A 144,179-nucleotide genomic window follows, 5' to 3' on the forward strand; every position below is an offset into this window, starting at 1 on the left:
TGCCCCTGCAGCCTCTACACCCCCCTCTCCCCGCCGCCTGCCCTGCTCCCCCCGCTCACCCGGCAGAGGGAGAAATGCAGGCTCCACGTGGAATCAAACACAGCCATGCTGCTCTGTAGGGGAGGAGGGAGCGGGGGAGGGGGAGGGACTCTGGCTGCTAGAGGCCCTAGTGGCTGCGAGTGGCTTTCAATCAGGCCAGGCGTCCAATCAGCCGTGCCGCACTCCGCAGGAGGGGAAGGGGGAAATCCCGGACATTTCTACTTGATTAGAAATCCCCCCCAGACGGACATTTAACACTGAAAAAGCCGGACATGTCCGGGGAAACCCGGACGGATGGTAACCCTATCTTGAAGGTGCTGGGTTGATACTCTGGAGAGTGAAACCTCCCTGTAGAGGGCAAGTATAACCCAAGGAATGACAGTTTTCCCCCACTGCACCTCACCACTCCTCTTATTAGTACTGGTACAGAAGCACCAACATGCTCCATCTGAGATCAGGGCCCCACTGTAATAGGTGCGGTATATCTTGACAGATAGATATAGTTTCTGCCCTCAAAATGCTTACAGTCTACATAGAGAAGACAGAGAAATGGTGAGGAGAGGAAACAAGTGACTTTGCGCAGGGTGATACACAGGCTCAGCTGGGAACAGAAACTGAGGAACCCCAGCTCACATGCACATGTTAGTAATGTGAAAGGGCAGCCCTACCTTCCACGAGCAACGAATGCTGAGGTGAGCAGAGAGGAGAGCTGGCTTTTCACCCCCAGAGCCCTTGTTGGCTACAGGACTAAGCAGGAAATCCCTGCTACCAGCCCGCCTCTTGTTAGAGGAGTGGAATGCCCTGGCAGAGCAGGGTGTCAGCCCTGCCTAAGGATTGGTCAGGATTCCCCCAGAATTTTTTCCACATATTTAACAATTTTTTATGCACAACCTACCCCCACTTCATGTCATCTCCCCTCTCACACACACATGCCACCTCCCCTCTCCCTGTCTGCTCCCCTGTATGGGCACTCACTGCAGCTTTCATGCTTGTAGCAGGCCTTGAGGTTGTCGCAGAGCAAGCCCTGCAAGCAGAGCAGAGGGGACACAGGCTGCTGGAAGTGAGGAGGGGCCAGGCAGACCCCTGGGGGGAGTCCTGCTGCAGGAGTTGGCCCCAAGGCAAAGGCGTGGAGGAGCAGTGCCGCCTGCCCCACTGCCCACTCAGGTTTGCCCTGCAGCCCATTTCTCATGATGAGGGTGGGAGGGCGGCAGGGCCAAAAGTGAGTGAATGGCATTGTGCCCATCAGGTTTGGCACCACCCACTCTCGTCATGCCTCCCCCCTCAGTGATGGTGGAGGGGCCACGGGGCCATGGGGCCAGCTCCTGCACCAGGCTTCCCCCCCACCCGCCCCGGAGACCTGCTGGGCCTCACCCTGCTTCCAGCAGCCGGAGCCCTGGGTGCCTCTGCCAATAACATGCACTGTCAATAACGTGTGTATGGCTGTGGGCATCACCGATGTTGGTTGCAGGCTCCTTGGTTCGATCTGGGCCAATCAGCTGCTGCAGAGGCAATGCTGGGAAAAAGCCAAACAGTCGGGACGGAGCACACATCTAATTGCTGCAGATATGAATTCAGCTAGAACTTGGGGATAGAAAATAAGCCCACTGATAATTGCCTCATATTGCAGATGCCATGTCAGTGCTTGCTGAGTATGCTGGCACTTTAGTAATGCAAACCAGCATGATTGTTGACAACGTGTTGGTTAATTTTATTCAGAGCAAATGTAGTGGTACTGATGGTGTGAATGAAACCCATACCCACTCGGTGTGGTGCTCTGCCCTTCTAATGGTGGCTAGGCTTCATACAAAGGAAGGTTGAAGAACCTGCTGCAGGCTTGCCTAACATACAAGAAGTTTTTAGCTCGGGCAGTAGAGATTCATGCTTCAAGATTCAGAAGTCCCTGGTTTAACCCATTCAGAGACATGCATTACATGAACACTTGTGCAGTGTTGATAGTGGACATGTAGTGTGTTACAGGCATGCCAGGGAATTGCAACGATGGTTGCAAGGCCAACATTTTCTTGTGTAGACAAGACCTTAATTTAAATTACCCTGGCACTATTTAGTGATATGGACACTTGCCCTTTAGAAACTGGAAAGAAAGTGCCTTCTTATTTCACATAGGTCATCAAACAGCTGTCAGTTTCCAGGGCCAAATTTAAAGCAACGATCTAGGGGCAAAAAGGCCTTTTAGCTCATCATTTTATTTTTACACCTCAGCGCCTAACTGAATTAAAATAAGCCAATTTGGCAATTTTCTTACTTTTAATTATTACTATTCTTAAAGATAAGTTTGCTGACCAAGCAGGTTTAGCAAAGTTCTCTAGAATATAATCATCAAAGACTAACTGGCTGTTTTAAAAGTGAGAAGTTAGAAGTGAAAGGTAACATCCTGGTTTCAATGAAGACAGTGGCAAAACTCCCACTGGCCAGGATTCCACCCATGAAAAAGCAGAGGTGGAACGGATTCAGGTATCTTAGTTGTCACATGTATGAAAGACTCAGAAAAAAAATGCTGGCCCTGAAAGCATAGTCTTGATGATACTATAGTTTCTGAGCATAGGGACATTTCAGAGAATTTGTAATGGGATTAGAGAGCATTTCATTCCTGATTTGGGTCTAGTTTCTGGGTCAGGAGGAATCGATGGTAGAACTGGGCCCCATGTGCACAGAGGCAAAGGAACTGAATGCAAAAAAAGTGCAGAGACCTACAAACAATGTCAGAATTCCTGATTTTTCATGAGCCCATGAATTTCTCCTGGGATCATTAGACAGATAGATAAGATCATTGCAGGTTTGTGCTGGATGCACTAATTTTACCATTGTTGCTATTGTGCCAGTGTAACCCAACACACCTTCTGGGTGTGGTATTCTGTCCCATCTAGTGGCACCAAGACCACTTAAAGAGAGAGGTAAAATGAGTCTCCTCTACAGCCTTAGCTAAGAGCCAGTTGGCTTTTAGCTCATACGGTAGAGGCTCATGCACTAAGGTCCCGAGGTCTCCACTTCAATCCCCCCTGCTGACAACCAGGGTCTGTAGGCATTACACCAGCACTTGTGCTGCACTGATGCTGAGTGGCGTGGTGGTGGACAACAAGATGAACAACATGATGCTTTATGCATCATGAGTGCAATCCTTCATGGAAATAGTTCCTGAAAGAGTGTGAGAGCAGCAGCCCCTGAATCTATCAGGCTATGTGCAGAGAGTATGTTCAGTGATGTCACAAAATGAACACAACATTATGGAACACTGCAAAAACCTTCACATAATGCTTACTGAACATATTCAGAAATAGATTCTAACTTCATTTAAATATTAGCCCTATACACCAAGCAATGGCAGAAGTGCTCAAAGAAGAAGGAGCCCCTGCTGGGTTTCAAACATCAGATGATTTTTCTAAAGCCCTCTTTAAAATGTCTGGTTACATTTTTTAGAATTCTTTTTTCACAATGGGAAATTAACTTTTCTCCACTTTTCTATAACTCCATTACTGGAATGTCTTTGCTCACACTCCCTGGAAATCATCCTTAGCAAAGGTAAAGCAGAGGATGATTAAGTTCAAAAAATCCATATTTGATAATTTATGATCATTTGAAAAGGGGGCTCCTTTGTAAACTGTGTAGGGTATAAGTACCTCCCAAGGATTGCAATAGAACCTCTTTTGCAATCTTTAACTAAAGCAGGCACAATCAGTCCTTGCTGTGTGTGTGAAAGAGTTAGAGAATTCTCCTCCCACAATTGAACAGTTCTGACCTTTAAAAAGTACAGTGGTTGCTTTTGAAAAGGAACATTAATGGCTCATTGCTCATAACTGACAGAGGTTCACCTGACCTAAAATTAGGAGAGCTATAATCTTTGCTGAAATCTGTAAGGCATTGCTTTTTAACGTGTTCAAATATATTAATCAAAAATGACTTTATAGTATGAGTTTTCAGAATTATAAGCAATGAGATGCATGGCAGAAAAAAATTATATATATTTTGAACTTAAAATATATGCTAGTTTTTCTCTTCCAAACTTCTCCCCTTGTGGGATGCTAATCTGAAACAATTACTGTGCAAGTGCTTCCTCTAATATAGCTCAACCAGCATCACACTAGGGTTGCTGCTTTCTTAATAAAAACAGCATACAGCTATATTTTGCATACTTTATAGGAGTCTTTTCCTTACTGTTTTAGAAAGCAATTGTGGAATGTCTTGCAAAGCTTTGCTTACTCAAATTCTTCAGGTGACCTTGCTACTGCCTTTCAGAGAGGTACTCCTGAGGGAATTCTGCACCAAAAAATTAAAAATTATGAACACGCTATTTTAAAATGGTGCACATTTTATTTGTCAATAAATAAATCTATGTCCAGCAGGACAGTGGGGAGCACAGGCCACTGGCTGCACTGAGATGGAGATCACCCTGGTGCTGCCACCTCCCCCGGTTTAGGAACTCAGCAGTGAGGCAGCATCTGGCCCTGACACATTGCAAGGGCTGGGCCTGCCCCAGAAACACCAGGTGTGGGTGGGCAGGCTCAGTCCAGGTGGATTCAAGTGTGCAGGGACTTAATGTGTGTGGGGTGAGAGTTACTGTGCGGGGTCAATCTGGGTGCGGGCAGCTCAGTGGGAGATGCGTATGCACAGGTATTTGTTGGGGGGTTCTGACTGCAGGGGCAATGGAACTCTGCAGGGGACCACGTGAAGGTGGTTGGGTCTCAGCAGGGGGATCTGGGTATGGGGAAATGGGGCTTGGTGAGGTGGGGGTTTGGGTGCTGGGAGAGTGGGGCTTGATGGGGTAGGGGTCCAGATGCAGCTGGTTGAGGCTCAGTGGGGTGGGGGTCTGAGTGTGAGGGCTCATAGGAGGGGTCCTGGTGTAGTGGGGTAGGGCTTGTCAGGGTGAGGGTTCAATGGGCCTGCTTAATGGGGAAGCTCCAGCTGCAGCCAAGGGACTGCCGCATGCCAAGCTCCTGCTTCCTCCTGCGATTCCCCTACCCCCTTTTCTTCTCCATCCCCCACCCCTCACTCCTCTCCCCCTGCCCTATTCCACTCCCCTTCCTCCCCCCCACTACCTCTTCCCCCCACCCCTAACCCCCCCTTCCCTCATTTTACCCAGCCCCACCGTGAGCACTCACCGATGCACAGAAAACAGGAAGGCTCCCAGCATACAGAAGGGGTGAACAACTGACACTAGCCAGGAGGTGGCGTTCATCTGCAGAGTCAGCGGAACCAAGACACGGCCTCCTTCATCTGAGCAGTTCTGTGCTTGCAGAAATGAGGGGGGGCAGTGTCACTGCCACCTCATGCCTTGCCTCTGTGGGGGGGCAATCCTCCCCCAAAACTGCGCCCATGGTCCCCCCCCCCCCCCCCGCCACCGCTGTTTTTTGCAGGGGAGCTCAGGAATTCTACAGTCCCACAGAATCCCCCAGGAGTAGAGAGATGGGTTTGCTATAGCAACAGAAGACCCTCTTCTGCTTTTGTAATGAGTGTCTACACTGAAAGTGCTATAGTGATTATAGTGTAGATGTACCTTTAATATTACCTGCTATCAGGTCTAGTACAGATGCATGTAATCTTTTCATCTGAGATCAGCCACAGGTCACTCCAAGGTCATCTGAGCTAGCCAATTCTACTGATATTTAGCCAAGAAAATGTCCTTAAATATGGTTATGTGGAAGTCAACTAGAAGATTGTCCTTAATGCAAATGTTCATACTGACACTGAGGAGATACTGTTTTTGGTCAGGGGGTCATTGTAAATTGTACTACTAGGGCATGTTGAACTGTGGGCTCATATAGACGGTTACTGACAAAACAGCTCTATATGGAAAGTGACCTCATCCACACAGTCCCAGAAATCATATTAGTACTTCAACAGCCCTCTGACAGGGATGAGGGAGAGTGTGTGCTTATGATTATTAATATAATCTGTCTACCACTTTTACAGTGTCTTAAGGTTTGGTGAAATTACTTCACTCCATTACAGAGGCTGAACATCTACATAGTTATGAATAAAAGTGGTTAAGGTAAAAGCCTTCCCTGATCGATCACAGGCTCCTCACGTTGATTAAAACAATAAAACTCGAATGTTGCACCATGTAAAATGAACGGGAGGGTGTGCATCTCAGGCACCAATACTTAATATCTAAATCTGCTCAGAGGGTGAAAAACACACATACACACTTGCAGCATGTAGCCATCTTTATAGATCATTGTTTTCAACCATATTTATCTTATATGTTAGAGTATTTTGCTGTATTCTTGGCGATCTTTCATTTCAGTCATAGAAAATGTGAAGAGAAAGAGAAAATAAAACAGCTAAATTTATATTTTTTCCTGTTCTGTACAAGTAAATGGCAGTGATTTGTACTGTAGATCAGGACTTCTCAACCTTTTTCTTTCTGAGGCTTTCCCAACATGCTATAATAACTCCAAAGCCCACCTGTGTCACAACAACTGTTTTACTGCATGTAAAAGCCAGGGCTGGTAGCAAGCAGGGTAATTGCCTGGGGCCCTGCGAAGCTCAGTTGCTCAGGCTTTTGTACGCCGAAGAACAGTTGTTTTCTATGGCCTGTGTTCTTCAGCTTCAGCACCCCAGGCAGTGGGGCTCCAGAGCGGCGGGACTTCAGGTCCCCAAAGGGTGGCAGGGCTCTGGGGCTTCATCCCCTGTGGGGTTCCAGGGCAGAGGGGCTTTGGGCTTGTTGGACCCCCTAAAACCTGTTGGGGGCCTACAGATCTGTGGTTGAGAACCACTGCTGTAGATCACTGTGTTGTGAGAGCACATCAGAACAGCAAAACTATTTTTTTCATATTATAGATTACCCTATTTACATCTCTGTCTAATCTCATATTCTCCTTTAAATTATAAATTTCCCAAATGGCATGGTCTAAGCTAGGGGAACCATTGGAATGTATTTGAAGTGATTTTATTAGCTTTAGTGCAGATTGGAATACAATTTGGATGTGTTGGAGATGTATGTGTATTCAGTGATACCTCCCTCAGGATTTATCTGTTTTAATGAACAGTGAGAGAGAGAGAGGTAGTTTATGTGATGTAGATTTTAGTAGAGGCAGTGAGTTTCACAGTTAAAAGGTCTGAGTCATCATTATTTATTATTATTTGTATTGTGGTGGTGCCCAGTATCTCCACTGAACTAGATACTATACAAACAAAACAAAGAGATGATTCCTACCTTCATATTTTTTGTCTTGCTTTTCCATCACATAAGGGAATCAAAGACAAGGCTTGGACAGCATAGATCAGAGTCCATTCTTCTCTTCTTTGTTATGGCAGACATTCTGGGGCATGATAGAAGATAATGTTTCGATGTATGTACTTAACCATATCAACCCATGGATTTTTGACATGAAGAATTATGGGTTATTGGGCATGTAGCTTGTTTTGATTTTGGGGGGTAATTTTATTTTTGAGTGGGAAGAGCTATCACCCTAGTAAACGTCATGATCTTGGAGTAACAGGTATTGTAGCCACAAAATAACTTTTTCTTTGAGACTGAAAATGAAGTGTGCAAGTTAAGAGATGGTTTCTTGTGCTGACTGGAGTTGACCATGTTCAGGTCTATAATTGTGTAGTTCAAATTTGAGGATTTAATTTCATAATTTTGGGCCTGCCTAATAATAATAATAATGATGAAGATTTTTTCCTCATAAAAGAAATTATCAAGGAAGCTTTTCAGTAACAACAGTACTACTGATGCATTAGTTATTTCTTTTATAAGGGTCCAAATATGCAGTCAAATATTGTATAGAGGAGAAATGTTAATAGAAAAGGTATACTATAGTACCTTATCATTGCTTGGAATAACAAAATAAACCATCCTCTTTAAACAGGGCTGGATGTAATATAACAAGCGTACAAATATCTCTGTATAATATGAAGATTGAATTATTGTAGCAGTTAGGTGGGTTTGTTTGTTTTTAAAGTAAAATTGCCTCAGGGAGATGTCAGCTTTAAGATGTATTTCAGACCCAAGACTTCCTTAATCATGATTTACAAAAATTATATGTACAATTGAAGCCAAGGAGTCCAGATTACTTACATTATCACACACTATGTCAGTATCAATGTCTTTATAATATTTTCACTATTGGTTTGCTGAAGCAGCTGCAAAGCTGCAAATGTGTTTGTTTGTTTTTTTAATTGGCTTCTAGGTAGATAAAATGTGTTATACATCTAAAGCTGCTACTGATGTATAAATCATTAATTAAATTACAATTTAAGAGGAGATGCTTCCTAACTCTATGAGATACTGTACTGTTTTATACTTGAATACTTCAAATAAAACCTAAATAAGATTTGAACTGGACCAACGGAAATGATGAATTCTCTAAAGAGTTATTAGTTGGTATAGAGAATAATTTTGAAGTGCTTGGAGAGTATATTATCATCTCCAATAAATAATGCAAATCAAGCCAGCTATTTGAAAATTATATTCATAAAAGTGTAACCCTCTATTCTTAACAGATGAGCAGCATATTTTAAAGGTCCTTGTTAATACTAAAAGGAAATGGATTCTTTAAAAAAAATCCCTGTCCTTTTCCATAATTTTCAACCAGGGAAAAGTAAGTGGGATCTGTGAGGACTCAGATGAGGACCAATGAGGGTATATGGCAGTTATGACATCAGTTCAGGTCTAGCGATGCAGTACCAAGCTATAGATGTGATGGGGAAAGTTGGGGATTGGATTAGCAGCTCAGGAGGCAGCAGCAAATAGCTGGAGCGTAAGAGAGCCGATCTAATCTCACATTCAGGCACAACATCAGAATTCTGCATTTACACCAATGTAACAATCCATTTCCACTCAACTAAACAGAAAGTGCAACTGTGTCTGTTTTAGTAAACACATAGGCCTTGTCTGCTCCTGTAATTATTTTACCTGTTTTAAATAATGGTCTAAATGCCTCCAGCACTGTACACTCTAATGCAGACCAGCCTCAGACATCTTCAAATCATGCTGTAAATAAATAAATGCCATCTCAATATGCAGTAGGATTTTGCTGAGGCATTTGCAGCATTCCTGGCTCCACATTCCCCCCTTTCCATGGGATATACTTACTAGGTACAACTAACCCCAACATAAAGAAATGATAATTAATATTCAATGCAATACTTTAAATCAGAGCTAATATTTGAACAATAAATATGAGTAACAAATTCCTCGCTCCCTTACACCCTATGGAACCCACTGATGTTAGCAGAGTTGCACAGAGTTTGTGAAGAAGATTTTGGTTCATTGTTTGCTCTGAATTGTATTTAAAAAACCACAAGCCCTAATAACTGTTCTCTAATGCTTTCTCTCAAGTGGGTGAAATTTGATCTGCAACCATCTATACAAAATGGGAGTCTTTCTATAATGGCTTAGAAGCTAAACTTTCCAAAATTAGCAGCTGCAAAAGGTAAGAAGAAGTGAAGCCAACTGTATGTCTTCCCATCTCCAAGGAAGGTGTATTGTACCATATGGCTACAAAGGGAAAAGGAGGTGTTGCTGAAATTACTGTATTGCTTCCAAAACATTAAGCAATTTTAACAAGAATGCCTAACTGCTAATGAGACACACTAAAACTCCATCTTGGAACAAGCTTCTTTTATTTTTATGTCTTTTGCTTCAAATTTAAAGGCATGCTATCTGCTTAAGCGCCTTTGGTGAGGGATGTGGGCAAAAACTTTCTAAAAATCAAGTATACTATTTGCACTGGATCACCCTGATCCACATGTTTGTTGACATCCTTAAAGAATTCTAATAGATTGCTGAGGCATGATTTTCCTTTATAAAAGCCGTGTTGACTCTTCCCCAATATATCATATTTATTTATCTATCTGATAATTAGGGCTGTTGATTAATCAGTGAACTCATGCGATTAACTCCAATAAATTAATCATGATTTAAAAAATTAATTGTGATTAATCTCAATTTTAATCACACTGTTAAACAATGGAATACCAATTGAAATTTATTAAATATTTTGGATGTTTTTCTACATTTTCATATAGTATTTTGTGTTGTAATGGAAATCAAAGTGTATATTTTTTTTATTACAAATATTTGCAGTTAAAATGATAAAAAATGTATTTTTCAATTCACTTCATACAAGTACTGTAGTGCAATCTCTTTGTCGTGAAAGTGCAATTTACAAATATAGATTATTTTTGTTACATAACTGCACTCAAAAACAAAATAATGTAAAAATTCAGAGTTTACAAGTCCACTCAGTCCTACTTCTTGTTCAGCCAGTCGCTAAGACAAACAAGTTTATTTACATTTATGGGAGATAATGCTGCCCACTTCTCATTTATAATGTCACTAGAAAGTGACAACAGACATTTGCATGTCACTTTTCTAGCCGGCATTGCAAGGTATTTACATGCCAGATATGCCAAACATTTGTAGGCCCCTTCATGCTTCGGCCACCATTCCAAAGGACATGCTTCCATGCGGATGACGCACGTTAAAAAACCAATGTGTTAATTAAATTTGTGACTGAACTACTTGGAGGAGAATTGTATGTCCCCTGTTCTGTTTTACCCACATTCTGTCATATATTTCACGTTATAGCAGTCTTGGATGATGACCCAGCACATGTTCATTTTAAGAACACTTGCACTGCAGATTGGACAAAATACAAAGAAGGTTCCAATATCAGATTTTTAAAGATAGCTACAGCATTCGACCCAAGATTTAAGAATCTGAAGTGCCTACCAAAATCTGATCGGGACAGAGTGTGGAGCATGCTTTCAGAAGTCTTAAAAGAGAAACACACTGATGCAGAAACTATGGAACACAAACCACCAAAAAAGAAAATCAACCTTCTGCTGGTGGCATCTGACTCAGATAATGAAAATGAATATGCATTGGTCCACACTGCTTCAGACTGTTATTAAAAAGAACCCATCATCAGCATGGACGCATGTCCTCTGGAATGGTGGTTGAAGCATGAAGGGACATATGAATCTTTAGCGCATCTGGCATGTAAATATCTTGCAATGCTGGCTACAACTATGCTAAGAGAACGCCTTTTCTTACTTTCAGGTGACATTGTAAACAAGAAGTAGGCAGCATTATCTTCTGCAAATGTAAACAAACTTCTTCGGCTGAGCGATTGGCTGAAGAAGAAGTAGGACTGAGCAGACTTGTAGGCTCTAAAATTTTACATTGTTTTATTTTTGAATGCATGTTTTTTTGTACATAATACTACATTTGTAAGTTCAACTTTCATGATAAAGAATTGCACTACAATTAGGCAAATTGAAAAATACTATTTCTTTTGTTTTTATACAGTGCAGATACTTGTAATAAATATATATATATATATAAAGTGAGCACTATACACTTTGTATTCGCTGCTGTAATTGAAATCAATATCTTTGAAAATGTAGAAAACACCCAAAAATATTTAAGTAAACAGTATTCTATTATTGTTTCAGTGCTATTAAATGCAATTAATTGTTTTAATTGCTTGACAGCCCTACTGATAATTATATTCTTTACTGTAGTTACAACCAGTTTGCTTGGTACTGAATTTAGGCTTACCTGCCTGTAATTCCTAGGATCACCTCTGGAGCCTTTTTAAAAAATTGGTGTCACATTAGTTATCCTCCAGTCATTTGGTACAGAGTCTGATTTAAGCAATAGCTTACATACCAAAGTTTGTAGTTCTGCAATTTCATATTTGAGTTCCTTCTGAATTCTTGAGTGAATACCATCTGCTCCAGGTGACTTATTACTGTTTAATTTATTAATTTGTTCCAAAACATCCTCTATTGACATTTTAATCTGGGACAGTTGCTTAGATTTGTCATCTCAAAATAATGGGTCTGGTGTAAAACTCGCCCTCACATCTTACGCTGTGAAGACTAATGCAAAGAATTCATTTAGCTTCTCTGCAATGGCCTTGTCTTCCTTGAGTGTTCCGTTAGCACCTCAATCATCCAGTGGCCCCACCGAATGACTGGTAGGCTTCCTGCTTCTAAAGTACTTTTAAAAATTGATGTTAGTTTTGGTGCCTTTTGTTGGTTGCTGTTCAAATTATTTTTTTGGCCTGCCTAATTATACTTTTACACTTAACTTGTCAGAGTTTGTATTCATTTCAGTTTTCCTCAGTAGGATTTGACTTCCAATTTTGAAATGATGTCTTTTTGTCTCTAACTGCTTCTTTTACTCTGTTGTTTAGGCATAGTGACATTTTTTAGTCCTTTTTTTTATTTGGGGTATACATATAATTTGAGCCTTTGTTATTGTGTTTTTAAAAAGTTTCCATGCAGCTTGCAGGCATTTCACTCTTGTGACTGTAACTTTTAATTTCCATGTAATCATCTCCCTCATTTTTGTCTAGTTCTCCTTTTTCAAGTTAAATACAGTTGTGGTGGATTTCTTTAGTATTTTCCCTCATACAAAGACGTTAAATTTAATTACTGTATATATTTGATCATAAGCCGGTTCATTTATAAGCCAACCCCCCCCCAAGATGGATAAGTAAAAATGGAAAATTTTTATGACCCCTTCATAAACTGACCCTATAATTCAGAGGTCAGCAAACTTTGGCTCCCGGGCCATCAGGATAAGCCACTGGCGGGCTGAGATGGTTTGTTTACCTTGAGCATCTGTAAGCATGGAGGTAAACCTAAGTAAACAAAGTGTCCCGGCGCACCAGCTGCTTACCCTGACGGGCCGGGACAGCCACTGGTGGGGAAATTTTTGTGGGGGGAGAAGCTGGGGGTCAGGGAAATAACCCCTATGACCACCCCCCACATGACCCCAACCCTAGCCCGGGACCCCCACACTCTACCCATCCCATTCCTTCCCACCTTATCTGGGGAGGGCCAGGGGAGGATGTCTGTGGCCTGGCCGGGCGGCACAGCCTCAGCATGTTCCAGTGGGCTGGGCAGGACAGCATGGCCGCAGCGTGCTCCGGTGGGCCGGGCGATGCGGCCACAGCCTGTTCTGGGGAACGGGGCCGAGTAACACAGCTACAGTCTGCCAGCCCCAGAGCTGCAGCTGCTTCGGAGGCTGAGGGGAGAGCAGCGTGGCCAGAAGCGGAGAGACTCTGGCCCCGCCTCTTCCCTTCTGGCTCTGCTGGCTGTGCTGCCTCTCCTTGCTCCCTCTGTTGGGGGGAGGGGCTGTGCCCCACCTCTCCCTCGCTATACCCGTTAATAAGCTGACCCCCTTCTCTGGTGCTTTTTTTTTTACTAAAAAAAATCGGCTTATGAACGAGTATATACAATACATTATGGTCACTATTACTGAGCATTGAGCTATATTCACCTCTTGGACCAGAACTGGTGCGCTACTTAAGTCTAAATCAAGAATTGCCTCTCCCCTTGTGGGTTCCAAGACTAGCTTCTCCAGAAGCAATCCCTGATGATATCTAGAAAATTTATCTCTGCATCCCATCCTAAGGTGACGACATTCCCAGTCACTGTGGGGTTAGTTGGAATCCTGCATTATTATTGGGTTTTCTGTTTTTTTGTAGCTCCTCTAATCTCCCTGAGCATTTCCCCATCACCGAGCAGCCTTCTTTATTTAAAGGACACACTGTGTCTTTACAAAATATGGGCAGCAAAAAATAATTTGCTCTGTTATCATGCAGCTACAGTTCCAGGAAGCTGCACAACTACAGGTGAGGAAAGACTTAAAACGTCAGGTATTGGTTAGCACCTGTTGTCTCACATACCATTAGCAGTGTCTCAGTTCATAATTGTTGTAGCAGCTAGCTTTCCTCTCTTGTTTGCCCAAAGGCCTGTGTGCTACCACTTTTATAGTGAAGACCATATCTTTATCCTTTCCCTTGTGTGTAGGTGTCTGGATCTTTTTATTTCCAATATGCAACCACTGTGGAATGTCAAGACTTCCTTTTCTTTTCCCCTCAATGACACACTTTGATGGATGCCTTTTTCCTGCATGATGAAATAACATATTTCCTTGAGACACAATCTTTTCCCTGAGACGCAAGCTTATCAGCATATTTTAATACACTGAAGAATTAAATTCATTACCTGTATCTCTAAATCAATAGATACAGTTTATATTAGATGATTCAGGCTTTGATTGTCCCAAAAGCATGTTGATTGATCTGTAATATTTGCTTTTCTGCCAAAAAAAAAAATATAATGACAACAAAGAATAAGAAGATGTTCCCTATGTTTTTATTATAAGTAGGGCTGTCAAGCAATTAAAAAATTAATCGAGATTAATCGCATTATTAATTGCATTTTTAAACAATAATAGAATACTATTTATATAAATATTGTGAATGTTTTCCACATTTCCAAATATATTGATTTCAATTACAACAGAGAATACAAAGTGTACGGTGCTCACTTTATATTTATTTTTTATTATAAATATTTGCATTGTAAAAATAAGAGAAATAGTATACAAGTAAGTAATACAAGTACTGTTGTGCAATTTCTTTATCATGAAAGTTGAACTTACAAATGTAGAATTATTCACTGAAAATAACTGCATTCAAAAATAAAACAATGCAGAACTTCAGAGCCTATAAGTCCTTTCAGTCCCACTTCTTGTTCAGCCAATCGCTCAGACAAACAAGTTTGTTTACATTTGCAGAAGATAATGCGGCCCGCTTCTTGTTTACAGTGTCACCTGAAAGTGAGAACAGGTGTTCGCATGGCACTGTAATAGCCAGTGTTGCAAGATATTTATGTGCCAGATGCGCTAAAGATTCATATGCCCCTTCATGCTTCAACCACAATTCCAGAGGACATTAGACTTTGATGATGATGGGTTCTGATCGATAACGATCCAAAGCAGTGCATCCCAATGCATGTTCATTTTCATCATCTGACTCAGATCCCACCAGCAAAAGGTTGATTTTCTTTTTTGATGGTTCAGGTTCTGTAGTTTCTGCATCAGAGTGTTGCTCTTTTAAGACTTCTGAAAACATGCTCAACACTTTGTCTATTGAGGAAAGGAACAGATTAATTTGAAATTCAGCTTGGTCCAGAGATAAAGAGAAAGTTAATCTGCGTTCAATTCAAGAATCAATGCAGACCGGGCTAAATACAAAGAAAAACTGCTTTTGGCCCCAGCTGGCTGTGAAAAAAATAGAGACATAGTCAAACCAAAGGCAATACAAGTTACAGTGCTGAGATTACATATGCAAAGCTTAACTGTCCAGTGAGATCCAACAGTCTGCCTTTGCGACCCTGGAGCCAGCGTGGTTTGGGGACGCTGAAGAAGCCACAGGCAGCCGGCCTGGACTGGAATCACTGAAAAGACGCCCCAGGAGACCTTAGGGTGTAAAAGAGCTGCCCTCCCAAGAGAGGAAGCAAGTTGGAGATTGCACAGCACCTTCTCTGAACACAGACGCGGCCAGTCTGGACGTACATGTGTGAGTATGAAAGTGTGCCTACTCTCAGCCGCAGTAAGTCTGAGAACCGGAGAGGGATTTAGCATTCCTCTCTCCACCCCGGTTGACCGGGAAGGGTGTCAGGTGGGTCTACCCAAGTCGTAGCAGGACTGGGCAATAGAGAAGTTGGAGAAAAGCGAAGAGTTGTGTACTTGATAACTAGAATTGAGCAATTAAGAGCATAGATCATGAACCAGGCAGCAACTCAAACCTACGCCCAGGGCAAGTTGCAAGCCTTGAGACAGGACTTCCAGGCAGAAAAGGAAGCACTGGCTAAGCAAGTACTGGTCCTTCAGGGACTTGTCAGAATTTAACCATTTGTGTTTGCATATGCTGTAACAGCAGTGTGTTTGCCACAAGAGAAAATTGAATAGTTAAATGCCAATGGGCCATGTGTTTTGCCCAGGTGGCAAGCCTCATGAGGGAGGACTTGGGTAGCCTTGTGAGTAAGAATGTTTAAGAGAAGAGACCAGGAAGGGTGGGGGCTAGTTGAGAAGCCCACCCTCCTATCTAAATTGGTAGTCAAAAAGCCGGTGCCCATGGAAGGGATGGTTCAGCGAGAAAAGCAGGATCGGGCCCAAGCGGGCAGGCAATAGATAGAGAGATTGGAAAACAGGTTGGAAACTTTGAGGGCATAGTGGAAGGAAAGGAGTAAGTAATTATAAGCATGGGGATTTCAAATCCTCAGGATAATAATTGGAATGGTAAAATGTGTGTAAGACAGAGTCTTTGTACCAAGGTGCAAGGCTCTCCTTCCTTCTGCAGAATAAAGCATCTCTTCCTTATCCCTGTCTGGCTGTTATTGGCTCTCAGCTAGGTGGACCCGATATTTCGGTGACAGTTACTGGCGACTCCGGTTAATGAATTGCTGTCTTATACATTTGGGCGTTAGGTGTGTGGATGGAACTGAGCTTCTCATTCATAATTTCTCAGAGTGGAAGCCATTGCGTGCGATGAAGCTCTGAGGTCGAATTGGGATCCTTCTGTCCCGTCCCCTGTAGCAGTAAGTATTAGTAGAAATTCCTGTAATAGGATCCTATTAGGCCATAATTCCCTCTGTTCTCTGTGTAATTCTCTGTTAGAGTGTCAGCAGGCAGATGGGTGGGTCTCTGGTAAGACCCTCTAAGGATAGCCCTTTGAATTATATGTTAAGTAAATGGCCTTTACCTGGTGTTCAGAAAAGAACAGCTAGCACGCTCAGTCCAAAGATAAGACGTTGGCCCCATCCAAGGACACTGCCCACAGCTAACACTTGGCTGACAGCCAAGCAAAGGGGGGGCCTGAATGTGCCCAAGCAACTATGAGATCTGCAAAACACTGCCAGGCATTAATGAAATGTGTTAGGTTTCTTTTTTCACAGATAAAATAAGTGCTACCCAAAGACCCTAGCAGCCCTGCCATTCATTGAAACAAGGAGACTAAGTCTACATAAAGTCCATCAACGAAAGACTGCTTTGGCTCCACACTGGAAAGGTCCTTTCCAAGTCCTGTTAACCACCAACACCGCTGTGAAGTGCCAAGGACTACCTGCCTGGACCCATGCTTCTCACTGTAAAAAGACCCCTCCACCTCGGGAGGACTCTCCGACTGATGATAAGCCTATTTCTAGCTCTGCTGTGCCTTCTGGACAGCAGGAAAAAGAAAAAAAAGACAAGGTGAAGTGCTAGTAACCTCTCCCTTGTCCTATGACAGACCTACTGTGCCTTTGAATTTTTCTAGAAGAAGCAAAACCATTACAGGATGATGTGCTAGTAACCTCTCCCCTGTATGATGCTAAACCACACTGTTTCAGGAAAAGAGAAGAAGGAACACTTGCTTCATTGAAACCACAAAGTCCAGGGATTCCTGACTACAAGAGACATTAAGAACTGACCCTGGTGAAGAAACAAAGAATTATACACTGGCAGGAAGAAACTTGTGGGACCCATGCTTGGGAACGTGGTATTGATTGGATTTTGGGGTTTATTCTACAGGCTGCGCCCTGTGTTTTGGATAAGTCCTTCAGCATGTATTGCCCTCCCTAATTGGATTTTAAATGATAAGTACCAAAGGCACCTTGTTGCCATTGCCCCTGCCATCTCCTCCATTACACTATTACCCCTGTAGCACATCCAAATACAGACAATGCCATATATTTGATAAAACCAATGACTAAGGCCTTCACACTTTAGTGATTTATTTAAATATTGTTTAAAAAATATTTTTAAGGTTCAGGATATCCCATATAAGCGAACAATTGAATGGATCAGTGGAGATAATAGTATATGATATCACTACCAGTGAACTCCAAGAATCTGTAATTGCAATTGATGGATTCTATAGTGAATGTTCCTGGAATTTGCACTGTGTTAAATGAGAGAGGCCCTTATTGTTATTTGGTCACCAAATTAGTGAACAATTAAACGAATACCCAGAGTTTGTTTTGCCACTGGAAATTTTACCTGCATAGAAATTATTCCAGTGACTAATAATGTGACCTGTACCTTATTGCAATACACCCCTTCTTATGCCATTAATATCAATGCCTCCTGGAAGTACATAAAGGTCTTCAACCAACAGATGTGGTATAGTACTACACCAAAGAGAGATTTATTAGGATATCAATGGACTGTGATTAACACTACACTAGGGACTGTTAAATTTTCATTCCCCTTATCCAGTTTCCAGATTACCTCTACATACCCAAATTGCTCACAGGGGGCTGCCATTAGATTAGCACAACAGAGGGCTTGGGTTATTTCTTCTAGAAAGAAGAGAGACTTGACCGGATCCCTATGGGATGGGGCCAATAGTGCAGCAGCAGTTTGGAATATTTATAAGAACCAAGAACATGATGAGAAATTGGGGCAACTAGAGAAGGCCATTGGCCTTGTTTCTGGAGTACAACTAACCCAGATGCAGGCTGGAGTTGGTGAATTACATGTTATTTCCGCCCTTAGTTCTATGACCCAGAAGTTGCTGACAGAGATGGTATTGAATATCACTGAGGCTGGGAAGGCATTGCAGTGGGATCTAGCATGTTCAGAAATTCAGGATTTCCTGAATGACCAGCTAATGGCCATTCAGAATGATCTAGAGCATCAGGCTTGGCCCACTGCCCTTACAGACACATCAGGAGTACCATCTGATCTGTGGCCATGGAGACATACTTGGAGACTTTCTGGGGGAAAGTGCAGACATTCTCAGTGCTCCTTCCAAGCATATGGTCCGGTTGGGGGGGTGTGAGCTTCCACATACCGAATCCTGCTGGGTCCATGGGGAGGATGCATGTGGGATTGGGTAATTCACCGAGACATCTGGGAAATTAGACCTCCTGGTATGCACAATCAATTTTTAGTCAGTGCTCCTGGGATTACATCTGACATTTGGATGGGGTTAGGGAGTCAATGGACATTAGAACCCCCACAGCTTCAGTGTATCCGTAAACTGAAGCCAGGAGAAGTTGTTACTCTTCATGACTACGTTTGCTGGGAGGGTAGGGGACAAGAAACTACCCTAACAGGACAGGTTTCAGAGTAGCAGCCACGTTAGTCTGTATCCTAACAGGACACTTACTTTTTTCAAGCTAATGATAGCTGTGTATATGTTAAAGCCACCACATTGCAAAACATACATTTTAATCTCATTACTACTGCAGGCAATCATATTATTTACTGGTCTGCAAATAGAATTTTGCAAGTAGTCCTTAGGTTCCAGATACCCTTTAATTGGACTAGTTTAGTACCTGATCAATTTCAAAATTTGTTGTAAAGGTTCAGAAAATCTCTGAAGTACAAGGGCAAATTCACATGCTTCAAAATATATATCGAGTTGAAAAGTATGCCTTTCAGACAGCTTATAGAGTATCCACCTATGTACTAAGTATGATGTATTGTGTTATATGACTAAGATTGTACAATAACCCCATCATATTATCGCTATGGGAATGTTATTGCTTGTGTTGTTGTTAGCTAGTGTAGGAGTATGTTATTGTTGTTGTAAAGGACATAATAATAGTAATACCTTTCATGTCCATGCTCATCATGCATTGTCATTACATCCAATCAAAACCTCTAAGGTTGAAGCATCTGATGTAGAATCTGAATTCCGAGGTTTAATGCAAATAGAGATTTGAAAATGTTTATTGTACTAGTAGTACAAAAGGGGGGGTTGTGGAAGCAGAGAAAGAACTGACAGGAAGGGGATGCAATGCATGACAGTTCGTTAGCAAGAGTCAGGCTAATTGTAACCTTAATAACACGAGATTTGTAGAAGCGAGGATTGTGTGAGGCGAGTGGGAAAGAACTGTGTGAGAAGTTGTTGCGACCTTGTGTAGATAATGTGTAGATAATATGGAATGTAGACTAAGAGTCTACATTAGTGAGCAAAACAAGATATCAGAATGACCTATGTATAAACAAAATGTAGCTGTTGCTCATTATTGTCTGTAACAAAAGGTATAAATGCTTGCTGTAATTGTTTACCTGTTGAGAGACCTGTTTAGCTCTCTCCCTCTATGCAATTGATAGAGAGAATATAAAGTATCTGATTTGCTGTACCCAAACAAAAAGTGAGAACTCTGTTATTCTCCAACAGAACCTTCTTTGTGTTTCGTCCAATCTACAGTGAAAGTGTTCTTAAAATGAACAGCATGTGCTGGATCATCATCCGAGACTGCTATAACATGAAAAATATGGCAGAATGCGAGTAAAGCACAGAGCAGGAGACATACAATTCTCCCCCAAAAAGTTCAGTCACAAATTTAATTAACACCTTATTTTTTTAACAAGCATCCTCAGCATGGAAACATGTTCTCTGGAATGGTGGCCAAAGCAAGAAGGGGCATACAAATATTTAGCATTTCTGGCACTTAAATACCTTGCAATGCCAGCTACAAAAGTGCCATGCGAACATCTGTTCTCACTTTCTGGTGACATGGTAAATAAGAAGCTGGCAGTATTATCTCCCCTAAATGTAAACAAACTTGTTTCTTTTAGCGATTGGCTAAACAAGAACTAGGACTGAGTGAACTTGTAGGCTCTGAAGTTTTACTTTGTTTTGTTTTTGAGTGCAGTTATGTAATAAAAAAATCTATATTTGTAAGTTGTGATTTCATGATAAAAAGATTGTACTACGGTACTTGTATGAGGTGAACTGAAAAATGCTATTACTTTTGTTTATCATTTTTACAGTGCAAATATTTTTAATAAAAATTATATAGTGAGTACTGTACACTTTGTATTCTGTGTTGTAATTGAAATCAATATATTTTAAAATGTAGAAAAACATACAAAATATTTAATAAATTTCAATTGGTATTCTATTGTTTAATAGTGTGATTAAAACTGTGATTAATCATGATTAATTTTTTAATTGCGATTAATTTTTTTGAATTAACTGTGATTAATCAACAGTCCTAATTATAAATTTATAGATAAGCAGGACACATGTTGCAATTTGTTTGCTTGCTTGTGATATTAGGTATGACAAGGGCTAATCACACTAAAAGTCTTAACAGCATCTCAACGAAATTGAAAACTTTCAGTAACTTTGAAGAAAATCACCAGAGAGCAAGTTCCTGAGTTTTACAGCAAAAATATCTTTTCCCACCAAAATGATATTGTCCACTCAGAAAACCATGTCACAAGAATGGTGGGACAACTAACAAAATATGTTACTTCTATGTGAACCGCAGGGCATAAAAAATAAATGTTTTTCAGCCATGAAATTCATGTAGCTTTTATTGTAAGTATAGTCTTGTATAGTATTTAAACAGAGCTAAATTTTGCCCTTGGAAACATGTATAGAGTTCTCATTGACTGCAGTTAGATATTTCTTTTGCATTCTCTTGAATGGGATCTCAATTCTTTGAACTACAATATGGACAGAATGTATCTATAGCCTGTGCAATAATGACGGATTAATGCAGTCAGTCCTCTGATAATTTGCTTGTCACATTGAACGTTTTGAAAATGTCTCTTTCACTGTCAGGGATTGATTCTAGTAATCATAACCTACCGGCTGGCACGAAAAAGACACAATAATAACTGGCATTTATGTTATTACTCTACCAATACAACCCACTCATTGTTCTACAAAAGTTAAACCATAATTTGGATTATCAATACAGTTATTTTTGCTTTAGTTAAGAGATTGATTCCTTTGCAGAATGGAAAAACTAAATTTCTTGCAGATCAATATACAATAGTAGAGTATCTTCACTTGCTTCAGACTGTCCTGATGAATACAATTTTAAACTGCATATTTAACAAATCCTACAGATTAGATAGCGATGCAGTGGCACTACTATATGCTGAATATTACAATTTTCTTTTGGTATTTTCTGAGCTTTTCAGTATATCACAGCCACTATATTGCATTACAGTTGTTTAAAAGGTATCAATTAATTTGTTCACTAAAAGGAAGATGATAGCCCTATTGATGTAGTGATAACATGTTCCACTGAGGTTAATCCCAAGTAGTTTAAGAAGGATCCTCAAAACATCCCATGTTGGGAACCAGTCTAAATGAAAGAGGGATAAGCAATAGTAGCTGAATTCCAGCAATGAAGGCTTGATTCTGAGAAATCAGTGGGAATTTCAGCTGCTCATCACCTCTAAAGCTTAAATCTTGGAAGTGCATAATATGAATGCTATCTCAACCTAAGTCTGACTCAGTTCATGTCATTTTATCAGTGATTTTACCAAATGCACCAAGAAAAAACCTTTTGTTTTCCCTATTATGGACCAAATATTCAGAGGACTCAACTCAACCTTTTATTTTCTGTTTTCTATGCTGGCTTCCAAATGGTAAGATCATTTCAGCTTCTGCAAAGGGTTAATTCTGACTGGGAGCAACGTGAGTGAACACAGATTCAGAACAATCTTTCCTATTTTATTCCGTTTACAAAGGACTAAATCCTGAACACTTTACTCAGGAAAACTCCCCTTGAGTTCAGCATGACTTTACTAAATAAAGACTGTGTAAATACAGAGTAAGCAGCTAGCATATGGTCTGAATAGTAAATAGCTCCTATTCTCCTTTAAAACGTATGAAGGTGATGGTAGAGGCAGCTGCAAATTTTATGCAAGCTACCCCACCTTCAGAACTTGAACCCAGAGCTGTGCCATTGCTGGAGTTCTGAAGTCAAATTGCTTCTTTCTGTGATCCCATGACATCCTGACCTCATGTCTACTGTGTGTGACTCTGTGCATATCTTTCATGCATCCTAGACACATTCAAAAGTGCTTTTATGTTTGGTCTGTCACTCAGACGATATGTATCATTGAAAGCCATTACCTCAACAAGTGTTCAATCAGATGGATCTAACATCTAACTGGAGTTGCTTTGTCTGAGATTCTCTGGCTAACAAAAGGGGGGCCATTATTACTTACACGTGCACAGTAAGTAGGCCAACTTGTTTAAGAACTCCACCAATGTGCCTGAAGTGGATTTTTAGTACAACCCAGTAGACATTAGAAAGGTCCTCTGCTCTGTCCCTTTTGTTTAATCCTTTTGCAGTAAATCTCTTTTCAGATATCCATTTGGATTCGGTTATTAGTTTAATTTCTTTGCCCCCACTGTTACAATCCCTTCCTTTGGTTTACTGGAAAAGTGAGGCATTATTTTATTTTGCTTTTAATGTGTTGTGTTTTTTTGAAGAGTTCTTTATACTTGGGAATTGGAATTTATTGAGGCTGGCAAAAATGGCACCTCTAGCTATGAATAGCTCCCATGTGTACCAGTAATTTCCTGATGTAACTTGACATACAACAAGGTCTATTCCTTTACCTTTCAACTCTGTCTGATAAAATTCAAGGATGGATGATGGGAGCTGTTCACCAGAGATTCAAACTACACAGCCTCCCTACCTCTCTTTGCCTGTAAAGGCCATGACCAAATCCTTCCTCCTTTAAATCACAACTGCTACTGCTCCATTGCTGTATCTAGCCTCAACTCCCAGTTCAATGCTGCCTTAGAGGCTTCTGCAGTTCCAGAGACTGGAGAGGAACAGTCATAAAAAGATGTATTGGGAAAGGTCAGACTGTACATTTCTTGAGCATTATGTTCATTCTGAAGAATAATGGTTTCATTTAGATTACTGAGGTTCTTCAGTCTTATCACTTATTTTAAAATATGAATTTGACAGGGAACAGCCATATGTCAAAGTCAGTAAATATATTTATTTCCATTCTCCTAAGGGTTTGAGGAATTGAAAAACTATATTGCTTTTGCTGTGGCTTTTTTTATTGAATTTCAATTATAAAATTAAAACAAATACAAATTGATAATACATATCCCACAAAACAAACTCTCCACTCCAAATTAGGTTTTGGGTTCTTCTATATATCTTATAATCACAGCAAGCTAGGCAAAGACAGACAGAAATTTGAATGAAAAGTTTCATCTTGCATAACAATGCAAATTAGAGTCTAGTCAAATATAAATAATTCTAAGCAACTTTCTATAACTTGGTCTATTAATCAATATTGGGTTTGTATATTATAATCCATAAACTGCTTCCACATATCTAAATTCCCTTTCTTTCTAAAGGGATCCTTCTTATAGATTTGTTTTAGCCAAACTCTCACGGTTCTGAAAAAAACAAAGGCCAGCATTGCCTCTGATTTAATTCCATTGACTTTGGTGAAGTTTATGAGTTAAATCCTGCCCCCTCATTGAAGTCATTAGTAGTTTTGCCATTGACTTCAGTGGGGCCAGAATTTTATCCGATCTATTTCAGGGTTTTATATTTAGCCTACAAGTATCGTATGTAAGGTTCTGATTCAGTAAAGCACTTAAGCATGTGCTTAACGTTTAGCCTGTGCTTAAGTCCATCCCTATAAGAGCAGTGTGAATAACTGATTTTTCACTTCTCTAGCTGTATCAAAAAATCAAAAAGAAATACATTTTGAGTTGACCAAAACAAATTGCTTTTGAAATTTTTGGAGAACCAAACGTAGAAAATCCATTCTTTTCAGGGCAAACAAAAAGTTTTGTTTTGTTTAAGCTTTATTAAACATTTTCTAAAAATTAAATTTAATCAATTTTCAAAACAGTCATTTTCTAATTGAAAAACTGAAATATTCCAAAAATGTTGCAATGAAATATTTTTTTTTTCTTTTAGGATTTTTACTGAGGCTACGTCCTCACTATGGGGCGGGCGGGGGGGTCGATTTAAGATACTCAAATTCATGAATTCGACGTATCGGAGCCGATTTACCCCGCTGTGAGGATGGCGGCAAATGGACCTCCGCGGCTCCCCCATCGCCGGCGCTTACTCCTACCTCCGCTAGTGGAGTAGAAGCGTCAATTCGGGGATCGATTGTCGTGTCCCAACGAGACGCGATAATTCGATCCCCGAAAGATCGATTTCTACCTGCCGATTCAGGCAGGTAGTGTAGACCTGCCCTGAAACAGTTGTGGGTGGATTTGACACAAATTTGCAAAATGTTTTTGTCGGCCTAAATTGGCATTTTTCTGATGAAAAAATGTTGCCTCCCTCTAATCCCTATTCAGTGATGCATAAATCTCATTGATGTTCAGAATCTCAGTCATGTTGATTTTAAAATGCTTTGTGTGATATTTGACTTCTCTCCCTTTCAGCAAACACATCAAGGCAGTGAGCAAATCTTTTCATTGTTCCTCTATAACCTGTCTATATTCCAGCCTTCTCTTTGACAACACTGCTAAACTCTTGTCCAAGCTCTCACCATCTCCTATCTTGATTAAAAAGCAACAAAGAGTCCTGTGGCACCTTATAGACTAACAGATATATTGGAGCATAACATGCGTCTGACGAAGTGGGTATTCACCCAAGAAAGCTTATGCTCCAATACATCTGTTAATCTATAAGGTGCCACAGGACTCTGTTGCTTTTTACAGATCCAGACTAACACGGCTACCCCTCTGATATCTTGATTAGTGCAACTTGTACCACCCTAACATTTGCATTACCTCACTCCAGTCCACTCAAAGCACCACCCCTTATATTATCTTCCTTGCCTGTCATTCTGAGTGTCACCACATACCATCTTTAAATCCCTCTGCTGTTTCCCCTATTTTCAGCACATCAAATTCTAGCTTCTTATCCTCATCTTCAAAGCCCTTCAGTACCCTGCCCTGTCCTATTTACCCATGCTTCTATTATATTGATACCACTGCTCTTTCCATGCTGCCAGTTTGTACACTTCTGCAAACATCTTCACAGAATCATAGAGACCTCGATAGGTCATCTAGTCCAGTCCCCTGCACTGAGGCAAGACTATGTATTATCTAGACCATCTCTGACAGTTGTTTGTCTAACCTGCTCTTAAAAACCTGCAATGATGGAGATCCCACAACTTCCCTAGGTAATTTGTCCCAGTGCTTAACTATTCTTACAGTTAGGAAGTTTTTCCTAATGTCTAACTTAAATCTCCCTTGCTGCAATTTAAGCCCATTACTTCTTGTCCTGTCCTCAGGGGATAAGGAGAACAATTTATCACCCTCCTCTTCATATCAGCCTTTTATGTACTTGACAACTGTTATCATGTCCCCCGCTCAGCCTTGTAGTCTCCAGACTAAAGAAACCCAATGTTTCCAATCTTTTCTTATAGGTCATGTTTTCTAGACCTTTAATCATTTTTATTGCCCTCCTCTGGACTTTTTCCAGTTTGTCCACATCTTTCCTGAAGTGTGGTGCCCATAACTGGACACAATACTCCAGTTAAGGCTTATCAGTGCTGAGTAGAATGGAAGAATTACTTCTCGTGTCTTGTTTACAACACTCCTGTTAATACATCTGAGAATGATGTTCACTTTTTTTTGCAACAGTATTAAATCGACTCATATTTAGTTTGTGATCCATTATAACCCCCAAGCCCCTTCTACAGTACTCCTTCCTAAGCAGTCATTTCCCATTTTGTATTTGTGCAATTGACTATTCCTTCCTAAATGTAGTACTTTGCATTTGTCCTTATGGAATTTCATCCTATTTTTAGACCATTTCTCCAGTTTGTCAAGATAATTTTGAATTCTAATCCTATCCCCCAAAGCACTTGCAACCCCTCCTAGCTTGGTATCATCTGCAAACTTTATAATTGTAAAGTAAAATTCTCTATGCCATTATCCATGCCTTCTTTCATGTTGGCCATATGAATGGACTGTCCTCTCTGAACCAGTCTATAAACTTTCTTTCTTCTCAAGACCCACTATTACTGCACTGTCTACAAGAAACTACCAGATTTGCAGCCTGTGCTTACAGATAACTAAATAACTATGCAAGGTGAAAATAAATGGAGAATCAAGCCTAGAGACTCAGAAAATCAATGTCTCCTATCTTTTAGTGCCTGGCAGTATTTGGCATATGTTCAACCCTTGAAGGAGACTTTTAAATGAAAAATCATGGGTAGCCCTGAAAATCAGGGAGAGGTTGGAAGTATGAAAGAGGTCATTGAGATTTGCTTATTTCAAGACTGACACACTTGAAACCTCCATATTCAGATTGCTTGGCACTTTATTTTATTCTATTGTCTTCTAATCAGGGTTTTATACCCTGCCCATCACCGTAATATTTGGGCATTTATTTGAGACTTGCAAAACACTTCACAAAATTAAATGGGCTTTGTTACACCCAAATTCTGGATAGTATTCTACAGTTAGATCAACTGTGATACACAAAGTAACTTGCCTAAAGCAACACAGGGATCAATGACAGAGCTAGAAGTAAAATCCAGGAGTCCTGACTCCGAGCTCCTGCTCTAACCATTAGATGACATACTGTCCATAAATATTTGATTAAAAGATTGTTATAGAGCATGTCTCTACTGAAGAAAAAAGAAACCTCCTGGGAACCATTTAAGAACTCCATAATGACAGTTTTTTTTAATTACAAGTCAAGATGAATTACCTGAAATCTTTATCAGATCTGTTTTCATTCCTAAAACATGTCCTATCTGAAATAAAATATTTAGTGGTCTGAAAAATGACGCCACCTCTTGTATATGGGAAACCTACAAACTATGGTCAAGTAGGAAAACACAATCTGACATTAAACCCAGGGTGAAGCTCTAGAATGCTACCAGATGCCACTTAATCTACCACTCTAATTACAAAAAGGCTACAGTACTGTATGTATTTAGTGTCTTCTCTCTCTTTCTTCCCTCCTCCATCTTCAGCTTCTCACCATAACAAAGATGGGGCCAACCTAAGATCAAAGAATAAAAGGCACATGTGCTTATGACCAAAACAATTTTCTATCCGAAAATTCAATCAAGGGTCTTTTAATCAGGACATAAATCTTTCAGACACACACCACAAAACTTACAGCAAACCTGACTGCCGCTGCTTTTTTTTCTGGTCATTCTGCAATTATATCAGTGAGCGGTGACTGGGAAAGAGGCAGCAAAGAAGAGGATAGAGCTTGTAAAAGCAGTTTTAAACATGATGAGCTTGGTATTTTTTGTTTATCTCAGTCTGTGATTTCAATCCTTTAGGGGATGCAATGAAATGGAATTGGGCAATGCCAATCAATCAAGTTAAATTCACTTTTAAGGGGTATTCTATAAAGGCAACATTAAGAACTGAATCCTTTCTACTCAAAAAAAGGGGTCGGCAGTTTGCTTTTATTTAACGAAAGCAGAAAAACTGTAAAATGTCAGTCTTTAAAAAGAGTGTTATAAATTCCCTCTCATTTAGCTGAGCCAGAAAGAAAGTGTATTGGGGAGGCATTGATCTATTCTTGATCGATCTTTGCAATAAAGCCATGCATTTTTTCAAACTAGCATGTAGCTGGGTTTGTCTGTGAATGTGAGCATAAAATACCAGACTGCAATCTATATCTACATCTATTTAGGTCTAGAATTTTCCTTTAAGAACTGCCTATGATAACCACAATTTTTGACACCCCAGCAAAAGCTCCAGCTGTTCTAACCAGTACACTAGGACAGCTCCACCCATTCTCTTACCCCTCTCTATATGCTTTCCATTCATCTGATCCACATTGTGAGTAATGAATGGTTGTGACAGCATCTTCTTAGCCCAGCACACCCAGGACCAAGGTCTGGTAGGTCATGCAAGAGTGTAAGTGGAGGTTCATTAGTCCCCCTTTCTGGCCTGCATAAATGTACAGTCCAAGTCACAATCTAGCCCAGTTGCCAGTAGTATTTCCTTTCATTTATTCTAAAAGCACTTGTCAGTAATTTCGTGTTGTGATTCCCCTCATACTTAGCTTTCAATAGGAAGCTCTGATCAACTTTCACTATAGCTTTTATGATTTTAAATACTTCCATCAAGGTTCCTCCAACTCTTTTCTAAAAGAAGTCCTGTTGGTGTAATACAATGATTTCCTGTCTATAGGTATACACAGGTTTCATCTGCTGTGATGGTTCCCGCACATGGTGCTGATTAGATTTCTTGGCTTCTCTGTGGCCTAGTTTTCAGCAGCTGTTTTAAGTTTACCCGTCATTATGAACTCAAATAGGGTAAGAAGAAATGTCTAGGTTTGCAAAGCAGCATTATGAAATCAAATAGGCCAACAGCTGCAGGGCCGGCTCCAGGCACCAGTGAAGGAAGCAGGTGCCTGGGGCAGCCAATAGAAAGGGGCGACAGTCCGTCCGTTGTTGGGGTGGCACATCCGAGTCTTTGGCGGCAATTCGGCAGCGGGTCCTTCACTCCCTCTCGTCCTTTTCAGCGGCACTTTGGTGGCAGCTCAATCGTTTTTTGTTTTTTTTCCTTCACCGCTTGGGGCAGCAAAAAAGCTGGAGCCGGCCCTGAACAGCTGCCAGTTATACCTTGGAGATGCTCACATTAACTTTTGCTGTGCAGCTTGTGGCTGTTTTAAATATTTTACTTTTCACAGATCAATGGAATACTGTCCCCAATTTTAGTTGCAGCATCAAGCAGATAATTCATCTCCATCCATTAACAGCGTAGTGCACTGATGTCCTAAGACTTTAGAGAGTTTTATAGGAATAATATAGGTTCATCCTTTTCCCCCCTGCAAAGCAATAAACACTTTTGCACTGTAAAGTGTGATAATAGCCAAGAAACATAATGCCAAGGACACTAGAGCCAGAATCAATATCAATGCCATCTAAATGAATATCTCAGTTGTTAGTATGTGCCCAGTTTCATGCACTGTTTTGACTAGTTTCAGAGTAGCAGCCGTGTTAGTCTGTATCCGCAAAAAGAACAGGAGTACTTGTGGCACCTTAGAGACTAACTAATTTATTAGAGCATAAGCTTTCGTCGACTACAGCCCACTTCTTCGGATGCATATAGAATGGAACATATATTGAGGAGATATATATACACACATACAGAGAGAATAAACAAGTGGGAGTTGTCTTACCAACTCTGAGAGGCCAATTAAGTAAGAGAAAAAAAAACGTTTGAAGTGATAATCAAGATAGCCCAGTACAGACAGTTTGATAAGAAGTGTGAGAATACTTACAAGGGGAGATAGATTCAATGTTTGTAATGGCTCAGCCATTCCCAGTCCTTATTCAATCCTGAGTTGATTGTGTCTAGTTTGCATATCAATTCCAGCTCAGCAGCCTCTCTTTGGAGTCTGGTTTTGAAGTTTTTCTGTTGTAATATAGCCACCCACAGGTCTGTCACTGAATGACCAGACAGGTTAAAGTGGTCTCCCACTGGTTTTTGAGTATTATGATTCCTGATGTCAGATTTGTGTCTATTAATTCTTTTGCGTAGAGACTGTCCGGTTTGGCCAATGTACATGGCGGAGGGGCATTGCTGGCACATGATGGCATATATCACATTGGTAGATGTGCAGGTGAACGAGCCCCTGATGGTATGGCTGATGTGATTAGGTCCTATGATGATGTCACTTGAATAGATATGTGGACAGAGTTGGCATCGGGGTTTGTTACAAGGATAGGTTCCTGGGTTAGTGGTTTTGTTCAGTGATGTGTGGTTGCTGGTGAGTATTTGCTTTAGGTTGGGGGGTTGTCTGTAAGCGAGGACAGGTCTGTCTCCCAAGATCTGTGAGAGTAAAGGATCATCTTTCAGGATAGGTTGTAGATCTCTGATGATGCGCTGGAGAGGTTTTAGTTGGGGGCTGAAGGTGACAGATAGTGGTGTTCTGTTATTTTCTTTGTTGGGCCTGTCTTGTAGGAGGTGACTTCTGGGTACTCGTCTGGCTCTGTCAATCTGTTTTTTCACTTCAGCTGCCACAACCGGAAGAACTAGGTGTCAGCCTATTGCTGGCCACAATCAGTAACAGGAGTTTAGGAGGAATCCTGCTGATTTAATTTGGGAGAGAAAATTAAAGCCCCAGAAAGGTAAGAATCCATTTTATTTATAATTGGCCTTGAGTGTCAAGAAAGTTCTTTTCTTTGAATCTGTTGTATCCTGGAAAGGGTTTGAACTGTGTGACCTGGCTGGAGGGCTGAGCCACAGAAGACCCTCAGAGCTGGGATGACAGCCTGCAGGAGGTGCTGGGAAATGAAAAGAGAAGCAGCACCACACCTGGACTCTGGCGGATGCTCAAAGAGGTGAGTGCCACTCATCACAGGTAGAATGTGAGGCCTCTGCTGGAAGCGTATAACTTATTCAGAATCACAGTGAGACGTGTGTATGGATAATATTTATGCTGAAATATGATATTTATATAATATTAAATATGATAAATGATAATATGTTGATAACTTAGCCCTGATGGTCCTGGAGTGCAAGTTAATCACTAGGGAATCCTATGTCTCAGTGATGGCCCATTCAAGTGGAGGGAGTTGTTACCCTTCACTGGCTAGCTGGTTATGTAATGTATTGCACAATTGTCTACCTGTGTACCAACCCAGAAAAGTCAATGGAAAACCACCAAAGACAAACTATACACATCAAAATCACTTGGAAGTGAAAAAGAATGATATATCAATGAGGGGACCACCCTATTTGTGAATAAAGACAAAAGACTGATTCAGTATGTCACAAGGTGGAGAAACATACTCTGGATCTATTCACGAAGGAGATACTTTGATGTGTGGGGGTGCTTCATAAAAGTCTGGTCTTAGCTCCTCAGGGCTAGCAAGCTCTGCAAAAGACTGAACTCTGAAGAAGAATTTCCTTTACTACATAGGAAAGATAAATATTAAGAGTAGGTCCTAGTTTGAGTTTTATATATCACTATTTGGTTCCATCACACACTTGCTTCTATTTGAATCTCTATTCTTTCTTAAATAAATTTCCTTTTGTTTTGCTATAATCAAACCCAAGTATTGTGTGTGATACAGGAGCAGAAAGCTAAGGTAAAACTAGTAAAACAGGGTACCCTGTATCTTTGAGGATAAAGTATCTGGGATTTCTGTTGATATCCACTGACTTGAGAGCTGGAATACATCTATTGTCAACCTGCAAAGGCAGGACTGGCATAACCCAGAGAAGAGAATGCTTAAGTAGCTGACAGACTGGTTGTTTAGAGAACTAACACCATCTGGCACATGCAAGACCCCCCCTCATGCTGAAGGAAGTTGGCAACTAAATGATCCACAGCCCTGGGTGCTCTGAGAAGCATCACATATGCTTTATCATAGGTGGGCTTCCTTGGGAGGAAGAAGATGGGCCTGGATGTAGTGTTCAGTCCTAGAAAGAGATCCTCTTTATTTGGTGATGCAGTTCCAAGTGCCTCTGCATAATAAAACCTGGGCTTCTGCAGCACTCCTCCAGGACTCATGTCTGGGAAGCTAAATCACTAAAAGGTAAGTTCCCAATACCACATCTTCCTTTCCCAACAATGTTTATAGAATGCACAATTCCAAATACTAATAGCCAACCTACTGACTAAATTTGCCAACAATGTTAAATGAATCCTAGGTGCTTTGCACTTTGCTTGAACTTGCAGATTTCCCTTGAAATATTACTATTGTCGGATGGTTCTGAAAAATTGAAAAATAAAATGCTAAAAAGCTTCAGTGAATCAAAAATGTTGACAAAAGACATTTCAGGTTGAACAGGAGCAAATGAGGCTAGATTCACAAAATGCCTGGAAGAGGAGGATGAGATGGTGGTGGTACCAGTGTCGCCTCCCTTTTAACCTTTAGCCCAGTGGTTAGAGCACTCACCATAAATAACATGGCAAATAGTTGAAGACATAAATCTAACAAATATCTTGTGAATCAACCATTGACTGAAATAAATCTACATAAACTACAGATATTGGATATATTTGTAAAAATAAAAGATTGTATGGCATAATTCACAAACAGAAACATGGGTTACATTGACCATATAAATGGTTTGCTATTATTAGCTCACCCTGCTCTGGTTATATGAACCCAAGTTTTCCCATGTATTGTCCAACACCGAAGAAGAAAACATGGAGTGACAGCATAAAACAATTGTCTTCCTCCCAATGTGGGTTGGGGGCAGATTAATGGTCAGGGTTTCCCCTCAGCCTTAGGATTTCCACAGGATCTCCCAACCTAGATTCTAGTTACAGTAGATTGTTCTCCTAGCCCTTTCCTGGGCTCAAGCTTCTAAATGGAACTGAAGCCCTCATCTATATCCCCTACCTGGTAATTTTCAGACCCAGTCACCTGATGCTGCTTAGTTGGGTTTGATTATTCCCATCACCTGCTTTCTGTGATCCTTTCACCAGAACAGGGCTGGTTGTTCACTGCCCCCACACCACACCACGCCACCCAGCCCTTAAGGAACAAGCCACACTGTTGCAGAGGAGAAGACGGGGGAGAGAGGAGGTCGGGAGGGGTCCCAACAACTATACTTGGACCAGGTTAATGATGTAGAGGGCTGAGGACAGCCCTCCCTTAGGTGGTGTGGATAACAGAAGGATAATCTGCAGTGAATCATAGAATCATAGAATATCAGGGTTGGAAGGGGCCTCAAGAGGTCATCTAGTCCACCCCCTGCTCAAAGCAGGATCAATTCCCAACTAAATCATCCCAGCCAGGGCTTTGTCAAGCCGGGCCTTAAAAACCTCCAAGGAAGGAGACTCCACCGCCTCCCTAGGTAACGCATTCCAGTGCTTCACCACCCTCCTAGTGAAACAGTGTTTCCTAATATCCAACCTGGATCTCCCCCACTGCAACTTGAGACCATTGCTCCTTGTTCTGTCATCTGCCACCACTGAAAACAGCCGAGCTCCATCCTCTTTGGAACCCCCCTTCAGGTAGTTGAAGGCTGCTATCAAATCCCCCCTCATTCTTCTCTTCTGGAGATTAAACAATCCCAGTTCCCTCAGCCTCTCCTCATAAGTCATGTGCTCCAGACCCCTAGTCATTTTTGTTGGACTCTTTCCAATTTTTCCACATCCTTCTTGTAGTGTGGGGCCCAAAACTGGACACAGTATTCCAGATGAGGCCTCACCAATGTCGAATAAAGGGGAACGATCACGTTCCTCGATCTGCTGGCAATGCCCCTACTTAAACAGCCCAAAATGCTGTTAGCCTTCTTGGCAACAAGAGCACACTGTTGACTCATATCCAGCTTCTCGTCCACTGTGACCCCTAGGTCCTTTTCAGCAGAACTGCTACATAGCCATTCGGTCCCTAGTCTGTAGCAGTGCATGGGATTCTTCCGTCCTGAGTGCAGGACTCTGCACTTATCCTTGTTGAACCTCATCAGGTTTTTTTTGGCCCAATCCTCTAATTTGTCTAGGTCCCTCTGTATCTGATCCCTACCCTCTAGTGTATCTACCACTCCTCCTAGTTTAGTGTCATCTGCAAACTTGCTGAGAGTGCAGTCCACACCATCCTCTAGATCATTAATAAAGATATTAAACAAAACCGGCCCCAGGACCGACCGTTGGGGCACTCCGCTTGAAACCGGCTGACAACTAGACATGGAGCCATTGATCACTACCCGTTGAGCCCGACGATCTAGCCAGCTTTCTATCCACCTTACAGTCCATTCATCCAGCCCATACTTCTTTAACTTGGCAGCAAGAATACTGTGGGAGACTGTATCAAAAGCTTTGCTAAAGTCAAGGAATAACACATCCACTACTTTCCCCTCATCCACAGACCCAGTTATCTCATCATAGAAGGCAATTAGGTTAGTCAGGTACGACTTCTCCTTGGTGAATACATGCTGACTGTTCCTGATCACTTTCCTCTCCTCTAAGTGTTTCATAATTGATTCCTTGAGGACCTGCTCCATGATTTTTCCAGGGACTGAGGTGAGGCTGACTGGCCTGTAGTTCCCCGGATCCTCCTTCTTCTCTTTTTTAAAGATGGGCACTACATTAGCCTTTTTCAAGTCATCCGGGACCTCCCCCGATCGCCATGAGTTTTCAAAAATAATGGCTAATGGCTCTGCAATCTCATCCGCCAACTCCTTTAGCACCCTCGGATGCAGCGCATCCGGCCCCATGGACTTGTGCACGTCCAGTTTTTCTAAATAGTCCCGAACCACTTCTTTCTCCACATAGGGCTGGTCACCTTCTCCCCATATTGTGCTGCCCAGTGCACAGTCTGGAAGCTGACCTTGTTCGTGAAGACAGAGGCAAAAAAAGCATTGAGTACATTAGCTTTTTCCACATCCTCAGTCACTAGGTTGCCTCCCTTATTCAGTAAGGGGCCCACACTTTCTTTGACTTTCTTCTTGTTGCTAACATACCTGAAGAAACCCTTCTTGTTACTCTTAACATCTCTTGCTAGCTGCAACTCCAAGTGTGATTTGGCCTTCCCGATTTCATTCCTGCATGCCTGAGCAATAGTTTTAGACTCCTCCCTGGTCATTTGTCCAATCTTCCACTTCTTGTAAGCTTCTTTTTTGCGTTTAAGATCAGCAAGGATTTCACTGTTTAGCCAAGCTGGTTGCCTGCCATATTTACTATTCTTTCTACACATTGGGATGGTTTGTTCCTGCAACCGCAATAAGGATTCTTTAAAATACAGCCAGCTCTCCTGGACCCCTTTGCCCTTCATGTTATTCTCCCAGGGGATCCTGCCCATCTGTTCCCTGAGGGAGTCAAAGTCTGCTTTTCTGAAGTCCAGGGTCCGTATTATGCTGCTTTCCTTTCTTCCTTATGTCAGGATCCTGAACTCGACCATCTCATGGTCACTGCCTCCCAGGTTCCCATCCACTTTTGCTTCCCCTACCAATTCTTCCCTGTTTGTGAGCAGCAGGTCAAGAAAAGCTCTGCCCCTAGTTGGTTCCTCCAGCACTTGCACCAGGAAATTGTCCCCTACACTTTCCAAAAACTGCCTGGATTGTCTGTGCAACGCTGTATTGCTCTCCCAGCAGATATCAGGGTGATTAAAGTCTCCCATGAGAACCAGGGCCTGCGATCTAGCAACTTTTGCTAGTTGCCAGAAGAAAGCCTCATCCACCTCATCCCTCTGGTCTGGTGGTCTATAGCAGACTCCAACCACAACATCACCCTTGTTGCTCACACTTCTCAACTTTATCCAGAGACTCTCAGGTTTTTCTGCAGCTTCATACTGGAGCTCTGAGCAGTCATACTCCTCTCTTACATACAACGCAACTCCCCCACCTTTTCTGCCCTGCCTTTTCTTCCTGAACAGTTTATATCCATCCATGACAGTACTCCAGTCATGTGAGTTATCCCACCAAGTCTCTGTTATTCCAATCGCATCATAGTTCCCTGACTGTGCCAGAACTTCCAGTTCTCCCTGCTTGTTTCCCAGGCTTCTTGCATTTGTGTATAGGCACTTAAGATAACTCATCAATCGTCCCTCTTTCTCAGCATGAGACAGGAGTCCTCCCCACTTGCGCTCTCCTGCTTGTGCTTCCTCCCAGGATCCCATTTCCCCACTTACCTCAGGGCTTTGGGTTCCTTCCCCCGGTGAACCTAGTTTAAAGCCCTCCTCACTAGGTTAGCTCTTCCCTCTCTTCGTTAGGTGGAGCCTGTCTCTACCTAGCACTCCTCCTTCTTGGAACACCATCCCATGGTCGAAGAATCCAAAGCCTTCTCTCCGACACCACCTGCGTAGCCATTCGTTGACTTCCATGATTCGACGGTCTCTACTCAGGCCTTTTCCTTGCACAGGGAGGATGGACGAGAACACCACTTGCGCCTCAAACTCCTTTATCCTTCTTCCCAGAGCCACATAGTCTGCAGTGTTCCGCTCAAGGTCATTCTTGGCAGTATCATTGGTGCCCACGTGGAGAAGCAGGAAGGGGTAGCGATCCGAGGGTTTGATGAGTCTCGGCAGTCTCTCCGTCACATCGTGTATCCTAGCTCTTGGCAAACAGCAGACCTCTCGGTTTTCCCGGTCGGGGCGCCAGATAGATGACTCAGTCCCCCTGAGGAGGGAGTCCCCGACCACCACCACCCTCCTCCTCCTCTTGGGGAGGTCGTGGAACCCCCATCCCTAGGACAGTGCATCTTTTGCCTTCTAATCGGTGGAGTGTCCTTCTGCTCCCTTCCCTCAGATGGGTCATGCGTTACTGCTGGACAGTTCCTAGATGTTACTTAATAAATGTGTGGCCTAGTTAAACCATATTCCTAGTCTTCTGTCCTCCTCCCTGTGGTGTCGGGGACAAAATTCCAACTTCACCACCATTAGGGAATGTAATGTTCTTTTGAGCAACATATTAAGAACAGCTTTTATTGGTGTATATTGCTTGTATCTTCTTTTTTTTTTTGTGAGGAATGTGGTTGTGGAGAAAGGAAAGAGCAGGGGGCAGAGGCAGTCAAAAACTGTTATATTTGCACTTTCTGATGTCATATGATGCTGCTTATGGAGTTCTGCTGTTGCAAACATTTTCTTTTTCTTTTATTTCATGGTGATGAAAATGAAATATTATTTCACCTTGAAAGCTTTACTTCTGAAATGGGATTTCAACCAAAGTGCATTTGTCCAGAAACTACCAAACCTTGAGATGAATAAAAGGTTTGACAGCTGAAAGTTGATAAGCTCTGGAGTCGTATTTTCCTGCATTCCTCCCTACTGTCTTCTGCTGTATGAGCAGGTTACACAGGGAATGGTGATTATTATTATGCTGATAATGTGGTCCTCAGAGTCACAAATAATGGATTACAAGAAAAAAATATTGTTTGCAGGGGCTTAAAATATAGTTATAAAAAATGCACTACCTGTCGGCCTACAGGGCTACTTGGACCATTTCAAATTATCTCAAAAATATATTTTTAATGACTTTCTCTAGCTTGGAAGGAAAATAAATTGATAAAATGTCTCTTCCATCTGACAAGTTCTTATAGTAGCCCCTATAGCATAAAACAAAACTTTAAAGAAGTATACTTTGTTTTATAATTTATTAACTTAGGGTTTGCTTACAGTGTATACTAAATCTTTAGTGTAACCTATGCTTTAGTAATACCAACAGTTATGGAAAATTTATTTTTAATACTAGCATTTCTTCCAATCTATTCAACTGTAAGGAGTGAAAACTGGCCCAGACATATGGTCATTCCATTCAATGTTAATTATGTGTGTGTGTGTGTGTATTAATTACATAAACAAACAAACCCTGTGTTAAAAGAGCATTAAGGTTATAAAGTCAAGCAATAGTTAAGAAGTGCCAGAATTAAGGTTGCCCCATGAACCTCACTTCAGCCCCCTCCTGGATATAAATTATGATAGTCTTCAATTATATGATCACATACTATATTTTTTCCCACAGAAGCTAGAGCTTCTCAGAATAATAATTGTAAGAATTTTTTAACATGGTCAAACAATCTATTTTTTCTAGGGCTGTAGATTAATTGTAGTTAACTCATGTAATTACCAAAAAAAATTAATTGCTATTAAAAGAATTAATCATGCTCAATCGCAGTTTTAATCGTACTGTTAAACAATAGTATACCGACTGAAATATTAAATATTTTTGGATGTTTTTCTACATTTTCAGATATATAGATTTCAATTACAACACAGAATACAGAGGGTTCACTTTATATTACTTTTGATTACAAATATTTGCACTATAAAAATGACAAACAAAAGAAATAGTATTTTTCAATTCACCTTATACAAATATTGTAGTGCAATCTCTTTATCGTGAAAGTGTAACTGCACTCCATAACAAAACAATGTAAAACTTTATAGCCTACAAGTCCACTCAATCCTACTTCTTGTTCAGCCAATCGCTAAGAGAAACAAGTCTTTTTACATTTACAGGAGATAATGCTGCTCGCTTCTTATTTACAATGTCACCTGAAAGTGAGAACAGGCGTTTGCATAGGACTTTTGTAGCTGGCATTGCAAGATATTTACATGCCATATATGCTAAACATTTGTATGCCTCTTCATGCTTTGACTACTATTCTAGAGGACATGCTTCCATGCTGATGATGCTTGTTTAAAAAAATGTGTTAATTAAATTTGTGACTGAACTGTTTAGAGGAGAATTGTATATCTCCTGCTGCATGTTTTTACCCATGTTCTGCCATATATTTTGTGTTATGGTAGTATTGGAAATGGTATGGGCCAGTTCATCCCATTTACCACTTCCACATCCACAGGGGCACTAATGATACTGCCAGGTGTGACCCCGAGCAGATCAGCAGTCACTACAGGGCTCTAAGAGTGAAGGTGAAAAAGTCCAGGGAGCAGGTTTTGTTCTCATCCATCCTCCAGGTTGAGGGTACGGCCCAGGTAGGGACATGCTCTTCCCGGAAATGAATGCATGGCTGCACAGATGATGTTGACAGAAGGGCTTCAGCTTCCTCGACCTCAGGATGCTGTTCTGGGAAGGACTGCTGGGAAGAGATAGGGTCCACCTGACCAAGAAGGGGAAGAACATCTTCACATATTGATGCCCCAGTCTAGTGAGGAGGGCTTTAAACTAGATTCAAAGGGGACAGGTGACAGAAGCCTGCAGGTAAGCATACCTTAACAGAGGGACAGATTTTGGGGGATGGGTGAGGAGACATGGAAAATTACAGTAGGGTCATAGGAGCAACATGAAGGAAATTAGTATGGGAATCTGCTCAACATCTTAGATGTCTATACACAAATGCAAGGAGTATTTGGAATAAACTAGAAGAACTGGAAGTATTAGTGCATAAGATAAATTATGACTTAATTGGCATCAAAGAAACTTGGTGGGGTAATTCTCATAATTGGAATATTGCTACAGAGGGGTACATTTTGATCAGGCAGGGAAAAAACAAGTGGTGTAGCATTGTACATCATGAATATTTACACTTGGTCTGAGGTCCAGAAGGAGGTGAGAGGCAGACCATTTGGAAGTTTTTGGGTAAAGATAAAAAGGGTAAAAAAAACCAAGGGAACATGTCATGATAGAGGTCTACTTTAGACGACCAGATTAGAAAAAATACCAGAAATATGCAGGACATAAGATCTGGTAGTAATATGGGACTTTAAGTACTCGGACATCTCTTGGAAAAATAATATGGCAAATCACAAAATTTCCAATAAGTGATTGGAATGTGTTGAGGACAAATTTTTGTTTCAGAAAGTGGAGGAAGTAACCAGGGGAATAACCATTTTAGACTCGATTCTGACCAACAGGGTAGAATTGGTTGTGATATTGAAGGTGGAAAGCAATTTGGGTGAAAGTGATCATGAAATGATAGATTTAATGATTCTAAGGAAAGAAAGGAGTCAGCAGCAGAATAAAGACAATGGACTTCAAAAAAGCAGAGTTCAATAAACTCAGAACTGGTAAGTAAGATACCAGGGGAAAAAATCTAAGGGATAAAGTAGGTCAGGAGAGCTGGCAGTTTCTCAAGGAGGCAATATTAAAAACACAACTGAAAACTATCTTGAAGGGAAGAAAAGATAGGAAGAATAATAAGAGGCCAATGTGGCTGCATCTGGAGCTCTTTAATGACCTGAAAATCAAAAACGAATCCTACGAAAAGCAGAACCATGAAGTACAAGAGAATTGCAAAAACATGTAGGGACAAAATCAGAAAGGCTAAGGCACAAAATGAGTTCCACAAAGCAAGGGACATAAAAGGCAATAAGAAGAGGTTCTTTGCATTAGGAGAAAGATGAAGGAAAGTATAGGTCCTCTGCTTAATGGGGAAGGAGAGGTAACAACTGATGACATCAAAAAGGCAGAGGTATTTAATGCCTATTTTGCTTCAGTCTTCATAAAAAGGTTACTGGTATCCAGATACTCAACACAATTAATATTAAGAAGGGAGAAGGAACACAAGCCAAAATAGGGAAAGAATGGGTTAAAGAATATTTAGATAAGTTAGATTTATTCAAGTCCAAAGTTACTGGAACAAATTATTAAACAATCAATTTGTAAGTACCTAGAGGATAATGGGGTTATAAGGAATAGTCAGAATTAATTTGTTAAGAACAAATCATTCCAAACCAACCTAATTTCCTTATTTCAATGGGTTACTGCCCTGGTGAATAGGATGGAAGCAGTAGATGTGATATATCTTGATTTTAGTAAGGCTTTTGACACAGTCCCACATAATGTTCTAATAAGCAAACTAGGCAAATACATCTCAATGAATTTATTATAAGGTGGGTGCATAACTGGTTGAAAGACTGTACTCAGAGAGAAAATGGTTCACTGTCAAACAGAAACAGTGTATCTAGTGAGGCCTCACAGGGGTCAGTCCTGGGTCTGGTACTATTCAATATTTTCTGTAATGACTTGGATAATGGAGTGAAGAAGATGCTTTTAAAACTTGCAGATGACACCAAGATGGAGAGGGGTTGAAAGCACTTTGGAGGACAGGATTAGAATTCAAAAAGGATCTTGACAAATTGGTCTGAATTCAATAAGATGAAATTCAATAAAGACATGTGCAAAGTACTTCACTGAGGAAGTCAAAATCAAATGTACAGCTATGAAATGGGGAATAACTGGCTAGGTAGTAGTTGTGCTGTAAAGGATCTGGGAGTTTTAGTGGATCACAAATTGAATCTGAGTCAACAATGTGATGAAGCTGTGAAAAAGGTTAATGTCATTCCGGAGTGTATTAACAGTAGTGTTGTATGTAAGACATGGGCGGTAATTGTTCCTCTATACTCGGCATTGGTGAGGCCTCAGCTGTAGTAAAGCATCCAGTTCTGAGCATCATACTTCAGGAAAGATTTGGACAAATTGGAGAGACTCCAGAGGAAACAACAAAAATGATAAAAAGTTTAGAAAACCTGACCTATGAGGAAAGATCAAAGAAACAGGATATGTACGGTCTCCAGAAGAGAAGACTGATTGGGACCTGATAACAGTCTTCAAATTTGTTAAGGACTATTATAAAGGGTATGGTGATCAATTGTTCTCTATGTCTTATGAATGTAGGACAAGTACTGTGCTTAATGTGCAGCCATGGAGATTTAGGTTAGATATTAGGTAAAACTTTCTCACTGCAAGGATAGTTAAGCTCTGGAATACGCTTTCAAGGAAGGTTGTGGAATCCCTGTTGTTGGAGGTTTTTTAAGAACAAGTTGGACAAACACTTATCAGGGATGGTCTAAGTTTATCTGATCCTGCCTTAGTGCAGGGGCTGGACTTGATGACTTCAAGGTCCCTTCCAGACTTATGTTTCTGTGAAGAGCTATTGAAGAACTAAAGGATGTGAAAAACTTACCAGGAATAAGTCTCTGGGGAACAAGAATAATTCAAGCCCAGCAAATCATCAACATTGAGATAATAAAAAGGACCTAGAAGATGGGTAAGGCCACAGACTAAGGCCTCTGTTTTGCAAATACTTATATATGTGCTTAACTTCATGCACATGAGTATTCCATTTGACTTCAGGATTGAGTCCTATGAAATATTTCTTTGGATCCTGAGAGTTATTTCTAATGGACATAACAGATTGGTTAAGTACAAGTTCTTTTCAGATTTTTATTTATATCTTGCTTTAATTTCCTAAAGAGAACAATCTTTCTATGTCCTCTTCAAAATATATTTATTATGTGATCTAAAATTAGTGGCTGATGACCATTATGCTTAACACTTTAGAACCTCATTACATTCCCCTTTTCACTCCCCTCTACTTATTTTGGCTTGCACATTGATTTTAAATTCAATGTAAATCCCATTTAAAATGTTTTTGACATTTTTCCAGAAAGGAGAGCTAGTGAGAGTAATTTGGAGTCGGTCTGGACATCCTACAGAATAACACACAACAATTATAAAACAGCTATTCTACAATGTATCTACATCATTATTTCTATAATAGACATCTGCCTCCTTAAACTAGAAAGGAAATATATTGAGCTTCTGAAGGTCTATATGACTTTCTCCCTTTGGTATGGGTGATAAACTTCTCCAGGATTTACTGAGCTGGTTTGCCATTGCTAGTGATTCTCCTGGGGAAGAGAATTCCTTTCAGGGGAAATTTTGTCTCGTATGATAAAGTATCAACAATAGCATTCAATTTAAACAAGGTAACTGATTCAGCTGCATGCTAGTACCTGGTATCTATTCACACACAGTGAAATGATGAACAAACAATCTGAACTAACTGAAATCAAATTCAGTGAACAGCTTAATTTGTTCTTTTCAGTAGACTCCATACATTCACATAACAAAACCACAAAATTGAGGATTTCTCTCTCCTATGCTTGAGGATGAGACACCTTGCAATTTTGGGGAGGAATACTGAGAAAGTGAACATTTTGGGGTGGGAGACCCATTATGTTCAAGATGTCGTGGACCAAAACGTAGGGATTCAGGACTAGTGGTTGGAGCAGGAGTCGGACGCAAGGAACCAGAGCTGTGGGTCAGAGGCAGAGTCAGTGCCAGGGGTGGGTGTAGTAGCCAGGATCAGGAACAAGGCAAGAATTAGGAGTCAGGTGAGAAGGCAGGTTCTGATGTAGCAGCCAGCTAGGGATCCACCTAGCTGCTCAGACAACTTTCTGTGCCTTCTAGCTTAAATAGTGCATCTGAGCTAATCCGAGAGGCTGGATGTCTCCTCCAATTGCCTATGGTGAGCTGGGGTCCAGAAGCCATACTTCCCAGTGGCACCACTGAGCTTCTGCGTGGTGGCTGTGGTCTGAGGACTGCCTGGGGTCATGTGATCCCTCTCGCTAGAGAGGGACTGTGAATATTTTTAAACCCTATGCTTTTGGGGTGGGTTTCGGATTTGGGAAGGTAGCTATCATGGGGTGATGGACTTCGTAGTTAGCCCTTGAGGTCCTTATTTAAGAACATAAGAATGGCCATACTGATTCAGACCAATGGTCTATCTAGCCTCAAATCCTATCTTCCATCAGTGGCCAATGCCGGGTGCTTCAGAGGCAATGAATAGAACAGGGCAATTTGTCAAATGATGCATCCTCTGTCATCCCAGCTCTGCTGTTGGCAGTCAGAGGTTTAGAGACACCCAGAGCATGGAATTGTGTCTCTAGCCATCTTGGCTAAATGACATTTATGGACCTATCCTCCATGAACTTATCTAATTCTTTTTTGAACCCAGTTTTACTTTTGGCCTTCACAGCCACCCTGGCAATGAGATCCACAGGTTGACTGTGCATTGTGAGAAGAATTACTTCCTTGTGTTTGTTTTAAATCTGCTGCCTATTAATTTCGTTGGGTGACCCCTGATTCATGTGTTATGCGAAGGGGTAAATAACTCTTCCTAATTTACTTTCTACCCACCTTCTTGATTGTATAGATCTCTATCCTATCTTCCCCTTAGTCATCTCTTTTCTAAGATGAACAGTTCCAGTCTTTTTAATCTCTCCTTATCTGAAAGCGGTTCAATATCCCGAATCATTTTTGTTGCTCTTCTCTGCACTTTTCCCAATTCTAATATATCTTTTTTTTTTTGAGCTGGGAAGACCAAAACTGCATGCAGTATTCCAGAGTTGGGCATATCATGGATTTATAGAGTGGCACTATGATATTTTTTGTCATATTATCTAGCTCTTTCCTAATGGTTCCTAACATTCTGTTAGCTTTTTTTAACTGCTGGTGGTCATTGAACAGATGTTTTCAGAGAACTATGCACAATGACCCCAAGATCTTTTTCTTGAGTGGTACCAGCTAATCTAGACCCCTTCATTTTATATGTATAGTTGTATTATTTTTTCCAGTGTGCATTACCTAGTACTTATCAACATTGAATTTCATCTGCAATTTTGTTGCCAGTCATCCAGTTTTGTGAGATCCCTTTTTGTAACTCTTCACAGTCAGCTTTGGATTTAACTATCTTGAGTAATTTTGAATTACTTTGCCAACTCACTGTTTACCCCTTTTTCCAGATTATTTATGAATATGTTGAACAGCACAGGTCCCAGTACAGATCGGTGGGGACTCTTGCTATTAATCTCTAATCAGTGTGAAAACTGACTCTTTATTCCCACCTGTTTCCTGTTTTTTAGCCAGTTACTGATACATGAGAGGATCTTTCTTCTTATTCCATGACTGCCTATTTTGCTTATGGGCCTTTGGTAAGGGACCTTGTCAAAGGCTTTCTGAAAGTTCAAGTACACTATATCAACTGGATCACCCTTTTCCACATGTTTGTTGACCTATTTAGGAGTTCAGCTGTGGCCCTGCATCTCATTGTCTACTTAATTGTGTCTGTGAAGCTGGAATATCATTCTCATGACCTGGGGATATACGTGTGAACTGAGCAAATTTGATCAGGAAATCCTGGCACCACCAAGATGGAGCCCAACAAAGCCACTTTTCAGAACAGAACCACACTTTAAGCAACCCTTTAAAAATATGTGAATGCAATTTTGTTGAACCTGTAGTTAAAGTTACTGGATGGGATTTTCAAAAGAGTTTAAGAGATTTAGGATCACATGCCCAGTTGCCTTTCAATGAGGCTTGTGCTCCTAATTCACTTAGGTGCTTTTTAATGGCCCTCCTCACACCACCTCTATTAGACAACTGATTTTGCTGGTCCCTTGCGTGATCAGGTAAAACATGTTTCATGTTACATATGAAATACATGTAACATCATGATGGTTTGGAAAAGATTTACATGATTCTTTCCTGCAATCAACATGTTGAAAGTGATACAGAACTCCTAGGACAATAAGGATACTAAGAGCCTCGAGGGGAATATTGTGATTTCTGTGCTCTAGGAAGCTGCTGCTTCTAAGATTGCTCAGCACCTGGGTTAAAATCAGCCCACAGATAATATGATAAGCACATCACCTAATGTGATTCAGAATGAGCAATTTTCATATTAATAGCTTTCTCACTGTATTAATGAAAACACAATTCACCACTATAATGGGGATATCACTTAAATTACACCAAAATTGCTAACGTGAAAGGAGGCTGTTAATAAAGTAAAACTATTGTACGTGCTAATGACTATCCTATTGTATTAATGATTTTTATATTAGCAACTGTTGTATTACATTAGCAACAATTGAACCAATTTGCTGATGTTATAGTAAAGTCATTTATGTTCTACGACTTGTCTCTGGTATGAGAAGGATTTGAGAGCAAACTCTTTTTCTATTGGATTTCAATAGGATAACAAGAGTCGAAAGACAACACGGGACTAGGAAGCAGTAAATGTGGGTTCTAGTCTTAGCTTTGCTGCTGATCTGCAATGGGATTTTTTTTTTTTGTGTTACTTGTGCTTCAGCTTTACCTTCTGCTAAATAGGAATGATACTAACCAACCATATTTATAAAGGTTTATGTAAAATAATGTTGTATCTTGCTTTAAAGATAGGAAGCCACATATTTCTGATCCCATTTAAACCAGGGTTTCTTAAACAGGGGTCACCGCTTGTGTAAGGAAAGCCCCTGGTGGGCTGGCCGGTTTGTTTACCTGCCCCATCCGCAGGTCTGGCCGATCGCGGCTCCCACTAGCCGCAGATTGCTGCTCCAGGCCAATGGGAGCCGCTGGAAGCAGCAGCCAGTAAGTCCCTCAGCCTGCGCCGCTTCCAGCAGCTCCCATTGGCCCGGAGCAGTGATCCACGGCCAGTGGGAGCCGCGTTCGGCCGGACCTGTGGACGGGGGAGGTAAACAAACCGTCCTGGCCCACCAGGGGCTTTCTCTACATAAGCAGTGACCCCTGATTGAGAAACCCTGACTTAAACTATAACAATGGAGTTATGCACCCTAATCCCATAGAGCCCCAATAGGTGGGGTGCTAACTCCCACAGGCATTCATCTGTACCTACATCCCAGGCTACATTTCATGCCTTCTTCTGAAGTTCCTACTCAGAAAAACTCCCAGTGATACCTGAGTAAGGACTTAAAGATTTGGTCCTTTATGTGGAAAAGCATTACTGTAGTTGGGAAATGCTGTTGGTATTGTAACTGTCTACCAAATGCTGGAGTACACTGTGAGTTTAGCATGTTATTGATCTACTGATTATGTATAACTGCCATTAATATTAATGGGTATTTATATATCAATGGTGAAACAGAGTCTTAGAAAGAGGGGGGGAGCACTTAATTAAAAAAAATTACTAAAACTATGCCATCCTTTATAGAAATTCTCTCTTTTATAATCAATAGGGTACAAGCAGTTTCAATAAGAACAGGGAGAACAGAACTTGTAGGCATCATGCAGTTTGGCATCATTAGCTTGTTATAAGAAGATATACTTGTTCACTTGTTATAGCACTCATGCTATACATTTGCATTTCCTGGAACTTCTCTAATAATGTGTAACTTGTTTTTTGGGGAGATTCACGTACAACACTTTCAAAAGTGACCAATGACTTTGGGTGCCTCATTTTGGACAGTCCAGTCTGAAGTTAAAACCTAAACATTGGGACACCCAAAGTCATGAATAACATTTGCAGATCTTTGCATGAGCGCGCAACCATGCACCCAGTGAACTTAACATGGGATTTGCAATAAATTAGACTGGTTCAAATTATCAAAATGGTGATGAAATTTAGTCATTGAATTTTTATTTTTCAATAGGGAAAAGGAATAAAATTTGGGAAAATTACCTTTCGTTAGAGCAGGATTGGATCCCTAAACTTGATCATAAAGCAGTAGATTAATAGATTTTAAGACCAGAAAGTTCTGTTCTATATTGGTTCTTATTCCATACTCATCATCATAGTGTCTAGTATCTGAGCGCCTTCCAGTGTTCATTAAGCAACATGATTAATACCTGTTGTGTTTGTTCTCTCCTCCTCTCCCCAGGGAGATAAGTGTGTATAGTGGAGTGTTTTGTTTTGTAATTATGAAAAAGAGGGCCAGCAGAAGGTCTATGGACTACTGAAGTCTTGGTTCAGATATCAAAATAGATTGTGAGACTGAGATTATTTAAGTGGCAAAAGGGGGTTAGGTGCCCAACACTGTTTTGTGTCCTGTTGGTTCAGGATAATTATTTAGGATTGTGTCTAAACATGTATTCTGAGGTGGGGAGTTTTGCTTGATCCCTTGGGGCCATTTTGGTAAGTTAATAAAGAAGCAGCTATTGAACCTGCTCCCTACATACCATGAGTGGCTGTTACAAACGTCCATTGGAATTTAATGGAAATTGGGCATCTCTCTTAGGTACTGTTGAAAATCCCACTCTCAGTGCGACTCAGATGATGCATAGAGTTTTGTGAGGACATTCTACACAAGTGTGAATTCACCATCATGCTTCAAATCATCCTCTGAAACATGCAAAGCTCTAAGTAGGTAACAGTTGTAACATGTTCAATATACAGAGAAATAGTGAATATAATAAGTGTTATGCTATATGAATCTCTTAAGTTTTTCAAATAACTTTCTTATAACTCCTGAACAAATGTGACCTCAGTGTACTCCATAGCTTAGTTTTCAGGAAAATGTGTAATTTTTTTTCTCGTGTTATTTTGAAACCTCAGAAGTTAATTACTGGAGATAGTTGGATTATTTTTCTTGCTTATCTTTATTGTGTTGGGACTACACATAATTTGCATGTAGCACCATAATATGAGTCCACTTCAGATATAGTCAATTATATAAGTCTATCAACAGATATTTTATTATGGGAACAATGGAGACAGAAGGCTTGTGCTTTGTGATGAATGTAGATTAGGAAGAGGTCACCCTGACATACCTAATTAGTTTTAGAATTTTAAATTAATAGGTAGTATGCCCCAAAGGCATCCATACATTTAGGCTGAGACTGCAGGATATCTGGTCCAGCTCCCATCTGCTTTTGTGAGCAATGACATGGCTTAATGCACTGCTTATATAGTGGCATAAGATACTATGGCACAACTAAGTTACTGTAAAAACAAAATTTGCATAATACTTTTGTCATACTACATATATTTCCTTTTGGAAACTTTTGTGCTATTAAATTATTATGCAAATTCCTAATAAATAGATGGCTCAAACTGATATATCTTCAGGTGTCCTATGAGACCTAAATAGATGCTTAAACCAAGATCTCAGTAAACAATTGATACAGAAGATCTATGAGTATGAAATGACTAGCATATACTGTTATACTCACATATAACTCAATGCTAACTCAAAATAACTAAATTAAATTTGAACCAAAAGACATTTTTTTACTGCCAAGCACTGAATTCAGGGTTCTGTTCTTGTGCTCAAACAGCTGGTAAATAACAGGAATATGTAAATCAGGTACAAAAAATGTGATTCAGTCGAAACCTTTACACCAAACTTGAAAGAAATCCAAACCAAACTTTTTCTGAGATTCTAAGGAATTTGGATAATAGCTCTAATTTGGTTAATATCTGAAATGGAACTTCATTGGATGGTTCTGGCTGCCACTACAACAGACAGATTATGAGGAAAGTTATTTTAAGAGATACCAAGATGATGAATGTGGTATAAAAACTTAGATTGAGGTTTGCTTTAAGTTTTTGAGCTTGTTAACTGAAGAATACCAATCTTATGCAAACTAACTCATGCAAACTTTGAAAAATCCCATATAAAATGAAATAAGAACGTTTCACTAAGCTGTCTTTATTATCATAGTGTTTTTGATTCACACACACCAGGAGCTACTGGAAATCTCACACCCAGAGAGACTTTTTACTGATTACCTATGACAGATTTCTTGCATTTTCACGTACACGGCAGTAGATATTCATTAAAACACCTTTAGCTGGGAAAGCATAACTGTGAGTGCAGGTCAGCATGGGTAGACCCAAACAAACCTTTCATTCCAAACCTAGAAACTTGGACTGGCTTACTGAGGTTCACAAACCATGTGAGCTGGGCTGACTTTCAGTCTAAATTCAGTTAGATTACAAGTTCAAGTGGAAAGCATGTAACCAGGTGGAATTATGGAATTATGTTTTTTTTTTCCTTTCAGAACCCATTGAAGTCAATGGAAAGACTCCCATTGACTTTAGTGGGATTCAGCTTAGCCCAATGATCCTAACTAACTTATTTATTTGTAATAATTAGTGAAAAACATTTTCATTCACTTTTAAAGTGATGTGAAGGAGCCTGTTTTAGTATATCAAAAGCCAAGGAATCTACAGGTTGAAGCATCCACATAGTATTAACTCATTCTATTGTGCTTTCCCTTAATATTGTCAATCAGTGGCTGTTATTATTCTAAATGGAATGTGTGCCAGACAGTAAGGTTCCTGGACATCCAGCCTTTTTTGTGGAGATAATGTCAATGGAATAAAATGTCACTGAATAATGGTTTCCTAATGCTACATAAATGCCAAGGCAAAACCAATTTATTTATTTTATAATCATCTGTTTTATGGAAAATAAATGTTGGCATGAACCCAAAATGTTTATTTCCAAAGTAGAAGACATTGATCCTGTGACAGCCTCCAGTTATGATGACTTTACTTCCATTATTATGCCAAATGATTGAGGGGTTGCACATTGATTCATTTTGTTCAATGGAAACTGGGGCAGTTGAGTGAATTTCATACGGTACTAATTTTGTTGAATTCTGATCTATCCTTCATTGCCTTTATTAACCTTCTGTCCTTCTCTGTGACAATTTCAAAACAACCCTTCTTGTTTACAAAATTGTCATTGGCCTTAATGCACACTTATGTTTACCTCTTCCATTGCAGATTCACCCTGTTCCTCCATTGTTAGCCCCTTCATCTCATCTTCATGACTTGCCTTGGTTTGAGGGGAAAAGGGTCACTCTTTCATTGTTTTGATGCATCTATTTGAAACTCAACTGTGCCACTTTAGCTTTACATTTTCCTACTTACCAGTGAGGTACTGGCAATAATATAGCACAGGGATCCCTTAGAAAATCCATTATACCCCACAATCCACATTAAATTCCCTAGATCTGAGGATGTGTGCTGTAGCAAAGAGGAACTAGGAAATATATTCATTTCTTTGTCCTTTTAGTAAAAAAAACATTCTCATAACCACAACCAAGGATTGAGGTGGAATCGCCTGTTAAACAAGTTTCTACAAAATGGCACTGGAAATGATTAATTAAGAGGAGAGCGTTAACTCCACCAAAGGCAGGTAAATCATTCCAATTCTCCTTCCAAAATGGTGCTGAAATTTTAATAAGAGACTTCTGCAAGTTCCTGAGAACCTCTTCCACCACATCAATGCTGTTCAGAGAGGTATAAAATTGACTTTAAACCTCCTCCAATTCACCCTTCTTCTATTCTTCCTTCATTGGAACTAGTCTGATTTAATGATGCATACCTTCCCCGTTTTTCAGAACTGTGGGTCAAATTAAGCTTTCAGCTACAGGATTGTAAATCTAGATAAGCTCTATTGATACCACTGAATTTCTCCAGATTTACACCAGTGTCACCATAGAATTTGAACTCTTGCATTTATTTATATTTTATCTAACAGATGAAAAGTCAAAGATTAGGAAGCCTCCACAATTACACAGTGTGTGCAAGAATGAAAAACATACATCATAGTGCAAGAACTAAACAACACCGTGGAGCTATAGTTTTAAAAGTCAGCGTTTACCATCTTTCAACCTGCCCCATATTCTTTCATTACTTTTCCCTTTCTGCCTGTAGGAGACATAGAGCACTGAATTCTGTTACATCTCCCTAGGAACTCTTTTTGTCATACTTTGTATAAAGGATGTTATGTATAAAGTACCTAATTATAATTTATTTGGTAGAAAGAAGAACAGGAGTACTTGTGGCACCTTAGAGACTAACAAATTTATTAGAGCATAAGCTTTCGTGGACTACAGCCCACTTCTTCGGATGCATATAGAATGGAACATATATTGAGGAGATATATATACACACATACAGAGAGCATGAACAGGTGGGAGTTGTCTTACCAACTCTAAGAGGCCAATTAATTAAGAGAAAAAACTTTTTTTTTTCTCTTAATTAATTGGCCTCTCAGAGTTGGTAAGACAACTCCCACCTGTTCATGCTCTCTGTATGTGTGTATATATATCTCCTCAATATATGTTCCATTCTATATGCATCCGAAGAAGTGGGCTGTAGTCCACGAAAGCTTATGCTCTAATAAATTTGTTAGTCTCTAAGGTGCCACAAGTACTCCTGTTCTTCTTTTTGCGGATACAGACTAACACGGCTGCTACTCTGAAACCTGTCATTATTTGGTAGAGTAACTCCTCGCTTAACGTTGTAGTTATGTTCCTGAAAAATGTGACTTTAAACGAAACGATGTTAAGCCAATCCAATTTCCTCATAAGAATTAAAGTAAAGGGATGGGGGGAGATGGTTAGGTCCCAGGCAATTTTTTTTCACCAGGAAAAAACTACAGTATTATATATATGTACACACAGTATAAGTTTTAAACAATTTAATACTTTACACAGCAATGATGATTGTGAAGCTTGGTAGAGGTGGTGAAGTTAGAGGGTGGAAGAGGGTGGGATATTTCCTAGGGAATGCCTTACTGCTAAAGGATGAACTAGCATTCGGCTGAGCCCTCAAGGGTTAACACATTGTTGTTAATGTAGCATCACACTCTACACGGCAGCATGAATGGAGGGAGGGGAGACAGCATGACAGACAGAGACAGAGACACACACCCTGTGTGTGGGAGAGAGAGAGAGAGAGATGCGCATTGCCCCTTTAAGTGCGCTGACACCACTCTAAGTACATTGCCTTTAAAAAGATCAGGAAGTTGAGACAGCAGCTGTGCCCAGCAAGCTCTCTCCGTCCTGAGCCCTGTCCGGTACCCACCCTGCTCTATATGGAGAAGGGGTAAGCAGGGGGCAGGAGTAGGGGAGAGGGGGACACCCTGACATTAGCCCCCTACTTCCCCCATCCCCTGCACAGTAAGCAGGAGGTTCCCGGGAGCAGCTCCAAGGCAGAGGGCAGGAGCAGCACACTGCAGTGGGGGGAGGGACAACTGAACTGCCAGCAATTGGTAGCCTGCTGGGCGGCTGCTGCACAGGGAGCTTATGGGAGCAGGAAGCTGATAGGGGGGCTGCCAGTCCACCCTGATTCCAAGCCCCCACCAGCTACCTGCAACGGGCTGCTCTTCATGCAAGCAGTGGACAAAGTAGGCAGCTGCCAAACAACATTATAAGGGAGCATTGCACAACTTTAAACAAGCATGTTCCCTAATTGATCAGCAACGTAAGAACGAAACAACATTAACTGGGACGACTTTAAGTGAGGAGTTTATGTACTCACTCACAGTGCCCTTGCATACAAATAGCTCCCCAAATCTGGAGAAGTTTGGGTCATAATTCTCAGGTGGTATAGATTGGGGTAATTCTATTGACTTCAGTTGAACCAATTTAATTTATATGTGCAGACAATCTGGTCCTTGATCTTCAGAGCTAACTTCTTTCATTATAAGGAGCCAAGCCAAAACCCCTCCTTCAAATACCTTCAAGCTTTAAGGAAATTCAGATCTAGGCCCCTGATCCAGGAGAGCATATGCTTAACTTTAGGCACATGAGTAATGCCATCCTCTTCATCAAAGCAAATGAGCATGTACTTAATTTTAAGTGTTTAAATCCCATTGAAAATTAAATTAAGCATGTGCCTAAATGTTCTGCTGAATAGGGATGGGTGGATTGTCCAGCTCTTGGGGTCCTCAGATTAAGACTAGATGCTTTTCTGGAACAAATACGTTAGTGCAAACACAAGTTATTGGACTCACTAAAGGAGTAACTAGATACAATTTTGTGGTGTGTGGTATACAGGAGGTCAGACTAGACAATTTAATGGTCCATTCTGGCCTTAAAATCTACAAAAGTGGGATTTACAAAAGCGCCTGAACTGGTTAGGTGTCTAACTCCCACTGAAATTATGGGGATAATCATCTAACTGTTTAGGCAACTTTGAAAATCCCACTTAGTGCCTATCTGCATCTTTAGGTGACAAGATACATTTGAAAATCTGGCCCCTTGGCCCTGGTCCACTAAGGTACTTAGGCACCTGCATCTTAGGTTTAGGCTCCACTGCCATCCACAACTCCTGTTGAACCCTGTAGGAACCCAAACCTACTTGGCACCTAAGTTTTCAAGGTTCAAGTTTTCATGGTGCTTATGTTTCTGCATCTGAGCATGTGCACTACTACCTGCCTTTAGGTGTCTCAGTGCATATCTCCCACCTAAGCTCCAGAGTGATTCATGAACCAGGCAAAGATAGGTATTCAGACACTTAAATTGTGTGCAGGGCCCGATTTGGTGGCTTTTCCAATGCAGATTAATAATGAAAGAGTGATTGGAACAGGGAGAATAGACCCTGGGTCTCTCACCTCCCAGCTGCGTGCCCTAACCACCAGGCTATAGGGTCAGTCTCACCCTGTCTCAGCTCTGGCTGGCTGTATGAAGCAAGGCAGGCATCTAACTCATTCCTGTAAGAAACTACTTAGGTGTCAAAATCACCTGATTCCATTCCCATTCATGTTCACTAAGCAGAGATAGGTGCCTCCCTGCGGTCCAAATTTAGATGTCTATCTCCAAGAGTGGGATGGGGATTAGCAAACATCCCTCCTCAGAATCTCCCATTGGCTAGTTTAGGTGGCTCCTTGCCTACCATACATTTGTGGATCGCATTCTAAGGCACCTGTCCCTCCCCATTCATTACATAGGGGCTTAGGCACCTAACTCAGGCTTTGTGGATTGCAATGTTTGTTTCCTGTGATTTTTTTTTTTAGTGTCTAAAAATTAGGTACCATGATGCTCAGTGTTGGAATGCCTAAGTCCTTTTGTGGAGCTGGGCCCTTGTAACTAAAGATATTTCTAGTCTTTTTATATAGCAAAAAAATCATAGCTCTGTGTTTACTCTACTGATATATAAAAGCCCAATGACAAAATAGTCTAAAGTAGGTGTATTTTTTTCAATATTTGCCAGAAAGTTTTTGGCCATATCTATATGATACAGAAAATAAATTCTATTTTATACCCATTGTAAATAATATAGAACTGCAAGAAAAGATTTATAATAAAAATGAGATATCCTAAAGTATAACAACACTGTTTGATATAGCAATGATATTACAGCACTAAGAAAAAGTGGACTACATTTTTAACATCATTGCTGTAAGTATACATTTTTCATTTCAGTCACAGTTTCTTGCTATTCCAAACATGCTATACAATCTGAAGGGATCTGGGGAATTAATTAGGTGCATTTCATTCCTCCTTTGCCTTATCCCCTCAATTCCTTTAGTTTAGGGAGCTGAACACACCAATGACTGATAAGCCATGAGGGTCCTATTTACTTTGCAGAAGGTTCTGCAAATCCTATTGAGATGCTGGCCTGTGTTTAAATTTTCTTCACTCAGTCCTTGAGATGGTAGCATTTGACTGTAGCCCTTGAAATCAAAAGTAGCATTACACTTGGAAAAACAAATAGAAGTATATTAATAAGAATAACAACCTTGGCAACTTAATAGCAACAAGCTTCTAGTATAGCCAAGTTTACTAATATTTTCTATTTAATTAGCAGTGCATCAGAAGAGACACAAAACATTAATTATGATTGGCAGTATGAATCTTACCCATTCCACTTACTATACATAATAATTATAATGAGGCATATTTGAGAAACTACCCGAGCCTTCATTTCTTAAACAGCGTAGCTTTAGGTGCTTCCTTCTAGCTCGTATAGGGGTAATGCAAAATGCAACATGGTACCATGTCTTGAGGACACAATCTATCTATAAATGGGCCAAAATCATCTTTTGTATAATTGGATTTTAATGGTTCAATCCAGTTCTCATTAAAGCCAAAGGAAAGACTCCCATTGACTTTCAGTGGAAGTTGGATTGTCCCTTGTGTGCCTAAACTGGTTCACTGTGTGAAAATTGCAAGTGAAAATCACACCCCTTTTGCAATCGTTTTCACTTTTGTCATTTTAGTTTTGGAAATCAGTGGGTGAAAAAAAGAAGCAAAATGTTTTTTTGGGGAGACACAAAAATGGCAGCTTCAAGCCATCATTAATCTGAAAAAGAATGAGCATATGTGTGCATCCCAACTGTGTTTTGTTATGATATTGTATTTTATGCATGCAGCATATTCCCTCTTTCATTGCTCCACGGGCAAGCTATCTAGCATATTTCCTCTAGGGTGAGTACACTGTACTACCAAAGAGACAAATACATTTGAAGAAACATACACTTATGACTTACAATCACTGACATAGGCTCCCCATCCAATTCAATTGACCATGGTAAATTCTCTTATGTCTTTTCCTGCAGCATCTATTGTCTCATACACTATGCCAAAACCTTAGTTATGTGCATCATAGGAAGTATATATTAACTGAAGATATGCATAACCATCTGGGCTGATTGTGAAGAATCAGAGGCAAATTAAATCTCCGAAAGAGTCCTCTCTGGAGGCTCCTTGCTTTAGGTGAAATTACATTCCTTGAAAATTCATCTAAAACCTTCCTTCCGCCCCCCCTCGGACTTTATTGCTGCAGTTCTGAAATGCTAGGAGCCCTCTTAACCAATGCAGAGGCATTAATATATTCACTTTCATCATCACAATGAAACATGACAATTTTTTCAATATTGTTAGATTCAGATTAGGTTGTTACTGTAGACAGTATTAGAAGAATGATTTGTAAGCAATTGACTGGCTTTTCACAATTTCTGACATTACATATGCAAAATAGGTTGCCTGATAAATGTGCAAAACAAAAGTGTCTATGAAGTGTATATTAATGCTCTGTAAGTTGCAAGAGGCATTTCTCTAGCAAAGTTTGACCTTCATTCTTATTGCACCAATTGACAGTTTCTCCCAGAAACAAAACTCAGAACCTGTATAACATCTTTCTCTTATTGATCTTTCCATTGAGCATGGAGAAGCATTTTTATCCGGTGGCCCATTAATGTGGCAAACACTTAGACATTTATCTAGGAAAGAGTAATGATGTCATCTGATGTGCTTTATAATCACCTATTCGATTTTCCACATTTGAAATAGTGGTCCTCCATTTCCTTCTCTTACCTCAAGTAAGGCTGGGACTAATTATGCCTTCCTAATTTCCTTAGTTTTATTACATTTAAATAGCATACTTCAAGCGTTCAATGTTATTGGTTACCAGTCTGCATAAATATTAGGCAAACGTAAAAGTACTGGTACTTTATAGGGATGAGATAGCCTACATAGACTAAAATCTGAATTGCTCTGCTATTGTATTGCATCCTCAGTAATCTTCAAATTATAGCACTCACTGATAACTTCAAGTAAGTGGTCACACATCTTTAAAACTCTGCTACTGTGCTCGAGCAATTTTTTTTGTGAGTATTTGAAAATTGACAGCAAGATGCAGCTACATATACTGTTTTAGATGTAGGTCTCTGCTTATCATTCCATCTTTAGGGCTACCATGGATAAATAATAAGACTTTCCCTATGCAATGCAAAGAAACATAGTGAGGGTCCAAGTAGGAAATAATTTAGGATGGCTTTTGCAAAGAACCCTGAGGAGATAGGCACCCAGCTCCCATTTAATGTCAGTGGAATGTGGACACCTAAGACCTTAGCTTCCAATGGAAATCCCAGCCTTAGTTTATGCATAAAAAAATCTTAGAAATTTCACAAAATATGCATTCAATCTACTTCTGTTTGAGCGAAGGAGTTCCTCACACTACAATCAACATCACTGTTGCCATATCATAGGTGTATGACACAAGAACAATGGAAAGAAAGGCAATTACCAGGAGTTTTGAGACTGTATTAATTATCTTTTCTGTTCCTTTATGTACAAATACTATATCTTGTCTCACTAGCTTTTGCAAAGGGGCAATTTTAGTAGTTCAAGCAAAACATTGTGTGGGAACATGTTGATTTTTGTCAAATCGTCCAACAGAAATCAGGCAGATATCCCTGACTAGGGTTACCATACATCCGGATTTTCCCGGACATGTCCGGCTTTTTGGGCCTCAAATTCCCGTCCGGGGGGAAATCCCAAAAAGCCGGACATGTCCGGGAAAATAGGGAGAGCCCGGTGGGGCTCGGCCGGGATCCGGGGCCAGGAGTGCGGAGCCGGGGGCGCTCGGCCGGGGCTGGCGGTGCAGGGCCGGGCCGGGGCCGCTTGACCGGGGGCCGGGGCCGGTGGTGCTCGGCCGGGGGTGCTCGGCCGGTGGCCGGGGGCTGGCCTGGGGCCGCTCGGCCAGGAGCTGGGGGCTGGGCCGGGGCCGGCAGTGCTCGGCCAGGGGTTTTGGGCCGGCGCTGGCCCGGAGCCAGCAGTGCTCGGCCGGGGGTGTTGGGCCGGGGGCTGGCGGTGGCCGGGGCCGGCGGTGCTCGGCCGGGGGCCGGGAGCCGGGGCCAGCGGTGCTTGTCCGAGGGTGCTCGGCCGGGGGCCGGCACTGGCCCGGGAGCGGGGGTGCTCGGCCGGGGGCCGGGAGCCGGGGCCGACGGTGCTTGGCCAGGGGTGCTCGGCCAGGGGCCGGCGCTCAGCCGGGGGCCGGGGGTGCTCGGCCGGGGGTGGGGCCGCCGGTGCTCGGCCGGGGGTGCTCAGCCGGGGGCCGGTGGCTGGCCCGGGGCCGGGGGTGCTCAGCCGGGGGCCGGCGCCCCAGGGCCCGAGCCGAGCTGGGCGGGAGACGCCAGGGCCAGAGCCTCTTGGCTTGGACTGCTCGGCCGCACCCTGCCCCAGCCCCAGCTTACCTGCTGCCTCCCTGTTGCCTCCCTGTTTCAGGCTTCCCGCAAACATTTGATTCACAGGAAGCAGGGGAGGGGGAGGAGCAGGGGGCGGAGCATTCAGGGGAGGGGGCAGAGTTGGGGTGGGGACTTTGGGGGAAGGGGCGGAGTTGGGGCGGGGCAGGGGCGGAGTTGGGGCGGGCCTGGGCCCCATGGAGTGTCCTCCTTTTTTAAAATGAAAATATGGTAACCCTATCCCTGACTCCCCAACAACCTGCCAGGCACGCTGCTGCAGCGCTGAAAGCCTGGCAGCCTTTGGAGTCTCAGCCCCAGCTGGGACTCCCTGGGCTTCCAGAAAGGTCTCCAGGCAGCACAAGGAGCCAGATCAATTTAATTTGGAAAAGTCAAAAACAAAATATTTTGATTTTTTTAAATGAAATTTCAGAATTCCCATTCTGTGAGAAATTTCAGAATGCTGAGCTTTGATTCTGAGGCAGAATTGTTTTATTTATTTAATTTTGGAATTTCCCATGGAACAGGAATTCCAGTTTCACCCCAGCCCTAATCATGTGTTTCTGCCTGCGAATGGGCGCATCACTAGTTGATTGCACACTTTTCAAAACTTGCATTTCTAAAATGTTAATAACTTTTAATCACATTGAGACCTGAAAATCAAGTCAAGTTTGAAATAAATGGATTCAGTAATGTTAATACATTGAATGTTTAAAACAGGCACTTGGGAGGATATAGGGACTGGAAATGTGCCTGTCCCTTGCATGGTGACTGTAGGTGAGACGATTCCTTAAGCAACTCTCCCACTTGAACACTTGTACCACAGGCCAAAAGCAATCTGGTTCTGTATTGTAGCACATAAAACAAAGAGGTAAAGCCATACTTCTGTATTTAAGCTTAACATTTGTATTTCCAGACTTTCGGTTGTGTTACTGTCTCACCATACCATGATACTAACATGTTTTTATATTTTTTTTTATTCAAAATATCAGATTAAATCATCTTTTCAGATTCAAATGTTTGTAAATAGCTGAGCAGAGCATAAATTCTCCCAGAAATGCCCAGTCATTACCAATTTAAATTGCATCATTTTTTTTAAAAGATCTATGCACTTCACCCTTCCCCAATTTTTATTTTATAATAGCAATAACAACCTCAGCACAAGATGTTTCCTTAGGGTTAATGGCCAGTTGAAGTTAATGGCCCTGAGCTGCACTTTGGGACATCAGCTCCTCCCAATTGGTCATTAATTCCCAGGAAATGTCTTGTGCCTTAAATTATCATTGCTTAATTAGGTCATTATGAAATTGCATGTTAATTTCTGTATCCCAGGAGGCCAGAGATGGGCAGGTGGCTGCAAAGATCAGCAGTGTCATAGCAAAATGACCCCAATTTACACAAATATTACTACCTGATGTTTTCTTCTTAGACTCTATGGGCCTAATTCACTATTATATTTCTCCACTTTTACACTGGATTAAAGTGAAAAGGGGGGAAAAAGTGGGAGTCAGTGGAGTTATACTGTATAAAACTGAAGTAATGCAGCGATAAATCAGGTCCTAAGGGCTGTACCTTCTGCCTTTTTACCAGAGAACCATACTTTTCCTCAGTCACCTTTCCCACTGGATTTAAGAATAATATGGTCCTGAGACAGCACAAAATGGCCCTTTATTATATTTTGTGTGCTTAACAAACTTTTTCTTGACTTTGCAAGAACCCTTTCATGACAAGGTGGATGTAGAACTGATAGAGAAATAATTAACCTGTGGAACTATTGCCACAAGATATCATTAAGGCTGAAAGTTAAGTAGAATTCACAGAAAATTAGCCATGTACATGAATAGTGAGGCTAGCCACCGCTACATTAGATAGTTCCTGATGCTGATGGGCATAAACCAACAACTAACTTCCTGGAGTTAGTCTGAAACTTCCAGTATGGGGAGGCTGTTTCATAATTGTCAGTTATGTGTTTTCTTGCTCCTTCTTCTGAAGTATCTGGTACCTATTATGTCAGGATCCCCGGGCTGCAGCCTGGAACTGTGGGTCTGCTGTGCCCCCTTAACTCTCCAGCCTGGGCTGTCTCTCACGATGCTTTGCTAGTGACAAGCAGCAAACCATTCCAGGCCCTGTTATCACTCAGCACAGCAGCATGTGGAGCTCCATACCCAGCTAGATTGTATGAATGCTCCCAAAGCCACTCATGAATCACACAGAGAAAGGCACCAGCCAAATCTCCCCAGCTCCCAGCACTGTACCTCAGGAATATACCATCTTACACTGCTCAAGACAAGCCATGCAAATTTATTAATAGTTTCACCATTTCATCAATGAAAAGTGGATATACACTAGCCTTTGCAAACTTGAGCAGATTTGCCACACACTTCATAGAAACTCACTGGTAAAGATAAACAGTAAAATAAGTTTATTGACTACAAAAGATAGATTTTAAGTGATTATAAGTGATAGCAAAAAAAAAGTCAGCTTTAGTTACCAAAAGAAAAGAAAATATAAGCATGCAGTCTAAACACTCAACCTTATTAGACTGGGCAACATCTAGGTTAGGCAGTTTTTCTTACCCTACTGAATATTGCAGTCCTTAATATACAGGTTTGCCCCTTAAACCTGGGCCAGTGCCTTCTGTTGGGGCCTTCAGTCTTCTTCTGAGTGTCTTTGTTGCTTGCAGCATTGGTGGAGGCAGGAAAAAGGCCAAGCAGTGGGTCCCTATGTTCTGTTTTATATCCTTAGTCCAAGTGCTTGGAGAACACAAGTCCAGGCATGTCTGGTGGTCACTGCTGAGTCACCAGGCAAGGTTGAGCAATTCCCCTGTATGGCCTTATTCAGGTGAGTCATTGAATTGTAACTCCTCTGCTGGACAATGGCTGGTCATGTCTGCTGTTCAGCACCCACCTGGGCACTGGTTACCTCCCTTGTCATTGTCTCTGAAGAGCTAGTATCTGGATGCCTCCCAAACCCACAACATATTTTAGTGACAACCATACAACACAATTCTCATAACTGCATATGCATTAATGATATACATATTTAGCTAGAACGGATCATAACCTTTCCCCTGATACGTCACACGACCTTCTTTATTTGCAATATCACAATTATATATAAATGAGGAATAGGGAGGTTACAGGGTGCTCCCCCAAGGTATAGAATGTCACACCTATCACCACTGGAGACAAGATACTGGACTAGATGGGCCAATGGTCAGCTCCCAACCACCAATCCATACCAACATGTCACTACACACATGATTCCTTGAAGAGTGGTGCTTTATTTTGTTTTGTGTTCTCAGAGTGGCTAGTACAGTAATCAACCAATCAAACTCTGACCGTTTCAGCAATCAGGCCAATTAATTTTTCCCTCATGATGGTGTTAATCCCTTTCCTCTTATGACTCATTTTATTACAGAATCAGAATTGCTAGCAGCCTGCAATATGTTAAAAATCAAGACATTTCAAGCCATATCTACAAGATGGTCTAATACTTGCAGGAATTGTATTAACATGTGTTACACAAGAATCAGTTATGCATGGTCCAGTGGTTACAGCACAGGATTGGAAGTTAGGTGGGGCCAGCTCCTCAGCTGGTGTAAACAATTTCTCAGTGGAGCTATGCTGATTTTTACCAGCTCAGACTCTGGGCCCAGGAAATGTGAAGCACATTCATGATCTCTCACTGACTTGCTTTATGACTTTGGTCAAGTCATTTAAACTCTGTGCCAGGATCATATATTTCAAATGTGGTTGAAGGTGAAGTTCAAAAGCTTTAGAGGTTCAGTACTATTTGGGGTAAAACCAAAATTAATGACTTCTTTCCTTAAATCATATTATTATTATTACTCACCTTCCTCCTGGGGTTTTACACTTAATGCATTACTCTGGTTGAGGGCTCCGGATTCAAGGTACTAGAGCACTGCAAAGTGCTAATATTATTATTACACAATTAATTATAGATTTTAATGCAAGTTATCTCTTAGACTTAAATCCAGTTTTGATATATTTAAATCAATAAAAAGGTTAAATGCACTGCCTAGTGTTAAGGGTGAGATTATGTCCAATCCGGCTCTACACTGTGTGAGCCTTTCATTCAGTGGCAGCAGGATCCACTAAGTAGTGCCTTACTCTGTGAATATTCTGGTTGATTTCAATAACTCCACTGGTAGAGTAAGGTACTGCTCAGTGGGAGAAATTCACCCATGTGACAAGAGTCAGCAAAGGGCTTAAGTACCACTTACGTCTCACTAAAGTGTTCAAAATAGGGATTGAATTAGGTTTAAGTGACACATAGGCCTAGTGAATTTCACTCACTCGGAGTAAGGATGTCAGAGTCTGAACCTAAACATCTGGGCTGAAGTTCCACCCCCACCCCCCAAGCATGTCTAATTGCCCTTAAACTCAGTGGAAACTAGGCATACAGATCCCCTAGGCAGCTTTGAAAAACTTAGCCTTGCTGTATAATACTTTACCCAAGACTCACACTGGACCCAAACAAAATCTTTTCAGAGATTCATTCCTCCTCTCCCTCTCATTTTTATATCTGCACATGCTGACTTCATCGGGTAACAAAGGTCAAAAGTGCCCTATCACCTTGAGAAAGGCTGTTCTTTGAGCAGCTCTTGAGCTGGGATAGATTGCCAAAGCCTCATTGACTTTAATGGGGCTATTACAACTTACCCCAGCTGAGGGTCTAGCCCTGATATTTGAGACCCAGGCTGAAGTAGCAAGTACTGGAAATATCATGAAAGAACCTTTTATAACAAAATTTCCTGTTCAGTGATTAGGCCAAACTGCTTCAGATAAGCATTGAGACTGCTAGTTGTTTCTCTTAGTACTGAACCCCTGACCTTTTTGAACTTCTCCTATCACTGTAATTGAAAAGCATGATATCAGCAATACTCGTGCAATCCCGAAAATACTAGGAAAAGCTCTGTCCTGCTCAGTGTACACAATATATAGTATCCTTTATTGATTTAAATAAAGGATTTGGGCCAAATTCTAACCTTCTTTAACCTAAGTAATCACACTAACTGCAGAGTGGACTCTTCAAGAGCTTGGCTCTATATGTGTCAAAGTTATGTATTCAGTTTTAATAGGTAGAGGTACAATTTGAAAATATGGCATGTACATAAAAACATAAGAATGGCCCTACTGGGTCAGACCAAAGGTCCATCTAGCCCAGTATCCTGTCTTCCAACAGTGACCAGTGCCAGGTGCCCCAGAGGGAATGAACAGAACAGGTAATCATCAAGTGATCCATCCCCTGTTGCTCATTCCCAGCTTCTGGCAAAGAGAGACTAGGGACACCATCCCTGCCCATCCTGGCTAATAGCTATTGATGGACCTATCCTCCATGAAGTTATCTAGTTCTTTTTTGAACCCTGTTATGGTCTTGGCCTTCACAACATCCTCTGGCAAGGAGTTCCACAGGTTGACTGTGCATTGTGTGAAGAGATACTTCCTTCTATTTGTTTTAAACCTGCTGCCTATTAATTTCATTTGGTGACTCCTAGTTCTTGTGTTATTAGAAGTAGTAAACAACATTTCCTTATCTACTTTCTCTACACCAGTCATGATTTTATAGACCTCAATCATATCTCCCCTTAGCCGTGTCTTTTCCAAGCTGAAAGTTCCCATCTTATTAATCTCTCCTCATACGGAAGCCGTTTCATACCCCTAATCATTTTTGTTGCCCTTTTCTGAACCTTTTCCAATTTCAATATATCTTTTTTGAAATGGGGTGACCACATCTGCACACAGTATTCAAGATGTGGGCATACCATGGATTTATATAGCGGCAACATGATATTTTCTGCCCTATTATCTATCCCTTTCTTAATTATTCCCAGCATTCTGTTCGCTTTTTTGACTTCCACTGCACATTGAGTGGATATTTTCAGAGAACTATCCACAATGACTCCAAGTTCTCTTTCTTGAGTGGTAACAGCTAATTTAGTGCTTGAGTTAAATGTGTAGAACAGCAGTTGGATTCGGGTGTGAAAAAAAAACCACTCAAGTGTATGGGGCTGATATTTTCAAAGGGACCTAAGGTAAAATTTTCAAAAATGACTAAGTGAGTTAGGGTCCTGAGAATCACTGATTGTTAGCAGGTATTAGGGCCATATTATTAAAGGTTTTTAGGCACAAAAAGATGCACACAGGCACCTAGCAGGATTTTCAAAAACACCTAAGCAGGCTAGATACCTAACTCCCATTGATTTAAATCAATGCCCTAACCCAGGGATTGGCAACCTTTGGCACGCGGCCGATCAGGGAAAGCTCCTGGCAGGCCGGGCTGGTTTGTTTACCTGCCGCGTCCGCAGGTTCGGCTGATCGCATCTCCCACTGGCTGCAGTTCACCGTACCAGCCAATGGGGGCTGCAGGAAGCGGCTCAGGCCGAGGGATGTGCCAGCCACCCTTCTCGCAGCCACCATTGGTCTGGAGCGGTGAACCGCGGCCAGTGGGAGCTGCAATCACCTGAACCTGTGGACACAGCAGGTAAACACACCGGCCTGGCCTGCCAGGGGCTCTCCCAGATGGCCGAATGCCAAAGGTTTCCCTTGGATCGCTACCCCTTCCTGCTTCTCCACGTGGGCACCAATGATACTACCAAGAATGACCTTGAGCAGATCACTGCAGACTATGTGGCTCTGGGAAGAAGGATAAAGGAGTTTGAGGCAAAAGTGGTGTTCTCGTCCATCCTCCCTGTGCAAGGCAAAGGCCTGGGTAGAGACCGTCGACTCGTGGAAGTCAACGAATGGCTATGCAGGTGGTGTCGGAGAGAAGGCTTTGGATTCTTTGACCTTCTCTCCAAGAAGGAGGAGTGCTAGGCAGAGACGGGCTCCACCTAACGAAGAGAGGGAAGAGCATCTTTGCAAGCAGACTGGCTAAGCTAGTGAGGAGGGCTTTAAACTAGGTTCACTGGGGGAAGGAGACCAAAGCCCTGAGGTAAGTGGGGAAATAGGATACCGGGAGGAAGCATGAGCAGGAGAGCACAAGAGGGGAGGACTCCTGTCTCATTCTGAGAAAGCGAGACTATCAGCGGGTTATCTTAAGTGTCTATACAAAAATGCAAGAAGCCTGGAAAACAAGCAAGGAGAACTGGAAGTCTTGGCACAGTCAAGGAACTATGATGTGATTGGAATAACAGAGACTTGGTGGGATAATTCACATGATTGGAGTACTGTCATGGATGGATATAAACTGTTCAGGAAGAACAGGCAGGGCAGAAAAGGTGGGGGAGTTGCATTGTACATAAGAGAGCAGTATGACTGCTCAGAGTTCTGGTATGAAACTGCAGAAAAACCTGAGAGTCTGTGGATTAAGTTTAGAAGTGTGAGCAACAAGGGTGATGTCGTGGTGGGAGTCTGCTATACCAGACCAAGGGGATGAGGTGGACGAGGCTTTCTTCCAGCAACTAACAGAAGTTACTAGATTGCAGGCCCTGGTTCTCATGGGAGACTTTCATCACCCTGGTATCTGCTGGGAGAGCAATACAGCAGTGCACAGACAATCCAGGGAGTTTTTGGAAAGTATAGGGGACACTTTCCTGGTGCAAGTGCTGGAGGAACCAACTAGGGGCAGAGCTCTTCTTGACCTGCTGCTCACAAACAGGGAAGAATTAGTAGGGAAAGCAAAAGTGGATGGAAACCTGGGAGGCAGTGACCATGAGATGGTCGAGTTGAGGATCCTGACACAAGGAAGAAAGGAGAGCAGCAGTATACAGATTGACTTCACAAAATCAGACTTTGACTCCCTCAGGGAGCTTATGGGCAGGATCCCCTGGGAGAATAATATGAGGGTCAAAGGAGTCCAGGAGAGCTGGCTGTATTTTAAAGAATCCTTATTGAGGTTGCAGGAACAAACCATCCCGATTTGTAGAAAGAATAGTAAATATGGCAGGCAACCAGCTTGGCTAAACAGTGAAATCCTTGCTGATCTTAAACGCAAAAAAGAAGCTTACAAGAAGTGGAAGATTGGACAAATGACCAGGGAGGAGTATAAAACTATTGCTCAGGCATGCAGGAGTGAAATCAGGAAGGCCAAATCACACTTGGAGTTGCAGCTAGCAAGAGATGTTAAGAGTAACAAGAATGGTTTCTTCAGGTATGTTAGAAACAAGAAGAAAGTCAAGGAAAGTGGGGAATGAGGAATCAACCTAGTGGCAGAGGATGTGGAGAAAGTCAATGTACTCAATGCTTTTTTTGCCTCTGTCTTCACGAACAAGGTCAGCTTCCAGACTGCTGCATTGGGCAGCACAGCATGGGGAGGAGGTGACCAGCCCTCTGTGGAGAAAGAAGTGGTTTGGGACTATTTAGAAAAGCTGGATGAGCACAAATCCATGGGGCCGGATGCGCTGCATCTGAGGGTGCTAAAGGAGTTGGTGGATGCGATTGCAGAGCCTTTGGCCATTATCTTTGAAAACTCATGGCGATTGGGGGAGATCCCGGATGACTGGAAAAAGGCTAATATAGTGCCCATCTTTAAAAAAGGGAAGAAGGAGGATCCGGGGAACTACAGGCCAGTCAGCCTCACCTCAGACCCTGGAAAAATCATGGAGCAGGTCCTCAAGGAATCAATTCTGAAGCACTTAGAAGAGAGGAAAGTGATCAGGAACAGTCAGCATGGATTTACCAAAGGGAAGTCATCCTTGACTAACCTAATTGCCTTCTATGAGGAGATAACTGGGTCTGTGGATGAGGGGAAAGCAGTAGATGTGTTATTCCTTGACTTTAGCAAAGCTTTTGATACGGTCTCCCACAGTATTCTTGCCAGCAAGTTAAAGAAGTATGGGTTGGATGAATGGACTATAAGGTAGATAGAAAGCTGGCTAGATCGTCAGGCTCAACGGGTAGTGATCAATAGCTCCATGTCTAGTTGGCAGCCTGTATCAAGCGGAGTGCCCCAATATTTTTTTCAATATCTTCATTAATGATCTGGAGGATGGCATGGACTGCACTCTCAGCAAATTTGCAGATAACACTAAACTGGGAGGAGTGGTAGATATGCTGGAGGGTAGGGATAGGATACAGAGGGACCCACACAAATTAGAGGATTGAGTCAAAAGAAACCTGATGAGGTTCAACAAGGACAAGTGCAGAGTCCTGCAGTTAGGGCGGAAGAATCCCATGCACTGCTACAGACTAGGGACCGAATGGCTAGGAAGCAGTTCTGCAGAAAAGAACCTAGGGGTTACAGTGGATGAGAAGCTGGATATGAGTCGACAGTGTGCCCTTGTTGCCAAGAAGGCTAACGGCTTTTTGGGCTATATAAGTATGGGCATTGCCAGCAGATTGAGGGACGTGATCATTCCCCTCTATTCGACAATGGTGAGGCCCATCTGGAGTACTGTGTCCAGTTTTGGGCCCCATACTAGAAGAAGGATGTGGAAAAATTGGAAAGAGTACAGCAGAGGGCAACAAAAATGATTAGGGGTCTGGAGCACATTACTTATGAGGAGAGGCTGGGGGGAACTGGGATTGTTTAGTCTGCAGAAGAAAAGAATGAGGGGGGATTTGATAGCTGCTTTCAACTACCTGAAAGGGGGTTCCAAAGAGAATGGATCTAGACTGTTCTTAGTGGTACCAGCTGACAGAACAAGGAGTAATGGTCTCAAGTTGCAGCGGGGAGGTTTAGGTTGGATATTAGGAAAATACTTTTTCACTAGGAGGGTGGTGAAGCACTGGAATAAGTTACCTAGGGAGGTGGTGGAATCTCCTTCCTTAGAGGTTTTTAAGGTCAGGCTTGACAAAGCCCTGGCTGCGATGATTTAGTTGGGAATTGGTCCTGCTTTGAGCAGGGGGTTGGACTACATGACCTCCTGAGGTCGCCTCCAACCCTGATATTCTGTGATTCTATCCCCGTCCTAACCTGGTAAGGGATTTTCCAAAAAAACCATTAGGAGGTAATCTGCATTTTCGGCAACTAGGCCTAAATACCTTTGAGGATCTGGGCCCTATGTGCCTTTGAAAATCTGGCCCTTAGCTGTAGTACACATATACCTTTGAGAGCAAGCCTCCAAGCCTGGGTAGACAGACTTGTCCTAACAGATCTCGAGTTAGTGTGCTAAAAATAACAGTGTGGATGCTGCAGCTCGGGCTGGAGCTCAGGATCTGAAGCCCGCCTAACCCCCTAGGCCTGAGCCACAGCATCTACACTTTTATTGTTTCAGAGTTGTAGCCGTGTTAGTCTGTATCAGCAAAAAGAACAGGAGTACTTGTGGCACTTTAGAGACTAACACATTTATTTGGGCATAAGCTTTCGTGGGCTAAAACCCACTTCATCAGATGCATGCAGTGGAAAATACAGCAGGAAGATATATATACACAGAGAACATGAAACATGAAAAAATGGGTGTTGCCATACCAACTCTAATGAGACTAATCAATTAAGGTGGGCTATTATCTGCAGGAGAGAAAAAACGTTTGTAGTGATAATCAGGATGGCCCATTTCAAACAGTTGACAAGAAGGTGTGAGTAACAGTAGGGTAATTACAGACCTAAAAGTTGCAATTCTCCAACAAAAAACCTTCAAAAACAGACTCCAATGAGAAACTGCAGAACTGGAATTAATTTGCAAATTGGACACCATTAAATTAGGCTTGAATAAAGACTGGGAATGGAAGGGTCATTACACAAAGTAAAAACTATTTCCCTATGCTAATTTTTCTCCTATGAAGGGGATTTTAGCCCATGAAAGCTTATGCCCAAATAAATTTGTTAGTCTTTAAGGTGCCACACTCCTCGTTCTTTTTACTGTTATTATTAATGCACAAATCCCACATGATTAGCCTGAGTCTCTCTACCTAGCCTGGGCTGGCTCCCAGCTGCCATTGGATTTAGGAGACTAAGTTCCATTGACTTTCAATGAGACTTAGGCTCCCAAGTAATTTAGTTGCTTTTGAAAATGTCACCTCTAGTTCCATGACTTTGAAAATCCCAACCTGTATCATTAACCCTAGACGTATTCAGATCAAACAAGGGGATGCGGGGGAGGAGAGGGGAGAAGGGAAGAAAAAGCCTTGATAAAACATTTTGGAACCATCTAAATGGGTCAGTTCAATTTTGGGTAAAAAATTATCAAAAATGTATAGGAACATGTTTTCTGAACTGGTTCAGCCATCCTTACCTGAAACATAAGGCTATATCTAAGTGTGTTAAAACTGACATCACAAGGGGAGAAGAGGGTTGGTTTTAAAAGTTCAGGATGATAATGGTACCTCCCATTTTGTTTTCCTTTCAGGTTTATTGTGACTAAATAAATCCTGTTCCATTCCTGTTTGTTAGTTTAATGTTTTCCGCATCTCCATTTCCCCTAAAACCACACTCATAGCTATTAGTGGATTGTTGTTATCCAGAACTATATCAATTAACAGAGCTAATGTGCAAAGAGCAGGATGTAAATCAATCCTGTATCTAAGACAGTGGCCTTGTAGATTGAGTTTTTCATATCCCCTAAAGCCTTCACAGTAAAGTAATTTCTGATTATCAGGAAGAGTGTTTTTTTTTTTTCACCAACAAGACACACATACCAAAATACCTCAGCTTCAGAACGGGCACAATCCACCTTTCCATTGATGTCAATGGAAGTTGGATCAGACTCACAGAGGATTTTTTGTTTTTAGTTTGGAGTTAGGGTTTGGTTCAGATGTTCAAATAAGCACCCCAAAGTCTGGCTGCTTTTCTGTACCTCATCAAAAAAATAATTATATCCCAACCCAAGTCTGCAAAATTTGGCAATACACCCCATGACCACAGGTGCTGTCACGAAATTTGCAGTGTATCCTGGGTCTGATCTGATTGGGCACATGGCAGGTGTTTTGGCTATTGAATACTTCTGGATGGTTTTAAATCAATCAAATATTTCATAACCATCAAAAAGTATGACTAGGGGAATAACTGGAGCAGCTGGTGAATACAAGCCTCAAATATTCTGTAAGCGCTGCTGGTAAAAATCTAATACTAAAATTGAGTGTTTCAAATCTGGGTGAGCACTGTTAGATGGGGGAAACTGAAGCATAGAGAGATACATGAATTGCCCAAGGTTATACAGTAAGTCAGTGGAAGAGCTGAGAATTGACTCCATTTTGACTCCTAGTCCAATGGTCTGTTCACTGAACCATGATGCCTCCTTCTATCCAGTCTCTTTTCCTTCTGTTTTGAGTTACTGTTCTTCCTTTATAAATAATTAAATGGAGATAGCCTATCTCCTAGAACTGGAAGGGACCTTGAAAGATCATTGAGTTGAGCTGAGTCCAGCCCCCTGCCTTCACTAGCAGGACCAAGTATTGATTTTGCCCCAGACTCCTAAGTGGCCCCCACAAGGATTGAACTCACAACCCTGGGTTTAGCAGGCCAATGCTCAAACCACTGAGCTATCCCTCCCCCTTGTGGATTATTTTGCTGGGTCCAGGAAGAGTGGAAGTTCTGCCACTCCAGAATTTATTACCCAAATGTTTCCAGTAAAAAAAATCATCAATATATCTATCCATTAGAGGTCCTCAATCTGCTAAGGCTTTGACAATACAGGCTGATTGGACTGGGAGGGGAGAGGCCTGTAGCTTTTCATTCAAATAGCAGGTGTACAGAGTGGGGTTACAAAGAAGTGCATGTGCATACCTCTCTCTGTGTGCTGCAATGTTCTGGCATGGAATGCTGCAGCAGTGAAGGGCTCAAATCAAGGCAGCAAAAGGGCTCAAGATCCACATGTGTGTGCACCCAGTGCCCCTTGTACCCTGAGCTTCTGATGTAGAGGGGCTGGGGAGGAAGAGGTTGCACAACAATGAATTATTTTCTTTGCTTCTGGATTCTTCAAATACTGGGAATTTTCAGGTTAACATTTTTATTAAATGTCATTTCTACTTTAAATTCACACTGTGTTTTACAAACATAGCTTGAGAGCATTCCTCCCCCCCAAAAGCTTGAAATCTGAGTTAGACACAACAAAGAGACAAGACAGGGCACAGAACAATGGTTTTAGACACAAGGTTGCAGAGAGGAAATTGGAATGGATGTACCTTGCCAAACACTGCCTGCAAGCTATCTTAAAACAAAAGGTGGGTTCTCAAGGAGAATTTAATATTGGTTAGGATATAGAACAACTTTCCATTATTACTTAAGGAAGAGATGACCACACATGACTAGGACCAAAAGCTTTTTCTACTGAAGAGTGGATCTGAGTATAATTTGAATCAATGCATTGGAATCTTTTCAATTTATATCTATGATTGACATGTTTGTTCTTGAATAATTGTTGATACACTGTTAAAATTGGTGTTACAGTTTATTCTTATTCTAGTATAACGTAATTATTTTGACTATAATGGAAGAAATCCTGTCAAATTTATCTGGATGGAGAGCCACCGTTTCATCGCCCCTTTCTCTTATTAATTTCCATTAGGCTGTTTGTGATAATGATGTTCCAGGGTGGTTAAAGGATTTTTTACCTCTCTCAAGTAGACTTACACCAGCAATGCTGTAAATAACAATGCAGGGATATTTTGTTTTGCTTCATTTTGAACCTTATGCATGGTCTGTAGTGGTGCCCAATGTGCATTTCAGTGGGATTTGGGCTCCTAATTCCCACAGGCTCTTTTGAAAATCACAGCTAGTAACTTTAGTGGTAGTGGCCTTACATGCTATATAGTCTTTTTTTTTTTCTTAAAATGATACCAACATACTGTTTGGTTCAGTTTCCCATGTTGAAATGAGCCCAGCTTTGAAGAGGACATGGTATCAGTGTTGTTATATTTTTTCATATTGGTTTGTCGACTGCTAGTTTTTTTTTTTTTTATATGCAGAGATTTTTTTTCTAGATAAGAACACTAGGGCAAATTATTTTTGTGTGTGCAGGCCAGGAAACGTGTAGATGAATTTTTTTAGATTCCATCAACTCCTGCATCAATGAACTTCAGTATCTATTAGGATAGCACACAGCAGAGCAGAACCGTACACCAGTATCCATTCTTACTACACGCCACATCCTTTTTGAGAACTAGCAGTTGCTTAGGCCTGGTCTACACTGGGGGGGGTCGGGGGTGGGGTGGGATCGATCTAAGTTACGCAACTTCAGCTATGTGAATAATGTAGCTGAAGTCTACGTACTTAGATCTACTTACAGCAGTGTTTTCACTGTGATAAGTCGATGGCTGATGCTCTCCCATCGACTCTGCCTGTGCCTCTCACCCTGGTGAAGTACTAGAGTCAACGGGAGAGCACTCAGTGGTCGATTTATCTAGATGTGATAAATCGACCCCCGCTGGATTGATTGCTGCCCGTCAATCCAGTGGGTAATGTAGACAAGCCCTTAGACTACAGTATTATTGTTGTGTGGTGAGGTCCACCAGGAAGTGAATTGAGGCCATTTAACTTAAGATCTTTCAAAGTCATCTAATGATTTCCTTTTACTCCACACAAGGTTGACTTCCAATTCAGACCTCAGAGCCAGCTCAATATTTTAAATGTAGTACCATATCCTCCCCCACCCCGTCCCCCGCATGTCTCCACAGAGGTGAAAAGGCTAGAGACTAGTTCATTGAGCTGTACTTCAGTGGATTTCAGCCTGCAGGCAAGGCCCCATTGAAAGTAAACAAAGAGTTCTGATGGGATACATAAGTTTCCTCTGACCGTATGTGGAGAAAACATTTAAAACCCAAGTCTGCTGTCACTTGCACCAGTGTAAATTGAGAGTAATTGTACTGGAGTTACATCAGTGTAAAGATGCGAATCACTGGTCCTAAGTGTATGAGTCAACTATTCTCCATGTCCGCTGACGGTCCACCTCTACCTTGATATAACACTATAGGTGAAACCACATTATATCAAACTTGCTTTGATCCACCGGAGTGCGCAGCCCCTCCCCCCCCCCCCGGAGCACTGCTTTACCGCGTTATATCCAAATTTGTATTATATTGGGTCATGTTATATCGGGGTAGAGGTGTAGCACAAGTAGTAGTTAGTTTAATCTTCAGCACAGAAGATTTAGATTAGCCATTAGGAAAAACTATCCAACTATAAGGATAGTTAAACTTTGGAACAGGCTTCCAAGGGAGGTTGTAGAATCCCATCTTGGAGGTTTTTAATTACAGGTTGGATAAGCACCTGTCAGGGATGGTCTAGTTTAATTTAGCCCTGCTTCAGTGTGGGGGACTGATCTTGGTGACCTCTTGAGGTCCCTTCCACTCCTTGATTGCTATTATTCTATGAGCTCAGGATTTGGGAATATTGAAATACAGGATATATTATAGCTGTCAACTTGTGAGTGATGTATCAAAGGATGTGTTCAGCAACCATCTGCTGACAATTCGTATCTCTATAGGAAGGAATTACAAGTAAAGAACATTAGTTTTCTCCTTCTCTCCCCCAGTTATGTACTTTCAGTCCTTTGTAATAAAAAGTAACCTTTCTTCTAATAGGACTGTCATTTTGTATCTAATTCTTCCTTTTTTTTAATGTCATGCTTGTTGTTTTCTCCTTCAGCATGATAAAAGCAAAGTAACACACTTTCACTAATTAAGTTGCCGCGTTCATGTTTCTTGCTCATATCACCTCCAAACATCAGTTCCTCGCAATTTAAGAAACAGAATTCATTCCACACTTTACTTCCTAATTTGTTACAAGTCCTAGGGCTGCAGGATTTATAATGTGACAAACAAAGCACCCACTCCAAAACCCCCACAGTGTGTTAATTAAAGAATGCTAAAGGGAGGTAGGAGATTATTGTTAAGGTTCAATTGATTCCATTTTGGGTGGTCCGCAGACACTGAATACTTATAATCCTTCATAAACAAATGCACATGTATGCAATAAACTTGGCAATTATTTAGAGAACACACTGAGTGTAATTAAGAAAAGAAAACATGATTTAGCATTTTGCATAATATCTATTCATAAAATGCCATTTCCTGTAACAAAAGAAAACCATTCCTTTTGAAGAAAAATGCAAATTTTATACTATTACATCTGAATTTTTTCTAAAGTGGTTGTGTGTATATATGCCTATAGCTCAGGTGCTGGCAGCTGTTCTATTACCAACTGCTATTTATGGGCTTATATAACTTGGATAAAATAGGTTCATACTAAAGCTGAAATAGAACACACAAGAACTCTAGGGTGGCTAACAATTATTTTTTCCTCTGTTTAAGTTTAAAACCTAGTTTCAGTGTTTGTACTAGTAAGTTATGTGACAGTTAAAAATCAAACATACTTTTTTCTCCATTCATTTTATTTTACATGTTTTTGTGTGGAAAGTATCCATGCTCCTCATTCCTGGACTTTGATTCATTCCAGCAGATGCAAAACTAAGAGATAATTTTTAGTGAGACTTCCCTCCCACCCCCATTATAGTAGGAACCAAGTTGAGATGTTCAGTATTGCCATATGTATATTGTTGCATTTATATTGATGTTCTCATCATATTGCTTCTTTGTTTTCCCTATGCATGCACCTGGAGATCACCATTTTTGGAGTACTATTGCTCTCAGGCAGAGGACTTTAGCCATAATCCTGCTTCCAGTGAAGTCAGTGGGAGTTTATTTATTGACTTCAGATGGAGCACTTTTGGGCCCTTTTTGAGGCTGTGAAGACAAACTGTTTGCTTGTTGAATTAGACAGAGCTTCCACCAGCTGAGGATCTGACTCTGTATATTCAGGTACAGGATGTGGCTTTTAAAACATGACCCACCTTGTGGGCCATACAGAAGGGCTTTGCTGAATGGGAGCCCCAGAAAGAAATTCTTGATAGCTCAGCCAGAATTGCTCCTCTGAAGGCAGAAGAGTAAATCCAACAACAGCAGCTCCATCTTCCTTTGAAAAGATGCAATTCCCATCCATGACTGGCCATTTGTGGTTTCATTGTCGCTCTGTCTCTCCTTGCTCCCTTTAGGAGGCTAGCTGTACTGATGATTAGCAGGAAGCAGTACCTCCCTTCCACAGTGGGATTGTGCTCAGCCTCAGCACAAAGGCAGAAGCTTCAGGGAAAAGATCCTTGCTGTCCACTCCACCCACAGCAGATCTGCTCAGGGTCAGGCACACACTGGCTCTCCGTGTTTATCTCTGGGATTATAGCTCAGTGTATGTATATAGTGAATAAGCCATAAATGCCTATATAAAATATTGGTTTAAAAGTGAAACGTTAATGTGTTTCAGATGCCTTTGTGTTGTTTCTATTCTGGGCTGACAACTCTGCATTCCATTAAATGCAGATGGACTGTGGAATGAAGATCTTCACATGTATTGTGCTGCATTTTCTTGTTCTAACCTTCTGTTGTTTCTGATTACAAGGATGGCCTTGAACAAAGTGAACTAATCTCAGCTGAATTTACAGCCGTTCTGACGGAAGAAATAACACCAAGAAAACTTACATCAATTACCCCCTTTTATCTCAAGGAGGCACTAATGTTCCAGTTTGATTTCTACGGTTAGTGTCCATCACATTTATGGAATCAAGGACAGAATCACAGAATCTTTTTACTTTGAAGATTCTTTCTTCAATCCCCAGATCTTATCTGATTCTTTCCTTCCTTTTGAGCCTGATTCAACCAAGTATTTAAGCATGTGCCTACCTTTAAGCACATGAGTTGTCTGATTGATTGTATTTTACTGAATTGGGGTCTTTACCCTGTGTGGGGAATCTCTCTAACACCCAACTTCATCTCACATTTCTCTGAGTCCCATGAACCTCCCAGCACCTTATGCTTTCTCTCTTCTAATGGTCCTGCTTCACATTCTGCAGCTTGTACAGCCCTTATAATGCAAAACCTCTAATCTATCAACATACTTGTGACATGGAGCTGCTATCCATACCACGAAGGAGTGGCGTGTAGCTGACGGCAGAATCTGTGTGGTACAGCAGTGGAACATGAAGGCAGATCACCATCTGCAGGGGAAAAATAGTGGTAGATATTTGAAACAATACGATAAATAATGAGCCAAACACTGATGACCTTACACATTTTTTATTCTTCACTCAATAGTCTTTTTGCTAAGAAATGTCTAAAGATAAACTGAGTGAAGATCTTACGTTGATCCATTATTTATTTTAGATAGTTATATGGAATATTTTTGAAATAAATTGGTTAGGAGAAATGCTAAATTGACAGAAGCAGCAAACAAAACCCAAAGAAGAGAACGTCTCAGACTGATGCTGAGCTGAATTCACACTCCTCTGTCTTTTCCCTTAGAGTCAATGTCAGCCTCAATTTTCAATGTCCTGATTTCTCTCAGTTTGTGTTATAACCATAACATTATTTCTATGTGGTTTATAACTTTTTTTAAGACAAAAAAAATAATACTGACTTCAGTACCACCTGCCATTTCAGATATCACCTATATTTCAAAAAGTGAGTTCAGTTGCCTATACAATATGCTGACACCATCAAGTTAAAAGGGATAAATTAAAATCTTCCAGAAAACTAAACCTCTGTCTCCTGGAGGATTTGTATATCATTCCACGATAGTACCCTAAAGGAAAAACTACTTCTGCATGCTAGAGACTTTTCAGGGGAATGTAAGACAAACTGCACTATAAAGAAGATTAAAGATTTTGACTGGAAGGTTCGTGGCTAGGAAACAGTTCTGAACCTATTGGATCATTTTGTTTGAACCACTGAACTATGGTAATTAGAGTTATTGGGAAAGAGCATTCATATTTTAAGAGACCAAATTGTTGACTCTACTATGCTGTTTGCAATATGCACTGCTGATTTTTCCTTGATTCAACAACATGCATCATCTCCTTAAGCAATGATGCTTTTTCATCTCATCTAAGGGTAAATACTGATGAAGCAAGTGATAGGTGAAGTTACCCTAATCTGCACATTGTGCTCCAAGAAATTAGCTTCATAAAACATAACACAGTGTCAACTATCTCCCTGTGAAATATCTGGCATTAACAAAGCAAGGAATTCAATTAATAAAAAGCACAGCTAAACATCACCCAACATTTTCTCTGTGTTTTGGGTTATTTGAGATGGGGGCCAAATTCATGACATGTTTGTTTTTTTCACATATCTTCCCATTGATCTTCTTCTAACTTGGCCCTTTTCAGCTGGTAGAGGCCATGGTTTTAATGTCACTCAGCTAAGTGTTGTTTCCAGAACATGCTACTATCAGCCAACTAATGTTTTCTGATTCTAAGTTCTTCCTGGAACTACCTCTTTATGACAGATAGCTTTATGATCCTGAAACATCAGTCCCCGTGGCCATTTTAGGTAACCTTTGCCAGATCAAAATGGATGAAAAGCAGCTGGAAGGCCCCTCATGGAAAATACAACTGAGGTAGGGCTATCCCAGCAAGCACAAGGCTGTGTGTGCTGGCTCTGAGTCCCTCTCCACACACATAAGACCTGAGCTAAAGGAGGGAGGAACCATCACTGGGTTTCAACTCAGCACAAAGAAGACACAGCTACCTCTTTCCAATCTCAGTGCCACACTAAGTACCAGTGCAGGAATGAAACACACCCAATATTTCCAAGGACGACAACACCCAAGATGGGTCTACATACAATGTGGACATAAGTAAGTCAGGCAAAATATCTTACTTTGCCACAGGACTTTGTAAAAAACCCTTTATTTGGAGATGCAAGACATTTGCTGAATCACACTTGTGGAGCTCATCTCCAGCTTCATTAATCTAGAGCCTGGAAACCTTGAATTTCTAGCTGTCCTTCAGAAAAGGAGTTTCTCTTGTATAGGAGCTCAATATTAATCAATGGAGTCACCTCTGCAGAACACAAAGTCCCATTTAGGACAGGTCAAATTTGTAGGCTTCAGAACTGTATGCCATTCTACTTGACTGTGCTTTAAAAGAAGGGGAAAAAAACAACACATTTGTTTTGGATTTTTCTTTTGGGATTTTTTTCTTTAGTATATAACAGCATGGAAGGCATAGAAATCCATTTTTCTCACTAAAAGAGTCATTAAATGCTACACTTTAAAAACCACATTGCAAATTGTAGCATAGTAGGTGACGTGAGGGTAGTAAATTGTCTGTATCACGATCACATTGGGTATTGCAGTTTACCCGTGTTAACTAAAGTGACCTGTCTTTAGCACTGGTTCTCAGTATTTTTCCATCTGGGAACTACGAACAACCTGTAGCTCTTGCTGCATTCCACTTAAATCTCCTAATCCTTTGTGGCCACAAAAGGTCTTGTGATTTATGTCAAGGCAAGAAGCCACAGACTTCTTAGATGCTGAAGTGGGGAGTACTAGTGCTGGTGGGGTGTGGATTGTATGTGGATCCTGGCTTGGGTTAGTGGAGGGAGGTTGGTAGTATGTGTGCTTCCCGATCCTCAGTACACGGTGCTCAATTGCTTCTTAATGCATTGCTTCTCCCAGAGCTGGACACTGTACAGATAGAAAGGGAACAGGAAGAAGGGAAAGATGAGGAGCTGCTCAGTGACTAAGTATGAAAGAGGCCAGAACAGAGGTAGCAGCAGAGAGTGGATAATGAACGCTTTCTTTTCCTCTCTTGATCATGCTACTTCTGGGTCCTAGCAACAAGCGATTTTGCAACTTCTCCCTACTACCCAATCAGTTTGATGGTACCCAGTGGGCACACTCCTCTGACTTTGCAGCAGGTTATGACTCCCCCAGGTGAGATGCCCGGATCTGCAGCATATCAAAACTTACTTGCACAGATACTGTTAGGACTTGAGGTACCATGAGTTGCAGAGATATGCAGCACAGCCAAATGCAGCTTTAAAATGTATACGTGATTAATATTTGCGCTTTTTGAAACAGGGAAATGCTTTAGAGGAAAAGCAACAGAGGGTCCTGTGGCACCTTTGAGACTAACAGAAGTATTGGGAGCATAAGCTTTCGTGGGTAAGAACCTCACTTCTTCAGCCTTGCATCTGAAGAAGTGAGGTTCTTACCCATGAAAGCTTATGCTCCCAATACTTCTGTTAGTCTCAAAGGTGCCACAAGACCCTCTGTTGCTTTTTACAGATTCAGACTAACACGGCTACCCCTCTGATACTTAGAGGAAAAGGTGTTTTGTAGCTATGTTATTATCATTTCATATGCAGGCACTGCTCTGCAATAGCCAAAAATATGTTTTCCTTCTTGAAAGCAGCTTGTTGTTAACTATTCTTTTATTACTTAGATTGCAGTAGCACTGAGAGACTTAATCTGAGATCAGGGCCCCTGTATGCTAGGCACTGTACCTCTAGATAGTAAGGTACAGTCGTTAAGATGTGATAGACAAGAAGGAACCAGGACCGGCTCTGGGCACCAGCAAAGCAAGCATGTGCTTGGGGTGGCACAATTCCAGGGGTGGCATTCTGTCCACCTTTTTTTTTTGATTGGGCAGTTGCACTCTTGAAGCTTGGGGAGGCAAAAAACCTAGAGCCAGCCCTGGAAGAAACTATTCTGGTTGGGTACTGAACCATAGAGGGATTGTTATTCATCCAAGGTTGCACAGCCAGAAACTGAATCCAGACTCCTTGAATCCTGGTCCATGACCTTAACTATAAAATAATCCTTCCTTGCTAGTCTTTTTTCTGTCCTCCTTTTCAGACTGTAGGAGAGATTTGCTCTTCTACCTGAATTGACAACCTCTTTCCAATCTTTCCAAAATGAAACCAAATTGCACCATGTCATTGACATTTAACTCAGCATAGGTTTACAGGGTTTGGACATAATACAGCACAATGTTTATCCTTTCTTTAGGGACAGATAGCAGTGTCACAGACCTTATCCAAAGTAAATTAAGGTGACCATTGACAAAAAAGATGGTAAAATTCATTAAGCTTATCTCCTTTCCTGACTATCCAAATTACTGTGGGGTATGCTGACAGATTTCTGTGTGAAATGTTTGTGTTTCTCATGATTGCTTTTCCTATTTAAAATAAGATGATATATAGAGCAGTGCAAGGTAATTCCTAATCCTTTTGAGAGCTGAGTGTGTAAGTATATAAGGTTTCCTTTAATAACACACTTTGTGAAAAAGAGCACTATGTTAACTTGAATTGTAATGCACTGTATAATAGTTTGGCCACGCCGTTGGTCACGTCACTCTAACAAGAGAGAGACTAGAACTGATCTTCACTCAAACAAAACTCCCAATGCTGTCACTAGGTTAAAGTCAATCTGAGTGTATGCCATCATAAACCCTGGCTCCTGCAGCAGCAAACTCACCATGCAAGGAGGTTTTGCTGGTGGAAAGCGGTCGCAACTTCCCCTCTCCCAAAGTAGCCCATATTGGGCCAGTGCAGCCTCAATAGTGTGCACTGCAGGCTGGAGAGGGAGTATATATGGCCCTGTCTCTGTTCTTATGCAGTGTCCATCATCATGGTATCTGTGTACCTTTTAATTAGTGAACACAAAAAGATCTCTGGACCTCTTTCTCCTTTCCCCATTCCATAGGGATTTTAAAAATAATCCATGTTTTTCATGGGGTTTCAAAGAGAAGGATAGATTGAAGAAGTGGGGTTTACACTTTGTTCTGAAAATATTCAGATTCATGGTCCTTCTCTTCTCTTCTCTTCTCTTCTCTTCTCTTCTCTTCTCTTCTCTTCTCTTCTCTTCTCTTCTCTTCTCTTCTCTTCTCTTCTGGAAATGAGTTCTCCAGTCATGGACCAGTCACCAAGAAAATGGTGTGATGCTCATGAGTCTCACCCTAAGGCCAGTAGTTTCATTGTATTGGACTGTAGCTGTCATGGGAAATCATGATCACACAGGGTGAAGGAGTCTCTCGAGTAACTTGAACCAAGCCTAATGGAGGCTTCTGAACACAAGGGAGGATCAAAACCTTGAATTTGACCCAATATTCCATGGGAAGCCAGTGAAGAAAGCAGGACATTGGTGTGGTCGGCCTCTCAATGGTTAGTGTTGCTTCAGTCTTTTGAAGCAATTCATAGTGCCATCCCACCAGGATATGGAGCTGGTTGTCATTTGCTCATTGCTGACATTTAAGTCAGTGCTGCCTTGCCATCTCCCATAGCAGTTTCAGATACACGTCAAACAAGATGGAGGATAGGATAGTTCCTTATGGCATCCAATAGTAAGCAAATCCCACGCAGCCAGGGGATTCAACAACACTGCATATCCTGTCTAGTAGACTACTAACCCAGGATGCTATCAAGCACTGACTGAGCACTAAAGCAGAAAGCCTGCAGGACAGGTAAGGCAACAGTACCTGTCCTCCCTTAGGGTGAGTTTCTCTCTAAGGCTCAGAGATTCTTGACTGCCACAAGGAAAGAGAGTTTATACCTCCTGTGCCTATGTGATGGCTGCCAGGTTAGCTTTGGAGGTGAAAGCATCTGTCTCTACAGCTTTAGTTAAAATCCAGCCTGTGTAGCTGGTGACTGTAACAGACTCACATTCTTTGTGGATGAGAGTGGGACATGAAACACACATTGACCTGAGGTTATACCAGTTTCACTCAATATGATCCAATGGGAATTTTATCTGCAGGACTGCCACCCCTGTATTCATCTCTGTCAGTTTCTTAGAATTTTTGAAGCTGTATCTGTTACAATCAATCAAATAAAGTCTATTCCAAATTTCCACAAGACTTTACAAGTGTCTGCAGGAATTTTCATGAATATTTAGTTGAAGGTAGCAAAACTAATTCAATATGCTTGAAAATGTCAGATGATTTCTGTTTGTTATTCTCACCACTACCCTCAGAAGAAGCAGGTAAGCCATCTTAACTGGCCTGCTGGCTCCTCATTGGTCCATGTAACCTTCTGGCCCTTCTAGGCCTCTGGAGGACTAAGTCTTCTTGGTAGTCCCAGCTGAGTGTGCGTGTTTGGGGGTCGGGGTGGGGGGATAGGGAGAGAATGACAGAGTGCTTATGCCTCCAGAAGAAGGCAGGCAAGGTCCGATAGACTGTAACACCTCTCTAAGGTAACTCTACTAGTTTCAATGGCATTGCGCCTGGGATGGACTTCTTCAAGAGGACTAAATCTTTCAGTCCTTATTCAAGGTCAGATTGACTTCAGTAGGTTATACAGAGTGAGCATTAGAGGATATATCATGTCATCCCATGTCCAAAATTTCAGAAGGGCCAACATTAGGTAGAGAGCTCTGCTGACATAGAGCTGTGTTGTTGTATGGAATTATCCTGTTAATGGGAGTTTATGGGGCTCAGATCTGCCTCACTCTCAACATAGTGAATGAGGTGTGTGGTCCTCCAGGGAAATCTTACCTATCTTGGATCATCCAGGGAAGGCTGGAGTATTTGTGCAAAGTCCAGGATCTCAGTGCTACTCCTCAGTGCAGAAGGGCATGCACCTAGGCTTTTTAGCTGCACTTGTGCCTATCAGTTAAAGTACATGGAAACAGATTTGGTGCTCTCACTGCACCTGCCAAGGAGGAAGGAGACCTATAGAGAGAGTGCTGTTCCCCAGGCCAAAGGGAAGTGAGAGCGCTCTCTTTGCAAGCAGTAGAAGAGGAGCTGGCCTCCCTGTTACTTTAAGCCCTGCTTGACCCACAACCCTCTCTCAGGACGGGGTTGATAGAGCAGAGGGGACTCCACATCAAAATGTCCACAATATGTTACATGGATAAATTCCCAAAGGTGAGCATAGAGCAGCATTTCCTGGTCTCCTGCCCCAATCAGCCATTTCCCTCCAACCCCTTCCCTGCTGTATACTATGCTTGGAGTATGAGGGATGTGGAGGTAGAAGGTAGATTATTGAATGAACCCAACTACCCACATGCCTTTCCTTTGAAATTTTGGTAAAAATCCTAATCCTTTTATATTTTATTCAGCAAATCAGCAGACTAAGGACTGCAAGCTTTGCAGAATACTAATTATATCAGCTTATACTTTATAAAACAGAGCTCAGGTATAGGTGAGAACATGCTGCATGAAAATCTCAGGCACACATGACAAGCAAAGTAGACAAGCTGACACTTGGAGAAGAAACAGACAAGTCACAGCGTTGTGGGCAGAAAATGCGTGGGAGAGAGTGTGCACAAAGACTTTTTCTTGTTGTTATTGTTATTTCACATGTATCACATCTGATTCAGTTGTTTCCACCATCTTAGAATCTTGTAACATTATAAATAATGCACATAAAATAACAAAACAATGGCCACAATGTAAACATGGCCCTGAGTGAGCCTTGCCTACTCTAGTGTCGGTGGGGATTTTCATCCGATTCTTTCTATTTTACTTAGTTTAATCGATTTTAGGGGTTTATACTGCCTCTCATCCCCATAGCAGCTGAACACCTTCCACATAAAATCGATAGAAATAACAAAGTTCCAAAGTCCCTATGGAGTCTTGGCTCTTACCTTTTGGGAAAACACTCTGCTTGTTTTAATTTAGTTAGTGTTTTGGTTGGTTGGTTTGTTAGTTACAGGTTTTCCTAGTTATTTATGTATTTTTAGGGGTACGTGGGGAATTTGGGTAGATGTGGAATGCATGGGTGTCAGGTTATTCAGCTCTCTGATATGGTCGTGCATTTCCTGTTCCAATAATATGCTATACAAAGGATCTGAGGGCAGAATTTGGGCAATGATTTTAGTCAAAGGTAGCCAAAATGCAGCAGTAACCTTGTATGTGCAACTCATTATATTTCATGGAGTGAAGTTCAATGTAAATCTCAAGCTGAATTCCAATATTCCTTTGGTTTTGGCCAGCCCTAAATTGCCCTCTATTTGCTACATTTATTTAATTAAACCTATAAGGAGTGGCTCATCAATCTTCCCTGGCATTCACAACATGAATTGCTGAGATGAAGGATAGGTAGATAAATGTCAATGGAGCAAAGAGAAAGCAATCGAAGAACTCTTTGCTCATCTTCCTTTGTCAGAAAGGAAATATTTCTTTCTAAAAATAATAGAAGAAGCCAAAACTGTGTTTGTGTTGATGCTTAAATCCCAGTCTTTGCATTTCTTTGGAGTTCAATCACAAGATTACTCATTTGTATGATTAAAGTAAAATGTGGGCATTGATGTAATATGTCCTTCTAGGGGACTGACAGTGCTTATGATTAGAAGTTGGCAGTTGGCCACATATAAAATGACTGCAGGTAAGCTTAGGTGTTTTTTTCTTCCTTGTCTACTTTTCAGAAATGCCTCAAATTGACACTAATTTGATAGTTTCAACTCCCAAAGCCCCTGCAGATTTTGAGAGTGAATGTAAAGAAATTCTCCTTGGTGTCAGTCAGTAACTTTTTCTTTTCTTTATGTTACAAAAGGTGATTGATGGGAATAGAAGCACTGCTCACTGCTACAATGATGTCTAAACTGCCAGCTAGATTGATAGGCAACCACTGGATTTTTTTTCTCTTTAATTTTGAAAAGCAATGATAATGAGCAAGATGCAAAGAAGAGTTCCTTGATAGATCTGTTCAATAACATTTTTTCTTACCTGAATGATAAAGAGTACCATAGTAATATACATTCAAAATGTTAGCCCATTAACCAAAGTTTCTTTTGCCCTCTCAGTCACATGCACACACAGAGAAAGATTTATAGTCTGGCCCCATGAGTTGGAAAAAAATAGCTGATGGTGAGATATGTGATTCCCAAAGCTGCAGGCTCGAAGTTCAGCTGCTGCCCACTCTATTGATATTAATGTGTTAGTGTTTGTAAGACTTTGAAGGGCTGAGGTTTGATTTGCCTCCACCAGCTCAGGAGGGGTGAGTAACTTGCACTCCATTGGTCAGTGGGAGAGTGGGGCATGCTGCCTCTCAAAGAGGATTCTCCACTGGGAGAGGTATTTTGGAGGGCAGCTTTCACTTTCAGCTATTTCTCTACGGAAGCCTCACTGGTACAACCTTTGATCAGCACATTCCTCAGGCACTCTGGCCATGCTCCCTTCTCCAGTCAGTGGTACCTTGTAACACAGGGGTCAGCAACCTTTGGCACGCAGCTTGCCGGGGTAAGCCCCATGGCGGTCCGGGACGATTTGTTTACCTGCTGCGTCCGCAAGTTCAGCCGATCGTGGCTCCCACTGGCCATGGTTCACTGCTCCAGGCCAATGGGGGCAGCGGGAAGCAGCGGCCAGCACATCCCTTGGCCTGCACCGCTTCCCGCAGCCCCCATTGGCCTGGAGCGGCTTACCGCCGCCAGTGGGAGTCGCAATCGGCTGAACCTGCAGACGTGGCTAGTAAACAAACCGGCCTGGCCTGGCCTGGCCCGGCCCGCCAGGGTGCTTACCCTGGCGAGCCGTATGCCAAAAGTTGCCGATCCCTGTTGTAACAGTAACCACATTTCAGTCAGGAACAGATGCCACATGAAGATGAATAACATCTGCCATGGAGGATGCACACTTAGCAATAAAATAATTTGTCTAACCGCAGGAAGTGCTGAGGAAAACATACAAAGGGCGGATTGTCCACTCTGATCGCCAACCTAGGTGTCTATTTGTGTGATTTATTAATTGATTAGATCAGTTTGCAATGGTTATTTTTGCTCATGCTGTTGAATATTGTTATCTTCTCCCTCCCCTGAAAAAATAAATAAAACAAAGGCAAAAGTGACTTCCTTCAGAAACTTAGCAACATTAACAACCTCCTTCAAAACGCCATCCATGCCATCAGACTGGTGCCACCATGGATTTCACCTCTGTATACACCAACAACCCTCACCAAACAACAGAATTGCTGACTGTCTGAAATATTTACAAGGCATTAGACACCCCTAAGCTATCCAAACTCATTGCCGAACTCATCCTTTTCATCCTCACCCATAAGAAGCTTACATTCAACAACAAACACTTTCTCCAAACCATAGGAACAGCCATTGGTACTCGGATGGCTCCCCAATATGCCAACTTGGAGGTCGTCTTAAGAAAGAATTTCTGGAAGAAAGCACCATGAAACCAATGATATTCCTGAGGTACATCAGTGACATTTTCATCATCTGGAGAGATGATCAAACTCCCTCATAGTTTTCCACCACAACTTCAACAATCGCGGCCATTCCATCACCCTTTCTTTAGGACACTCCCGCAACAGCATCAGCTTCCTGGAAACCTCAAGATTTGGCTGTTTATTCTGAAACATGTGTGTTCTTCTATGGCTTGTGCATTACCTCCTTGCTCACAGAGTCACTACTTTAGCTTCGTAACGTTCCGCCAAATCCTGAGATCCTCACTCAGGTCTCACTCAGTCAATATTTAGTCAAAGCTCAGTAAGACTTTGCCTGGGCAGGGGCCTCAAGATATATTAATTAACTTCAGAGATTTGTGAGCAAGGGTGGAGGATGAGAGTGTAAGAAACCTACTCTTTGCACCACACACACAATGATCAGCTACAATCACAGCCCATCCTAGTGCCCTCCTTAGCTACAAGTCTCCATAATGTGGGTAGGATGAGGCTGGGCTCCGGCCCTATCCCCAGTCTGCAGCAGCTAGCAGAGCAGGCCAGGCACACAGAGAGGAGCCTGGTGCACTAATTGAAGGAGTGTAGCAGCAGATGCACTCCCCTGTGTGCTGGTGAGCACAGTGCCTTCCAGTGCTCCTGTCCCTTATGCAGTAGTGTTCATAAAAGGCACAGATGAGTCCTTGTTGTACAGTGCGCTGCAGAGCAGATTGTCTACCTCATTGCTGTCTGCATTATTTATTGATTATCATTATACTGTAGGTGAATATGTCCACATGAAAAATAGTTGCAAATATATTAATTAGGCAGCTGAATTCACATCCAGCAAGTAACTGTGAATAGAGAAAAATGATCCACATTTTCTAGTATACAGAGTCTTTGTCCCACCCCAGGGGAGATTTCAGACAGAGTCCAGCTAAAGCCTGGAAGGCCACATCCTACAGGCTTTACTCAGGCAAAGTTCCTGTTGAAATCCACTGGAAGTTTGTTGGGTTAGTCATTTTATAAGGTTGTCCAGCATGGATCATGCTACTGCATGCTTTTCTCCATGGCTTCTGAGGGCCAGAATACTACCAGCAGCTCTTTTATCTCCACCTGAGAGGTCTCCCCCAAGATCTCCCTGAAATGCCAGTCTTACTAGGACTGCCTCAGGAACTGGAAGGAAGCTAATCTCAGGAAGCAGGTCAGTACTGGCCACTGAGGGGAAGGACCTCCTCACAGAACCCCTACTACACAAGCTTCATCCCCATTTGCAGGTGGCAGAGTCCCCTTTGGTGCACCAGACTTGGAGATCGCCTGGACTATGATTGGAGGGACTGGGTAGACTCTGTGGCACTCAGACAGCACATGGGACTGTCCACCTTCCACATCCCCTGTTGTGTGCTGCAGGAAGAGAGGGTAGCCTTGCCTCCTGCTTCTCTCACTTTCCTTAAATGGGCCCTGTGGGATGGTGCACCCGCTGACACCTGTCCCTCCAGAACCCATCATCAGGCTCCTGCCCACAAGCCTCCCCACCTACCCCCAAAATGCCACCTGAGCTGGCTGCATGATATCCATCCAGTCCGGCTCTGAACCATGCCCAAAGAACATCTGTATGTGCTAGTGCTTGACACCATCCACTTCCTTGTGTCCTGCCCTGACAGCAAGGGCCGGATCTGTTGCTACCTAAGGAGGGTGAGGAACTCCCTTGGGCCAATCTGTACTTCATTATGATTCCATGGGTGTGTATCAGAAGTGGTTCACAAAATCCCCTGACACATGTCCCTTTTGTAGGAGGAGGGAGACTCTGGCACACATCTGTCTAGGGCAGTGATGGGCAACCTGCGGGCCGCATGTGACCCATCAGGGTAATCTGCTAGCAGGCCGCAAGACAGTTTGTTTACATTGACCATCCGCAGGCACGGTCGCCCGCAGCTCCCAGTGGCCAGGAACAGCAAACCACGGCCCCTGGGAGCTGCGGGTGGCCATGCAAATGTAAACAAAATGGTCTGGTGGCCTGCAAGCAGATTACCCTTATGGGCCGTGTGTGGCCCACGGGCCACAGGTTGCCCACCACTAGTGTGAGGTGTGTCAGGTTGCAGCCCCTCTTTTGGCACTGCCAGGACCTTTTGGTGGGTTCCGGCTGCACTTTTCCCTGCACCTCCTGAGCTATCACACCCTATCCATAGCCTCACAAAATCATGGAACGTCCTTGTCAACCTTATCCTGACACTGGCCAAGACAGTCATCCATCACACCAGGAGGAGGAAGCTACATGAGGGGTACTCTGCAACTGTGGGGCCTATTTCTGTTCCCTTGTTTGGTCACATCTCCAAGCAAAGTTTCTCTGGGCTGTGTCCACTGACTCCTTAGATGTCTTTGAAGAACAGTGGGTGCTGTCCTAGATTCTCTTCTTAGTGTCCCCTTCCTCTTCCTTGATTTTCAACATTAGACCGCAATCCCATTGCCATTTTCTCCTTTGTTGTCCGCCATAATCAACTGGAGCCTGGACTTAGTGGACTTTCCTTCCCTGATGCCTGGACTGGACTTTCCTTCCCCTAGTTGATGAGGAGGAGGATAGGGATATCCTGCAGGGAGACTTGAATGAGCTTGTGAATTGGAGTATCAGAAATAGGATGAAATTTAATAGTAAAAAGTGTAAGGTAATGCATTTGGGGATGACTAATAACAATTTTAGTTACAAGATGGGGACGCATTGGTTAGAAGTAACGGAAGAGGAGAAGGACCTAGGGGTCCTCGTAGACCGCAGGATGACTATGAGTCGACAATGCGACGTGGCGGTGAAAAAAGCCAATGCTGTCTTGGGATGCATTAGGCGAGGTATATCTAGTAGGGATAAGGAGGTCCTGCTCCCGTTGTACAAGGCGCTGGTGAGACCTCACTTGGAGTACTGTGTGCAGTTCTGGTCTCCCATGTTTAAAAAAGATGAACTCAAACTGGAACGGGTGCAGAGAAGGGCCACTAGGATGATCAGAGGAATGGAAAACCTGTCGTATGAAAAGAGACTAGAGGAGCTTGGGTTGTTTAGTCTGACAAAGCGAAGGCTGAGGGGGGATATGATTGCTATCTTTAAATATATTAGAGGGATTAATACAAGGGAGGGAGAAGAATTATTCCAGCTTAGTACTAATGTGGATACGAGAACGAATGGATATAAACTGGCCGTGGGGAAGTTCAGGCTTGAAATTAGACGAAGGTTTTTGACCGTCAGAGGGGTGAAATATTGGAACGGCCTTCCGAGGGAAACGGTGGGGGCGACGGACCTGTCTGGTTTTAAGATTAAGTTAGATAAATTTATGGAGGGAATGGTTTAATGGTAAAACATAGTAGTCAAGGAAAACCAAACAATGGTAGGTAAATCGTATAATGGCTGACAGGGGTCAGGCTGGTGACTCTTGCCTATATGCTCGGGGTCTGACTGATCGCCATTTTTGGGGTCGGGAAGGAATTTTCCTCCAGGGCAGATTGGCCGAGCCTCTGGAGGTTTTTCGCCTTCCTCCGCAGCATGGGGCAGGGATCTCTAGCAGGAGGGTCTCTGCCGATTGAAGTCACCTAAAACAGGATTGGGGACTTCAACAGCAGAGTCCAGGGAAGGGGTAGGGACGGTTTTATGGCCTGCAGCATGCAGGGGGTCAGACTAGATGATCATAATGGTCCCTTCTGACCTTAAAGTCTATGAGTCTATGAGTCTATGAGGAGGGCCTTTAGGTTTGGGTGGGTCTAGACCTGCCTGTTTCCAGTACTTTAAATAGTACAAATCTTCCAAATGCTCCAAAAAATGAGGCAGGGGTACTAGAGACCACTGTCTTTTTCACTACACCTCCCTGATCCATCCCTAGAGCAACTCCACCCTGTCCAGAAGCAAGGGTCCTGTGGGAAAAGTGTATGTGATGATGTAATCAAAGACTGTATCATAATGTATATGCAGAAAGGGACCAACACTGGAGGGAGATAAGACACTTTGCCAGTGGGTTTCACAAATATTTGCTGATAGCAGGGGAATGATGATGTACTATTAGGATTTTATGGTTGTGTTTTGAATAATTTAGAATGAAGGATTTTACGGTTGTATTTTGTATAAATTAAAATAAAGGATAAAGAATAATAATGTAGCATGTATTAAATGTATTGATGTATGATATGATTTGACCATATTTTGCCAGTCACCCTTTCTGGCTTTTCCTTATTAATTACATCACACATACAACACGAGAGAATTGCTATTCCTCTTTTTAAATACTTGGGGTGTACTCAGGTACCATGGTGATAAGGCCCTGTAAGTAAAGAGAAAATCAGAGAGAGATAATATTTGGGTCTGCTTTTAAATGAGTACATATGGATAAGTCTTTTTATATCAATTTTACAGATTGTTAAAGTAAGGAAGAGAGAGGTTGAATGATTTGTCACAGGTCATATACTATATCAGCATATGGGTCAGAGGTGGGAATAGAACCCAAGATTCCTGGCTCTCCGCTCTAATCATTTGATAATCCGCCCCCAGAAATCTGTTTTGAATCTACAGCCTATTACAGTAGCCATGCAAAAATAGAATGGTGAAACTGCATGTCTTAGAATACAGTTAGGAATCATTCACCTGTGCAAAATAAGCAAATACATAAATATGAAGAATAAAGAAAATTATGATCTAAAACCTACTGAAGCCTGCTACTCAGCAATTTTCCCTTGAAGACCTTTCTAAGAAAACAAAACAAAAAAAGAAACTGGGTAACAGGCATATAAAAAAAAATCCACAACCAGTTACTAAGCAGAGCACACAGCTCAGTGTCTTTTCCAAAAAAAAAAAAAAGCTAACCTTCTCCATTGGATACTGCAAGAGTTTTAGAAAATTGTTTGTTCATAGTGCAGAGCCAAGATCGGCTATTTTCCAGACACTCCAAGGTTGTTGATAAGCTCCGATATTGTCTTTTATTAAACCTAGAGAGAGAGATTATGTTGTATTTTACTGGTGATAGTAGCAGGCAGCCATACAGAAGGTGCTGAAAAATCAAAGGTTCAAACCTACAAATGACTGGATTCATCTATTGGGTGATGGGTAGGACTGACAGAGTGATTGAATACAAGTTCGGTTGGAAAAATCAGGTTAACCTGCTATCATTAGCTTTCCATTAATGTGGCATGGTTTGATTTATTACACCACCTAAAGAGCAGAGCTATTCAGAAGTGGATAACTCTAACAGTTAATGGCCAGATTAACTAATGCTGCTCCAGAGACATTACAATTTAAACCCCACTGCACCATCCTGGCCCCTTGCAGCATGGAAGGATTTATTCAATGGGAGGGCTTGTGTTGATAATGCTGTTGCCCAAACCAGTTCTCTGCTCAGGGAGGTAGCTTTGGTTTATGTCTTGGGCCCCACAGAATCATTGCTGTCAATGCTGTACAGGGGATGGGCTGAATCACCTACCCTTGCCCAGTACTAGCTTCTCTTTTGGCCAGTCCTCCTTCCCTACATGAAGTGGAATCCTGGTTGCATTGAAACCAAGGGGCATTTTACAATTGATTTCAGTGGATCCAGGACTTCACAAATGTCCTCCCATAGAGGGGCGGTTGAGGCTGCTTCCTGCTGTTGCAAAAATGCTCCTTCCCTCCTGTAGATGTTTCAGCTTCAGAGGGGTCCTTCACTAAGATTTAGGCTCTCAGAAGTCACCACAAACCCACAGTGTAAGTAGCCCCAAATGATTAGTTCCCATTCATGCTTTGCAAATATTGAAAAATGTTTTATTTTGGCTTCAGACCTAAACACAATATTTCTCCAACATTCTGTTGCCCTTTTTTTCAGAGACTTGAGAACAATTCCCTTGTTTTTCTGCATTTTTAAAAATTTCTTGTCTAAAATGAAGGAAGTCCCAGGAAGCTACCATTGTCTCTTGGGTGCACAATGATCTGAGCTACTACACAGATGTTTTAGATAGTCATAAAATAATGATGCATAATGAGTGTGTTTAGCATTTCATGCATGTGAAAGATCCCAATAGCTCAAAGGCAGAATTGTTCTTGATTTTCTAGGTCTTTCACACTCTAGGAATAGCCAAGCTATTACAAAGTCAGACAACCTATGTAATTGTAAAAACCCACTTACAGAATGTTTCTCCCTAGACACAGTCTCTTTTTCAGATTACTTATTATTAATTTCCATAAAGAAACAATGACAAATACAAAGAGTAAATGACTTATAGTTTGTTTATGTTACCAAATATCATGTTTCATGGGATAGCCAATAAAATCAGGTAATTATGCAACTGTACAAATTGTCAAAGCTACAAATCCAGCCAAGACACAATCAGCAAATATTACACAGATATAACATGTTAGAGTGGAGATAATGACAATTAAAAAAAAGACATACCCAAATATGAAAAAAAAGAGAAGAGGCATAGAGGAATGGGAAGGAAAGGGAGGGAAAAAGTAGAGAAGTCAGGTGAAATGGAAGTCTGGCATTATTTGAGCTATCTCAGCATTCTTTATCCAAATGTATCAACGCATCCAAATTTCCACAAATTCATATAATCGCACTCTACTTTGAAAAGCTACATATTCTCTTTTAAAATAAAATGTTCTTCTGTATTAAAAGGAAACACACAAGTCCAAATGAAAATTTGTTCTCTTTTTTTAGTAAGAAACATTTTCCCCATATTTAATCTATTTACCTTACTTTATGGTAAAAAACTAGTATCTTGTAGGGAGGCTATTAGTGTCATCTTTTCCTTGACCAAACTTTTAAATCTCCATCCATAATGGGTTTCAAACTGTCCAGCAGATTGGATATTATAATATTTGAAGTGTACGAAGTATAATTTAGACAGTTGTTATGCTTGTGTCTATAGAAATACATTACGTTGGTAGTGTAATATCCCTTGGTTTATGAAAAAGTCACTCTACTATAAACTGAAAAATATTGAGTTTCAGTGCAGTGTTTGAAAGACCAGACATAATTGGTTATATGGATCAGTAAATGTACAATTCAAAGGCCTGATTCTATATTCTTAATTTACCCAAAATGCCCTTTTAAGCGACTGGCCATCTTAGGTGCATAAAGTATGCAGGATTGGATGCAAAATTATCTACCTTACCTCTTTTCTTTGTGTGTTTACAAGCTACCTCTTAGCTTTAAAAATACTATTTAGTGCACTGGCTTCCAAATATAGCCCATTATTTTCTTGAGAAACCACACATACATCAAAAACTGACAGACGTACGTACCTGATTGTGAGCTTTTATTTTGATGAAGATATGCTATAAAATTACCTTTTATATATAATGTATATGACAAGAGCCTAAAATCAATTGTAACTGAAGAGAGAGAGAGGAAAGGACCAAAAAAATGAGCAAATTAGAAATAATTGTGAGCCAAAACCCCAGAACTGAACACCCTAAGAATAAATCTAATGTAGGTTCCAAATTAAATTTAGCAAATGACCCCTGGTGTTATCATAAACCAAGCTAACCCCTGGATTTGCACACGTCCAATCTCTGAGGTATTCAAAACTGAGAGCCAGAGCCAAACTTTACAATTTGAACATTTCTTTGAAAGAAATTTCAAAAGTGCGATATAGGGTCCAGTGTAACCCTCTTGCATAAGTCCTTGAAACCATGAACCAATACTTTCTAAGTAGTTGGCTTGCCTTCTCAAAGACCCTTAAAGCACAAGTGATGATTTGAAGAACAGGAACTATGATGTAAACAATGCTGGCCTACTTCAGGAACTTCAGGTGAGGCACTATTTTCAGTAAACCAGGCAGTGGAATTAAAAGGGAACCCCCACCCTGCTTCATTTTACTTCAGTTTTCAACAGATCTTCAACTCTAGAAGTTTAAAGTACTGTCAAATCCATTCTACATCAACAAATAAATCAGTAAACTACTGGTGCCTGCCGGAAATCATGTAGAGTTAGTTAATTATCCTTTGACTTGAAATGGAGACAGTGCAGTAGATCAGAGCGCAGAAGAACAGTTGGGGGTATCCTAACTAGCAGTTAATAGGACTCTGTTACTTGCTGCATGCTCTATACTTGCCTTCTTATACACCTCTCATATTCATTGAGAAGCAGGAAGGTGGTGTACGAGTGAAAGAAAAACAATCTAAAAAGCAAATGCATTATGAAGTTATAATCATCATCGTCATCCTCATGAACAAACAAACAACAAAAACAACAACAACAAAACACCACAGTGATAGGGACTAGACTGCTCCCGTAGATGAAGGGAAAGATCTAGTAGCGTGCACAATTAATATATGCAGTCTTTCATGTAATAGTATCCACTTGGAAGCAGTGTTACAGACAGGATAGATATGTAGAAGCAGTTCTGTTTGTTGTCATGCTATATACCAGTCATGGGGCAAACATCAAAAGGTGAGCAGGTTAGTTCTGTTTGCCCATGAGCTGAAAAGTTTACATCTTTATTATAGGCAAGTCAGGTAGCACTGCCTATTACTAAGGTTGCCTGATGCTTCCCATTATAAGACACTGTTTTCAGTTGCTTATAACTATACCAAAGTTTAATCATTTGGGCTGAACGTGTTCATGCCAGGTATCCGCCTCAGGCTGAATATTTTGGAAATTTCAGACAAAACAGTTCAGCTGTGTTTGAGAATGAGGCTAGCAAAAATTTCCTTGTTTTACCCAGGTTACAGGTTTGAGACCTTTTCTTTAATTCACATAGTATGTTTAGTTCCCTGACTGCCAATTAGTGACAATTATGGTAGCTGTTTTGTGATGTAGGCCTCTAAGGAATGGCCTGAGGCTACCAGTTTATTTCATATTTGCATCAGTAGCCATCACATGATAGTGATTTTAATTCACTACTGAACTTTTCTAGATTCAAAGCAATGACCTATGACCTATGAATCTATGGCCTATTGCTACCACAGTGCATACAATCCCCAAATACAAACACTTCTTAACTCCCAAGGTTCCATTGAATCTGATATTACTCAAATCAGAAATTAGTCTGTTAAATGAGTGGAATGAAACAGATTTGATTTAAGGGCTGGGAAGAAGTGGTTGAATTACTTGTGCATGTATTTATCAGATAAACATAGCCATTTTTCTGTTCATGAATAATGTGCAGATGAATCCTGATTTTAATTATTATTTTTTAATTTACAATTGTTCATAAATAATTGGTGTGAGTATATTTGAGCATTGGGCGTTTTGGTAAACTGATCACTATGGCTGGGCTTTCCAAAGGAGCCAAGGGATTTAGGCATTTGGATTTGATTAGACTTCTTTGAAAATCTCAGCCTATGGGTTCTAGTTGCTTGTGCCACACAATAGGCCACTTAACTCACATAGTATGTTTCCATTCTCTGATGGATGGATGGGCCTTCTTTATAAAGAAGAGCCCCTTGTGCTGTTTGGAACTTACTCATTCATAATTATTCAGTGAATCTGGCAGTTGTGATGCTGGCAAACTGGGTGCCAGCTCATGCCAAGGCCCAGGGCCTCACAGTACACTGGCAAATGCATAGCTGGCAACCAGTCTGGCTCGTCTGTTTGTTAGTATTGTTAAGATCGACGTTACAGTTGTAAGAATGTTTTTGGTGTTTAGATCTTATGAACAGCTTGTATTAGTCTCACTTATCTGTACCTCATGTTATAAAACAATAGCAAATGTTTGCATTGTAAACCTCTGTAACTGTGTAACTCATAAAAGAGGAAAGAAGCCTTCTCTAATGCAAATACTGGCTATCTACAGAAGATGTTAGGGCCTGCCCAATAAGAAGGCCTTTGAAGCCAAATGAGACATCAAAAAAACTAAAGACTTTTTAATTGCACTCCTTCCCCTTTCCAAGAAGAGGAGACCTGCACATGAACTCATCCCACCAGTTTAGGCTCTGGGGACAAGGGGATAAAAAATCCCTGAAAAGGAGAAACTTGGTCTTTTTGCAGCTTGGATTCTAAAGGGGCAAGAAACACTAAGCAAAAGCAAAAAGAAGAACAGGAGTACTTGTGGCACCTTAGAGACTAACAAATTTATTAGAGCATAAGCTTTCGTGGACTACAGCCCACTTCTTCGGATGTCCACGAAAGCTTATGCTCTAATAAATTTGTTAGTCTCTAAGGTGCCACAAGTACTCCTGTTCTTCTTTTTGCGGATACAGACTAACACGGCTGTTACTCTGAAACTAAGCAAAAGCAAAAGATCCCCAACTGTTATACCTGAGTTAGTCCTAAAGGATATATGGAGTTTGCTTATTATTGAAGTTTCTGTTATCTTTTGGAATCTAAGACTGTAACTCATCCGGGTGTATATGTTATCTGCTTTAACCTTGTAAATAACTACCTGATGTCCTTTTCCTAGTTAATAAATCTTTAGTTAATTTATTACAGGATTTGCTACAAGTGTTGTCTTTGGTGAGAGATCTAGGGTACAATTTATCTGGGATGAGTGACTGCTTCTTTGGGACTGGGAGAAACCTGAATATTGTTGTGATTTTTGGCATAAGGAACGATCTGTCACAAAGACAAGCTTGCCAAGGTGACAAAATAGACCAGAGTGCCCAAGGGCTCTGTCTGTGACTCCAAGTTAAAGCTGTTCTTGTGCTTTAGGAATTCATACTTGTTACTTGGTTGGTGAAATGTAATTATAGAACATACAACCAGTTTGGGGTTTGTGCCACTCCGGCCAGCATGGCAGTAGTGAATAATGACAAGAACTTTTCATTAGTGGCCATGTAAAGTACACACAGTGAGAAATATTTGTAGGGCAGAAGCAGTCAAAGCAGGGACTGTGGCACTGGGGGTGGTATGGGGAATAGGTCCCAGCCAGGGCCAACCCTACCCCCGGCATGCCCTGGACCCAAACTATACAGGGGAGGACCCAACACACATTCTGGGGGCACTTCAACCCAGGTGTTGTCTCCCCTCCCCCTCCCCCATGTGGGCTTGGGAAAAAGCTGCAAAGAGGAGCCAGCCCGAGATTCCAGCAGGTAGGGGGTAGAAGGTAGAAGCAGCCAAAGAAAGGACTGTGGCACTAGGGATGTGTGGGGGGAATGGGGCCTAACCAGGGCAACCTCATCCTCCAGCACCTCCTGGGACCCAAACTGTCCAGGAGATACCCGCCCTCGTACACACACACATACATACACTTTGGGGACACTAGGATGCAAGTGGTGTCTCCCCTCCTCCCCCACCATGTCGGCTTGGGAGAAAGCTGAAGAGAGAAGCCTGCCAGAAACTCCAGCAGAAGCAGCCAAAGCAGGGTCCTCTGGTCCTTTGGAGAGTTTCTACAGTTTTGACTGGACTTCCTCTGCCCTTTGCTCCAACCCTCTCCTCCATTACAGTCCCTTTTCCTCAGCGTCTATCCCCTTCTCTGTCTTCCTCACCCCTTTTCCCCCAATACCCCTTCTTCTTTCCCTTTGGCTGATCCCCTCCTAACTGAACCCACCCACATATCAGAAAATAAATTGTAGAACTAACATGCCATTTGCTGTCATCCCATTGTTCACTCTGCTTGTGTGTTCTCCTCCTCCTCCTCACCCTGTGTCTGCCTTGTCCATTTAGACCAGTGGTGGGCAACCTGTGGCCCACAGGCCGCATGCGGCCCATCAAGGTAAGCTGATTGCAGGCCGCAAGACATTTTGCTGATGTTGACTATCCATAGGCACGGCCCCCCGCAGCTCCCAGTGGCTGCGGTTCGCCATTCCTGGCCAATGGGAGCTGCGGGAAGTGGCACAGGTGCGCACCACTTCCCACAGGGAGCTGTGGGCGGCCATGCAAATGTAAACAAATGGTCTGGCAGCCCGCCAGCAGCTTGCCCTGATGGGACGCATGTGGCCCGCAAGCCGCAGGTTGCCCACCACTGGCCTAAGACTTTCCTAAAACCTGACCCTTTTTCTCCATTTTCACTCACCATACTACAGACTCTACAGGAGGATGGATCAGGATCAAATCCTGGAATGGGAGAACCAGGGGACTGGGCACTTTTTGCATCAGGTATCCTGCCCGGCAGCTGGACTTCCACGTGGAAGTAAGGAAGTAAAACAGGTAAAATTGGGACAATTTTGTGGCTTGTACTAAGAAACTGCACAGGGACACAGCCAATGTGGCTTGGCTCCTGCAAATACAACAGAGCAGCATGGAGGCATAAGTCCTCCCTACAGAATAGCTCTGGTCTTCACTAATCTGGAGTGTCCTTTCCCCAGAGATTCCGAAGGCCCTCAGGATTGAAAGGTCTTGATTTCTGTGAACTTCATAGGTCCTCAAACTATTATGCCATGAGGGGATGCTTGATAGGTGCTGGAGATCTTCATATCATTTTCCTTCCCTGTGGGTCCTCTCAGTAGCTCAGACCATGATACTAATGGGGGACAGGTTTGTTTTTGTTCTTTTTTTTCTCACAAGTTTTTCTGCTTGTGGGATAGGGAAGGAGGGGTCTAGTTTCAAGCTGAAGTTTTGTGTGCATTGTGTAGGTCCTAAAAATACTTTATTTACAAAAAAATTACTGTCAACTTGCAAATAGTAGTTAGTATTTGCAAACATTATAATAATTCATATCTGTATACTTATCAATTTACATTTAATACATTATGCTATAAGTATTTACTTTTTGCAAGTTATTCATTTTGGATACTACTTGCTAAACTAGTTAGTTAGTGTTCCTATTCACAATCAGTTTCACTTCAAGTTCCCAGGGACTAGCACAAGGCATTGTGATTGGGTTTCCAGCACTGCTGGGGAGTTCTTTCCTATTTATTTATTTATGTATGTATGTATGTATGTATGTATGTATGTATGTATGTATTTAAAATTGGAAACAAATATGGAAATGTTTCTGTTTCTACTGGCTTGCAAAACTCTTTAAACAATTTACAATTTGGGCCTAACTACATTAGATTGCTGTGACTGAACTTATAAGAAGGGACAATGTTCTGCGGAGCATGTTTAACAATATATGGGGACAATAAGTTGCTTTTTATAACATAGACAATTAAAAAGCATTGATCATGTCACCTGCAGAGAATCTGGTTGCCTTGTATAGTTTGAGGTGTGGTCCCCCACAAAAGTTATTGGTGCAAGTCTTCAGTGAGGAAAGCGTGATGAGGTTGTCCGGCTGCGTTTAAGGCTTGTCTGCATGCTGAAGAACAGCACAGCATATCCTTGCAGCTCTAGAGAGTGGCGTGGTGCACTGGTGGAGGGCTTTGTCTTTATTCACAACACATTCCTGTGCCTCGGCAGGGGATGAAACGACACAATTCTCTGTCAGCTTGTCCTCTCCCTCCATCTGCAGAATAAACTGAATGCTAACTCACCGTTAGAGAGAGAGGGGGAGAGGTAAAGAGAGAGGGATGCTCTCTGACTCATTCATACATTAGATTTCTCTGCAAAAGCAGAAGGAACAGCATCAGCAACCTTGCAAGCAGTGACTGTAACTGTTCCCATTAATATGGTCTGAGATACTTTGAGGAGCCAATTTATTACTTTGCATGTAACACTTGAGCTTTGCTGAAAACTGGAAGTGCTAAGCGCACCTTTGCTTCTAATTTATTTATAAAGACTTGCATCTTTCACAGAACAAACCTTTTCAAGCAAGGCTCACCCAAGGCAGGTAAGAAATTTATACATCTATGACACCTTTATAAAGTGATGTACCTTAATGATGATTACTTTTTAATTCAAGGTGTGGCTGTTATTGAACACTTAGAAGAACTGTGGATGCTTATGTCATGTTACATTTGAATAAGTTCATTTCCAAGAAAATCTGCAATATACTTTGAAAATTATTTAAATCTTTGTTAAGCACTAAAGACCATGATTATTTGTTTATCTTAAAACTTAAACATCACAGTTAAGGAACTTGAGCTCAGAATGTGACCTGAGATGCATTGCTTAATGTTTATGTTCAGAATCTATGGCTTTACTTATGACAGTGCTTATAACCATTAATTTCGTAAGTACAGTACCCTAATGTAAAATATAATGGCAGAGTGGTGACTTTAGCTTTTTTAACTCCTACTCCACCGCAACCACTAATGGTCCACTTAACCATGATAGTTTTGAGAGTTTAGTCATACTCATCCCATATGCAGAAATGTGTGTTCTCATCATGTACACATGACAGAAGTGATTTTTACTATGCATAATGAGCTGTTTCTTTAAGGTCATCGATTGCAGTTTTTAAAAATATTGAATTAACCAGTTAAGATTTTATAATATTGTATCTTTGAAATATTTAAAACAAGAAGTAACTTGGTTATAATTGGCACTCAGACGATTATGCTGTTAGTTAGCAGGTTAAATGGTAACTTTTTTTTTTGCACAAACTTTAACAAACTTCCAATAAATGAATAATATTGAGCATTTTATACTTTGAAGCTAAGAGTAAATGAGTGAAACAATTGGCAAAGGTTTTGACTTTCTGAAGTTTATAAGGATGATAATTTCTAATACTTTAGCTACTGGCTGGATATATCCTTGAATGTCAAACCATTCTGGGAATTCTTTGTGCTTAATATAAAAAAAAGTTCAAATGAATCACTATTGTATGACAAGAAGAGAGAGCTAAGGAAAGTGGAAGAGGATGGATAATAAAATCTGCTCTAGGGACATTGAACATTAAATTTAAACGTCACTTATTCCAGTAAGTGTCTAAATAAGTCTTTTCTCAGTTACTTGCTGCCAATCTGTAACTTTCCCATTTCCAGCACTTCCTAGTAACACACCTTTCACTTAAGTGCTGTTCCTGTCTAATTACTTCACACAAGACTCTCAGATATTCCAATCTAAAGACATTGTGGTGACACTTTTATGCTTTCTGGGTTTAACTTTGACACACCATTAATAACAATGACAGGATTAAAGCAAACTCTAGTAGCGCACATGTTTGGAGATTATATCCAGCACTGAGTTACTGTAAGAACATAAGGAATCTTGCATGGAAGAATTTTCTGATACATATGCTGTCTTTTGACCCTCTTTTTTACTAGCTTTAGTTTCATAACTGGTTGAACAGGTTTCACTCCATGGGCAGTCTCCATAGTGTACCATAGGGCTTCACAGGAGGTAGGCTGTGATGCTTTTGGGATTGGAGGGATTCCAGTGACTTTCTCCAGCATGCTGTCACATGTCCTAAAGGAATGTCCTATTAGAGAGAGTAAACTTGGAAGCTGTGGTGAGAAATGCTCAGCTTCAGCTTTTCAACGAAGCTGAGAGAAAGGTATGAGCAGAGTACTTGTAATGATTGGAATAAATCAGGGGCCCAATCCTCTCCCATTTAAGTCACTTCAGCCCACAGTACAAATGAAAGGTGGTTTAAAAAGATAAAGTTTGCAAGTTCACGAGGGTTTCCTTCCCGCCCCCCCAGAGCTCTGTGTGGGAGGCAGTGATAACGGTGCAGCCAACACTTGAATGAGCACCTTTAGCAGGTGCAAATTGGTGTAGCTCCATTGACTTCAGTGGAACTATGTGGAACTCATCTGAAGAAGTGAGGTTTTTACCCATGAAAGCTTATGCCCAAATAAATCTGTTAGTCTTTAAGGTGCCACCAGACTCCTTGTTGTTTTTTGTAGATACAGACTAACACGGCTATCCCCTGATAGTGGAACTATGCCAATTAACCCCGGCTGAGGATCTGTTCCCCTAGTGCAGAGTGTGTGGATGAGGGTTTGCACATGCGAATGGGGTGCTAGAGTTCCTAGTAGTTCTGAACGCCTCAGTGGGATTGTATTGGAGTAGGTTAGGGATATACTCATGGGGTCTGGACTCTAGTATCTGTGAGGAATACAGGCTAAATGAGGAGCAAGGCAAGGACTGGTCAGTAAGTGCACTTTTCAGGAGCCTCTGGACACATGTCTGATTCTCAGTTACTCTGGTCCTGCACTTGGGGTGTGGATGGAGAGGGAGCACAGGAGGCCTATGCACACTCCAGGACAGAGGCTAAGGTAGTGTAAATTGTCCTAGATCCATTGAAATTAATGGATGTAACCTCACACTATGTGGGGCCATGAGGGAAGCTACAGCCTATGCTGGAGGCTATAACAGGCTATACTGCTCCTGGAAATGCTGTTCAAACTTTTACCCTGCTTCTCATGGCTCCCTATGACCCCTGAGAAGCGGAGCATAGCCAAAAAAGTGCCATGTACTTTGGCTCCTCCCCTCAACACATCCCTAATCGATCCCCAGTGCTGGGTGCAGGGCTAATGCACAACCCTTATGGTAGCTCTGTACTGCCCAAGAAGGCCCATGAGTAGGGGGTATTTTCAGGGGGCCATTTCTGCCCACTTTGCACCACTCTGGCAGCATAAAGGCATCTTAAAGGATCTTTAGCGTGACCGAAGATCAGTGTGCCATCTCCTGCCCTACTATGTTACAGCAGAAATAATGCTTCCTGTCCATCTCCAGGATAATACACTTTCCTCAGCTACCCCAGCCTGGTTCAGGTTCTAGGAGCTCTACTTCAGTCTGTCTCATTATGGCGTTTTTTCCCCAAAGTGCTGTGGTAGACTGGTTAGTCAGCAGTGACTTGGCCCTTACAAATTCCTGTCACTTCAAGGTTGGCACTGAACAGCCTGAAAACAAATTTCCTCCCCCTCCCTATATAAAGAAAGTCCAAAGGATTTGTCCTTTTTAGTTGAATGTATTCTCCAGGTAGAAGCAATAGTTTTTCTTTCCAATACATAGCAACACGTGCAGAAAAAAACGGATTACTTTGAATGTGCTGGTGATCCTGAAGGTTTCTCATTATGATTATAAGAATATCTGTTTCCTACTCTCTTGTTTGGAAGATAGGCGAGTTGTGTGAGATTTTTGCAAACTGTTTTAAAACATGTCTCTGTTACAGTCTGCTGTTCAATATCACCTGATTGTCTGTCTGCAGTGGTACTCTGGGCTTTGTAACTCATATACACACTGAATTCTGCAATTCAAATATCTGTCCCTTCATTTCCAGGTTATAGGAAGGAAAATAACAAAAGCTCTGACTTTCCAGTTAGCTTTGCACTCCAGTTGAAATGTGAACTCCTTTAGGAATGGTCAGCCAATCAGAATGTTTGATTGGAAAGAGTGCCACATTTTTCACTCAAAAGACTTCTCTCGTAGATCTGCCACTTCACCCAGAATGTATAGTTTATTGAAGACAAATCCAATCTTTTATTTTATTGGATTGTTTATTGAAGACCAATACAATCAATTCCCTTCTGTCCATTATATTTTCATCAACAATATTCTTAACATATTTGATTAAAAAAAAAAACTGTGAAAGGGCAAGCTTGCTCTGCTCATGCATAAGAGTAGTCTCGTATAAAGATGATAGGATGTCTCCTGAAAGAAAACAAACTAGATTTGTACCAAATGACCAAATTCAGAGGGGCATTTAAATTCAAATAACTTAAACCTAAAAGGCTCTCTTAAGCAGCCTTCTTTAACTTACTCTCTTGTTAGCTGCATTCCCTGCTGCTCCCCATTATTTCAATGCCTCAGGATGTAATTAAACCAATCTAGATACCAACAGACTCAGTGGGCCAAATGTAGAAGTGATGTAAGTTGCATGTTTGTAAGCAGGTGCATGACTAAATGAGTCAAATTGAATGTGAGTCTTAGTATAATGCAATGGTGAAGTGGCCAGAAGATGCAAATGTATTAGCTCAGACTATCTCAGATTCATTATAAATTTAGCTTCACAGCTATAGTTGATCTCAAATGGTTACAATACGAGTCTTCTGGTTGGTCCTCAGGATCCTTTTAGTCTCAGAGTGGACCCTAAGGAACTCTAATAGTGACCATAAACAGCAGAACCGAACTCAGCAAAGGAATTATGTATATTCCAAGTCATTTTAAGTCTTGTTACACCAGAAGGGGTGATATTTTTGTGTGCTATTAAAAAGAGGCTGCATTATTACTCTTGGTGCTGTCAGAAATAAAGTTTTAAAGCAGAGAGGTGAAATAGTAAAAAGCAATGGTTGTGTGTGTACTAACTACTGTTCATACTGACTTTCATTATACAGTCAGTAAATATGGATCTGTAGCACATGTTCCTTACTCTTGCTATTAAGCATTCACTCCATACACTTGATGGTACTGAATAAGCTGTTGTAGTGAATGTTGTGAATATGTATTAAGCATTGCCAACCTGAAGCAATGGGAAAATGAGCCAGGCACCCCTCAAAATCATAGGATTGGCGTAAAAATCAGGATTTTTAAAAAGTTTTGACTTTTATTTAGTTTGTCTTTCTTTGTTTTCTTTTTTTTTCCTTTGTGGTGTATTTGCAAGCTTTTCTCCAGTCATGAGGGCAAGAGACTTTTTTTAAAAAAGAGATGATATTTTTCACCTAATCACTAATAACTTCATGAGCTGTGGATTTTAGAAATGTACTAAATATCAAGAGAGTTGGCAATATTGTGGATTAAGAAATAATACATAAGACTCAGACATCTTACCAGGTTTCGTCACGGAACTGGCGCAATGAGGCCGTTGCCCTTATTGCATGTTTGGAGTCCACAAAGACTTCTCTGTTACATACTTCTATAAATTAAAGGAAAATGAGCCACAAAAACTTTAAACTCTTATCTGATCCCAAGGGATGGAGCAAAACTTATGGGGGGAAATTTGGCAGTTCAGAGTTTTGAGTGCATCTTCTACTGCAGGCAGAAAGGGATTCATAGCCATGAAAAGGATGTACACCTTATACTGATGCAGTGTATCTGTAACCATGTTGGTCCCAGAATCTTAGAGAGACAAGCTGGATGACGTAATATCTTTTATTGGACCAATTTCTGTTGGTGAGAGAAAGTAGCTTTCAAGCCACGCAGAGCTGAAGAAGAGTTCTTTGTGGCGCGAAAGCTCGTCTCTCCAATAGAAATTAAGTCTTCTACATGCACCTTGTCAAAGCAAATTAAAGATTCTTGGAGCAGCCAGGTAGAATCCCCTTTTCCACTCTGTTCCATATCCCTACTCCAGGCTCCACTCAGAAGCCATACTGATATTGGAGAGCTGCTTGTGGCTTCATAATTCTCTTCTGTCTGCATGTGGAGTACAAACCACCACATGGGAGTTAATACTGTTATGACTTTGTTGGGAAATGCAGATAGCCTGCAAGGCACGGAATGTTCCTCAACTCCCATTGACTCCAGTGCAAATTAAAAACACACACAGGAGGAAACTAGCACTTGGTAGGATAAGATGCACAGTTTCCTAGATGAGACTAGTGCATAGGGTGGCCACATCCCAGCTACTCTCCCTTCCAATGTGATACAGAGATCTGAATATGGATGTTGACTCCAGAGACTTCTGCGGGATCGGAGCTCATGGATGACAACTCTGTATTGGCTCATCTCTCCTCTCTCCGCTACTGTTGAAGGGTTTGGTTCAGAAATTAAAGTTTGCTGCTTTGATTCTATGCATGCCACAGAATAGAAGGATTACTTGACTTTGCTTTCTTACAGCAGTAATAAATGCACATGCCCCAATATGAGAGAGATGAGTCAGAGGAACCTAAAATACAAATATTTGCAAAAAAAATATTAAACTCTATGTGTTCAGAGATGATGGGAATGAGTGTGGTATAAAAATGACAGATGGCACCTGATGTTGGCATTATATTAAGGGCTTTAATCTCAAACACAAGGCAATTAAGGCACAGTTACATCAGATGGGGATCTAACCATAGCTCCACTGAAGCCAATTTTCACCACCTGAGTATCTGGTCCTGAAAGGGACAGCTAAAATGTAATAATTATTTATTGTTTTCATTGGTGCCAAATGAAATAGGTATCAGTCTGTTTATGCACTGATACCCCCAATGCAGCACTATCTGAACATCTCCCAAGTGTGATCATATTGCAACTGGTCACCTTGAGCTGCATGTATGTCTTCACAGAATTGAAGTGTCATTCTGCAACCAATAAAATGTCAGCGAATAAAGAGGTTTTTTTTTTCTGTCATGAACTTTCTTTATTTGATTAAAGGGTTCTTGACATTTTAGAAAAATTCTTTTCAAATTAACTCTCCGTGTTTTCCTTTAATCTGCACAGGGAAATATTACTGGCTTTAAGGTTGTTCTGAGACTGAGACAGACTCCAATTAATTAGTTGCTGCTGACAGATAGATATACTGTAAATAAAACCCATAGGGTTCCTATATGAGGATTAATTCGTTTCTCACAAAAGAGATGTAGAATCACTATTTCTCTGTGTGTGCATGTGCATGTGTGCACACACGCACATGTGCGTATATAGAAATCGAATCCTAGGTAGTCATTTAGGGAAATAAAAATTACTAGTTGTAATTAAATTGTATTTTAATACTGCAGTACATGTCTAAGCAGCTTGATACTATTATAATATGCATTATGATAAACAATTGGCTTTGTACCATGATTAATCTTAATAAGCAATGACACCTTTCTCTAATCTTCTTTATGGAAATATTTCTGCTTTATTATAAAAATTTTAGGGCCAGATCCTCAGCTCTGTTAGGACCCCTTTGCACTGCTCTGGCCTGCATGGTTTCTCTCTGTGTGCACTGAATGTCCAGGTAATGCAGAACTGATGTAGTGGGTCTTCAATGATCCTCCTAGCTCCTGGTGTAGGAAGCGTGCTCTAGGAAAGGGGCGAGTGCCCAGTTTCAGTGAATCTGAGCTGCTGGAATGGTCTTTTGGGGTCCATAGTCATCCAGGCACAATTTTAGAGTTGAGTTGGAGGCTGAATTGGCCCTCAGATGGCCCCAGGATCAGGGTCATGGGTGGAAGTAGGTATGGAATAAAGGTCGCATTACGGCATTTTTATACCTCTGTCTTCCTCCCCACCAGATTGGCACATGCCTTTAGTTTGTAAATTGGAACTATTTGAAATAACTATACAGGTTAAACAATAATATTAGCGAAACTGTTATTTAAACTAGGATTGGATTAAACCGATACCATATATAAAGCTATTTTGTTGGAGGTTCTAATAAGCAGCTCATCTCCAATTCACTTCATAAACTTCTAAAACCCAAACTTTTGTGTATACTTATCTTAGAATGCACTAAACAGATGGAGGCTCATCTTCATTTTCCCCCTTTTTAATACTCATCACAACTTATAAATGATGATTTTCTTCCAGTAAGAAACATGTGGTGAGTCCAGATGTTCAAACAAAATGACTCCCAACAGGCCTGCAATACAGGTTAATTCAAGAATGGATATGTCTAAATACACAGAACAAAAATTAACATAATTTTAAATGAGGATGTAGGGTGTGAAATGCAGTAAAAGGAGAAAAAAAGAGCTGGAAACAATAATTAACTGCTTTCTGGTGTTGGTTTAAAGTCTGAGGACCATATTCTGTGCCTTTTGTATAACACGTTATGGTTCTGAGTGAATCACACATTGTATAATGCTGGTGATAAAAGTAATCGAACAGCAAATCATTAATATGACCGAATCCAAGAAAACCCTTATATGCAACATTAATTTTGTTCACTTCTTTCAAAAAGAACATTTATTTAAGATTTCCCAAGATTGTATGTAAATGCTTTCCAGTTGAAAGTTTTGGAGTCAAAAGCAATATCATCAAATTTATTCTGGTAACAGACAACAATGACTATGGCTAAAAGCAGAAACTGGGATCTAACATTCTTAGTTTGACTGGTTTGATATCCTATGGCAAAGGCAGACTGCAAGGGCATTACTTGTCCTTCAAAAAACTTAAAACTGTTTATTTTCTGGCAGCTACTACGAGACAGTGGATGGAGAAGCTTGATCCCTCCTCCACCTGTGCCATTTCTTTATTAGTAGACTTCATGCAAACCTTATATATTTGCAGCTGCAAATGATTATGGTATGTGGCCATTAAAAAATTGGCTAGATGGTACCATCCATATGAGGAGCATGCCTACCTCCATTATGATAGTCAGGCTATCATAATGGCTGACTAGTTAGTTACTGCTCACTCATCTGTTTTTAGCCTGAGCACGTAGGCCGAGATTTGTAAAGGTATTTTGGCCTAAATCAAATTTTAAAAGGAATTTAGGCACTTAGGAGGCATACCATCCACCGTCAATGGGATTTTGGCACCTAAGTGCCTACATTTGTTTTGAAAATGAGATTTAGGCTCCTGAATCAGTTAAGTGTTGCAATACTGAGCACAGCAATGCCAAAATACCTTTACAAATCTGGACCTTACTGCTGGCAACTCACTAGACTGGCCACTTATCTTTGTCAGCTCCACAGAGTTTGGTACCAAAATATTCTATTGAAGAGTTAATCCTCATTTCAGCTAGAGCCTGGTTTAGTTTTTGTAAATCGGCTTCACACAATATTGCCATTAATTAACTGAATCATGTTTATTGTCTGAGAGCCTAATCCTGGGAGCCATTGTGTCCTTGTGCTTAGGACCCTCGATTCCCATTAAATTCAATGAGAGCTTATGGCGCTTAGCATCTTGCAGGTTTAGGCCCCAAGTAAAGCAAATAATTACAAACTATAAAAAAGATACAGTACAAAATGTGTTCAGGCACTCATCTATAACCATCTCCACTTACATCATGGTTCCTTTTCCTTAACTATATAACTGTAAATAATAGCTCAATTTTTTTTACAGCCAACCAAGTTTTTATGAGACATACAATATTTTGAAGGTCTTTCATTTTCCATATCTTTTTTTATAATGTGTGAAGGTCTGCTATCGATAAAACATGCATCACAGAAGTCCCGGTACCTTTATTTTGTTTTCATGAGGCCCAAAGGAGGCAACAAGACTTGGTCATGCTGCAGGAAACGGTAAGAGATCTCAGAGGTGTTACAGCCAAGAACACTAAAACCAATCAGGAAAAAGTAATTGTTATCCCAAATCTTAAACTGACCCAATTCTGTAATACTCAGTTATATCTTCTGTGAGATTGAGTTGCCCTGGGGATGTGGAGGAGATGCACCACTCAAAAGGAGATAACTGGAGACACTAGAGAGAGTGTGCTGAGAAGTAACACTTATATGTAACCAGTCCCTCTCTCAGTGCAGCTAACTATCATGCAAGCAGCTATGGCCATGTATCCACCTATCCCCCTCTCACATAACAGCTAACATCCACTAATAAGGAAGAGTAGGTTGCATTAATTGTCATATTAGCCTACAAAACACATGCTGGTTATTTTTAAAGGAATTTTATGTGGTATCAAACCCCAATGAAAGAGGTTGAATGTATTCATTGGGAGCCCTGTGTGTATACAAGTACACTTCCATGCCATATTTTCAGTATTATTCCTATTGTCAGTTATAGTTCTGAGGGCAAGAAGTGCCTGTGCAACACACATCATTGTGTGCGATCTCAAAAAAAATGTAGAAAGTTAAGCCATTTTCAGCACCTGGTGATCTGACATGAACCACAGACATCTTAAGGCTGTATGTGAGGGATCCAAAAACTCATTCGCACAGTTTCCTGTGAAAGGGGTTTGCTCTCTGATCTAAGGAAACAATTTTTTTAAAATTCCAGGCTAGGCCCAAGAAGTTCCCAAAGTAAATTTAAACTCTAACAGTCTGAAATGAGAAATCTGATTAATAAGGATGTTTTTGAAAAGAGCAAGAAAGGAGAAATATTTGCTTTGAATTTATGGCAAGTGAGAGTGTCTGGGGAATGTGGATTTGGATAAACTATGATAGAAGTCAAGGAAACAAAAGGTGACTTTGAAATATTTTTACAACTAGGCTATTTTTAGCATGCACAAATCACTCTCTGATTCCAAATAAGACTGAGTAATGTTTGCAGGTTGGGAGAAGCAATCAGAAAAGGTGGTGAAGGTGAAATGTGCACTCTTGATGCAGGAAATTCATCTGCCATTTGCAATTCAGGGTCACATCCTTGGAGTTTTGTTGGGTCCTGAGATTTTCTTGGGAGCTCAAACAGCACTTGTAGCAAAAACATAACATGGTCTCATCTTAATTTGCTTATAAGAGTAAGCTTCCTCTCTATGGAAGAGGGGACCTTTCTACCATCCAGGGTGGATTGATAAAAATCAAGATTTAAATCACTGAGAGAAATACTTTGATTTTAATTAACTTTTTTCTATTTGTACTTCAGTTATCTTCTAAAGAGATCTGCATTCTCATTGGTTAATATGACCATTAAAACATGCTGACTTACAGCTAAATAGAGCCTTTACATGAGATTTGGTATGTCTTTTTGCTACATAGGAAGGTACACTATAACTATATACATTTATTTAATCAATTATATAACTTAATATTTCCAGATTCGTATTAAATGTACATTTGTAGTATGTTTAGAAAATGGTGAATGATATATTGCTTATTTACTAAACTTTTTGCTCATGATTTGTCAAGCTGCATTAGGATTGTAACAAACTGGAATTTAATTAACACGCAAAAAAGCATATAAAATGTATTTTTATTAAAAAAAAAAAACCCTAACCCTTAATACGGTACTTGGCCTACTGTGCCATGTTTATAGAGCTTGACCTCAAAAATTAGATGTGTTTCCCCTGATTCTTTCTCTATAGCAAAGTAGCCTTTTAATGAAAAGTTTTGATAGAGGCTTACAGATTCACCATATTCCTTTTTTATTTAAGCTTTTTAAGATATTATAAGTTTAGGCCTTTACATATTATGCATTAAATTTGGATTTTATTTTAATCAGGTTTATTTCTTAAACAGTAAACTTACTATAATTTAAACAGCAAAATCAAACAATTTTTTTATTGTTTTTAAAATCACCAATTTCTTTATCCACTAACATCCCTGTTGCCTTTGCCACCTCCAGATTGGACAAGTGTAATGTGTCTTATGTGTTGGGACCACCCAAAGTGAAACCAGTGCAGAAAGAGGCTATGCTTGCAGTAAATATTGTTATAATTTTATGTACCTATGTTAGGTACTTCTATGGCCCATTATCATAGTATCTGAGCCCATCATGATATTTAATGTATTTATTCTCAGAGCAGTCCCCAGAGGTACTAAGAGACTTACTCAAGGTCCCACAGGAAATCTGTTGTGAAGCAGAACATTGAATCAGGGTCTTCTGGGTCCCAGGTTAGTGCTGTAATCGCTAGTCCAGCCTTCCCCTCAGTAACAACAATCCTTTACCACTGAAATCCACCATTTCATGTGATTAAAATAACCTGAAAGGCTGCATAACAGCACTATTGCTGAATTGCATGGGACACAATCAAACCCTCAGCAAACACTGATTGCCATTGAGGGATGGAAAACCACAATCATCTCAAAATGTACATAAATAGGCGAGGAGGGAGTCCTTCATTGGTTCTGTTGTATACCTCAGAGTGCATGCGATGGCTGGAAGGGGGATCGTGTGTTAAAATAGTAATTTCAAGCACAAGTGATAGGGATGCTGAAGGTGACACGTGGTATGTGATCTATATGTACCAAGAAATCTCAGCCTTGCAAGTGCCCTTCAATAAATTCAGATCCACAAAGCGGTGATCATGAGGCTCCAACAAGAAAAAAAAAATCCATGAATCCATCCATTGATGCTGAAATTCTTATTGTTTGCAGCCTGACTTACAATGGCAAAAAACATGTGCAGTCACTACAGTTCATGTATTAGCCAATGGTTAGGGAAGACACTAGTCTTGGATTAGATTTCTTGTCAGTGAAGCTATATAAACTTCCAGTGTTAGAATATTAAATGCATAGTGAGAAAATATTGTTAAATGTCTTCAGAGACAACAGGGTAGGATGCAGGGACAAGCCCAATAGGACTAGTTTCTGAATACACCTAATTACAAATGCAATAACCTACTTGTATGCCAAAGCTCCAGCGGGAAGTGTGTGAACTAGACATTTCTCCCTCTTGCCTCTGTTATTTCTAGATTTATATTAATAGTTAAATGTGTAAACATCTGAATAACTAAAAATATACCTGCCAACTTACAATATCAATAGCCAACAGATGCAAAATGTTGAGAATTTATCAATTTGGGGAGACTATCAGTACAATAAGGAAGGAACTGTAACTGGAAGGAAAAGAGCTGTCAATCAGTGGAAGTACTGGAAGGCATGCATGTATGGGAATTCCACAGGACTCTAGCTTTTTGTATGATGTAGCAGGGGAGCTTCTGCCATGTTCTAGCTATGTGGTGGGTCAATGAGGAACACTTTATTAGAAGTGCTCCCTACCTAGGCTGATGCCTCAGCTTTGTATTTTCCACTGAAAAATGTCTACATATTTTGCTGTACAGAAGCAATTTGATTAAAAAAAAAAAAGGTCCTAGTTACAGGATCTCTAAAGACTCCCTACAGCTTTGCACCATAAATACCCATTGTCTACGAAACACATTATCAATGATTATATCCATCATGCATATCCTTGGTTCTGAGTGACTTTGATTTAAAAAGTAATTCCTGCTTTCCACAAAGGATGGTAAGAAATAATGCTGCCTAGGATAAGGCATACAAGCGAAAAGATAGTCATTTCATTTAGCAATCTATTTATCACATCTGTCACTTTCATCATAATTATAATCTAATTTCTGTAAAACAAGCAACTTCAGAAGAACAACAATACAATAACTTGTTAGACTGTGCCATTTGGGAAAAATGTTTAAATGACTAACATGAGTTATGACTTGTGTATGAGTGTACTGCTCCTGGGTTCTAAGATTTAATGTGAATAGCCTTTCAGAAATTGAAAGCTATATTTCAGAGGCTCAGAATATGGGCTGTGTGTGTATGCGAGAGAGCGAGATTCGTGATCAGATTATTAACTTAATGAGCTATGCTCACCAATGTGTTTGGTGAAGACACAGTTCAATAGTTTTCTGTTGATGAACGGTTTCTCCATGCCAATACCATATTTACCTAGAAATATCAAGGTAGTTGTGTACTGACCAATTGCTCAGCTGAACTTCAGATTCTTCCTATGAATCCAATAAATTAACTGGATTTTATGGCAGCTATTCTTTCAGACAGGGCAGACTTGAACAAAAGATGATTTTCCAATAAAGCTAGTTCTCATTTGGACACTTAACTACACAACTAGTTTTATCTAATATGAGTAGACTTTTTTTGTATGAAACTACAGATAAACTACAATAAATTACAGAAGCAAACAACTGGGACATTTCTAACACTGCCTACAACTGTAGCAAGACCTTAACAACATACTGAAATAGTTGGGGCTTGTTCCTGATCCAGCATGCTGATGTAGATGGAACATGTTCCTAATACAAGTGAGGCAGGTAGGAACATAGGAATTGCTATTCTGATGCACCACAGCTAATCCACTATCCTGCCTCTGACAGAGTCTGTTGGAGTCAGATACTTCTAGGGAAGATACACTGCACCCTGTAATGGACAACTGTGGAATTACCTGCCTGTAGGGGAAATTTTGTTCCTAATTCCCAGCAGTTAGTAGTTCTTTCATGTACACTAATGCAACCTCATTGATCTCACTGGAACTCTGGATTAACCTTTAGTGCCACTATGAATTACTAGTTATGCAGCTGGGGAATCTGACATCCTATCAAAATATTCATGACTTCCAGCTAAAAACATCAAATTAATAATGATTGTCAAAGCCCAGTGAATTCCACAGCTCACTTCTCCCAAATTCTGCAGCAAAGCTTTTCCTGTGGCAGTCTGCAAAATCTCTGGCAGTTCCAGGTGACTTTTTTAATAATGGAGATTTTTACTGAATTAAACATGAAGATGAATAATGTATTACTCCTGGGGGACTTCTGCACCAAAAATTTAAAAATTCTGCAGCAAAAAATTAAAAATTCTGTGCACAATATTTTCAAATCCTGCAAAATTCTACATATTTTATTTGTCAAAATAACACAATATAATCACACCAGTTTCAATTTTTGGTCATTTATTTCAAAATACCTGTCAGCAAGTATGTCTGTAACAATACAGACAACAAAAACGATTCAGAAAATGTTTTTTGACAAATAGATTCCTTACTAGGCATACTACTACAGAACTCTGAGTAATAATTAATTTAAACTACAATACAGAACCATATTTCCTGCACTCCCCAGAGGCAGTGCAAAGTTTTGGGGGAGTCAGCGATGAGGGAGAGGGAAATAATTGCTCAGAAGGAGCCTGGGTGTGAACTTGAAGGGTTGTTGGATATGGGTCGGAAAAGTATGGAACAGGTTTTTTTGGAGGGTGAGGGCCTGTTAGGGAGTTTCCCCAATGCAGACCCCGGCTGATCCCTAGATTATCCCATTCAGTCAGGCACATGTGTCCCTACATCCTCACTCAGACACCCACTCTCCCCATCCCCATGTGGTTCTGCACCACTTCACCTTGTCCCCATGTGTCTCTGTGCCCCCACTCAGCCACCCCCTATCCCTGCACCCCCTCTCCCATCCCTATGTGGCCTTGCATGCCCTCCCCCATCACCATGTGGCCCTGAGCCTCCACTCCCATTCAGCCCCTACCCCAGTCTTTCCTCCCCCACTATCCCTTATGAGCCCCTGTCTGACCCCCACAACATCCCACACTCTCTGTCTCCCCATGTCCCCTGTCTCCCGACCTGGCCCTACGGGTGCTGTGAAGAAGGCTCTGCAGGCTCTTTCTCTTCCCTAGCTGGCTGTGAGCAGCTGATATGTTCTATCACCACAGCGCCCTCTGGTGGGAAAAAGGCACAACTGCAGCAACTTTTCAGCAGAAGCTTTTTTCTGTGCAAAAAAAATTAAAAATATGCATGTCTCATTAATTATAAGCATGCACAGTGGCTCAGAATTCCCCCAGGAGTAAATAATGTAATCTGTAAAGCATCCCTTGTGTTTATTTTTATATTAAAATCAATTTTACTCTGCCCCTAAATTTTCAGATTTCAGAGTGCCACAGATTTTTCTACTGACATTGCAGAAGTGGTCGGAGGAAGATGAAGGTTCTGGTAACTAAGTAGGGAACAGCTGGGCCTTTTGCCACATTGGAAGACAATTTGAGGCTCTGGGATGAGCATATTGGCTGGATATTTTTGCTAAATATATCAGCAGTAAATAGTTAAACTTTGCAATGTAAAGATGACTTAAAGTTTAAAATCCCCACTGAGATGAACGGAACTGTTAATGTCTTTTCACAGAGCTATAGTTTCAGGCAATCTGCCAACTCAGGTGGACATTACTGGTTACGCTCTGTTTACATTTTACAGTTTTCTTAAGTGGCCACATTCTGCCCTTGATTACAAACGCTAACTTACATACATTACTGGTGTAGAAATCTGGGCCCTCTCATCTGAGGACTTGATGTTCTTAACCAAAATAGGTTTAAAACCAACAAAAAACTAATTGAAAATAAAGTGCTTTGCTTATTTTGTGACAGTACTGAAGGTAATATTAGTTTTTCTTTCTGACAGAAACATAAATTGTCCACTGAATGACAAGGAACAGCACCCTTTCCTGATCCTTATCACTAAATATAGACATTTCAACTGGAAGTTAGACTAGTTAATTCGTCTGTAATAGCTGGACTTAAACCAGAGTTGCTTGTATTGATGAGTTCAGCAGCTATTAAAAATTACTCCAGTGTGTTGGCTGTTTTGAGAGCCTATGTGAAATAAGATGGTAGTCTCAGCCAGTTAAAAGTGAACAGGCAGTCACATGACAAAAATACCACAACTTGGGACACCTTTGTTGGAAGTCTCAGGTGAGACACAGGTCAGGGAGGCCAAATGACTCCCTTCACCCTTCTAGAGGGTCCCTTTCGGGTTGTGATCCATTAGCAGGACAGTGTGGCGAAGCTTATACCACCAATCTTGTATCACACAGCATGCAATTCTGTGCTAGGACAGATCGTACAGTGATTTTGCAGGCAAATTTTTTTGATGAGTGTTTTTTTGGCCATAATACACACTATGGGGATCTCTGAGTGAAACTTCATCCCTTTTCTGAGGGCTAGACCACATTAGTCCTTTTTAAACATTAGAATTTCACCTTTTGTGAATAATCAATAGAGTTGACTCGTAACTTTCTGTCAAAAGTTTTCCCCCCCTATAGAAAATGGCTTTTTGACAAAACCAACATTGTCATCAAAATCTTTCCATTTTGTTCAAATATTTTCAGTTTTTGGTGAAAACCCTGCCCAAAAAAGTAATTTCCAGACTAGCATTATTAAAAAGGGATTGTCCATTTCCACAGGTGTTGGTTTGGCAACTATGCCCATTTGTGGTCACTGCTAAGTGTCCCCTACTGGCACCTTATGACACATGATTCCTTCCTGCTTTTCATTTTTGTCCCCCATAATTAGTTCATCCCCATTTCTTTCTGGTCCTTCCCCTCTGAGGGAACCAAATATGCTGGCAACTATTGCTCATCAACATTCACTGCTTGGCGTCCCCTTCTAGTTCCCTCATTCTAACCCTATGACTTTCAGCAAACCATCCCGGTTTATGTTTGTTTGTTTATTTTTGTTTTTATCCCCTGTATTTAGTAAAATCCTGTTCCTGTTACTCCTCATCCTTCCACTAATCCGAGGATACAAAGAAGCTGACAGCTATGCTCATCTGGGTTTCTCTGCTTGGTGTTCCTCACTTGCACTCTCCCACTATGCCTCTCATATTGCAGTGTCCCCTCCATGCTACCAGCTTCTTTTTTCTTGTCTCATCACTTGTCTGACCCTAATTTCTCTGTGGTCCCTCTCCTCCATTTGAAGTGACACAACTCTTGTGTCCCCATTGTGGGACCTTTTTCAAGGGCCTTTGTGTTTTCCCAAAGGAGGCTAAATAAAGTTGGCAATTTTTGCAGACATTTAATTCACTCTTATTTAAAAAATAACAACAAATAAATCACAGATTAAGCCCAAAGCTGATTATGTTTGTCCTCCCTGGCAGTGGTTAACATTGAGACAAGGGAAAGATTGAAGCACTTAAACCTTATTTGGTGCCTAAGAGACTTCATGCATAACCACCAACCACTTGCATTCTTATTTATCTTGTTAAGAAGGAAAATGAACAGGGGCTGTAAACAAAGAAAAGTGTGCGCGTGTGTGTGTGATATTTTTCCATAAAGAGTCACATGGAGAATTAACTCAGGAGAGTGCAATAACAGAATAGCAGTGGCTATCTGTCACGGTGAAATTAATTACTTATTAATTATTACCCAGAGTTTCTAATATTTTATCTTGGATTCAAAGTTTATTTTTTCTAAGGCCTAATTACTTTTTTCTCCCCACTAGTTTAATTAACTGAGCTGTTGGATTTTCCTTGACAGTAAAACCCTATTCCCTGAGATTTATTCCACTGTGTCCCTGGGTCCTGTGAAAGTGCATGAGCTTGGGAGGGGACAAGGAGCCAGCTGCTAAACCAGTGCTTCCACTCCTCTGAGTGAAAGGCAAGTGCACCTGTGTGTGTGTCACCTCCCAAAAGGACTGAGAAGAAAGGGACCACCGAGATTTGTGTCCACAAAAGGAGGAGCACCTTGCTCTTTCCTAAGAGATGGCAAAGCAGCTGTGCTCTGCAGGAGCACTGTACAGTGTCTGAAGTGTAATGCCTCCTATCCATCCCTTTGGGATGCTATAGATCTATCTGCTTCGTACTCTGGGCTGGAATTTGATGGCACAATCAGGCCCTTATCTTCTGCACATTTTCTAAATAGTAGCCACCGCAATGGACCACATTGCAATCTTATTTACACAAGTGTAAATGGAGAGACTTCAAATTTATACATGTATAGTAAATCCAGTCCATTTAATCAGGGCTGGGTTAAGCTTTTGTGGGCCCGGCACCAAACATATGTGTGGGTCCCTATGGGGGCAATGGAGCATGGCGCAGGGATGTTGGTCCCCGGAGCTAGAGGATGGCCAAGGGAAATGAGACATGGCATGGGGGTGGGGGGTGGCCCTGCTCCACCCAGCCCAGGGCGAAGGCACTGTTTACAAACTGGCAGACACTGGCCTGCCTGGCCCTGTGCTGCCAGCATGGCCCATCCTTTGTCTTTGATAGTAACAAGAGGGGGGAAAAATCACCACAAACAGTGAACATAAACAAATGTAGCTCATCACTTTACTCATAGGTCAGATCATCCTGGTCACCTCCTGTCATGTTTTGGCACAGTCTCATGTCACTTAAATGTAAGTGCTGCCTTTATAAATTAATAAGTACACATGCTAATTTTTGTTCTTTTGTGTGAAGACAAAAGTCCATTAAATGTTTTAATCCAATCAAACAAATTCACATCTTGAATTGTTGATAGGGTTTTTGACAATGACTGATTTGATTGCCCTTCTTTCTTTAGTTACAGGAAGGATTGGAGGTTTTCAGGAGAATAATTTCATAAGTATCAATCTTTGCCTTTTAATCTATTGCTTTTCATTAAACATGCTTGGCCAGTATATCTGATTAGCAGTCCTTCAAATGAGTATTCAGGCAGAAATGAACATTGTTTTTACACAGAAAGGGATCTTCCAAACAATGGCTTTACTCAGAAGTTCAAGACTAGATTTTTTTCCCCCCGTTGGTGATAGGAAAAGAGCAAGGATTGGTATGAGGGAGAGAGTGTAACAGAGAGGATGGGAAAACAAAATCTTCTGAAAGTGATCATTTTCTGGCAGAAAGAAGATGAGGGGCTGATCCTGACTGGAGTTTCTAGTCCGCATTGAAATATAAATGTTCAATAATAACTCGAGCTGAGTTTGAGTCAGCTTGCTGGTTGCATCAGAACTACCATAACCTCAAAGCTCTTGAGTGGCTCTGAGCTTAATTCCATTTGGTTAGTAGGATTTTAGAGAAAGTATTAGCTCTATTCCTTAAAATAGATAGGAATTTTCTGTACTTTCTTCAGAGTAAGTTCTCAAATCTGGTTTAACAGTATTTCCAATTTCACGTTGTTGAAGATGCTTTATATACAATTACATTCTCTCACTTTAAATTTTAATTAGCTTTTAAAAGTATTAGCACATGACAAATGTTCTAATCAGTAATTTGTCTTTCACATGAAACAACCTCATCATTCCCATTTGGGAAAATATATTAGCAGTGAGTTGCATATAAGCTCTTTGATCCAAACAATTTGACTTAGAATCAACCTGAATTCATTCTATATGCATATGCTAAACTACAATGTGTGCAGACTTTGTTAAAAATCTTCTCTCCTATCTGCACAGTTCTCAACTCCCATTTCTGCTCTTCCTGTAGGCTTTCTCATCTAAGTGTGGAGCCCCCCTTGTGGAACTAAGAGAAGAACGTTGTTTTTGGTGACTAAAAGAACTACAGAAACTTTGGATTTTATTAAGAACAAGAAAACTGTGTGAGAAGTTGCATTGAACAAATGTGTCAAGACACTAAACTCACTTTTCTAGCACATTGGGATGGCTATGTATGACTCTGCTAGTACAAACTGGTTTAACCAGTTATTTAAGTATTCCCTGGTAATAAGGAGTCCTCTGGTGATTCAGCTATGGGAAAGATGGCATGGTCCAACTTCCTTATGGCTGGCCAATCCCCAACTGCCATAATATCATCTTGAGAGGGATGGCAGATAGCCTAAACTAGAACGGATTTTGGGGTGCAGTAAACTACACTGAAGACTGGGCTGGCATCACCATAGCTCCAGAATAACAGCAATGCAAAAGTTCGTTGTAGTTACCATGATGCCAGTCACTTTTGCTTGCCCATCTTTTAAAAATATATATAAATATATAAAAATGAAGTATCCCAAGAGCAGGATGTGTGTATATATATAAATCCTGCTCTTGGGATACTTCATTTTGAAGTGTAGAATATAATTCATCAGTTAGCCGGCCACTTGGCATAAGCATTTTCTTTTATTTCAAAACATTTTGGTAATTTGCCATAACTATGCTTCCTGTGGGTTTTTTTTTTTTTTTTCCTGTAGTGATGTTACTGACTTGAGAAACGCACGGTTCACAGAAAGAAAAGACAGATTAGCACAGTGCAAACAACCGTATGGGTAAAATCTCGTTGTCTATTATTTCCAATTAAACAAAGCACTTAAGCGTGTGCTTAACTTTAAGTAGCTGCGTAAATGAGACTTTAGCAAATGCTTAAATGCTTTGCTGAATCAAGACTGGGGTTTACAAAAAAAAATTTTTCCACTTCCCTATGATTTTTATTGATACCTGTATTTTCCCTTTGACACCGAGTAAAGTTAAAATGCTACAAATGAAAAAAAAAAAAGTTGGCGTGGAGGACAGCAGACTGGCGAAGACACATTCATTAAAAACAGATTAGCTAAAAACAGACTCTGATAATCCTGTAATCAAAACTTGATACACAAACCCATGAAAATGCTAAGTGAGTGCTGTAAATAAATAGATGATTCATTTCTTTTTTCTTCAAAATGCTGTGTCTTAGTGAGAAATTACATTTATCATAAAAGATCATTTTCTTATTATTTTAACTGTCTCCTTTGCACCTGCACAGTATGTAGAAAATACAGAGATAATTGATAGTATGAAGATACAGCTAGTCCCCTGAGACAGAGAACCTCACAACGCAAACCACACGTCTGTTAGCAAAGATTGCTACAACCAGCAGATATTAATGCTCATGGATGAAACATTCCTTTACCCCTCTAAATGGCTAAAATATTGTGGGGGTAATTGTGGATTTTCCTGTGCTAACTGAATGCCCATGTAGAATACACATTGATATTTTATATCACAGTGGGAATCTTTTTATTCCTCCTGCTTAATAACTTTGACTGAGCTTCTCAAACATCTGAGGTGGAATGAAGAGGGAGGGAGGCGTGTCTTGTCTGAAAACTTTGCAAAGATTCATTACTAGGGATTACGTTTAATGAAATACAATCCAGAGCGTGAAGCTATGTGATTGGTGTGCTTAATATGTACAAATTAAATTTCCTTCTGGAAATATACTAATAAAAACAATGAATTAAACATCAGGGCCAGATATGTTGGTTTATTAATACAGTGTAACCCTATGTAGTGAACTCCAATTTGTTGAACACAGATGGTGCCAGTAAAATAATTAGTATAGAAAAAGTGTATCCACCAGACTATCAACTATATTAAATATTGAAGTTTAACAAAGATTTAATATCTTATTAAAAGTTAGGTAAAAGGATTTGTGGTGAGAAATGTTAGCCAATTTTATGGCATTTCACATGGTTAAACTCTGGAGAATGAAACTTACTGTACAGCAACAGTGCATGTAAAGGTGTATATTGAGGAAGAACATGCCTTCACCTTCATTGTATTATGTTTATTCATTTGATTTTTTTTTCAAGAAACTACCCTTTACATTCAGGAATCCTGCAGTCAAAGGGAGAACTGTGAGAGGACACTCTGGCATCTCCAAAATCTATTGGAGCAAGATCAGTTCCCCTCCAATATAACATCCCTTTGGCAACTGTGGCAATTGCTGACATGGAAGAGTGATATTAAGAAAGTGCTGAGTGTATTTTTAAGAGTCTGTTATGCAACAAGATAGTTGCATCCTTTTGGAAGGAAGTTAAGCTCTTTGCTGATTCCTAACTGAGCTTTGAGAGTGGTGCAACTCAAAGGGAATAGCCTGTGGGATGCTTGTGGTAAAGGTAGCAGTATGCTACTGCTGAATCTGAGATTACCTATATTAACCTTATGCTGTCTTGGGGAATTCTGTCTTGGTTCTGGCCCCTTTAGGTCTTGACAAGGATCCAGCATGAGGGCCATTGATTTTTTTAAATCATCATTTTGTCTTCCATTCTTACCTGTTCTGCTTCTCTCTTTCCTCCTGATCCCTGGCAGATGCTTCTCTGCTGCCTGGACCAATTCCCCTTTCTTCTCTGAATATATGTCCTGTTTTCTGATCCTCTTCTCCCCCTGAATATGTTTCCCAGCCACATGGTTCCCTTTCCCCTGGACATGCTGCCAAGGCACTTGGTCCTCTGTTCCCTGGGACACATTATCTGACTGGTTTATTCCCTTCTCCCTGGGATATTCCTTTCTTCATGGTGCTAGCACTTCCCATTCACTTTAGCTTCTACTGTCTGAGGTCACCTCCTGTTTTCTCCTCTTTCCTTCTTATGCAACGGCAAATCCCAGCAGAACCATTTCAGCTGGCTCTGCTTTGTTTCCAAATACCTTTTACAGATCTCCAGTGTCTTTGCAATGAAGAGCCAGGAAATCTATAAGAGCAACTAAAACACAGAAAAGGGGCCTAAGCAGCCTCTGTGAACTCATGAAACACCAGTATGTGTCTTCAGACCAACATTTGGAAAACACTGCTCTGGCCTCTTCTGTCGTAACCCATCTGTGAATTAATTCCTAATAATCTTTTCATCTCACACATTTCACTGGTCAGTCAGCCTGTCTGTACAGAGCAGACTCTATTAATCAATAGCCAGGCCAATGCTCAAACCACTGAGCTATCCCTCCCCTGAGGGATCTATCTATTATGATAGAGAAGGAAAGAGATAAACATTATTTAGGAATCATGTTACAAAATGTGATCTTCTTGCACTGAAATAGACATTTTTCTTACTCTGAGCAATGTTTCATCTACTTTATTTTAATTTTAGAATATGGTTTTCATCTTGGGAAACATCTGAACTTTTAGTCTGATTCTAAGGCATGAATCTCATCTGTATGACTTTAGACTCTAAGCTGTCACTCCTCTGAAGCTTTTATCAGCAAGTCGTAATGCTAATTTGGTCATTTTATATATCATGGATGACAAAGAATTGCTATGGAGAGGCAGTTTAAAAAAATATGCCAAACCTGAGACTGCCCAGGCAAGAATGAAATAGAAGGAATAAACTTAGATCCAGTCAAGGTAAAGCCATAGCCAAAAACCTTGCAATTTGGCTAGGTGGTCTGGAGTGCACAGAAACAGCTGCAAGGAATTGGCCCTAAAACAGCACATTCAACTCTGAGAAATCCCAGGACAGAGATTTAGGAAAGTAAAAATTTATTGCTGACAGGAATGCTCATCAACTTGGAATTAAGATGCATTGTTGTAAGTATGGAAAATGAGCCTCTGAAAGAAAGCACCTGTGGAGTTTCAGCCTTGTACTGTGTCTACTTACCGGGTCAAGAAATTCTCAGATGAAATTCCATAAATTGTCCAGGTGCCAACTCTATTGCAGCATTTCAAATAAACCTAGCATGTCAGTTTCTAAATACTTTCTTGTAAGCTTTTGTTTCCATTACTGCTTCCTAGTCTTAGTAGCATCAGTATTTTCATCAGCTAGTAATAGGTGACACAACTGGAATCCCCCTTCTAGGTGAGAGACTCTGTTCTAGCTTCATATTACAGACAATGGGTTAGTTTGCTAACTTTTGATAATTCCAGCTCATTTCGCGTGCTATTAGCAAATTTGGATTGAAAGTTAAGGGTCACTGATCAGTATTACATATGCTTTACAGATGTTTCCTGTTTTTAAAGATAGAAAAAAGCATTTGATTTATATTTTTATGACAGTTTTTTTTTAAAATACTTTAACAATGCAGGAAAATTAACCTCTAAAAACATTGTTAAAAGCTTGCCTAATTTCTGTGCTTCCATGTTCTCAGCGGCATTCTAGGTTTAACCGGGTTAGCAGAAGCAAACGTGTGGACTGCAAGAGGGGTGGGAGGAAAGGTAGATGGAAGGATAGACACATCATCAGATTGTGCTTGCACCTCTAGCTGTTCTGGAGATCTCAGAAATGGTACGGCTTAGTTTATCATTTCGATATCCTTGTTGAACAGCCCAATTAGCTTAAAATATTCCAAAAGGGATCCCTTCCCCTGTCCCTCTTTTCTGCCCCACTGAGCTTCAAATTTTCCAATGTAATGAAAGAAATACAGAATGCTCTGAAAAAGGTTTTTGATTTGTGGAAATTATGGTGACTTAGATGTATTTAATGCTTCAGACTTCCACAAGGCCTTCTACTGAGCAAGTTAATACATGAATTTTGTTTTTTTAAATGATGTTCTCGCACTGCTGTTTTCTGCAATAGGCTGTAAAATGCAATGGCTGGAATTCTGTGCTGTACAGCACACAAGGGTGTGTCTGGATTCCTCCCTGCTGCAAGGGTCACTGTAGTCTGACCCGTGGCCCACCCATGCCACAGCAGCAGTGAACAGGAGCGATCCCTCCCCTTGTCTATAAGGTAGGCAAGCATAATTCTGACTCCTTTTATATTACATTTTGAAGCATGTGGATTTGTAATATACTTAGGGTATGCTGTATATAGCACTGCATTTATAAATACCTCAAGCCTACGACCTCTTTTAGGTAGTAGGCTTGAGGTACTGGTTTTGGCCTTTTAAATCTGGCAGAACCAAGCAGCTCTAGCCCTACAGTAGATGTTCTGTGGTTGACCGTTGCTTGTTGCCTCTCCCTGTATTCCAGTTGGTTAATAATGAACACCTGTTGTGAATCTCTCCTCCCGCTCCCCCGCCTCCATCATGAGGGGATGACACATTCTCACAAGAATCAAAAGAACCTTTGCTTCATGTGACAGTTTAGTCAGTCCTAATAAAACCATTCTGAGCTCAAAAGGGCCCTATTCTTCCCAAGTTTTTGTGCAAAATGAATGGGATATCTGAAAGTGGAACAAGGGTAGAGTTTAAAACTTCTGGGGCAAAGGAAGGTAAGGTGAAACACTGCCACACTTGAGTTACAGCCTGAAGTTAAAGATTCAAGCCTGTTTCTAGCCACAGTTTAAAATAATCCTAACATTGTACTATCCTGACAGCAACCAAGCATGGCCCCTATCCCCTCAGAAATCAAAATTTTTTGCAATGAACCCTTTTAATGTATCTTCTCTAAATTGCCACATGCCTTAGGTAGGATTTGTTCTAACTGCACTTCTTGTGGGAGGAGTAAAAGGTGATGGAAACAATTGTTGCTCTTTGAGAGGAGATCTGTAACATTCTACCCTTTTGATACCTTGTTTGCAGCCCAACAGTAGTGTTCACTGTCTTTCCAATAAGGTCATTATTATGTTTGATCAGGTACTTGCTGCATATTTTGCATAAAAGTCAATGGGAAGAATCTCCTAGTCAGTTATTTGTGGAACACTTTACAGATTCCGGAGCTCAGTGTTAATCTGAATGACATTACTCAGGTTTGATGGCCATTCAGAAGTTTTAGGAAAGGTTTTCCTTGCTAACCACAAACTCAGATGGTTGTGTTTTAAAATATAAATAAATAAAAACCCACACAGCTCATTAAATAGATCTATTGACATTTAAGATGCTACTTCTAATTGTCCTTTCATTTTCAAAGCAACAACCTTAGCTTCTAAATGTACACAATTTAGGGATTTAGCGCCCAATCCTGCAGATCATTCCAGTAGTCCTGCTGCATTACTCCAACCTAACACTGGTGCAACTCTATGTAAATGAATGGAGTTATATTGTCATAAAATTATTGTATCCCTGTAACCTTTATTTGTATCCATGCACAGTTGTTTCTAGGACAGAGTTACTTACTACTTTCAGTAATGACAACAAAGCAACACAGATGTGTGGAAGTCAGTCCACTGAACAGGTTCTCCTGTAATATCTCTACACTTAGTATCCATTATCAAGTTGTCTGTCTTTTCCCCCCCCCCAAGGCATTGTACATAAGTCAGCTGATGGAAGCTACTTAGAAATCCTTTTTATTTATGCATATGCTGAAGGTAATTTGTACTTTATATAATTGGGATTGCATGAGCTCCACTATATGGAGAAATGTAGGAGATATACAGATCTTGGACCTTCAAGCTGCTCTCTGTGGGTGGACCATTGTGCCCTTGCAGAGAGCAACTGCCTTCCCTGGAGCTCAAGAAGGGTGCAGAGGTCCTCCACAGGATCTTACAGGATTAGGGCCATGGAGAATAGTTGGTAATAATAATACCTAGCTTTTTTATAGCACTTTTCATCAGTAGGTCTCAAATCGCTCTACAAAGTAAGTCAGTAGCATTATCTTCGATTTTACTGATGTGGAAACTGAGGCACAGAGAAGGGAAGTGACTTGCCTAAGGTGACCCAGAAGGCCAGTGGCAGAGCCAGGAATAGAACCCAGTTCTCTTGAGTTCCACTCCAGTGCTTTAGCCATTAGATCAATATGCAAAAGTCTAACAGAAGTAAGAATGGCGGAGAATGCAGTGACTGTGGCTGGTACAGCACCCAAAGCCAGTTATCATTGAGGGATGAAATGCCACTTGTCTAGGCACAATGGCAGCTGCACAGTTAGCTAGAAGGCAGCCTTTCTATACAATATTTTTATTACTATTTTTAAAGTTCTTTTTCTTCTAAATGAAGACAGATGTCTCTTAAAGGCAGAACTGAACCAATTGTCAGGGGGGATCTACAAAGGCAGGGTTTTTTTTAGTGAAATTGTACTCTCATCAGGTGCTCTCCATATATTGAACTGTAATGAAGAGGCAAAAATGATGACATTATTTTAAAAATTGCTGCTTCAGCTCTAGTGAGATGTTGTAGTTTAGCTAATAAGTGCTAGGAATAATGTTTTGCATAAATATTCCATAATATTGAGCAGATTTTGTGTCTATAATTAGAGCTTTGATTTACACACAGACAGAATTAATTAGGGAGTAATAATTGTACTGTAATTCTTCTATTATAATCCAAGATGAATGATCCAGTCCCTTGTTCAAATCAAAGGTGCACAAATTATTTTATTTGTTTTCCTTAAAACATAATAAAATAAACCAATTGGGGAATGTTTTACATGTTCTCATATGCTAGGATGGGCATGCTTTACTTCTTATAATCCAGATACTATAGTTCATCTAAGTACAGGTAGAGAATTAGGCAAAATCAAGGCCACCAAAACTTTTGAATGCGGGTGTTGTTTTGATTCACCTGTAGAATGGCCAAGGAAATCCTCACTAGCCTATTGGAGGCCATTGATTTCACTGTTTTCAATGCTCAAAGGGTTAAATTCACCTCTGTGTAGAGGGCCTACATGAAGTCTAAGAAGCATGTAAGTCTGACTTAAATGTTAAGAACATAAGTGGTATATAGGCCCTGCGCTGACCCGCAGTAGAAGGGTGAATTTCACCCACAGTGAACAGGAACTTCCAGGAATGTATACTTGATTAAATGGAAGTGCCTCTCATTGGCATATTTTTTTTAAATGTAAACGGCTGAATTGTGAATTACAGGGAGTATGACTCCTGCAGCAACCTTTGAAAAGGTGCATCATTAATAAGGTTAAGTACATAATTACAAAATAAAGGGCTTGCTGCTGCATTCCTTGCTCCCACCCAAGACATCTAGGTCAAAGCTCATTTACTTCAGTAGTGTTTGGATCATGCCTCTGTTCAGCTAAATGGAAATCTTGGGTGTGCAAAAAATGTAGAAATAGAGTGGTCACCATCAATGTCTTTACAATTTGGCCTCTAGCCTTGTTAGCATTAGCAAGGAGCACCCAGTATATCCATATGCTTAGCTGACCATACACATCACAGTAACATGAATTACTTGCAAGTAGCAATTGTCAAGATTGTAATGGCGACCAGCGTATCAGTGCATGGCGGTCTCTGGTTTAGGAAAACAATAATGTGGCAGGGTGAAGAGAAAAGTGGGTAGAAGAAGGAAAGGATGGACATCTAAGGCAGATTTTGAAAGGTTTGAACTATGTTTGCTTCCCTTTCAGAACTTGCATCCACACACTACATGTGCACTTCCCAAAATAGCTGCATGAAGTGGGTAACTGCATGTAAATATCTATTACATTCAGCTTTTCAAAGGGTAAGGAATGCATGTTGTAATTGTGTATTCAGTTTAGGCATCAGACTTTGAAAATGGGGCTTCTGCTAAGCAAACCGCTCTGGATATCAATGAGGATTATGTATCCATTTTTTATACCGATGCACCATCACATTAAGATGCATTGCACTCACCACCCCTGAAGAGGGGTGGATGGTCAGATGGCTAGACCTGGACATTTTTATACTGTTCTAGTTTTTCCTCTCTGAGATATAATTCTACTTTTTGTCCTACGGTGAAAGGCAGAGACCCTCCAGAGATCTAAAGTTTCAATGCTAAAATACTGGATTAGGGCCTAGAGTGTCTGCATTGAGCTTCCTGGCACTGGATGGTGAAGGAGTCAGGAATGAACTATTAAGTGATTGTTCTGATCAAACAGAAACTGGCAAATGTTAGTAACAAAGATAATTCCACCCAGGCCACAATCATTGTCAAGCACAGAAATTTTAACAGCTTTTTACTAAAGTCTCCAGAAGGCAGATTAGAAAAACCAAAGTTACTCAAATTATTTGAATTGTGTCTCCCAGATAACTGAATTGATATTAAATAGGATAGTAGTTCTATGTTACTTCACTAATAAGTGATTGTAAAGAACACATTCAATGAAGTTGAAAATAATTGGCAAAGGTGCATTCCTATATGTAAAATGCCAATGCATGGATTTTCATTTGTTTACTACCTTGTGCAGCATGGGATTGGAGAGGCAAAGGCATGTAGGGAAAGGACAAAAGAGGTGTCTGACAGTGATCAGGAACTCATTCAGGTTACCCACCACTATCCTTAAAGCTAGAGTCCAGAGAGATGGGAAAGTTCTTTCAACCCCTAGGACAAAGGGGTTGGAGGTTCTGCAATTACAACTTCTAGTGTTTCTCCATCAGGCCCAGTTACCCCCCTTAAGAGTGAGCACTGAAGAACAGGTCAGATAAGACTCTTGTATGAACCACTCCTTCCCTCCAGTCCTTGTGCCTTACATTTACTATATTACATAATAATCTCTTACGTTTATATAAACACCTTTATTCCTGAACCAACTATTGGCAAAGCTCTGTCCCATCTTGCATGACTGTACTGGGAAGAAAGAAGTCACAGAGAACTTCTCTCCACCCTCCCAGTGCACCCATGTTGTCAGAGAGCAAGCTATGGATCTAATGCTCCTTTGGCAAGTTATTTTATCCAGCAGCACTTTAATTTGCAGTTTTCCCTGCACCCACACTACTGTCTCAACACCTGCTGGGGTGTGCATCATGCTTTTTTGAAATAGGAATCAGGTTTGTTGTTGAACATGCTGACTCCTCCCGACCAAAGCCATCCTGCACTGTGCAGGATGAGTGGCAAAAGCATCTTCCACTCAGCCATAAGCACTCCATGCCTTGCACTGAACATGGCTTATAGCAGAGGTGGGCAAACTACAGCCTGCGGGCCACATCCAGCCCACGGGACCTTCCTGCCCGGCCCTTGAGCTCCCAGCCGGGAAGGCTAGCCCCTGGCCTCTCCCTTCTGTCCCCTCCCCCACAGCCTCAGCTCACTGTGCCACTGGAACTCTGGGCAGCGAGGCTGCGAGCTCCTGCCAGGCAGCACAGCAGCGTGGCTGGCTCCAGTTGGGTGGCACGGCTGCCAGTCCTGGCGCTCTGAGCGGCATGGTAAGGAGGCAGGAAGCGGAGGGAGGGGAGGATGGATAAGGGGCAGGCGATTCCGGGGGGCAGTCAGGTGACAGGGAGCAGGGGGTGGCTGGATAGGTGTAGGAGTCCCGGGCGGCCTGTTGGGGGGTGCATAGGGGTCGGGGCTGTCAGGGGACAGGGAGCAGGGGGGGTTGGGTAGGGGTGGAATCCCCGGGGGAAATTAGGGGCGGGGCATCCTGGGAGGGGGCAGTCAGGGGACAAGGAGCAGGGGAGGTTGGATGGGTCAGGGGTTCTGCAGGGGGCAGGCAGGGGATGGGAAGTGGGAGTGGGTGGATGGGGGCGGAGGTCAGGCTGTTTGGGGAGGCACAGTCTTCCCTACCCGGCCCTCCATACAGTTTCAGAATCCCGATGTGGCCGTCAGGCCAAAAAGTTTGCCCACCCCTCGCTTATAGGATCAAAGTCAGAATTTTGCTTTTAGATCTGTGAGTGCATGCATGAGAGGGAATACATGGAATATCAGTGTGATTAAAGTTTCACTCAATTTTACCACTTTTCATTGTACTTGTTTTTCTTTCCTCTGAGTTGCATATGCCTGAATTTCAAACACAGCCATATTTTGAATATAACCAAACTTCATGTCATTAATTAACAGACTAATATAAGCTATACAACTAGATGGACAAAAGATTATTTTCCATCTTCCAAATGCTTCTCCAAAACCAAAATTACCAAGTTTATTTGAAGTTTTACTCAAAATCTTCTATATCTAGGATTCACTTCCACTATCCAGTTAAGTACACTTATTTCCTGGGTGTACACATCTCATGAGTAACAAGGCATAGCAACACTATACAATACTTCCAGAAGGGAAGGCTGTGAGGAAAGCAATTGTAATCATTTGAATCTGCAAGGGGAAATTTAGGCAGGCCATTAAACTTTGGCTAGTAACATGGGGGGAGTGGGGGAAACCCTGACTCTTACAAGTCGTTTCATGGGCTCTTTCATGACCATGATTGTCATGGTGTTGGCTTTTGTTTCATCAATCATCTTTTCAACAAGGGTTCCCCTTAACTTTCTATTTAGTTCTGTCAAATTTTGTTTCAGTTTTTCCTTGTTCTCCTTAGCCAGTATGTGCTGGTAAAACATTTCCTTGATACATTTGGAGGTAGCATGCTGCTTGCCTGGTAATGGAACCCATATCCCAGTCCTTGCATTGCAATGGTGAAGGGTGACATATGAGAATTATGGGTGAAAAGTTTTCCAGTTTGACTTTAATAGAAAAATTGCTAGCAAGTACTTGAGATATGACTGTGTGAGCATCTAAGAATGCATGTGTGTGGTTTCTGTACTTCACACTTAATTCAGGTTTTGAGAACTGAATGTAGTACTAGAAATATGGACGTAATTTACTAGTTGCTTCAAAACAGTGATGAAAATGCATGTGGTATAAGAGCGATATATTGGGCGAGTCAGTCATAAATAATAAGGTACTCCTCTGAAGGTCATACAGATTGCTCTTGGAGCTCAAATAGTTGATGATATGAAAGCTGTTTAAGTTTGGATTTAAGAATGGATATAAAATTATTTTTTTAAAATATAATTAACCATACCTACTTATGGAATTCCTTTTTATTTTTTAAAAGTGAATTTAGTGCTGACGTAAAGTGTCAGACTGACAGCACTGAAAACAGTCATGTTCCATCTCCAGATACCTCTAACCTCCTAACATTCCACAAATGACATGCCTGAGGAATAGAGAGGGCTATTTCAATTGTCCTTGGCTTCTATGCTGAGAATGCTAACAATGGCCAAGATTTTCTAAAACAATTAGTGAGTAAGGCATTCAACCTCAGGAAATAAGATAGCATTAAAGGTGTCTTAAGATGGACAACCAAAAATCGAGGCAGCCATCATCACTAGTTACTTTTGAGAACCAGTTAATGTTTGTTTTTATGGCAGTGGATTCAGGACACAAGAAACAAACCTGGATTTTGAGGAGCTCCAGATATATGTATTGTATTTGATGTATTTAGATCTGGGGTTTTGTTTCAGCCCATTCCAAAATGGGACTGTTCCCCTGGTTGGAATTAACTGTGTTGTTAAAGACCAGATTTTCAGGGGTACTTTGGCACCTAAAGATGCAGGTAGACACCAAGTGGGATTTTCAAAAACACCTAGCCACCTAACTGCAGCAGCTTTAGGTTCCTAAATCCCTTTCAAAATCTGGCCCGAAGTGCTTCGCAGGATCAGAGACTGCAGGCTAAATATTTTGTGAGCACTCCATAGTGAGAGACAGTCCCTACTCTGAAAAGAGCTTACAAACTAAATAATGTAGTTAACTACCCTCTAGGCATGTCTGTCCCAAACAGGATTGTGGGATATAAGAAAACAGTTTGGGGAACCTCATGTTCCAGCAGCCAGTGTTGCTTCAATTCTTCAGATAGGCTGGGCTATCCATCTGGCATAGTTTATAAGAAGTTAATGCAGATATTAATTTCACTCTAGACATGCGACATAGCTAAACAGTAAAGATTTTAGGTTACTACCGATGTGAGTTGAATTAAGTCCAGTGACATAACGCTGAAAGGGCAGAGCTCTCATGGTAAAGTATATATCCTGTGACCTTTGTCTACTTTTTGATTATTTTAATGAGTCTAAACTGTAAAAAACCTTTCCTAGATGAGCACCTTCTAAGAATCTATCCCCTTGCATAGCCAAGGTTGTGTTTCACTGTGTGCGCTATACATTATATCAAATTTAAAAAAAACAAGTTTTATTGATTCACCAAAACTTTTTGCTATGCAGTAAAATATATTTTAAGTCATTATATGGAAGATAAAAGGTAGCTACAGGCATAAATATAACATACTCTTCACTGACATGGAAATGGTAATACACTTATGGAATTTAGAGTAATCAAACCATTACATAGCAGAATGGGCCAGATTCTTAGGCCTTGTTATGTCCCTTTTGCGTTTTCAGAGCGTATAAAAGGGCCATAATCCAGCTGCGAATCACAAGCTCGGGATTCACCTGGAGTAGGGAAACTCCCTGCTGGCCCAGCTATACTCTGATTGCACCCTTCCGATACAGGATACATGTGTCGGGCATGGTGGAGCTATGCTATATCACATCAATCCTCCAGTAGTGTAAGGCACATTAAAGAATCTATACCAATGGCATACATTAGTGCTCCCTGGCAATATGTCTAAGTGGCATCAGTTTGGGTTAAATATTCATTGACTCCTGGATGCCCCAATGGGTCATAGGTTCCAAACAGGGCTCTGGCCGAGTACAGAATCTACCCCAATATGTATATAGCAACAATCATGCAGTGATATGGCAAATGCATGGTTTAGTGCCATCATCTGATCTAGGAGCAGGATAAACTCTAATTTTTCTTTCTGTTTTTACAGAAAGTAATTACCCAGTAATTGGGAGGTAAATTATTATCTCATACTTCACTTACCTGGTATTTTATGGAGTAATGGAAAATTGTAACATTATTTATTTAAATGTATATTTAGACTAATCTATTCAGGCCACAGAAGCTTGGCTCCACACAGGCTTTAGAAGCCTGAGTTGGATAACTAGGCTCCATAGATAGTGCATGGGAGGGCGGGGGGAGGGAGGGCAGAAATAGGCATCTGAGAGATGCCGATGAGAGAGATGCATCCTAAGTCCTGCCCTTCTGTGACATTCCCCAGGGTGCAACCTGGACTGCTGTTCCTTCTTAACTCTCCAGCCAGGGATGCCCTTTACACTGCTGTGCTGACGAACAGCAGCCCCTCCAAGTTCTGCTCGCTGACAGCCACCAGCATGCAGAGTCAATCCCAGCTGAGTAAATGAATGCTATGCCCAGCCATTCATGAATTACATACAGGGCAACACCCATATATCCCTCAGTCCCAGCCTTGCTCTCCAGAAATGTGTGTCTTGTACTGCACAGTAGCCCACTGGACAGTACAAGCTCATCATTCCAACAATGTGCAATGATTACACCCCAGGCTAAGTAGAGATTCCCAAGCACTTCAACCAGAACACACTGGTTTAGATAAAATAAAACAAGTTTATTAACTAGAGAAAGATTATAAATTATTACAAGTCATAAGGCAGAGAAGTCAGAATTGGTTACAAAAGAAATAAAAGGATAGCCAGTTAAGTAAGTGATAGCCCACTTGACTTTGTTGATACCTGTCTGGTGTTGCCAGTGTGTCTTTGTCTCTGAAATATAGTTTGAGGGTATTACCCAGACTTACAACATATTTCAGTAGTAATCATACAGTAAAATCTCATAGCTTTACACATAGTGTTGCACATATCTTAACAGGACAATGATATTCAGCAGATTATGAGTTTTCAAATGATACCCCCCCCCCCCCACAAGACATACTTTGTACAAAATATAACACAATCATAGAAAAGTGGGATACATGGTGTCACACCCTTTCATGGAATTTGTCTCCTAATTTTGAGCTTCAGGGATATACCTCTCTTTGCTTGTGACCCACAACTGGGAACCAGGCCTGGAGGGGAGGTGGTTTAGGTACCTAAGCAATTTCTTGCCCCCAAAAAAGCATAGGCACGTACCTAATGCCACATGAAAGGGAGTCCAGCTTCCCTTATAATCATTAGCCCAATGACTATCAGACAGAAGGGGGAATTGAACCTAGGTCTCCCACATCTCAAGTGAATATCCTTAGCACTGGGCTACAGGTTCATTTGTTTGTTTTTTGGGGGGGTGCAGTGGTCATGAAGTAGAAGCAGTGGTATCAGGAGGTAGTGGGTGGAAGTTTTGTGAATGTGATACTTAAATTCCTTTTCTGGATCTGGGCCAGACTGCCTACACTCTGTTTGTAAAGCACATAGCATACTGGTGCCCTGTCCTTGGTTGGTCCTTAGGCAATGCTCTTGAAAATATGATAAATAATAGTATGATGTCATATTCCTAATATTTTTGGAGAGAGGAATAGGAAATTTTTGAAAATGAAAATGATCAATGAAACGTGGAAAATTGATCCCATTTTACAACTAGGAAATTGAGGCTTAGAGGAATTATATCACATTGTGATATGGCAAGTTAGGGTCATTAAGACTTGAATCCCTGCTTCATTGTGCCAAGGCCCATATTTAAGCCATTAGACCAGGGTGCCTGTCAGGCCAGGTGTGTTATGCCTTTGATTCTATTTCCTTACTTGTAAAATGAAAACAATGATATCTACCTGTATCAGTTCTTATTTGAGACTTCATCACTATGCTATTGGAATACATGCGGCCTAGGCTCTTGTGAAGTTTAACTAGTTAAGGTATATGAAGTGCTTCACATGGGGTTCATCATTAAAAGTCTGCATTTATTCATTTACCACACAGTGATATGTGAGAGAATTATGAATGTTCCCGCATTTAAACCATAACCATGACGACATCAGAGCTACTCCTGTGTTGGGACATGTAGGCTTTTAAATAGCAACCAATGAACATGCAGAAATATTACAGCCGGATAGTGGTCCAGCTGAGATGAGAATACAGTACCACCTGGTACTTAAAATAGTACTCATTCCTTTAGTCTGTGCAGCTTTTCAGTAGCTTCATCTGCACAGGCACACAGCACCTCACACATTTTCAACATTTATAAGTGTGAACGTTGGAGAGACGGGGGGGGGGGGTTAGTTCTCCTAAGGTTTGCACTCATCCAAGTGATGAAATAGTATAAAATTGTGTCAGTACTACAGGTTTGCAAACTGAGAAATAGGCAAACCTCATTGAAAATCCTTTCACAATGAGTGTTTAACCCAGGTCTAATAGTTCATCATCTCTCTTTGATAAGGTAAAATGTGACTATGTGGGAACTGAAATTCTGCAGCACTTGATGTAATGAATGAGATGTCAAACTCCATTAAGGAACTCTATTACTTCTAGCCGAGAGGAGAAATTGAGGCAAACTTTCTGCTGCAGTGTGTACTTGGTAAGCAAACTCTACTGCAACTGAATTGGGACATATTTATTGTACACCTTAATTCCTGAGGAGCTACAAAAAATCTTAAATCTCCTAAAAAAAGCTGAGTTGTCAAAGTGCCTTCTTCCGTAACATAACCTGACAGTGTCCAAAGTTATGAAGACAGACAGAGCTTGAGCTGAGACCAAATTTTCTGAACCTTCTTTGGCCTTATACAAGCTTTTCCAGAAGTAAAAAACCCACACTGTTCATGCTCAGAAAGACAAAAGCTCTTGTCAGCTTTAATTCAAAACAAGCTAAGCTCTTTGGCATAAAACAAGCCTTTTGTGATTTACTGTAACAATGAAAGATGCTCATCTCATAGGCTTACTCTAATCACAATTCTCCAGAGGATTTGACAAAGCTTGATCTGTTTCTGAGCTTTCCCAGAGCACAGCTTTCACAGCCTTTTGGTTATCATCCACGTAGTGTTCCAGTTTGGCTTAAGATCTGGACATTGCAAAAAAGTCTTGTTGGTGTTTACTTTGACTTGGGTTAAGAACTATATTATTATGAAAATAAAATTGTCTGAATTTTCAGACTCAGTTGATCCTTCAAGTTTTTGTACATGCAAAACTTGCCTGCAGTTCTCATAATTGTGTTGCATAGGTATGTATTTGTGTTTCTTTACTGAATTTGATTCTGCAGTAGTATGTTTTTATTTGTGCAATTAACAGAGCACACATTCAGGCCCAGTTTTTGTGAGTGTATATTGGAGACTCAGTTTTAAAAATATGGCCTGCAAAATCTAAATTTATCAGAATGTTCAAATGCATCTGTTCTTAGTTTTAAAGGCTCTGAACCTTTTTACAGTATATCCAATTTCAAAGATGAGCACCCTGGTTATTTATAGTGTATGTGGAGCAGCTATGATAACTCTTCTACTGGAAAGATCCTAATAGATCTGCAGAAAATGTCAAGATGAACAATTGAGGAGGAGAGAGAGCTAGGAGACCTTTTTCTGGGCTCAAATTTGTTCTGTGTCTTCAGTTAACAAAGTGCGTGCTTGAGTGAAAAGGTAAGAACAAATATACGCAAAAATTCTCATAAATCTTAACCTGACCCCCCCAAAAATAAAAAAGTTTCTTCCATTCAAATGTGTTTGTGCCAATCAGATTTGTTGTGTTTCAGCTATGGTTATGAGATTGGCAACCTGCTGCTTTTTAGCGGATTAATCACCTTGTAGTTAAAATCCCTCATCAAGATTGCATGCCAATATCTGCAATTAAAACCACCCTGAAGAGACTGCAGCAAACCATAACAACTAAGAATGTTCACAGTAAATCAATAAACTGCCCTAGCTAGCTAATAAAGGAGTTTAGATACTTGTATGAGTATCCAGTCATCTCTACACCACCAATCTACTGTATCCTCACAATAATGCCATGAGGTAAGGATATTTTACAGCCTCGTAACAAGGTATATAGTGACTTGCCCAGGATCACACAAAAGTCTGTGGCAGAGCTAGGAACTGAAGCCATGTCTCTTGCATCTCAGTCTTATGTGTTAACCCCTCATCCGCAAGATGATTCTATTTTATCCATTGCTGCAGGCTAACTAAAGTACTTAATCCTTGTAATGTTTGGAGTTGTGATTATTCAGTGGGATTTTGGCAGTGCAGATTGCATTATGGATATCCACTTGAGTAATAAAAAAATCTCTTAATTTCTATTTATTTTTAATTTGAATTTATCTAAGTAATTTTGTCAGCTATTGAGTAATATACATTTATTTAGCAATTCTCTTAAATGGCATACTGTTTAGTAAATCACTATAGATTCATCTAATGTCCAATTAGTGTAAATGCATATAACACTGTCATAACAATATAAAAAGGAAGTAGGCAGTGAGAGAAATCTATCAAAAGGTTGTTTGGTTAATTTATAGAATCATTTTGTAGACCTAAGGGAATTTTGATAAGGTTTGAATAGCTACCCATTTTTGGGGTGACTATCCAGCCAACTGCATGGACTTGATCCTTCAAAAGGATCCATGCAGGTGTAAAGGCCGATGTGTATCCAATTGCAGGAACAGGCATAAACAAACCTTCAGCCTCTTGGAAGTTCTTCCACCAATAATACGAACTCCTGAAAATATGAACTAACAATGGGAATGTTGATAGACCAGTAAGGAAAATGTTGCTGTTTGAGCAAAAATTGCATAGCTGCAATTTATTGGTTGCAGAAGGCTAAGACTTCAGTTTTAACTTTCTAGAGGAATTTAGAATATTATGTGTAGTGTCCTAATGTAGGTGCTTTGCAGACAAATAGAAGAACACAATAAAATAGGTACCATTAATAAAGAAGGGGAGATTAGATGCCGCAAAATATAAATCTGCGAATAGTGAAATTTAATAGGTATTTTTCCACTTTCTTTCCTCCTCTGTTTGTTGATGCTTCAGTGAGGGGAGAAGTGGGATTTAAAGGCCTCATTGAAGAAAGGTGTTCTGGCAAGGAACTTGAAGACTGTACAGAGGGGTGTCAGGTTCAGTTGGGAAGGCATTCTTGGTTTAAGAATCTACCTGGAAGAAGGGACAGAGGCTGGGAGTTGCAAAGAGCTCAAGGGAATTAATAACCGGCTACTATAGAATTTCAATTGTATTTGAATGCCCTACTCCAGTGTTTCCCAATCTTGGGATGCTGCTTGTGTAGGAAAAGCCCTGGGCGGGCCGGGAAGATTTGTTTACCTGCCGCGTCTGCATGTCCGGCCGATCGCGGCTCCCACTGGCCGCGGTTCGCCACTCCAGGCCAATGGGAGCTGCGGGAAGAGGCGCAGGCTGAGGGACATAAGGGCCACCGCTTCCAGCAGTTATTGGCCTGGAGCAGCGAACCTCGGCCAGTGGGAGCCGCAATCGGCCGGACCTGCGGACGCGGCAGGTAAACAAACCGGCCTGGCCCGCCGGGGGCTTTCCCTAAACAAGTGGTGTCCCAAGTTTGGGAAACACTGCCCTACTCCCTTAGGTTTTGAAAATCCGAGCCAGAGACATCAATGGGAGAAATGCACAGAAGTGGAAGAGTCACTAGCCAAATTATACAGGAATTTGAAAACTAAATCTTAAAATCATTAGCCAAAGAGCAGACATTAAAGAGTTCCCTTTCTTCCATGCACAGAAAGAAGGGCCATTTTCTGTTTCTGAGGTTAATGAAAAAGATACAAAGACCTTGAAATCACACTTTCTCTGATTTAAGATTTAAATTGATCCAACCCCAATATGAGCTTGTCAACTGAAAAGAAAATATTCCTGCAGCTTACTCAGAAGTATGATACTAATTTTGAATGGTGTCCAGAAACTTGCCACCCACTTAAATAAAAGTAAAGGAGACAGAGAAAAAGGGTTGCTTGGCATCCATTTTGCGTGTCTGGAAACAAATCACTTTCTTTACTTAGATGCACTGTTTCAAGCTATAGTGAAACACACACTTCACCCCTCCATGTTATATAATTCCAAACTTTGCTGGAGAAGAGGCCTTATTTAGCTGAAGTCCTCATGGCTGGAAGGTTTTGAATATCATCAGAGACCTTTTGGATATTAAGGTAATATAAAGTGCCCTGAGATCCAGGTTTTCCTTCTACAGACTGTGCTGTTCCTGTGATTTCTGCAACCAGGAACAAAATATATGGTTCAAGTTGATCTGTGTCCCATTTTTAGCTATTGCAGTGAAAGAAGAAAGTCATCTGTAATCCATACTAGTGGCCTGTTTCTGCAGGTAGTATGAAGAGTATTTTGAAGGTTAAGGAGCCAACTCACCTCTGCATGCAAGCTGAGACTGGTACAAGAATTAAGATGATTTTGCACCTTGCTTATATAGGGATAGTAGGGAGATTGTCCTGACCTGTGCTAAGGGCTGAACAATCTTGAGTGCTGTTCCAGCATTTGACAATGGCCTGGTGAACAGTTCCACAACCATCCCCCAGCTCTCCTGGGTATTGGAGGACTGGCCATCCACTGGGAGAATGCCTTCTTGGATCATTAAGTAGTGGCTTTGTGTTCCACCAGTCTAAAGTGGTAGCAATGCCCCCAATTAATTTGGCTCCATGATTACACTTATGAAGGCAGCTTACAGAGTTAAATCAGAATGCTGCATATGCAAACACTTCTCTAAATTGCACAGAAATATTGAAGTTAGATTCAGTTATCTTGTCTAGCTTACTGCAGCACGTCTGTCCTGAATTAGCTCTCAGCCAAGGAGGCCAACATTAATTTGTTGACAGGTGCGGGGGTGTCAGTCTATGATGAAGTACCTACTATACTGCGTTGATCAAAAGATTACAGCTTTCATTTATAAATACAAGGGAATGAATATATTGATGGCATTGCAGCTTACTTACCGTCTCTTGATTTCACACTGCATACTGGCTGTATGTATTAGATGTTTATTTTCCTCATCACTCAGAGGGAGATAAACTAGCAAATGCAAGGCCGGAATCAAGTGGGCATGTAGCACTAGTCTTTTGTATTCATAAGAAGAGCTACTTTGTGCATTCACCTATTCCCTCTGAATTCTATCTGCTCCCTTAATATAAATATTATCCCAACATATATATGTTGTTTGTGTATCTACATGTGTACGTATGCTGGGATAAATTCAATATTAGAAACATAACTGATGGCATGGCAACAATGAGAAGGGGAATCCTAATGCATTTTGATGGCTGTGCTCTGTTACATAGTAACTTTGGAGTGAAATAAGGACTTGTATTAACATGACCGTAGGAAAAATAAATAGATCAGACAGCAGCCACCTTACCCATAAAGAAAGAGAGAAAAGCAGCAACATACACTATGTATACCTCTTACTAATGATATTTTGAACTTTTAAACTGCACTCCTCCAAGGTGCAAATAACTTACAAGTAGAGCTGGTGAATAACTGATTTTTCAGTTTGGTGGCCATTTGGGTTGACATAACAATAAATTATCTTACTGGCAAATATTGGATAAACTCCCTTGAGTAGAAAGCATTGTGCGCCCTCAAAGTCTATGCTGCCTACATGCAGCTCCCTCGATTTGCATAGAATGCAAGAAGCAGCGTGGAAAATCATTGCATTTTGAGACTGAACTCTGGTGTCCTACATTCAGACTGTACCAGCTTTTAGATAAATATGTGCTGAAAATGGAAACTCTGTGCACTTTGGAGATATTGTCCTGTTTTTACCTCTTCCCTGACCTCTGTGTGTTCATATAAAATTAATCTCAGTGCAGTTTCCAAAGGACAGATGTGTCCACCATAATCACCAACCACCAGAATTTGGCAATAATTGGCAACCTTAGTCCAAATCTTAAACTGGTGTAAATCACTATACCTACATTGAGTTCAGTCAAGCTATGCTGATTTACACTAGCTGAGGATCTGGCCCTAGCTGTCAGTCTGAGCACAGAGGCCCAGAAGAAGAGGGCTGTGAAAATCAGTAACATCACTTTGGTGGGCTTTGCTTTAGTTTCCATCAGGGCTGCCGAGAGTGGGTTCAGGCCACGGTGAAAAAAAATTTTTGGGCCCCCTAGCAAGGGTGGACTGGTTAAACAGGGCCAATGAGAGGGCGGGGGAGCTGGGGAAGCCGGGCCCCGGTCCCCCTTCCGGACCGCCGGGCCCCAGTAATTTGTACCGGCTTTCCCCTTCCCTCCCCTCGTCGGCCCTGGTTTAAGTCTGCTGGAAAATGAAAAGGTTTGTGAGCCACTTAATTCCTCCACCTCCCTTTAGGATTTTAAGATGAAATTCGTTCTGATAGTGTGTCTACATAATACCCTCTGCACAATACAAACTCCTCAGCAAGGCTTCATTTGTGGACAGTGGCCACATAGGAAAAGGCCTCTAACTTTTGTGTGCCATGGAGATAGTCTCTGAATCAACCCACATATGCTGGCTTAGAAAGCAGTATTTGGGGGTGAGGGGGAAGAAGCAGGGGGAGTGGGCCAAATGATCTGTGATCACACCGATCCAATAGATCTAATGCCGCATGTAAGTGATATGAAGGGCAGAAGCCATTATTCCTGACAGATGGGAGTGGAAATTGTGCTTTGTGTTGGTAGATTTCAAACCTCCAGCCCCACATCCTCCACACTTGAGCCTTAGTGCTTAGACATAACTTTCACTTTTTAGGAGAATAAATAATAAAAAAAATGAAGCTGGACTCTGTGGCACCTTCAATACCAAGATGTTCCTCTCTGTGTGATTATATAATAACCCCCCAGGATAATAATTCCTCAACCATATGGTACATTTTATTTACACTCCACAGTTATGATTTTGTGTTAAATCTACACTCATCTTGCCACTGATATATTTGAACTCCTACTCAGGGGATTTCAGAGGTTGTTGTTATGCAGTATAACCTCTATTGACATAATTTTTTTTCTACAGACTATTGATTTTCTAGTTATTGTTATGTCATCCCACATGTGTTTTTCAGAGACCTAGGGCATGATCCAATTCCCATTGAAGTAAATAGACGAACTCTTATTAATTCTATGATTCTATGAACTTCAAAGGGGAGTTGGATTGGGTCAGTAATGAATGTTGTCATTTCCTTCTGAGCAAAATATCATTTAGACCCAGACATTATTAACCAAGATTCTGCGTGTCCTACCCATGTAGTCTGAGGATGCCATGGCTAAAGCCAGATAGACATATTTAAGGGAAAAGCTATTGTTATCCCAGAAGGGTTGAGAATAGAGAATGATATTGAAACTAACACTCACACTGGCATGTGATTTTTATTACTCCTGACTTTTTTTTTCTTTTTCAAATTCTGATGGTAACCTAACTTACCCTGGTGGAGGGAGGGGAGCTATTTTGTAAGATGGACTCATGCTAGCTCCTGTTGGTAACTTGCTGGAAGGGAAGCCATTGCAGAAGAGATTAGCTGGGCTGAAAGCATCAGAGTTCTGTGATGAGCCTGACCAGAGTTAGGTTGTCCACTAAGAGTAGGACAAGTAGGGCTGCCTGACAAGAGGAGGTCAGACTAGACCACTGCCATCCTGAGACAAGTGGGATCAGTGTAACTACTGTGATGACAATACTTTAGATAGATGGATAAACTTACTTTGAGAAAGTTACAGGGTATTGAGTTTCAGAGTAGCAGACGTGTTAGTCTGTATCTGCAAAAAGAATAAGGAGTACTTGTGGCATCTTAGAGACTAACAAATTTGTTTGAGCATAAGCTTTTGTGGGCTACAGACCACTTCATCAGATGCATAGAATGGAACCTATAGCAAGAAGATATACATACATACAGAGAACATGAAAAGGTGGAAGTTGCCATACCAACTCTAAGAGGCTAATTAATAAAGATGAGCTATTATCAACAGGAGAAAAAAAATGTTTGTAGTGATAATCAAGATGGCCCATTCCAGACAGTTGACAAGAAGGTGTGTAGATACTTAACATGGGGAAATGGATACAATTTGTGTAATGACCCAGCCACTCCCAGTCTCTATTCAAGCCCAAGTTAATGGTATCTGGTTTGCAAATTAATTCTAGTTCAGCAGTTTCTCATTGGAGTCTGTTTTTGAAGCTTCAAAAATCTATTCTCCATGGTAAGTATCCTCATACCTTCTTGTCAATTGTCTGGAATGGGCCATCTTGATTATCACTACAAAAGTTTTTTTTTCTCCTGCTGATAATAGCTCATCTTAATTAATTAGCCTCTTAGAGTAGATATGGCAACTTCCACCTTTTCATGTTCTCTGTATGTATATATATACATATATATATATATATATATATATATATATATATATATATATATATCTTCTTACTATATGTTCCATTCTATGCATCTGATGAAGTGGTCTGTAGCCCACAAAAGCTTATGCTCAAATAAATTTGTTAGTCTCTAAGGTGCCACAAGTACTCCTGTTCTTTTTACAGGCTAATAACACTTATCAATAAATGATTCATCCAGAACCCCTCATAATACCAGTAAAGCATTATATAACATACTGTCTTTGTTTCTATACACTTCTCAAGTGTGAATGGTCTCTGTCCCATAACTTGAGGGCCAAAGCATGTTCACCTTACCTGTACAAATAATTACACTGTAGTTCTTACCTCCAGTTCTATTATATATTCATGTAGCTGGAAACTTCTTCCCCCAAGTAAATTCACACTTTCATAACACTTATGTGTTAAACCTACTGCAAAGAATTATTTTGAATGTGTGGCTCTCTGTCTAGGTATAAGTATTACTGACATTACAATTATAAAATGCCATTTCTTTACACTGTAAAAGTATATTTGCCTCCTGAGAGGTCATATACAGCATTGGATTATGGCTAACACTAACTCTTCCGTAAAGCATGTGCTTTATAGGGTAATAAAATATACTGTAGCTATTTTAGAAAAGGAAAGAAAAACATTTTTATGGTTAGCAAGTGCGTATCGAGTGTGATTATTATTCCTTTGTTACATTCTATATGCTACAACAAGTCTCAAAATGACAAGTACAAATGTGGGGGAAAATACATACGTTCCATATGTGCGTGCATGTATGTATGTATGTACACACACAACATACATCATACCATTAGCAACATGGGTTGCTAATTTTTAAAACAAGCTGAGAGTCATATGAACGCCTTTAACGTGGAATGTCACAGCCAAAACAAAATTCCTGTTGATTAGAGCTGGGAAGGAAAAATAATTGTCAAAACTTTTTGGACAAAAAGTAGCTTTTTGCAGAAGTTGAAATTTTCACAAAAAAATAAGTTTTCCTCAAAATGTTTCAGGTTTTTGGCAAAATGTTTTCATTTACATTGAAATTGGCCATGAGGGGAAAAAATTCCAGACCAGCTCTAATGTTGAACAGCTTTTCCCTCTCTTATGCCCGTAATAGCAGAATAAAACAGTTTGGCTGAAAAAATGGGAGCCACTGTATGCCTGCAGTCTATTCATAATTCCAAATGTGCATGCAGGTATCAAATGGGGTTACAGCAGTATCCAAAAAGGATCCATTTCCTACCTGCTGCATGCCTACAGCCCCCATAACTCTCTGCTGATGAAAAGTAT

Source organism: Malaclemys terrapin, chromosome 8 (assembly GCF_027887155.1).
Source record: "Malaclemys terrapin pileata isolate rMalTer1 chromosome 8, rMalTer1.hap1, whole genome shotgun sequence".
In the NCBI taxonomy this organism is placed as follows: Eukaryota; Metazoa; Chordata; order Testudines; family Emydidae; genus Malaclemys; species Malaclemys terrapin.